The sequence below is a fragment of the Pinus tabuliformis genome, chromosome 1_2 (genome assembly GCF_031772625.1).
Source record: "Pinus tabuliformis cultivar Carrire ecotype Pingquan chromosome 1_2, CPIR1, whole genome shotgun sequence".
Lineage (NCBI taxonomy): Eukaryota > Viridiplantae > Streptophyta > Pinopsida > Pinales > Pinaceae > Pinus > Pinus tabuliformis.
Genome location: NC_142298.1, coordinates 1,336,121,096 through 1,336,265,274, shown reverse-complemented (window position 1 = coordinate 1,336,265,274; position 144,179 = coordinate 1,336,121,096).

Here is a 144,179-nt window from a genome sequence, read left to right as displayed (position 1 = left end):
GACTACCTTGTATTCAATTGCTGCTGTATTCTGCAAAATTTGCTTGGCTGGCTGCCTTATTAATCCTACCTACCTACCCTAACCAACATTTACTTTGTTGTTAGGTGTAATGAAACAACCAATGCAGCCATTTAAGCATCATGAACATGAATGGTCTTTGCTGCTTGTGTTTGCTGTTACCTGAAATGGAGATCTTGCAATCTGATACAGCTTTGTTAATCTTTGAGAAGATCAGGAAACTGCTGACCTTCTTTGCTGAAACAAGGAACTGTACAAAAGGGTCCTGCAGCATATATACATTATTACTGGACTGACTTGAAGAACTGTACAAAAGTTTGGGATAGCTATCATGCTTTGAAATTGGGGAATTATCAACAATTTGATTTTGAGCTTTGCAGCCTTCTACTGGAGAAACACGCTGATCTCTTTCATCATTCTGCCTACCAGCAGACAGGTCATTCAAAACTTGCAGAGGTGCTTGCAATTTACAATCTGGCTCGAATAGGACTTGACTGATTTGCGCAGGCTGCTCCTCTTCTTTTTCTTCGAATAACTCAGATGGCTAAAAACAAAGAGGCAGGGGATCCACTTGGATCATTTGATCATATGCTGCTGCTTCTAAGTCTTCCTCAATCTGATATTCGATGGCTCTTTGGGGTTGCAAAATTAGAGGCAATACATTTTGAATAATGATTTGATCATCCTCCAGACGGTAAATATCAACCCTTGCTGATACTTGCTTATTAATTGCATGATAGTTCTCTTTAATAAATTGAAAAGATTCAAAACAGAAAGGTAAAGTTCCTTCACTGAAATCAACACACTCTGCGTTTTCTTCCTTTTCTTCATAGCTGAGATGGGCATTCTGATCATTGTGTTCAGGCAGCTGATCCTGAACTGTGCTTTCTGCAAAAATAAGGTCTGACTCCTCTGCAAGACTGATTTGGTCGTTAGGCTCACAATCATCATCATACTGATCATATTTGGGCAGACCGTTGAAAGAAGAGAAGCTATTATATTCATACATTATATCAGGAGAATGCTCCATCATGTATGGCGGTATGAATATGTCATCTGTTTTGTGGCCGGTTTGTTCATGAATATCATTACTTTCCTTTTGCAAAACAGATTTGTTCTGGTGCTCTAAACATTCAACTTCTATTGTGCACATCTGCTTTAATTCCTCTACTTTCTTTAAAAAAAGGTCAAGTTCATCCTCTTTTTCTGCGTTCAACCTCCTTCCCCTAGTTTTCAGATTGACCTCTACATCTACTGCCATGTTTGCATCTGTTGCATAGTAGAGGGGCTCCTTTCTCTCAGATGAAATTCTATTTCTGGATCAAATGCTGCTGGATAATGCAATAGAGCCGAATTAGGGGGAGGTCTTATATTCAATGGTATAGAATGATAAACTTGATTGAATCGGTAAGAAAATTGCTGAACAGATTCATTTGGAGTCCTTTTTAACTGATTGTATTCTTCTATGAGCACGAGGAAATTGACTTTGATCATCCATCTATCAAGGAAGAGTTTGAGTAACTGCTGGAGATTTGAGATGCTTGCCTCAGGCAACGCTTTAAACCAAGTCCTAACTTCACTTCGCAAAGAAAGGGCAAACAATCTAACACTAACATCCTCATCCTCCACTTCAAAAATGTTTAAATAATCTTCAAAAGCCTGAATGTGCTTCTGGGCAGTAACTCCATTTTCTCCATCAAATCTTGGGAGACACATGGGATGATTTTTGGGCAAAGGATTAAGCACGGGAGGCAGAATGAGTGGCTTATATCTATCAGGAACCTTATGAGGTACGGGATTATGTACAGGGACTAAATGACTAGGTTCGGTATGAACAGGGATAGGGTGATTTGTTTTGACAGCAGTGTCCTCCTTGACTATAAGGTGAGTACTAGCAACATTTAAAAGATGTTGCTCTGATGTGCAAGGAGGGCTTTCTTCAACATTTTCTACGGGAAAAACATAAAAGTCAAGTTCGAACAATATGTACAACAAAAATTTTTTTGGAAGAGAAAGAACATGACCTCTTGAATCATAATCCAGGTCAAAAGCCTGATCTGCTCATACATTTCTTTTGGGTTCATTTCTCCAGTGGAGTCTTTATTATGAGGATAATGTGGAGTCACCAGGTGAAAGATCAACTTTGGAGTGTTGATCTCTATCCACCATCAAAGATCAGAACTAAACTTTGAAAAAGCAGTTCTGAAGGTTTGGTTCTCTCAGTGGAGCTTTCCAACTTTCTTCGTGAAACTTTCTAAAATTAACTGAGGAAAGTCCCCAATGGAGTCGCCATTATGTTATCACTTAGGTTGTCCTTAAGCTCCGGGAAAGGATATGGCCGAGGTAACCACAAACCAATTTTGGACTGCAGGTTCTAGCCAACCTGCAATCAGAGAGGGCTCTCTCTTTGTGATTTAGCTTTGTTTGAAAAGGATTTTAGGCTAGGTCTCGAGTTCAGAGGGTTTTTGTTTGTTTTTGGTGGGAAAATTGATTTTTCAGGTAGAGATACAGAGCATAGTCTAAGGGTTTCGAACCATTGGGCGTGGAGTCAGGGAGAAAAACTGTTGGTGCTTTCCTTTAATAACAGTGAGGGAAAGTGGAGAAAGATAACTGAGCATGAAACAATGTTTCAGGTTTAAGGGATGGAAAGAAGTGCTAAGTAATGAGAGGCAGTTAAGAATCTCTCAATTATGCTTAACAGGGGAAGATAACAGGCGCTACCTAGGGGCAGTTAAGAATCCCTAGATAATTGGCAAACACAGGTGAATCGGGGTAAACATGAGCCAGAAGGAATTCATATTCATAACCAATTCAATAAGAGGAAAACGTAAAGAAATAGCAGAAATTGAGCATAGAGAGTATTTAAACTAATTCTAGGCTATTCTTTCTTTCTGCTACTTAGATAGTGGTAAACAATAAACATAGGTAAGATGCACTTATTGCTTCAGGCTGCAGCACAAGAATTCCATCTTCATATCTCCAAAACATTCATACACAACAGACAGTTTGCTCTCCAAGCTTTCGGCAATCTTTGATTATGGAAAAACTTAGGTATACACAACGAGTCTCTAGTGAAATTCTCAATTGACCAACCCTTAAAGCTATACAGAGGGTGGTATATATAGGGCAAAACTATCTACAGAGTTCTTTATTACATCTTGACCTAATTAGGTCATAAAGAATAATTAATTGACCTAACTCCTATCTGAAATAAATGCATGAAAATATCTCAGGCTGCGCTGGGGCAGCCGTATCAAACTGAATAAATGATGCTGTCCTTGGTGGCTTGCTGCAGTGTTTTCTGAAATAAATGTGCATGGGTTTCTGCTTCTTCGCTGTCCTATGGCTTTAAATGCCTTAATTGTGATTTGAGGGTAAGGATGGGCTGATGATGTCTGATTTGACTTTCTGGGGGCTTCATTAATGTACAGGTGCTTCGAGCCCTTAAAAAATCTTTGCTGATACTCTTTGGCGTCTTTTCTTTCTTCTGATACTCTTTGACAACATCTGGACTGGTGTTCTGATGTGCTGTGGGTCTAATCACGCATTGATGGCTGCTGTTCGGCCTCTGTACCCTCTGGAATTGTCTTCTGATCCTTTCGGTATGCTCTGCGAAGAAAACGGGTCATTTTTGCGCCTTTTGGGCTTCCTGGGGGCCGCATAATGGAAAGATTCCCTGAAGATTCTCCATTTCGGCCCTAAAAATCCTGCGATGAGCGTTTTGCGCTAGGAATTAAATCGCTCATCAAAAACTGCCTCAGAATTGGATTCCGGGGCTCCGAAGTGCGACTTTTGCTCCTTCGCGCCAAAAAAAGTGCTGATGACGTCAGCATGATGTGATGTTGTACGGCGGGTGACGTCAGTAATGACGTAAGCATGATGATGTGGAAGGATGACGTCAACATGACGTCATCATGTACGGTCGGTGACGTGGCAGGAGGCCACGCAGGCAGATGACTCGACATGGTGTCTGTGCAGGGGGTGACGTCACTGAGCAGGCGGGTGACGCAGGCAAGGGCGGTTTACGGTTTTTGGGGCACTGCCTTTGGGGGAGAGCGGTTTTGGTGGAGGGGGCTCCGCCACAGCCCAGGAGCTGACGCGTGGCGGGAGTACGGCGGTAATACCGCCCATCTCCCAGATGCTAAAGCTCGGGCGGCTCGGGGATGGGATGGCCCGCCAGCCATTGATCTGCGGGGCGGGGAATCGGACGGCTAGCGGCAAAGATAATACGGCGGGGGAATATTCAAAGAATATTCCTTTTTTAATAATGCGCACGGGTGGGTTTAAGCTATGGGAAATGGGTTTAGGAGGTTAATAAGCGGCGGGGTTAATATTTAGTGCCAAAACTTTGGGTTGGGGGTAAAACATGGGTTTTGAGCGCGGGTTTTAGCAATTTGCGCCCGAAAACTTAGGATATGGGAAAAAGTGGGTTTTTGAGGGTTTTAGGGCTAGGGGGGAGGTTATTAATCTGGCCAGGTGTCAGATTAATCCCTTTTATGACTCGGATGGGTTAAAAACAGCCCTAGATGGACTATTTTTTCCCGGACTTTATAAAAATATGGCTATATTGCCAGGGAGGGGATATTTACATAGGGGAATTTTATGTACATAGTTTTGATAGGGGAAGGGGGAGACTACTAGGGAGTTATATAATACTGTTAGTGGTTAATATGAAGGTGACCCGCAAGCGCTAAGGTTAGGGACCTTAGGCTAAATTTTGGGGGAAAATAATTTGCGAAGAGATGAAGTCCTTGAGTGAAGCAGATCTTCACCAAGGTGACTGATATGGAGTATGATAAGACTAAGAGGCTCAAGTAGATCTTGACCTCTTTGGGGAGTTAGTAAGTGACTTTGGGGAATTAGAAGAAGGGGGAGTTAGTGATGTCCAGCTCTGAGCTCTTCTGAATGCAAAACTGCCTGCACTGTGATCTGAAAAGATAAAACAGTTTGGAACACAAAATTGATCATCAATTATCATTCTGCAACCACAGCTACCTACCCATCCTACTTTCCTAACATTTTTTCTTCTTTTCTGATTAGGGTGCACTTAGACTTGCAGACCCATATTTACATTTTTTTTTTTTTTTTTGATTTCCTATCTAAATCTACACTTATTTCTGCCAGGGCCCAGATTAAACAGTTGGGTCCCTTTGATTCTCTACCTATCTACAAAATCTGCCAAGGTTAAACTGTTTGGACAGATACATTCTCTATATTCTAAAACAGGAAATTGAAATCTAGGGAGGCCAAGATTATATTGTTTGGACCTCCCTTAAATGAAAACTATTCAAAACTAGGACAACTCCTCAAAAATGGAATACAACAGTGGCCTTTGGACTAGCACACTTCATGGCATTGTGGAAATATGGAACACTGCAGCTTGCAAAGTATGACATATTTGGCATGTAAAAATGTCAATCATGAAAAATGAATACCTGCTGCAGCAGGAGGCTAACACATAGCCTAGATCTCCGCAATTCTTGCGTTTGAGTGGTCATTAGAATGCTTGATATACCATGTCAATGCATGGTCCTGCAGTGCGCTCACCAACGTAGCCTTTTTAATATTATCATCAACGATGTCCTATGCTTCCCATACTGCTATGATCACGAACCAAAATTGGTCTGGATCTTCATTCCCTACTCTTCTGAACACCAGTAGTTTTATTGCACTCACCATACTGAACTGCGGTGGTGGCGGAGGTGGAGTGGGTGGAGATGGAGGTGAGGGGGGTGAAGCGGGTGGCGGTGTGGGTGGAGGTGGTAAACACAGAACTTGTTGTCTTATCAAACTGACTGTGCTTCTCAGAGAAACCTTCATGAGCTCTTCCTCGCTCTCCTATGAGGGTGAAATTAAGGGACTGTTTTCCAACTCTTCACTACTTCCGCTTCTGTATATCTTCCCGCTTTGCGTAGTCCCAAACATCAATTTATCCGCAAAACCCACTTTTCACACAATAGCATCTTAACCCAAGTGTTCAAATATTTAATATACTTACCTTGCGGTCCCTTGAGAAAACATCGCTCCGCCTCACTGTAGCTGATGGTCGTGTCTACCGTGAACTTAGTGATAAATCCTCCTATTATTCAGTCGAGCCAATGGTCCACAACTCATGCTATCTTATCTTCTAATGCTTCGCGCACTAATTCCAGAGTCCACACTATTGGTTTGTCGAGCCTACACCTTCCTTGGCTGTCCTCTAACTTCACGATCCACTCATATAGCTCAGAAGGAAAGGATGCAAAGAAAATTTCATGGATTTCCATATACAAGTAGAGCTCCAACCATTGTTCCTTAGATACTCACGGATTTCTATTCTCCTGCGCTGCGAACTTGTGAATCTTCTTTTCCAACCACTCTTCAATTTATTTCTTTGTTGGATTCTAGTGCTACGACATCAGACATCCTTTATGTAGATCTTGGTCCTGGCAACATAGCCATTTGTTGGCTTGTATGGGCCTGACCCATGTTCAGGGGTGATTTAGCCAAGCAAATCCTGGTACTACTTGCCATTTCGGCAACATTTCACGGATCGCGAATTGAGGTCTCACCCAAAGTAGTATGGGAGGGTGCTAGAACTAGGTTTCTGCACCCTTGGGATGTCTGATGGGCTTCTGGAGGTCCACGGTCTAACCCGTCACTACGCGCACTTGCGATCCCTTCACAACCTGCGGTGTGAATTTTGCGCAACCCTATTCAAGGCGCAACCTGTATAATACCCAAGTTCCTTGCTATTTAATCTGTGATTATCTGATTACTTAACTTGTTCATGTAAGACTAATGATTATTATAGCATGTTCATCAATTATATTAGTGCGCACGATAAACAAACCAATATAAACGTAAAGAAGGAAAAGTATAGCAAATACACAGAAATAAGAATCAACTTCTCTTTATTAATCTTCAACCCCAATTACATACTCGACACCACCCTGCACACTCAGCTGCAGGGGTCTGCACACTCAGCTACAGAGCCTCCTCCTACCGCTACGACCCAAGACACTTAGAATCCTACTCTAAGCTCAAACCATTCCTTCGCTATTCACTCTACTATCTCCTCCTTTTACAACTTAGAGCCTCGCTCTATTTATACAATCCCATGGTCCGCGGACCATGGGTAGGCCGACATGACTTTACATTACATTACATTACTTTAGGGTGGACAACCCTATGACTTGACCTTTACTTCACGCTCCGCGCCCGCAAATCGCAGAGTCTTACAAAACCTTTGACCAAAACTTGGGCTTTGAGCCCCAAAACATGCTGTGGGGGATTCCATGCCCAACAATTGGTAGTGAATCAATTAGTCTAACACAATGGGATGAAGGTTTTCAACAAGATGATATGTTAGTCATTAATGATTTTTTTCAAAGTATGAAGATCAACCATTCCATGAGTCTTTGGATTTGGGCCTATTTCTAAATTCAAAAGATGGAAGTTGTTCGGATTTATAACTGACCACGTGTCCAAAGTTTGAGTTTTTATCTTTTGAAAATTTGAAGTCTTGTCGGGAAGTCAAGGCCCTTTAGTCTACGTCAATGGTTATGTCAGGTTTTCGGTAGCTTGATGAAACTTTTGAATTTGGTCAGATTAAAGTTTTCTCACAAAATTCCATTATCATCATTTTCTCATGGGATGCAAATTCTTTCTTAAGGGATGTTCGGTACCTTCATGTTGAATTATGTGTCCCTCAATATTGAATCTATGATCATATGCAACTGAGTATCCTTATTCATGTTTCTTCAATTTGGAACTTCGAAACAAAGAGCGTGTTGACTGATGATCAAATCTTCCAACCTGACACCCCTTTCCCCTCATCCATCATTAGGTTTGTTTCACACACTAGCATTGATCATTCCCAAAATGTATGTGATTCACAATCTAATCTTGATCTTGCTTGTAATGTAGATATGTCTATCATGAATTTGTGTTGGGAAGATTTTCAAGCTGGTTGTTCTTATGACCCTTTTTCATAGTGGTTAGAAGGGTCATACATGATGAGTTCAATGGCTCATAACAAGTAACTTCACGTGTTTTATCAAAATTTGTATGGATATGAGTTTGAAAGTTGTTGTTGTGGTGTCTCTTATTTTCATATGTCTCACCATCATTAGATAGAGAGATCATTTACACCACATTTCTTTACTTGCATTTTGGGACCTTTTGTAAACTCAAAAGATGGAAGTTATTTGGATTTATAACTGACCACATGTCCAAAGTTTGAGTTTTTATCTTTTGAAAGTTTGAAATCTTGCGGGAAGTCAAGGCCCTTTAGTCTACGTTGATGGTTATGTCAGGTTTTTGCTTGCCTGATGAAACTTTTGAATTTGTTCAGATTAAAGTTTTCTCACAAAATTCCATTATCATCATTTTCTTCAAGGGATGCAAATTCTTTCTTAAGGGATGTTCAGTACCTTCATGTTGCATTATTTGTCCCTCGAGATTGAATCTATAATAATATGAAACTGAGTATCCTTTTTCATGTCAATCTTTAATTTGGAACTTGGAAACAAAGAGTGTGTTGAATGATAATCAAATCTTCCAACCTGACACCCCTTTCCCCTCATCCATCATCAGGTTTGATTCACACACTAGCATTGATCATTCTTCAATTTATTTCTTTGTTGGATTCCGGCGGTACGACTTCAGAAATACTTTATGTATATCCCGGTCCTGGCAACGGAACCATTTGTTGGCTTGTACGGGCCTGACCCAGGTTCAGAGGTGATTTAGCCAAGCAAATCTCAGTACTACTAGCCCTTTTGCAACATTCTGTGGAGTGCGAATTGAGGTCTCACCCAAAGTAGTATGGGAGGGTGCTAGAACTAGGTTTCTGCACCCTTGGGATGTCTGATGGGCTTTTGGAGGTCCGTGGTCTAACCTGTCGCTACGCGCACTTGCGATCCCTTCGCAACCTGCAGTGCGGCTTTTACGCAACCCTATTCGAGGCGCAACCTATATAATACCCAATTTCCTTGCTATTTAATCTATGATTATCTGATTACTTAGCTTTTTCATGTAAGACTAATGATTATTATAGCATATTCATCAATTATATCAATGCGCGCGATAAACAAACCAATATAAACGTAAAGAAGGCAAGGTATAGCAAATACACAAAAATAAGAATCAACTTCTCTTTATTAATCTTCAATCCCGATTACAGACTCAACACTACCCTGCGCACTCAGCTGCAGGGGTCTGTGCACTCAGCTATAGAGCCTCTTCCTACCACTACGACCCAAGACACTTAGAATCCTACTCTAAGCTCGAACCATTCCTTCACTATTCACTCTACTATCTCATCCTTTTAAAACTTAGAGCCTCGCTCTATTTATACAATCCCATGGTCCACGGACCATGGGTAGGTCGACATGACTTTACATTACATTAAATTACTTTAGGGTGGACAACCCTATGATTTGACCTCTACTTCACGCTCTGCGCTTGCAATTCGCAGAGTCTTACAAGACCTTTGACCAAAACTTGGGCTTTGAGCCCAAAAACATGCTGTGGGGGGATTCCATGCCCAATAATTGGTAGTGAATCAATTAGTCTAACACAATGGGATGAAGGTTTTCAACAAGATGATATGTTAGTCATTAATGATTTTTTTCAAAGTATGAAGGTCAACTATTCCATGAATCTTTGGATTCGGGCCTGTTTCTATATTCAAAATATGGAAGTTGTTTGTATTTATGACTGACCACGTGTCCAAAGTTTGAGTTTTTATCTTTTGAAAGTTTGAAATCTTGTCGGGAGGTCAAGGCCCTTCAGTGTACATTGATGGTTATGTCAGGTTTTTAGTAGCCTGATGAAACTTTTGAATTTGGTCAAATTAAAGTTTTCTCACAAAATTCCATTATCATCGTTTTCTCATGGGATGCAAATTCTTTCTTAAGGGATGTTCAGTACCTTCATGTTGAATTATGTGTCCCTCAATATTGAATCTATGATCATATGCAACTGAGTATCCTTATTCATGTTAATCTTCAATTTGGAACTTGGAAACAAAGAGCGTGTTGAATGATGATCAAATCTTCCAACCTGACACCCCTTTCCCATCATCCATCATTAGGTTTGATTCACACATCAACATTGATCATTCCCAAAATGTATGTGATTCACAATCTAATCTTGATCTTGCCTGTAATGTAGATATGTCTATCATGAATTTGTGTTGGGAAGATTTTCAAGCTAGTTGTTCTTACGACCCTTTTTCATAGTGGTTAGAAGGGTCATACATGATGAGTTCAATGGCTCATAACAAGTAACTTCATGTGTTTTATCAGAATTTGTATGGATATGAGTTTGAGAGTTGTTGTGGTGTCTCTTATTTTCATATGTCTCACCATCATTAGATAGAGAGACCATTTACACCACATTTCTTTACTTGCATTTCGGGCCCTTTTGTAAACTCAAAAGATGGAAGTTGTTCAGATTTATAACTGACCACGTGTCCAAAGTTTGAGTTTTTATCTTTTGAAAGTTTGAACTCTTGCAGGAAGTCAAGGCCCTTCAGTCTACGTTGATGGTTATGTCAGGTTTTTGCTATCCTGATGAAACTTCTGAATTTGTTCAGATTAAAGTTTTCTCACAAAATTCCATTATCATCATTTTCTTCATGGGATGCAAATTCTTTCTTAAGGGATGTTCAGTACCTTCATGTTGCATTATTTGTCCCTTGAGATTGAATCTATGATAATATGAAACTGAGTATCCTTTTTCATGTCAATCTTCGATTTGGAACTTGGAAACAAAGAGTGTGTTGAATGATGATCAAATCTTCCAACCTGACACCCCTTTCCCCTCATCCATCATCAGGTTTGATTCACACACTAGCATTGATCATTCCCAAACTATATGTGATTCACAGTCTAATATTAATCTTTCTTGTAATGTATATATGTCCATCATGAATTTGTATTGGGAATGTTTTCAAGTTGGTTGTTCTTGCGACCCTATTTCATAGTGATTAGAAAGGTCATGCCTAATGAGTTCAATGCCTTATAACAAGTACCTTCACGTGTTTTATCAAAATTTGTATGGATATGAGTTTGAGAGTTATTGTTTTGGTGTCTCCTATTTTCATATGTCTCACCATCATTAGATAGAGCGATAATTTACACCACATTTCTTTACTTGCATTTTTTACGCTTATGTGAAAATGTCTTGGTTACTTACCTTTCTCACTACACATTGTGTTATTTTGGTTTCACTTGATGATATCTTTTGAATTAAGGGTCGAGAATAGCTTTTACAGTTGCATTGGAAATTCCATTTTACTTAGTCTCGATCTTCTAGCCTTTAGCTTAGGTTAATTTGCATTTAATTAGTCGCATCACATTGTTTTCTTTTCCTCTTCATGTGTCATGTTTTCCTTGTTTCGTTTTTCAAGTTCATGTATGTATTTTCAATATGACTATGCATGGAAGTTGTTTGTTTATCTTCGAGATAGTGTAGCTATATTTGGAAATGACTTTCCTTATTTGCTATAGTTTCTACTTTCCTTATTTGTTTGGGCCTTTACACATTTCAATAGTCAATTATGTATTGATCGAAAATATGATCCATTCAACTAGAAACCATAAGCAGAACCACAATGCCCATACCTATTTAGGATCTTCATTCCTAGACTTGGATTTTTAATTAAATGGTGTTTTCTATTCGATATGATCAAGTAGTGAAAGGGAAATGGGAAAACTAATAGTTATCATACGCATAAAAAAGGTATATATAACATTCTTTGAAGGAGCAACATCTCCTTCTCTCAATAAGATAGGATCCCTCTTCCACCCCAACAAAAATAATGCGTGCCTAAGCACATTTCAAACTTACAAAAGAAAATAAAGGGTGAAGAAGATAAAGCCTTCCTACATAGAGAGGTAAAGCAATTAAATTTGTCAGGGTAATGAACAGGTTGTGACTCCACCAAGGTACTGAATAGGAATTCTTGTTAATTTTTGGATCTCAGTGAAAAACTCCAACCATGGGACTAGATTCCTCTTTTCACAAGGACTAGTTTTGACTATTGAAGCACTTAATTTGGACAAGGGAAAGTGTATTTTTGAAGAAAATCCCACATGTGCACAAAAGAACATATCAGTCCTAACAAGAAATTGAACACCCTTGGAAACCTATAAATACAAGTGACCTAAAGCTCATTTGGATATCACTAAGCATCTTCTTCTTCTCTTCTTAATTGATTGGTTTGCACAGGTATGAGGTTGCATCGTGAAGTTTGGTTCATGCAGGTCTGAGATTGCATGGTATGAAGCTCACACATGTGTTAGGGTTTTGGTTTCCGACCGCAAGCTTGTCACAAGCAATTTTGATCTATAACTACAGGCAAGAAGTCTCATCCATTCAGTTGAAATCTCTCATCTGCATGCACACATATTCCTTCATGCGGTTGTGATCTAGGGTTTCAAATTGATATTTGACCGCTGTTGATCGCAAATAGGAAAAGTTGTTTTTGATCTAGATTGATGCTGGGAATATATTTTTGAATGTTGTTGGGTTGATTTTTTTGGATTATTTTGTATTGGCTCTGTTATGAAACCAGCTCACAAAAAGATAGAAAAGAGAGATCCACGCCTTAGAATTCAGCCTCTTCGAGGGGGCAACCTCCTTTACATTACATAAATGAACAATTCTTGGATGATACAAATGACAAAACCTCCTTTCTATATATAGGAGTCTAAGGAGTCACAATATAATCCAGCCGACCTAACAATAATAATATAAAGCCACAAAAATAACAATAGAGGGATTCTATGGGGCACAGAAATAACAATATGGGGGTAACAGGGGCACAACAATATAAATAAGGGGTATAACTACAATAGTAATGGGGTAATTACTAGTATTATAGGGACCCAACATGCCCCTCTCCTTCAAAAAAGTGTTGTCCTCAACGCTTGAGTAGTTCTGGGTACTTCTGCATAAAATTCTCATCCTCCCATGTGGAATCTTCAGCGGATAAGTTCTTCCACTTGATAAGATACTCTGAAATTGATCGATTTCGTAGCTGTCGAGTTCTTGTTTCTGTGACTGCTTCCGGTTCCAATATAATTTTTCCTTCCTCGTCAAGTTCTGGCAATATTGTTTGAACTGGGAGCTTGTTGCCTATGACCTTCTTTAAACATGAAACATGGAAAACTGGGTGCAATCGAGAAGCTGCAGGAAGCTCCAATTTGTATGCCATAGTACCAATCTTTTCCAACACCTTGTACGGACCATAATACTTTGGTGATAATTTATTATCCTTCTTAGCTTGCTTTAGGGACATTTGCTTATATGGTTGTAGCCGTAGGAATACCCAATCACCTACATCAAAACTTCTTTCACTGCGATGTTGATCTGCCTGTTGTTTCATTCTATTTTGTGCCAACACGAGGTTATCCTTTAAGAGTTGGAGGACTTGTTGTTGATGTTCGATGTGATGTTCCACTGCCTGAACCTTAGAATTTTCTCTTAAATATGATGTGATTGATGGTGGTTGGTACCCATAAAGTGCCATAAATGGGGTCATTTTTGTTGCTGTATGGAAGGAAGTGTTATACCACCATTCAGCCAGAGGCAACCATTTGACCCATTGTGTTTGTTTATCAGATACAAAGCAACGAAGATATCCTTCCAAACATTTGTTTACTATCTCAGTTTGCCCATCAGATTGAGGATGATAAGATGAGCTATGAGCTAACTGAGTACCAAGACAAGAAAATAATTCTGTCCAAAAATTTCCAGTGAAAATGGGATCTCTGTCACTTACAATAATCTTTGGGTTTCCATGTAGCTTTTGAACTGTTTCCATAAATGCAGTAGAAACTGTACTGGCTTTAAATGGATGTGATAATGCACAAAAGTGTGCATACTTGGTAAGTCTGTCAACTACCACCATGATGACACTCTTTCCCTCAGACTTGGGTAAACCTATGATAAAATCCATTGAAACCTCCTCCCAACGTTGGCTTGGAATGGATAAAGGTTGTAATAGACCCGGTGTCTTAATTGTTTCAACTTTATTTTGTTGGCAAACCAAACATTTCGCCACAAACTTTTGAATATCTGATTTAAGGCCATCCCAAAAAAATTCCTTCTTAACCCTGTGGTAAGTTTTTAAAAATCCTGAGTGCCCTCCTAAGGGAGAAGTGTGCAATTCCATAAGAATCTTTTGTTTTAGCTGGGAATTCTTACAGAGGTATAAGCGATCTTTGTACCATAACGAATCATTTTTCCAGCTAAATGTATCAGAAGTACTGGAATCTTGTTGTAGCTTTCGAATAAGTGCCCACACTTCTTCGTCATTCTTCCATTCCTCCTTTGCTTCGTTTATCCAATCTGGTTGGATAATAGAAATGGCACACAACAATGCTTCCATATCCTCATCCTTTCTTGAGAGTGCATCTGCCACCACATTTTGCTTCCCTTTTTTGTAGATGATTTCAAAGTCATAACCCAACATCTTTGTGACCCACTTTTGTTGCTCTTCAGAGGATAATCTTTGTTCTAAAAAGTATTTAAGGCTATCATGATCCGTTTTTACCTTGAAGTGTCTTCCCATTAGGTAGGGTCGCCATTTCTTAAGTGCATGGAGTATTGCCAACATTTCCTTCTCATAAATAGCTTTGCTTAAAAACTTTCCCTTGATTGGACGAATTTCAAAAGCAATGGGTCTTTCATCTTGCATTAGAACAACACCAATTCCATTTCCTGAAGCATCACATTCCACAATAAAGGTTTTTGTGAAGTCCGGTGTAGCTAAGACCGGTGCTTGGCACATTGCCTCTTTAAGATGTTTAAAGGCCTTTGTTGCTTCCAGAGTCCATGAAAATGAATCTTTCTTCAATAATGTTGTTAGAGGTGCTGCTATTCTCCCATAATTCTTAACGAACTTGCGATAATACCCTGTCAACCCAAGAAATCCTCGCAGATGCTTTATGGATGTGGGGATTTTCCATTCCTTAATGGCTTTAATTTTGCTAGGGTCTACCTTAACTCCTTCATGAGATACAATATGACCCAAATATTCCACCTCCTGGACTCCAAAGAAACATTTGGATATTTTTGCATATAATTGTTTCTCCTCCAATAGTTGTAGCACCTTGTCAACATGTTCAACATGATCCTTCCAAGACTTGCTGTAGATTAGTATATCATCAAAAAATACCAACACAAATTTTCTAAGGAATGGTTTGAAAATTGAATTCATCAAACCTTGAAATGTTGAAGGTGCATTGGTAAGGCCAAAAGGCATGACCAAAAATTCATAATGACCCTCATGAGTTCTAAATGCCGTTTTCGGAATGTCTTCAATCTTCATTCTGATTTGATGATATCCCGAACGAAGATCCAACTTGGTGAAGTAAATTGATCCATGCAATTCATCCAGTAATTCATCAATGACAGGAATGGCGAACTTATCTTTAATAGTGAGCTTGTTGAGCTCCCTATAATCTGGACACATGCGCCATGATCCATCCTTCTTGTGCACCAATACTACTGGAGCTGAGAAAGAACTTTGACTCGGTTGAATTATACCAGCCTCTAGCATTTCTGCAACCATACGTTCAATTTCACTTTTTTGGGCATATGGATATCTGTACGGCCTGATGTTTGGAGGAACACTTCCTGGAATCAGATGAATAGCATGATCATGATCACGCATAGGTGGGAGACCTTTGGGAGTCTCAAATACCTTGGAATGATTGTCCAGGACTTTTTGGAGATCTGGAGAAATAGATGATTCCAATGTGGAAACATCTAGCGAACATAATTGTGCAATTACACCTCTTTGCTCCTTTTTTAGAAGCTTTGTCATGCCATTAGAGCTGATTATCTTTCCTGGTTTCCCTGCAATACCCCTTAATTCAACTTCCTTTCCTTCCACAGAAAATTTCATGAAAAGTTCTTGAAAATTAAAAGCTATTGTACCCAAGGATTGTAGCCATTGGACTCCTAGTACAACATCAGCACCTCCCATTGGAATGGAAAGCATTGGGCTAGTCAATACATATTCTCCCATGGATAGCTTGATATTATGGCACTTTCCAGAACAATTTATTGTTCCTCCATTTGCAATCATCACTTGACACTCTGGTGCTAGATATAGGAAGCAATTCAATTCTTTTGCTACCCTACAATGAATAAAATTGTGGGTGCTTCCTGAATCAATCAACACTATTACCTTTTTCTTCTTGATTTGTCCTTCTATCTTGATGGTTTGAGGAGTGGTAATTCCCGCCAATGCATTACAAGATATGGTCGGATTTATTTGTTCTTCATCTAGGCTTTGTTCCTGGAATATATCCTCTTCTTTTGACCTTTCTTGCTCCTTTTCTTCTTCCTCTTCACAATCTATGTAGAATAATTTCTTCTCACCACACTTATGACCCTTTGTGTATTTGCTATCACAATTGTAACAAAGCCCTTTTGCTCTTTTTTCTTCCAATTGTTGTGGTGTCAACCTTGTAGGTTGTGGAAGACTATGGGCAACAACACTTCCGTCTTTATAGTTGTGAATGGTATGCTTCCTAGTTGCCATAATTTTTCTTTCCATTTTTCTTGCTAACCTGAATGCCTTCTCTAATGAATCAGGTTCCCAAAGGCGCACATCATGTTGGATATTATCCTTTAAAGACCCTATGAACACATCAATCCTATGCTCCTCTGGAATATCTTTTACCCTTATGTTCAATTTTTGGAACTCCTCAATGTGCTCCATTATTGAACCCTTTTGTTTGAGAATTATCAATTGGCTAAAAAAAGTGTTGCTTTTTGTATCCTCATAATGTGCTATCAATTCTTCCGTAAAAATTGCCCAAGTGATAAATTGTTTACAAGAACAAAGCCATTGATACCATACAAACTGATTTGGTTCCAAATATAAAGTTGCCATACGTACCTTTTGTGTGTTTTGCACATTATTGAGATCGAAGAATTGCTCCATCTGTAATATCCATGTGGCGGGATCCTTGCCATCAAACTTCCTCATATCGATTTTTGGAACATGGTGAGTCTTCGATCCAACATTAGAGTCTATGGAATCATGATTAACATTTCTTTTGTTCTCATCATGAGTTTCCTTTACTACCTTTTCACCATTAGTGACCCTTTCTTGTAGCAACTTCTTCAATTCTTCCATCAAATCCTCCATCTTAGCTTCCATGCCCTTTATCTTAGATTCCACGCCATTTATCTTAGATTCCACGCCACTTATCTTAGCTTCTGTTAGCTTTTGTGAGCGTGACATTTGTTGCACTTGTTCTTGTAATTTTGATATATCATGTAGCATTTCTTCCTCTTCTTCATGAGTCATGCTAGAGCTTTCAGGTTCCTTACTAGGTGTTTGCATTTTCTTTCCTCCGGGCATCAGTTACCGATAATAATGCTTTACTATGCCCTTTGAATTCCTTCAAACCAAGCTTATGCAAAAATAAAAAAAAAACTACACACCTTTTTTTTTTCTTTGTAGAAGCCTGATATTGAATTTGATGTATCTCTGTAATTTCGAATCATCCAGTTCTGAAATTGTGATCTGTAGTAGCCTTCTATGTCCTCTTTCCAATGCCACTAGTCTGATCCAAATTGGATTCTCCAAGAAAGAGTTATGCATAATCTCCCGCAATGACCTTCTTACGAAATTTCAATCCGATGCTTAGAAAGAAAGTTATGACGATTTTCCCCAGGTCACCTGTTTTGAGTGTAATTCAGGAGTCTGCAAAAAGACCAACTTCCTCAGATCATATCTCCGAAAGTATCGCCCAAAAAGTTCTGAAATTCGGACCCAAGGTTCAGCGCGATTTCTTCTCAAATGGGTTTTTTTTGCGACTTCTGAAACGTCACAGAAAAAAAGTTATAGCGAAAATGCCACGATGACCTGTTTGGAGCAGCGAAACCCTAGAATCCAAAGCTCTGATACCAAATGTTATGAAACCAGCTCACAAAAAGATAGAAAATAGAGATCCACGCCTTAGAATTCAGCCTATTCGAGGGGGCAACCTCCTTTACATTACATAAATGAACAATTCTTGTATGATACAAATGACAAAACCTCCTTTCTATATATAGGAGTCTAAGGAGTCACAATATAATCCAGCCGACCTAACAATAATAATATAAAGCCACAAAAATAACAATAGAGGGATTCTATGGGGCACAGAAATAACAATATGGGGGTAACAGGGGCACAACAATATAAATAAGGGGTATAACTACAACAGTAATGGGGTAATTACTAGTATTATAGGGACCCAACAGGCTCATTGTACTCTCTGTTGAACATTTTATGACAATCAAATAGAAGAATAATTATAAAGGGTTTTCTCGGTAGTTGGTTTTTCCTTTGTTATTGACTAAAAATATGGTTTCTCTTCTTGATGTGTTGATCATCTCAGTTTTCATTGCATTTATTGTTCTATCTTCAATTATTTTTGATAATTAGAAATATTAATTATTGATGAAAGATTGTTAATTAAAGAATTGATTTGGGCTAAAGTAATTGAAATAGCATAGAGAAGTTTGAAATTTAACATGGTATCAAAGCTAAGGTGAAGAAAAAGCCCAAAAGGAGACAAGAATTGAAGCAATCATCTTAGGAAAGTTGAAGGAGCCTATCTAATCAAGTCAATATGTCTTCCTCTTTCTTTAAGGAACATGAGAAGTTGGGTGACTCATCTAACTATTCTACTTGGAATATTAGGTTGGAGATCATAGTTGATAATAATGATGTTTTGTAATTAATTCAAGGAAAGGTACCCGAGCATCCGGAGAATGATTTCATTGTTGCTAAGAGCAAGAATAAGAAAGGTGATTAGAAACAAAAAAAATTATTGTTGATGGTTTACAAAATCATTTACTTTCTTATGTTGGGAATATGAATAAGTATAAGGATATGTATGATAAGTTGGTAGGCATATACGAAGTCAACAATTTGAATGAAATCATTGCCTTCACAGATCAAATGAAAGACATAAAGATGAATAAAGGAAAGATAGTGCAATCCTATATTATGTTGATCTGTCATCTTAAAGATCAATTGCAGAGAGTTAGAGAAACTGTAACTGATAGGGAATTGGTAATTATAACTCGTAGAGGTTGCCCTCCTGTTTTGGAAACCTTCATTACTTCCATAAGAAATAACAACAATTTTTTTTCATTTGATGAACTGGTTAGAAAGCTCACTCAAGAAGAATCTAGGATGATTTCAAGAGGGGGAACTCATAAGCATGGAGAAGAAGAACCCGATGCATTTTCTACTCAAGAAAAGAAGAAAAGGGTAAAAGGAAGAACATATGGTTTGAATAGGTCCTCTCCTGATTCAAGGGAATCTTATAGTATATTAAGGGATATTGAATGTTTCAATTGTAAAAATCATGGTCAGTATGCCCGATATTGTCTTGAAAAAAAAATTCTCCAAGTTTTGATTGAAGCCACAACAACAACATGTATGATGATAAAAGAATAAGCAATGATCGAAGAATACATGATGATAAAATAAAGTGAGATGATAGAAGAGAGAGAGATGATTGAAGAATAAGAAGAGATATTTCGGACGATCGTGAAGAAATTCCTCATCCTCAAAATAAGTCAAGAAACTCTAGGTATGGAAGTAACATAGCTACTAGCCAATTTGAATACATTCTTATTTTAGCCCTCTCTAGTTCTTCTCCTCTAGATTTGTACAATAGTTTTCTAGTTGATAGTGGGGCTTTTAGACACCTCACCAGGTATAAGGAAGTTCTCTAAAATATGGTTGATAGGTAGACAAGTTTGAATATTATTCTTTGGGATAACTCTACATATTCAGTGATGGGCTTTGGTACTATCATATTTGATTTGGACTATGGAAAATCTATTATTCTTCATGAAGTAATGTATGTTCCATAATTAAAGAAGAACTTAATATCTATTTATGCCTTGGAAGATAAAGGAATGAGAATAGAATTCATTAATGGAAAGGCCCTCTCTTGGCCGAAGGGATCGCGAATGAAAGATGCCTTTACTTTGGGATCTAGAGTGGAAGGACTATATAGATTCATAGGAAGACCTCTTCTAGAAAACGTCCATAGCACCAATCATCAAAGTGAGATATGGCACCGAAATAAAAGGAAATCTAGAAGACCATTCCCCTTTAATAAGATCAAGATCTATGATAATTTTGAACAACATAAAGTAGTAGTGAAACAACAAGTTTGGAAGGATATTATGGCTGAAGAATAAATTATGAAGAAATATGTTTGGGATATTGTTTCAAGAACTCAAGATAAAACTTAAAGATGTTATTCAAGATGAAGCATGAAGCAGATGAAATATTTGAAAGGTACAAGGAAGAAGTATGCATTGAGCAATATTAGGGGTTTGATGTATAGGATAGGAAGACTCTCATTAGCAGATTGAAGAAAGAATTATGTGATTTGAAGCAAGCTCCCTGATCCTATGCCTGAATTAACAGTTACCTAGTGAAGTTTGATATCACAAGAAATAGTGTCAATCTGGACCTCCCCTTCAAATTGGTCCAAGGTATGATTTTGATTTTGATTTTATATATTGAAAATCTATTCCTGACATGTAGTGGGCCTCCGATGATCAATCGTAAGAAGAATTGTGGTCTGAGATATACTTATAGATATATGAGTCTATATGGATAAATTGGATTTCTCCATACTTTGAATAATGAGTAGATTGCAACATGAATTGATGTGACCCTTCTTAGCAATGGTATGGGCTAATCGAGGACACTGAGTTGACTCTTCCCCCTTATCTGAGCTCTCAAGGTGAGTAATTGAGATGTAGAGCTCCAGGTGTTGAGGGATCTTTGGACAATAAGGCATCACCCCTATCTGTCAACCATAGGGTCGGATATGTTTCTCCCCTATCTTGGCCTATGTAGAGTATACCCCAATTAGAATTTTTCTTTCCCACCCATCTGGCCAATGGGTGTTGGATTCTTGCGTTAGGAAACTTATGGTAAGTGGCATCCTATTCAAGCTAGAGATGCAGGTGTTCTAACACTTGACTTTGTAAGGTCATGTTGGGAAGGCTAACAGAGTTTCCTAGGTCATAGCATTGGCTCCTTACTCGCAGAGTTTCTCAATTCATAGAATTAGATCCCTGCTGGCAGATTTTTCTGAGTTGTAGCATTGGCTCCCCTCTAGTTGAGTTTCTTAGGATGTAGCATTAGCTCCCTGCTAGCATAGTTTCCTGGGTCGTAGCATTGGCTCCCCACTAGAAAAGTTTCCTAGTTCATAGCAAAGGCTCCCCATTGGAAAAGGTTTCCCGAGTCATAGATTTCGCTCCCCATTGGCATAGATTTCCCAGGTTGTAGCATTGGCTCCCCATTGGCAGTGATTTCAGGTGGTTTCATTGGATCCTCGATGGATAAAGGGTGGTAGCTGAAGCTCCCCTATGATTCTTCTTCTTTAGATTCGAGAATGTTTCAGCAGATATAGTTGAGTAGAGATGGGATATGATATGATGACAAGGTACTTGTGATGATTACGTGATGCAGTTGGAATTTATCCCTAGCTGAGAGGGAGTGTTAATTTTTGGCAGCTCAGTGATAAATCCCAACCATGGGACTAGATTCCTCTTTTCAATAGGACCAATTTTGATTATTGAAGCACTCAATTTGGATAAGGGAATGTGTATTTTTAAAGAAAACCCGACATGTGCACAAAAGGACAGCTCGTCTCTAACATGAAATTTGACACCCTTTAAAGCCTATAAATACAAGTGACCTTAAGATCATTTTTATATCACCAAGCATCTTCTTCTTCTCTTATTCATTGATTGGTTCACACAGTTCTGAGGATGGGTTGTGAATTTTGCTTTGTATAGGTTTGATATTGCAGGTTCTGAAGCTTGCATGTGTGTTAGGGTTTTGGTTTCCAACCGCAGGCTTGTCACTGGAAATTTTTGGCTATAACCGCAGGAAAGCAGTCTCATTCGTGTGGTTTAAATCTCTTAGCCACACACACACCTCTTTCTCTGTGTGGTTGTGCTCTAGGGTTGTAAATTGATTTTTGACTACAGTTGATCGCAAATAGGAAAAGTTGTCTCTGATCAAGATTGATGCCTAGAACATATTTCTGAATGTCGTTGGGTTGATTTTGCTAGATGATTTTGTATTAACTCATTTTAATCTCTGTTGAACATTCTATGACAATATAGTAGAATAAGAATTACAAATGATTTTCCTCGTAGTGGCTTTTTCCCTGGTTATTGACCGAAAATATGGTATCTCTTGTTGATGTCTTAATTGTATCCTTTATCGTTGCATTTATTATTCTATCTTTAATTACTATTGATGATTGAAAATATTAAATATTGATGAAATATTGTTAATTGAATAATTGATTTGGGCTAAATTAATTGAAATGACATAGAGTAGTCTGAAATTTAGCATTGTTGGCAGAATAGAAACACCAGAGATGAAAACTAATACTCTGATTATATTTAACTCATCATTACTATATTACCCTGCCTTGGATCAAAAAATTGTGTTCTAACAAGCTTTGAATGTGTTTGACCAAGTAAGGGAATAGAGGAAACTACATTTATAATTGGGTTGAATGGGGAAGTCGTTGAAGAATATAATCAATGTTGGTCTTCATAATTGTATTGGTCAAAAAGAAAGAAAAAGAAACTCTTATTGTAAATGAAAAATTGACTTATTAAAGCATGGGTTTCATACTTGGCTCATTGGTCAATAGATCAAAGCATCCATTGTGTGTCCTAGGATTTTTTTTGTTTTTGTTTTTCTTTAATTCAAAGTCGAAGTTATAATGTAAAATACCCTTCATGGGATCCTTATATCAAAGAATAAAAAATAATTTTGTGTCAAAATAATATCCTCCATCAAATCGGCTCCATCTTGTTTAAGTCATCCATCCCATATTACATTTCAGCCTTAAAGACCATCCTCCAACCACTACTTATAGCTATGGATTCGACCTATTGTGAATGTATCCAAGGAACAAGTCAATTTATAATCTACAAGTGAAGAAAGGAATATGAAGAACTAAATAAAGCAAGAAAAGACATAAGGAAAGATAAGGAGACCTATATATTATCTAAAGAAGCTAAAAAAATTGTCACAAGTGCAAGAGATCTAAAATGTGCAGGAGTCGAGGGTATAGGGAGGAAATAAGACATCGAAAATTGCAAAAGTACAAATCATGTTAGGGTCCAACCCTAACCCCCTTATTTATGTAATAGGGTCGACTCATAGTTATAGTTAGTTAGAGAGTCAATAAAGTCCATATTAATAATTGTAAGTGGTTGACCCACATTTAAAGAAAGGGACCATAGTTAGTTGCAAACGGGCCATGGTATTAGATAGATGGTATTAAGAGAACCATGGTACTGACCCATGGTATTACATGTATGAATCCTATGCAAAGGATAGAGACTCCCCATTGAGGAGTGTCGTATCTTATTTTGTAATCGAGCCCTACTCTATTGAAGGTTGCCCCCTCGAAGAGGCAAGTGAACATTTCTTTCATCTCTAAATAATAAAATACATGTTGTTATTTCTCATTTTTTTCTGTGTTTTGGGTTGTCTTTCTTCGTATATTCGGTATTCTGGCATATTCTCATAGGTCAAGAGCATAACAAATCCCTATTGGATCAGTTGAAGTATTGATTTGAGTTGACCTCTCTTTGATGATTTGAAGGAATATTATTTAAGACTGACTTGGTCAATGGAGCAATGTTTGTGTCATGTGTTGGGTGTGGAGCCTGATTATCTTCTTTATTCAGAGGTATCATCGCATTGGACCCCAGTTCATAATGGGGTGAAAATGTTGCCCGTTTATTCGCCATATTGTAATTTCGTAGTCAACTAGTTTGTTCATTAGGCGGATGATCTAACGTTAGAAGTTATGTTTAATTTAAGGTTTTTTTTTCCCTAGAAGGAAACCCCTCGCTATATATGAGGGAATTGTATTACGACTGAATATATGTGTATTCTGAGTGTTAGGATATTCCGACACATAGGAAATAGTTAAGTATAACTTGGTATAGTGTAGAGTTAAGTAAAGTGTGTTTCTTTACTATGTACTTTTGTAACTTACAATCTAACGATCACAATATGTTCTAGACATGAAGTGATCCAACGGTTCATTCTCTCCTTGGTATTACCGACACTTGATCCATGGATTAACACCCAATTGGTCCATGATCTCTATTTAAAGAGCATTGAGGGTCATTTGTAGGGTACCCGCTCATGAGAGAAGCGTATGTAAATTTTCATTCTTTTATTCATAAATTTCCTGAAGTGGTCGCATTGGCTCAGGCCATGGACTGTTTCCCTCTTTGAGGGTTTTAACCACGTCAAGAATATTGGTGTATTGATATGTGATTTGTTTGTGAACAGTGTCCTTTGGTTTTCTGTCTGAGGAAATTACCCTGTAAATTCCTACATGGTATCAGAGCTATTTGAGGGCCACATCCATTGGTGATCCAAATCTAAAGTCAGTATAACTGCATTCGACTGTCGTTTCCTATATCTACTGTTTATTATTGCTTTCGGGCTGAGAGGATTGCCCTATTGTGTTAGGAGCATCTGCTCTAGTGAAGAACCCCTTTTGTTTCACGCAAAAAGGTTTCTGGTAGCCCTAGCTAAGTCATTTTTAAGATCTGGAGGTATACAGTGTTTATTTGCAGTTCTAATTATTCATCTCTCTATTTATTTCGGTTTATTTAGCTCTCTGTTTTTTATTACTGGATCTATGCCTTTCATTTCTGTGTATGCTCTTTTCCCTGCGACTCTGTGCGATCTAGGCAAACCAAAAACAGAAAGGAAGGATTTTTCTCATGCGTATGCTCTTTTCTGCCACGCCTTAGTGTGATCTCGGAAAATCAGAAACATTGAGGAAAATATTTAGTTGCCAACTAAAGTTAAATTCAAGCTGTAAAGTTTGTTTTTTTTTTTGTATATCCGTGTTGGGTTTTGTGGTTTTTGTTTTGTAGGCAAAAAAAAAGCTTTTTCAAGCACACACACCAAAGCTTCAGTGACTAACAAAAAAAAACCTTTCCTCTTCTCCAAAAATTACTAACCTTTTAAACTAGCTCAGTTGGTCCAAAGTTACTTAATGAGAAAAGAGGTCTTGAGTTCAAGTCTTTCTTCTTGTTGAGTTACGTTTTCAAAAAGCACATGTAACTTATGTTTTAAAGTTACTTTATGTAAAAGTGTTCTCACCCATTATAAAAAGTGAGTCACTTATAATTCTAAAGTCTCTTTATCTTTTATTTAAGCTACAATTTAGTGGGCAGCTCATAAAGTACCATTGTAAAAGTGACTTTCACTTATTTATAAAAGTGAGTCACATAAAATCTTTTTTTTTTTTCAAGTGAGCTAATTAGATTAAGTTTAGGGGGGGGGGAGGGGGGGAATTATTTAAATATAACATTATCATTCATTTCCACACATTTACGCACTTCATTGGCATCTTCAACAACTTTTCTTCAAAAAGCCATAACTTCTTCATCCGGAAGCCGTTTTCAAAGTCGTTTTTTCTTTAATCAGCCTAATTTTTCGAAATCTTTCCATTGGACCACTTATTTTCAGCATCTATAGCTTCAGTTTCTTTTAAAATGGAAAGTCCATGCCAAGTTATTCTTGACAGCACCAACTACTTCCAATGGTGGTCCTACATTGTGGATTTACTTTGAAGTAAAGGCCTTTACAGAATAGCCTCAGGCCAAGAAACTAACCTCAAGATGAAGATAAGGGAGCCAAATGGGAAAATAGGCAAGATCAAGCACGTGGGTTGATAGGGATGTCTATTTCTCTAGACCTTATTTTGGCTTGATGGGCTTGACCTAGGTTCAAAGTTAATTAGCCAAACAAATCCCTGTACTACTGGCCCTTTTGGCAATATCCCACTGAGCGTGGACTGAGGTCTCACCCGAAGCAGTATGGGGATATGCTAGAACGAAGTTTCTGCACTCTTGAGATGTCTGAGGGGTCGACTTATTCCAACTAGGAATGACTTCGCACAGGTCACTTCACGCACTCTCATGTCTTGCGAGGCCTTCGCGCTCTGTTATAATCACCTTCGCGCAACCCTAATCAGGGGTTGAGGTGATTTCACGTTGCTAAGGTGGCGATCTGCGCTTTACCTATGTTACACTGCGGATCTTACTTATCTTATTATAACTGTTATTTAACTTCATGTAAACAGATACTTATTTTATATTCACTTATTCAACACATTAATATAAGTTCGCGCAACAAATAAACAGTAAACTTGCAATGCATACCCAATATACTTCAATGCATAAAACAGGAAAAAGATACACAAAATGATACGAAACTTCTCTTTATTATTTTCTCCAACGATTACAGACTCGACTCACCCTGCGCACTCAACTACAGGGGTCCGTGCACTTAGCTGCAGACTACTAGGCCTCTGCGCACTCAGCTGCAGAGCCTTTTCCTACTCTACAACCCAAAGACTCGACTTTACACTTCAACTTAGACTCAATGCCTCATCTTCTCTTAAATTGTTTGATGTCTCTTTACAACTTAGAGCCTCGCTCTTATTTATACAATTCCATGGCCCATGGACCATGGGTATAACTCTCAAGTCGACATTACATTATAAAAGTAAGGGCGAACAACCCTATGACTCAATTACAACTTCGCACTCTATGCCCACAAATCACGGAGTCTTTACATTGGACTTAGTCAAAACTTGGGCTTTAAGCCCCAAAACTTTCCTTGGGGGATCTAGCACCCAACAGGCCCCCAACACAAACATCGTGACTCTCCCTCGAGTCACTCTATCAGTGTGGAGACCTTCACACAAAGACCTCCCAACTCATCTCGGACTGCTGCAAGGTTGACAACACACTGAGTGGTTGCCTGCTGTATCTCCTAGACGTTTTGTTCAGAGACCGCGGTATCTGAACTTCTTCCTTGTATTTACTCTTGTGTCCCCTGCATCTACACGAGCTTACCTTCAATTATTGCTGTGATGACGAAGGCATCATCGATCCATGGTTGGATGCGTGCCTTCAGAATCACTTCTTTGTGTCGCATTGTGTCTACTTGCTCCTTAGTCATTCTTGCTTGATGCAATTGCATGAGCCTCTATGTAAGGGCCACCATCTATGATGTCCCTTTGACATCGTCATACTATGTTGTAGCTCATGCGCCTCTATTTCCAAGCACTGTATGTTCGGGTCCTCCTGTAGAGTGGTGAGGACCTTGAATGATTCTTCCAATACTTTGGTGCAGTCCTTCACTGCACTGTTGATCTCTTCTATTCCCGTCGTGATGGCGTTGACGCACTGTTCCCTTACCTCTGGAGGAGTTGAAGGCTGCGCCTTCAACCGCAGCTCTGTTATCTGAAGGTTCAGCTCCAGCTGAACCTTGGCCATCTCTTCTTGCGCCTCGCGCACTCCTACTGCTAACCTCTAGATGAGCGCCTCTGCTGGTGCCTCTACTAGGATGGCCAACTCAGGGACCATCTAGCATGCCTCCTCAACCACTTGCACCATCTGTCGGTTATGTGTGACTAGCTTGTCACGTTGTAGGCTCAGTTGCTCTATGTCGATTCTTTTTTTTCTTAACACCTGTAGCACGCATCCCTCCCTGACCCACAGTTCTGCAGTCACTCTGTCTTGCAGGACATAGAGTGTCTCCCGAGGGAGAACAACCATGTTTATCCCTACTCCCTTCAACGCACCGATCGTAGGCCTCTCGGCCTCGTTTTCTGTAACCAGTGCCCCCTCTAGAAGCACTATTGGATTAGTCGTGCGGGCGCGCAACATTTCCTCAACTATGATCATTCCTATTGCGAGGCTAGTCGAGAGAGTACCAGTCTAGGGAGTGAGCACCTACAACTCCTGAATCTATGCCCAGAGGGCCCCCAACACAATATAATTCTCCTCCACCAACTGTTGGAGGGCCTCCGTGATGGCATCACGCACCGTGTCCCCTATATCGTGCAAATCTCCCTCATTGAGGGTGATCAGGTCAAAATAAGTCTTAAATGCTTTCGACTTCTTTCATGGTCCCACCTACTCTCTTGGGCGCTAGCGCTTCAACTGTGTCGACATTGTTTGTGGGTCCATGCCACCCTCCTTTGTCTCTATCTCCATCTCTTGTTCCTTCTCAAGCGAAGGTGACTTCCGGCCCTTGCGCTCCTTCTCTGCTACCTTCTGTGCTTCAGTTGTGGCCTTCTGTTGTTCTGCTGTTGTCTTCGCGGTGTCCCATGCGTCCTACGCCTTTGATATTGCTTCCTCTTTTCTTCTTTTCTCGTCTAACTGTGCCACTCGCAGTTTGCCTCCTCCTTCTTTTTCTGCGTAGCATACTTGTCTCCTTCCACCATGGAGATGGCTGGAGTGCGCCACTTCGGCAGCCACGACTCAAGTACGTTGAAGATAACATCATCTGTGGTTAGGTATGGTAGTTCATTCCACTTCTTCGCGGGGTCCTTACATGCCTTGATGTAGACATGATGGAAGTCCACTTTGAACTTCACGAAGCTTTGTAAACTATTAGAGACAGTGGGTATAACCGCGGCTTGCAGTTAATCCCCATTCTGATGTTCATCTCCATGAACACCCAGAATATTTTACTGTCTCGGATATTCTACGCATCTTTAGTGGCCCACAATGAAGAGTACTTTGCGGCCTATGGGAGATCCTTCGCAATTGTGGGGAACTGGCTATCCTCGGTAAATTCCCAAGCCACCAGCACTATGGACAATAGAAACCATGCATAGTGGAATGTTTCCCCCGTTCCTATGCCTCATGGAAATTTTCCAGGAACTCCTTCCACAAGTATTCGAACCAGTTAAATTGGACCCCCTCTACGCACTTCTCGGCAAGTGCAATCACCGGTGCAGGCACCTCATCCGCATGGCACTTTTGCACAACCTTGCTTGGCAGTATCTGAGTCGCAACTATGACTACATTGTTGTTGATACTGGAGATTGCATAGCCCCTCTTTTTCTTCTCCAACTTATTTTTCTTTTTCATGGCCTTCGTGATGGCCAAATCACTACTTTTACCCTCTGAAATGTCTGTTGGGTCTTCCCCTTTGCAAGGGAGTCAAGTAATTCTATGGATCAGGTGGTCCGTGATGGGGATGGGCTCCTCTAGCCACAAACACCCATCATGCACCAGGCAGAGCAGCTGCCTGATGACAAAGATAGTCACTGGGGTGCGATGGTAATGCGGCACCCAGAGCAGGTTCAACAACCCTGCCTTTTCTACTCTGCACAACCACTTGCGCGACTCCAACTCTATGACTCCCACCGTGGTGTTTTTCTTCAGCTTCATGAGTTATGCGGTCACCAAGTGAGGGAATTTCTCATGCTCGACGAGATCCCAATCTTCAAACTTCAAACTTGGCACCCATCCCAGGTGCACTCCTTCGAAAATGATATCGTCAGGTAGTAGTGGAGTCTGCAGAGATCTTTTACTGTCATCCAGGTCCTTGGGCACCTTTGCCTTCCCCTTCCATGAAGGAACATACACGGGCATCCTAGTTAGAGGGTTCACGCCCTCGGTTTCTTCCTCCATGTCTTCATCCTCATCCTCTTTTATCAAGATGTCCTCAAGGTATTCCTCCTCCTCATCAGTTTCCAAATTAACCACTTTCCCCTTTTCTTCCAAAGTTAATTTAGTTCGCAGCGAGTTTCGAGCAGACACGCGCACCAGAATCATTGGCTATTTATCTTTCTTGGGCCTCGGCATGTGCGGTCATTTAGGGATTTCCACGACTATCCTGATGCTCTCAAGGGCATCTTCTACTGTCATAGCCTGTGAGGCCTCTTCAGTGGTCATCTCTCTGATTTCCCTGGCTGCCATTTTGTTTTTCCACAAATCTCTCAACTGCTCAATCGGGTGCTCAAACAATTCTCTCAATAGGTTAAACAGGTCTTGGTTCAAAATACTCTGGGCACACGATAGCTCAATTCTCAAATGGCCAAGTGTTGTTTGTTGGGCAACGCTTTGCAATTTATAGTGCCTTTTGAATTTGAATTCGTCTGTTCCCCCTAAATCCACTCCATTAATGCTCCCTTGGCAGCAGGTTTTGCCAAATCTTGTCCATAAATTCTTCCTTAATTGCCTGTCACCCACTCCATTTGGTCTCAAACCAAGCATCACATGGTGAATAGCGACTATAATGGTCACTTTCCAGCCAACCCTCGCGGCATCGTAGCTGCCCGTGCACTGTCGCGGACCTTGTGACACTTTGTTCCTGCGCACAGCCTTGACATCGCACAGCTCTTGGGCAGAGTATTTTATAGTCTCTCACCTCCTTTCAACTACCTGGAGTGCTAATACTATGTTTCCCACGGCTAGTCAGGTGGCCGCACCACCTGTATATGGCTTCGACCGATTATCATTTACTTTTCTTGAAAAAAGTTCGCCCTTTAACTTCAATACCTTCATCACGCACTTTACCATCTGCATCGTTCCACCATCTCTGATCCTATTAGTAACATGCAGTCCAACCCAAGGCATCAAACCGAGCAACTCTCGGAGGTAGTCTCCAAATTTATCAATGTAATCGCGTGCATCCTATTTTATTACCACGGTCTTTTCATCAAGAAAAACCTTTTTTATTCCCTCCTCCAGCTTCTTGGCTTCTTCTTCTGCCATGGCGTTTTTCTCCCTCAACCAAACACTTTCATTCATGAGTTCTTGGAGCCTAAGATTACCCTGATGGGTCTCTTCATCAAGTTCCAAGCGTTCTTCTTCTCCCGACTGCGCGATGCCTTCTTTCAAGGCTCCGCGATCCGTCATATTCGTGGGTGTTGCTATGAGCTGACTGGGCATGATATACTTCATCGGCATTTCAGCAAGGTCCATGGGTATAACTACGCATGGAGACTTCTTCTCAAAAATAATCTTCCACTTCTTTAGATTAATCACCCCATTCATGTTAGTGGCCCAATAAATTCCTAAGAGCGCGGGGTAGGGATTGTTGTCATAAAAAATCTCTATCACTTCAAAGTCTCCTAGCGTGCTCACTCCCTCAATATTCACTATGATTCCCTACAATCACCCCAAGGTATTATCTTTTGTTGGTTTGTCATTCACAGCTGAATAGGAGACCATTGTAGCATAGGCCTACCCATGCGCTCCCATGTCTACTTCGATAGAACGTTCGCATCCGATCCTAAATCCATAATTACTTGGTCCATTTCATATTCTCCAATCTATGTGGTTAACCTCATTTCTTTCCCTATCTGTCTTATGCTTTCCAATCATTCGAACTACACATGGTTCTCCTTGCACGATCCTAGCGCATCTGTTAATGAGTTCTTATAATCCCTTTACAACCTTACTATCATGTAGTAACTTCATACATGTTTCCAGGAACATCGTGAGCATCAATGGGTCCATTTCTAACTCCATTCTATCTTTGCTTCCTGAATTGGAGGCATCAGCGAAGCTCTTCTTAGCTTCCATAAAAGTTTCCCGAGTGTGCTCCAAATCAAACTCTACTTCCTTCGCCGGAGCTTTGTGAACCCAAGTACTTTCTTCGGGTTATTTGCCTTTATCATCTCCCATCGTAATTCCACTTTGGAGCACAATATTCACATTTGGATCTTCCTCGCATGGCTCAGACCTCATCATTTGCAGGTTTTGAGTCAAGGGAGATGGTAGCACTCCCTTGTCGCGTATCCTAGCTATTAGCATAGGACAATCTTCCGTCTTGTGATCAAACAAGGTACAATACAGACATGATGGACTCGTCAGATTCATACAATCACGGGCGTAATGTCCTGGCCCTCCGCAATTGTAGCATATTAGTTTTCGGCAACCTCTTCCAGGTCCTTCTCCACCTCAGCCTCATCTGCACCCCTAGAATCCAGTTCGCGCCATCCCTACACCCTGGTCTAGGGGCCACGTTTCGGCCTAAACCTTGTAGGTCGGAGTTCTATCCATCATTAGCTCATAACTTCTACATGTGCGCTCATCCTGTCCCATCGATTTATAGAAATTACAAAACAACTATTGTTGGAGAGGTAAATCCCCTCTACGGATAGAGGCGATCCCTACTAGCCCAGAACGGGTCTAGCAACAATCAGTCAATGCTACTATGCAAGTTCCTAATTGCAAATAAAAGGTAGGTAATGAACACCTACTTGGATTCCAATGCTATTGTTTGATGAAGAGATGCCGCTCTCGCTCCTTTGCTCTTGGCCGGTCACGATCCTCCGCGATCTCCGCGAATAGATACCTGCACGCACGAAGAGAAAGACAAACACAAGCGTGAAATCTAATAAAAGCAATTATACATCAGTCAGAAAGGACGTAATTCACATTAACCATTACAGAGACAAATGAGAATGGAACCATAATAGTAGTCATCTATTATTAATCAATAACAGAGAAGAGTACAACCAAATGTTCTGATGTCGAATCCTTCTCAAGAGGGTCCAGCCAGCAAGTCTCTTAAGCATTCACCCTTAGAGGTAGATCTCCCAAGACAAAAACTCTCTCTCACACAAGCAACACTCCACAACCTTCCTTAAGCTATCTAGCAATTCCACACTTATCACACCAACTACCTAGTAGCAGCAATCTGAGCACTATCAATTCTACACAATCCAAACTAGCTGCTCATGGTAATGGTAGAGGTTTAAATAGGAGGAGTCTCCATGAATGGGGGGAGGATGAGCTTATCTTCAAGGAAGGTGGTTTCAAATGACGAACAGACATGCCATAGAAGGGAGGGCGATACCCACAAGGCCAACAACCAAGTCTGGAGTCATCTGGAAGGCTGGCTGTTGGAACAAATTCGCCCAAACTGGATCAGCGCGGGTGTATAACTGAACTGTAGTGCTGACAGCGAATCTTAATAACAGAGCAGGCTGTGTCAGCGCGGCTTAATACATTCATAGGATGCGCTGGCTCATGAAATTCGACCAGCGCGGAAAACTCGTGTTCTTCCGTGCTGGCAGCGCATCAGCTGCACTATCAGCCGCCAGTCAGCGCGGTTATTTTAATAACAGTTGCGCTGATCAAATAAACTTTGGCAAAGTGGGTCATTTGGCCAAACTAGGGAGCAGGAGCATGATTAGTTGGAATTCATGGCACAGTAGGGAGACTGACAGGGAGACAGTGACAAATTACTGTGTAACAGATGCCCCCTAAAGCATGAAGCCCGAGAGAGTGGGAGGGGTGAAATGCTTTACAAACTCGCCGAACTGGAACACCACCAGGAAGGACCCGCATGTACAACTGATATCTCAATTACATGTAGTCTAGGCATGGGCGCAGCCATCCAAAAGACATATGAAGAAGGTCTGTGGTATGGACGCAGCCACCCAGCTGAAGAGACCATGATGGTAATACGGTATGGTCGCAGCCATCCATCAATGAGTCATGTAATAATAATCCACAAAATCGCAACCTAGTTTGTAGCAGGCAAAAACCAGGGTCTTGCGCTCCATCCCAATCCGAACAAAGTACAAGTTCAAGCATGTGAATACATGAGCTGAAGTCGAACATGCATGAACATCGTCTGATTACCAGTCAGTGATGAAAACTGTTAACAGACGCGAGAGGTACCACCAATAATGACAATGGTCCTCAAGGTACTTATAGGTACAATCTGCAGCATGTGAATCAATGAGCTGGTGTCGAACACCCGCAGAATCATCCGATCGGAGGCCAATGACGAAAACCTCATGTTGAACACGAAGAACCTGCCATTGAGGCATGCAGGCTCTAAGGCACCTGAAGGGAGTCTCTAAGTCACTTTCCTGGATAATGAGCTGAAGTCGACAGGAAGTAACCTTGATCGAAGGTGGGCCATAATGTTTCCCACATCATCGACACGAGACAGAGGAAAATATTTTGTGTGAGACATCAGAGGGAGGTTGTAAGCTTGCAGAGGTTAACTTCTCTTGAACATATCGGCGGCACGACAGCGGATTTGGCAGTATTTGACATGAAATAAGGCAATGAGCAAATGAGAGGTCGAAATAGGGTAACCCAAACCTGTGGAGGCTAGTGTGAAACAAGATGAGAAATTCCCACCCAGACACGAATGCAGACGAGTGCCATGTTCAAGAGCGACATACTGCCGACACAACCATTATTACAGTTCCATTTTCCCCACCATTTCTGGCAGGTACCCCGATTATTTTTGGATGACAAGCTTGACGGGGATAGCATATGCTTGGAAAGCGTCATTATGACGGTGTCCGATGTCACAAGGTTTTAACGAGCCTGACAAAGGAGGAGCTCGGCGTCTTTTCCTGTTTAGAGAGTCTGAAAAGACAGCGAAAAAGAAAACTCCAGGGGGGTCCTTTTTCGTAAAGTTGTGTCTCCCGAGCCCGAAAAAGTATAAAATGATGCTCGAAAGAACCGCCCGACCAGTATGATCGAGGAGTACTTTTCGTAAATAGTGACTTCGACCCAAAAAAGTAAAAAAACGGTCAGAAGCACGTCGTTTTGGAACCAATAACGAGTGTGAAACGACAAACACCCGGCAATCTTTTTAAGTTAAACGGTCAAAAAAAGAGCGTAAAAAGCGACCGCCCCTCGTTCCTTTTAACGAGTCGAGAGGGAACCCGGCAATATTTTCTTGGTTTACGTCGGAAAAGAGCTTGAAGACGACATTTTTGGGACCAAGTGTACATAGAATCGTTACGGCCCTGCCGGTTACGAGGACCTGCACAAAGAAACCACCCACATAAACCTGTTCGACATGTTAAAAAACATAGTAAAACATGCATAAAGCATAATATAGCGACATTAGCACTAAATTCGTGGTAAAAACATGACAAAAACCCACATTTACAGAAAACCATAGTTAATTATAAATTTTTACCATAAATAGGGGGGTAAAAGACATTTTTTACCATTGTTACCATTTTGAGTTGTGGAGAACGTTGTGGAGCTGCGAGGTTGACGGAGCGATTTCCGTCCCGTGCGGACACCATCCATCCGACAACTTGTTCCAGGTAGGTTCTCCTCTCCCTGCGCTTCATTTTGAGTCTTTTTTGTAGCATTTCCATGGTGGGAATTGGCCATTTGGGCGAATTTTTTGAGCTCCAATGCGCTCTCGGTCAGCGCGGATTTCCTCATCGGGTCCGCGCTGATCGATTAATTTTACACACACCACCACCCGGGTCAGCGCGGAAAACACGTGTGCTTTCGCGCTGACCCAAGGAAAAAAACACTGGGGCGCCATTATCAGCGCGACTGTTTTAAAAACAGTCGCGCTGACGCCGTGAAATTTGTTTTTTTTTTTTAAATTGAACGTACAAACCTCAACGGTCAGGGTCCTAATATTTTTCTATGGTCTTGCAGGACACAATGGCATTTGTTTGGCAAGAGAGAGCTCACGATAACGAAGATATAGCCGCTTATGCCAATGCGGAGTGCCGAAATGCAATGCGGGCATGCGGAGTTCTTAAATTTTTCCTCACTCCGTGCCTGAGAGTGCAACCTGATCTCCTCGAGCTCTTAATCAGAGCTTGGAACCCAGTTGACGGAAAATTCACAATCCGTGGCCGAGACATTGAGTTTGATTCCACGGATATTTATTTTTTGACTGGATTGTCACACCGGGGCGAGATTCCCATCCTGGAGGGGCAACGGCCCAGTGGCGAGACCCTTGACATGCTCATGGCTCGAGTGTGCCCATGGGCACATAAAACACCGAGTGGGAAGGTGGGTATTCCGACGGTGGACGACATCGTCCTTTGCACCATACTCTTCATGGTGACCCGGGCAGCGGGTTGTTTGGCCAATCATGAGGCTTCAAAGACCCATCTACTACTGGCTCTCGAGTGTTTACAGCCCACCATTTTTAACTGGGCGGCAGCAGTAACGACCAGCATGAAGAGGCAACTGAGCAACTGTCGACGCGGAGAGTCGAAGCAGTTTGCTTATGGGTCGCTCTTACTTCCGCTCATGCTGGAGCGGGTGCCGGCCCTACAGCTACAGGATATGGTTGTGGATCCACCCAGAGGTCCCCGGGAGACGAGGGCCAGTCGATGGGGCCATGTCATGCCGCGCGGAGGTGGCGGCCGCCCAGTGGCTTGGGGTGTTTATTTTCGAGAGTGGCTGGATCGGCAGGTCATTTTCGTAGAGGACTGGCCATATGCCGGTATGGACTTCCGTGGTGATCCCGACATGCCACTGCCCGCGGGAGAGCATTGGGACGATGGAGGTATGACACTTGATCTCTTTTTAATGTTTTTTCATGTTTTTTTATTTTTCATGTACATGTCTTGATAAATGTTATGGTGTGCAGATGTGGGACCCGTGAGACCCGTTGGTCTAGCCCCAGAGGCACGGAGAGAGGGGCAGGGTGCTGGAGTCCTGGCCTTGGCTCCTCCGGGAGTCGATACGACGGAGACTGTGGCACACAACCTCGAGGGTTTACTGGCGGGGGTGCCAGATTACCAGGGGATCGAGGAGGTCCCCATAGCTTCTCAGATCCACACAGTGGGGGTGGAACCCAGGATGCACCACCTTTTGAGGCGGGTGGCACGGGTAGCTGTATGCTACAGAGAGCATAACCCGACACAGTAGTCTCCTAGGTTTTATTTCCACTGATGTTTTTGAGAGACATATGTCTCAGATGTACTGAGGACACCAGTTTTACTTTGGACATATACACTTATTTTTTGAGCGCCTTGGTGTGCCGCGATATATATATAGATATTGTTTTTGGATGGATCTTTTCACATGTGATGATGTTTTTTATATGCCATGCAAATGTCTAATACAAATGTAATCTAATGTATCAGTTGCACAACACACGACCCATGTATTTTAATTTTTTATGCAAGCTTAAAAGCACACATGCAGACACACATGCAAACTATGCTTGAAAAAGTTTCATTTATATACATATGCTTATTCTATGGTCTTATTATGCTTTCTATGTCTTCTTGTATGATGTTCATCTGTTTCGCAAATGCCTGTCTAACACATGATTCGCCAATGCATCAGTTAACGTGTTTAATCGTCTCGGAATGTGTTGATATGTGATGTAATCAAAATTCCTTTCTAACAATCTTACACGTAGATACAACCTTAGAATGCGTTGGTCCCTGACGGAATATCGCCCGTTGAGTTGATGGACGACAAGTTGAGAGTCCAGGTTCACCACCATTGTATGAATGCCGAGATCAACTGCTTCGGCTAGCAACTCAATTATAGCACTGTATTCGGCAACATTGTTAGTGGTGCGACCCAAGCACACACCTTGAAGGTCTAGCAACTCTCCGTGAGGATCATAGATTGCCCACGCCGCAGAAGACAAATTGCAAGTACTACGACAGGCACCATCAGCGAAACCAACATAAGGTGCACTAGACATCTGCACAAGGAGCAGAAAACACAATAAGAGGCAAACACGCTTTCACACCAAAGCAAAACGTGAAATCATGCACACATCACACACTAAAACACGCGTATGTACAAGCTAGGTGCATGAAATCATGCATAGTATTTTTTCAAACAAAGCCCGTTGTGGGGCTTGTCGAGAGGGTTTCCTTCATAATCAATCAACTCATATGCGCCCTTCTGCAAAACTCTCTTTACGATATAGGGGCCTAGCCACATGGATTCGAGTTTGCCTGCCCCTAGCTTATCCTTAGCCTGATCGTAGAGCAGTACTAGATCTCCCTCAACAAAGGAACGAGGTTGAATGGTATTGTCGAAATGAGCCTTAACCCTTTTTTTCTGCGCTTCAATAGCTAGAGAAGCTAAGTGACGGGTCTCGTCTAGCCGCTCTAGATAAAGGAGTCGTTCCTCCACCAGAGTGGTGTTGGGAAGCAACTCGACAGCTAACTTTAACGAAGGAATCTCACATTCAATAGGAAGGGTGGCCTCCAGTCCGTAAACTAGCTGAAAAGGAGTGAAACCGGTGGCGTCCTTCGCAGAGGTCCGGTAGGCCCACAAGGCAGGGAACAACATCAGATGCCAATTAGACTTGTGTGCACCACGGTACGTTGGAGCATTGTGATCAAAACTTTGTTCACAGCTTCAACTTGACCGTTGGATTGAGGGTAGTACGGCGTCGAACTATCTTGACGCAAGCATAGTTGGGTCGTTAGTTCCGTCATCATGTGATTACGGAAATGTTTTCCGTGATCCGTGACGATAGCCTAAGGGACTCCAAACCGAGTAATGACATGATTAAACAAAAACTGCGCCGCTGTGTAACCGTCTTCGTTCAATGTAGGCATCGCTTCGGCCCATTTGGTGAAATAATCCACGGCAACGATGATATACCCATGCCCCCCGGCCGAACGAGGGTTACAGGACGTATAATCGATGCCCCATTTGGCAAATGGACCTACGGTAACAACAGGGTGCAGTGGTGCAGGAGGTGCACGCATTTTCCGGTGGTAGACCTGGCATTCATGGCATGCACGGACGGCAAGGATGCAATCCTTGAAGATAGAAGGCCAGAAATAACCAGCACGGAGAATTTTCTGGGCGGTAGCATATCCGGACATGTGGCCGCCACAAGCACCGGAGTGGCAGTCATTCAACACCCGCTCAGCCTCCTCGAGAGTCAAACATCGGCAGAGAACAGAATCAGCGCCGAGGCGGTACAGGGTATCGCCAAGAATGCGATAGGGTTGAGATTGATGACGAATCCTCCGTCGAGCGTCTTTCGATACATTGGGACGGAAGGAAGACGTTTGTAAATATACTATGATGTCCCCATACCAAGGATCGAGGGTGCTGATGAGAAACAATGTTTCATCCGGGATATGCTCCTCCGAACGAGATGGTGCAGAATGAGATGGCAAAGAACAGAGCAATTCAGCAAAGACCAGAGACTTCTTAGACTTGGCAGCAGTGAATTCCAAGTCGAGCTCTTGGAGGATTACTATCCATTTCGAGTATTTGCCCCCCAGTAGCTGACGTGACAAAATGTAGGTCATTGGGTTGCAGTCAGAAATCACGGTCGTAGTGCGCAACAGGATATAGTGCCAGAAACGTTGGACGACACAGACAGCTGCTAATGCCAACTTCTCGACATACGCGTAGCGAGTTTCTGTATCCAAAAGGTTGTGACTAAGGTAATAGATAACATGCTCATTGCCATCATCATCATCCTGCACTAGAACCATGCCGATGGTGGTGTCAACGGCAGCTAGATAGAGAGTATAATCACGGTGGTAGTTCGGGGGTCTTAAGAGTGGAGCCGAGACAAGGAGATCCTTGAGTCGCTCGAAAGACTCCTGAGTGATAGCATCCCAACGAAAGGGTGTGTCTCGCTTTAATAACCGTGTGAAACCCTTAGCCACCTCGGCATAATTCGGAATGAATCGCCTGAGAAAATTAGCTTTGCCCTGCAAGCTCTGCAATTGCTGCAAAGAGGCAGGGGGAGGAAGATTCAGGATGGCCTCGACTTTAAGGGGATCCAGACGGATGCCTTCTTGGGAGACAATGAACCCGAGCAGTCGGCCTGATTCTACGCAGAAGACACACTTATGCGGGTTGAGTCGAATACGGTAGTGTCGACAGTGGAGAAAAATTTCGCGAAGATGAGAGGGATGGTCCTGACGCTTGACTGAATGAGCCGGAAGGTCATCCAGGTATGGTTGTACAATGTGACGAATATCATGAAAGGCGTAAGACATTGCACGTTGGAAAGTGGGGCCAGCATTCTTGAGACCGAAAGGGAGCTTCTTATAGGCAAAGTTGCCCCAAGGACAAATAAAAGTCATCTTATGCTGGTCGGCAGGGGCAATGTTGATCTGGTTATAGCCAGAGAAGCCATCCATAAACGAGTAAATTTCACTTCCTGTGCACTCATCAATAAGCTGATCGATGAAGGGCGTAGGGAAGTTATCTTTCGGACAGGCACGATTGATATCGCGGTAGTCAACACAGACCCGGATAGTGCCCTGCTTTTTATTCACAGGGACTATATTAGACACCCAATCCGTAAGGGGAATGGGGTAAATGAAACCGGCTTTAAGAAGCTTTTCGACTTCGGCCTTGATGGCTGCAGCCTTTCGAGGGTGCACTGGGCGTAGGCGCTGACGGACAGGCTTAGCCCCTGGATACATTGGTATTTCGTGCACCACGATACTAGGGTTGATGCCGGGCATTTCCTCGTAGGACCATGCGAAGACATCACGGAATTCGCGAAATAGAGCAGTGTAAAGTTGAACCTCCTCGGGAGTACACGTGACTCCAATGTAAATGTATTCAACAATCCCTGGTTTGACAGAGATGTCGATGGGTTGGGTTTGCGTGATGTTACCCATATTGCCCTCAGAAGACACTTGATACAACTGAATAGGTGTTTGAAGGGGCGGGGATGGGACACACGAAGCAAACCGCTCGAGACATGCGACCATTTCCGGATGTGGAGGGAGAAACGAAGAGCGATGGTGGTGATCTGACCAAGGGAGCTCTTCGAGAGACATAGTCTCTATGATGGCTTCATCGGAAGGAAATATTTCCTTCAATGGATCCGAAGTAGCCTCATCTCCTAGCCAAGGGAAATGATCATATGAATCGGGAACACTGCTCGGAAGAGCAGGTTCAGCAGGGGGAGCCGATGCAGCAACAATCTCGATGTAGTTGAGCTCGGCAGGACTCAACGGCATTATATCATCCCAAGAGTCTTCCTGATTAGCGGGAGGAAGAACCCGCGAATCAGAACGTACAGAGATCATGTTGATAGGGGCGAGATTCGGAGGTGGGAGGGGAAAGACTCCCATTAAAGCGGGATCTTTGAAAAGTCCGGCACCGACGCTCTCTAATGATTTGGAGGTATGCTCCACAAATGGCACATTACCTTAAGAAGAAGAAGCGAAAAAGGAGAGCTGGTCTACCGTGACAATCTTCCCCTGATGAGGGAAACGAATGACACGGAACATGGAGGAAGCCACGGCTTGCATGGCGTACGTCCAGCTACGTCCGAGGAGGAGGTTGTAGGTGAGATTGGCATCAACAACTTCGACCTCCACTTCTACCATCTTCCCTTCTAAAGAGATGGGCAAGCGCTGGAGGATACCGTAAGGACGAGATTCTCTTCCATCGAAGGCTTCTAACGTCGTAGGAGACTGACTCAAAGTAGGAGAACCAATAGCCTTCCAGCAAACAACAGACATGATGCAGGTTGAGGCACCTTCATCAATAACTATACGATGAATCGTCTTGCTATTGATGATGACCTGTATAAGGAAAGCGACTTGGTGAGGCAGTCTCTGTGTAAAACCCTCGAGATCAAAAGAAATCAAATCTGAATCTGCCGGGTCGATGCCACCAATAGCTGATAGCAAGGACTTCCTCTGGGAGGGGCAGCTCTGGAGGACTTCTAACGCGGACATAGCAGATGGAGCCTGAGCTAAGTCCTCAACAATGCTATAATGCTGGGCAGCACGAGCATTGGGGTTGTAAGATGACTTCCTGAGTACACCTTTTGGAGGGGGTCAGGGGATCATCTCAGTGCTGGGCCGTTCGATGTGGAGAGGACCAGAACTGGACGGAGGAGCGCTGGAGGGGACCTCCGGCTCTTTCCCGGCATGAGATGGATAGTCCTTTGCTCGAGTTGAAACATGGATGGGAATCGTTCCAGCCATGAACACTTGAGAACCGAACAAGGAAGAGGGTTGAGATGGGTCCGCCACCATTTGAGTCTGCTGGGAAGGGAAAGGTTCTTTAAGCACAGCAGGAGGCCCAGGAGCACCTTTCAAAAGTCGACTAACTTCGGACCGCCTCGGGCAGTCCTTAGTGTAGTGATCCTCATCACAGATGAGACAAGGATACTTAGGTTTTCGTTTAGCTCCTTCCTCGGAGGGAGGCTTAGGGGGATCCTGCTTGGGCTGTCCAGATTTATCTTTAGCTTTCCCTTTCTTTTTCCCTTTTGAGGATTTATCCGCTGCGGTGGACTGAACGGCGTTTACCTCGGAGGTACTCCCAGAATTAGATTGGCCCTGAGAAGCATTTCCATTAGAAGCGTTCTGTTTTTGCTTCCCAGGGTTCGCGGCCGATTTCTTCGATGACGAGTTTACAGAGCCAATGACTCCATCAACAGATGGTTTTGGCGGAGCCTTGGACTGTCCAGGCCTCGGGGCGTCTGGAAAATAATCATATAAAGTACCCGACTGAGAGTACACTAAGTCGAGGTACTGAGCACGCGCGATCGCTTGCTCTTCAGTTACACAAGCTCCCATGGCGATGTCTCGTGCAATTGCAGGGACAAAGGAAGTCGTGAACCAATCAGTCAGGAGTTGATCAGGAATCCAGAATTTGATCAAGCGACGACGCCTTCTCCATTCATGTATATGATCAGATATGTGCGTAGCCGTGTCCTGTTTGAGAGACGTGAGGAGATGTGTCCCTGTCTCGTACCGAATGGGTAACTGAAAATGAGTTAAGAACGCCATAGCCAGCGAGTTGAAATCTTGAAATGTGCCGCGATTCAACTCAATATACCACTTAGCGGCTGAACCGGTGAGGGTTATCTGAAAGAGGCGGAGCCGGATAGAGTCATCAAGCCATGAGTTCGATGAACACCAGAGGTGATAGGTCATGACATGGGCTTGAGGATCTTCACCAGCTTTGCCGTCAAATTTTGGACAATCACCGGGTATTTTAGTTGGAACTGGTGGCCAATACGGATTATGAAAAATGGGATCATTTGTCAACTTGGACACATCCGAAAGTTCCAACGTCGCTAAGAAAGGCAACTGAGGGTTAAAGGACATTTGTGGCTGCGGATTCAAGGCAGTACTAGGGTTCCAACCAGGTGGTGGTTGCCCCCATGGACCCTGTCCAGATGGACCCGGCCTGAAAGGACCTGGCCCATAGGGACCTTGCCCGTAGGAGTTCTGTCCATACGGATTTTGTCCATATGCGGACGGTTGTCCCTGGGTCTGCCCCCCAGCACCCCATGTATTAGCAACTTGACCTGCAGGTGCAGCATACTGATAATTTTGGTAAGGAGTAACCTGCATCTATTGATAATTTTGATAAGGGGTAAACTGAGTTTGCCCCTGGGGTTGCTGGTAGCCATACATTTGCTGAGCCCCATACTGAGCCTGATAAGAAGGCTGCGTTTGGTAAGAAGGTTGGGGCCGTGGCCCGCCTTGCATTTGATAACCCATTTGAGTCTGGGGCCCGGGATAATGTCCTTGAACCGAGTGGGCTTGGATCATCTGGCCGGAAGGTTGGCCTGGTTGGGTTTGGGATGGACCTGTTTGCCCAGAAGGACGTACTTGCTAGGTGCCAGGTTGTCCATGAACCACCAAGGGTTGTCCTTGCGGAACAGATGGCCGAGCAGGCTGGACGGCTGGTTGACCTTGAGGTTGGCCAGCCTGTCCAGATGGAAGATTAGGGTGGACAGTGGGTTGGCCTTGCTGCATAGAAGGCTGGCCCATTTGCCCAGAAGAGTGCACTGGCTGAGTAGTGGGTTGGCCCTGCTGCACGTAGGGTTGCCCCCCCTGCCCAGGAGGATGCATGGATTGAGCAGAGGGTTGGCCCTGCTGTACGTAGGGTTGCCCCCCTTGCCCAGAAGGATGACCAGACTGAGCAGTAGGTTGGCCCTGCTGTACGTAGGGTTGCCCCCCCTGCCCAAGAGGATACCCCTGTTGGACTGCTGGTAGACTTTGAGGATTATAAGCTTGGCTAGCTTGTCCAGAGGGGTAACCCTGCTGGAGACCAAGTTGGCCTTGTTGGATGTAAGGCTGTCTTGGTTGTCCAGATGGGTAACCTTGCTGGGTACCAGGTTGCCCTGGGTAACCAGAAGGTTGACTCTGATAGGAAAACGACGGACCACCAACGGCCGAAGGTTGTCCCGGATAGGGTTGTCCTTGCGGGCCCCCAGATTGTCCTGGGTAAGACTGGCCATAAAGTGGTTGCCCTTGAGGGGCTTGCACATAAGGTGGCTGGCCTTGATTAGGTGGTCCTTGAGGCTGCCCAGGGATTGCCTGGCCCCCATGAAAAGAATGAGTACTGGCGTCCCAAGTGATGGATAACGGTACTGAGACCTCAACGAAATGTTGAAGAGGCGCGGATTGAGCAAACTGGAGGTACTGACCAGTAGAATCATAATAAAAGAGTGGACCTTGGTAATTCGGGTCCACAATGGGTTGGCCCTGGGCATCATATGGCCCCCCTCCTGGAACAGGACCAGAAGAGGGTTGAGCACTCTGTGCAGGATCGATGACTCCAGATGAAAGTTCCGGCTGGCTATTACTCACTTGACTGTGAGAAGGACCAGCACCATTGTTTGTAGATGAAGACGCTGTCACGGCACTGACGACCGGAGTCGAGTATGCTACACAAACAGTTGGATTCATGGGAACCGAGGTAACAGGTGTATTATGGGGTTGTGAAACAAAGGGTTCCGTGGTGGCAATGACGCTAGGATCCCATATAGTCGTAGAAGGCATCCTGGCAGCTATTCTATCCCTCATCGATTGATATCGTGGGGGGAGTGGAGAAGTAGCTGGAATGGGAGTGTCAATATTCGACACCACGGGTGTCTCACTTGCGCTGGGAGATGTCTCATCCATGTGGGAAGTGGACATCGGAGACGACATACCGGGAGGGGTAACAGGAATATCGTCCTCGTCGGGCTCCCAGATAGGGTTCCAATCTTCTTCGTAATCCTCGTCGCTCGGGGCATGTACGTTGATAGGCTGGATACTCGGGATAACAAGAAGAGTATCGCTTACAACTGGTACCTCAAGAGCAACAGAAGATGGAGAACCTTGATCACTTGGACCGAGAGTTGATGGGTCAGCCAGGATGACAAAACCCCACACAAAACCTAAAGGAAACTAAAGATAAAGACCCTACTCAAGCTAACGCACACAAGACCTAACCAGGTAATGTTATCGTGGCCGAATAAATTTTTAAGACACAGGAACTAAACTTGACCTTTTCATGTTTCAAGAGTCGAGAAAAGGATGAAAAGATGACTCTAGTCTCCTTTGAATGTTTAATGAGCACGAAGTGACAAGACGCTCACGGGCACCTTTTCTTTTAGGGAGTCCGAAAAGGATCAAAAGTGACTGCTCTGGAGATTCTAGGCAAAGGGTTTACCAAGCAATCCGTAAAACTGCTTATACACCTTGGCAATCGTATGAGAACCAAGGACTTTCCGTACTGCAGTCAATCTTCCCGAATGCTGTGTTCGGTGCGTTACGGTTCACAAGGCGGCAGACTCGGCTTCCTATGGATCAAGGATAAAAGCCTAGTGGGGTCTCCCTATATACGCGACGGTACGTGGGAGCACAGTCCGTGTTAGACCACTATCGAGTCACAGAAGGAGGAATCACCCAACCGTAATGTGAAACAATAGTGACTATGTTTAAAGACACCGGAACACGTCTCTAACCTAGACCTCTAGATGTTTGCGTTAAGTTCCAATGCATTTTTAGGTTTATTCAGTTTATTTTATGGTTGATCTTGAATTTAAGTTTCGGTTTCAGGCCTTATCGTGTGATCTCTCACAATTACCTAGATGCAAACTATATGCCAAAGAACACCATTTAGTTCGATGAATTCTAACTACGAGAGGGTTAAGAGTTTTCAATCAAACAAAATGAACTCAGAAAATCAAACAATCTAATGTAGCTAATGGCAAAGAAATGAGACTTTTCTTTTGAGAATACAAATCAATGAAATGCTCTTCTTTTCATTAACTATTGAATGCAAAAGATATTAGTTCGATTTCTTTTTCAATGGCACAATGCACTTAAAATGAATTTTGAGAGACAACAACACCGAGTAAAGAGAAACAAAATCACTCAATGAAAAACACAACAAGCGTGAAAAGAGCCGGTTGAACCCAAGCAATTGTAATCTATGTCTGGGTGGTGAGAAGTAATCGAAACAATCCAAGGACTGGTTCGAGGACAATCACCTAAACAACCAAGCAAAGAAAACGAAAGAGGAAGGTTTTCGCAAAAGCAAAGGCAAGTAGTAACGAATCTTCGTGAACGAGTGATGAAACAGAATCAATCCAGCGAAAACAGGACGACAAGACTAGGTCACCGGACACAAAACAAGATCCGCCCGACAAGACTCCGCAAGCAAGTGTTTCACAGTTCAAACAATGAAAAACAAGTCATAAACCAAGTGGAAAGAGTAAGGGGCAGTCAAACCAACAGGCTCAGGAGGCAAATTTGAAACAATTTGAATTCTACAGGATCAGCGCGGGTAGAATTCAGCAACAATGCGCTGACCAGAGGTCACGCGTAGCAACAAAGCGCTGTCAGCGCGGAAGCACACGGCTTAGTCGCGCTGGTTCGTTTTTCAGAATCATCACGACTGTTTCGTGTACAAGCGCGATGACCACGGAGTCAAAGAAACAACTATGCGCTGTCAGTGCGACTGTTTTGATATAAACCGCGCTGAGGCTAAAAAACAAGCACAAACAAGCAAAAAACTCCCAAACCAAAGCAATAACTCTTTAAACAATTAAGACACCTCCCAGATTGAACCAGGAAGGTTAAAAGCAGAGGACTAACCCCTGATCTTTGAAAAGAGAGCAACAATCAAACTCAAAACAAGAATGAACAAAAAGAGGCAAAGGCCAGCTCCCCAGTGGAGTCGCCAAATTGTTGGAGAGGTAAATCCCCTCTACGGATAGAGGCGATCCCTACTAGCCCAGAACGGGTCTAGCAACAATCAGTCAATGCTACTATGCAAGTTCCTAATTGCAAATAAAAGGTAGGTAATGAACACCTACTTGGATTCCAACGCTATTGTTTGATGAAGAGATGCCACTCTCGCTCCTTCGCTCTTGGCCGGTCACGATCCTCCGCGATCTCCGCGAATAGATACCTGCACACACGAAGAGAAAGACAAACACAAGCGTGAAATCTAATAAAAGCAATTATACATCAGTCAGAAAGGACGTAATTCACATTAACCATTACAGAGACAAATGAGAATGGAACCATAATAGTAGTCATCTATTATTAATTAATAACAGAGAAGAGTACAACCAAATGTTCTGACGTCGAATCCTTCTCAAGAGGGTCCAGCCAGCAAGTCTCTTAAGCATTCACCCTTAGAGGTAGATCTCCCAAGACAAAAACTCTCTCTCACACAAGCAACACTCCACAACCTTCCTTAAGCTATCTAGCAATTCCACACTTATCACACCAACTACCTACTAGTAGCAGCAATCTGAGCACTATCAATTCTACACAATCCAAACTAGCTGCTCATGGTAATGGTAGAGGTTTAAATAGGAGAAGGAGTCTCCATGAATGGGGGGAGGATGAGCTTATCTTCAAGGAAGGTGGTTTCAAATGACGAACGGACATGCCATAGAAGGGAGGGCAATACCCACAAGGCCAACAACCAAGTCTGGAGTCATCTGGAAGGCTGGCTGTTGGAACAAATTCGCCCAAACTGGATCAGCGCGGGTGTATAACTGAACTGTAGCACTGACAGCGCATCTTAATAACGGAGCAGGCTGTGTCAGCGCGGCTTAATACATTCATAGGATGCGCTGGCTCATGAAATTCGACCAGCGCGGAAAACCCGTGTTCTTCCGCGCTGGCAGCGCATCAGTTGCACTATCAGCCGCCAGTCAGCGCGGTTATTTTAATAACAGTTGCGCTGATCAAATAAACTTTGGCAAAGTGGGTCATTTGGCCAAACTAGGGAGCAGGAGCATGATTAATTGGAATTCATGGCACAGTAGGGAGACTGACAGGGAGATAGTGACAAATTACTGTGTAACAACTATTGCGAATTTTGTGTGTACTTCTATAACAGATGGCAGTTGTTTGTAGCATGCTTTCCACCTATTTGACAAATCATGCACCACAAAGTAGGCGTCACGCTCGATCATGCTTGCACTTTTGGTCTTAACAGCATTGGTCCTCCTCCCATGAGGTAATTTACGAACATTGGGCAGTGGTCCTTGTCATGACCCTGACCTTTACATTTCACGCACCACACCTCTTCGCACGCTTTTGGTCGAATTGTCCTGTCCTATTTCAGACTCTGCATCTCAAGGAATAAGTTTTTCAACTACACGTGGATCTGCTGAACTCCCAAGTTAGGATCCTATATTGGGGTCTCATTCAGCCTCATCACAATCTCTAAAGCTTCTACTTGGGTCGTTAACCTCTATTGCGACAGCGCATTCCTCAAATGCAGCATTAGTGATGCTACAAACCATTTGCGGTGTTGTCCATCCATCAAAGTCATATTAGCTTCACGAATTGTACACTTCAGCCTCTAATCCAGCTCCCAAAGAGTCTCACCTGGTAGCATCGTGATCTCCTTGAACCCGATGATCGATTGCGCCTCTGACTTCGGTCTGCTAAATTATTTAGTTAGCGCAGCTTACATAGCCGTGATTCTCGCATTAGGATTATCACTTGAGTGCTTAATGTACCATGTCAGTGCGCAGTCCTACAGAGCGCTAACCAACGTCCATTTTTTGATATTATCATCTATAACTCCCTGCACTTCCCATATGGCCTTTACAATGAACCAAAACTGGTCCGGATCTTCATTTCCCAATCCCTTGAACACAGGAAACTTTATCGAGCTGACCATGTTAAAACGCGGTGGTGGCAGAGGTGGTACGGGCGAAGATGGAGGTGATGGCGGTGAAGCCAGCGGTGTTGTGGGCGGAGGTGGTATGTGCAGAATCCTCTGTCTTATCAAATGAATTGCACTTCGCAGAGAGACCCTCGCGATCTCTTCTTCATCCCCTCACAGAGGTGAAATCAACAGGCTAGTCTCTAGTCCTTCGTTTCTGTAAATTTTCCCACTTTGCGTAGCCCCAAACATCAATGTAACTACATAATCCGCTTCTCAAACATTAACATTTTAATCCAAGTGTTCAGAGACTGTATGTACTTACCTTGCGGTCCTTTGAGAAAGCATCGCTCTACCTCGTTATAGCTGACTGAAGTGTCTACCGCGAACTCAGTATGAATCCTCCTATAATCTGATTGAGTCAGTGATCAACAGCGCAAGTGATATTATCCTTTGATGCTTCCAATCTGTGCACCAACTCTGGGGTCCACACAATAGGACTGTCTATCTTCCACCTTCCTTGGCTATCTTCTAGCTCCGTGGTCCACTCATACAGCTCAATAGGGAAAGATGCGAAGAAAATTTCATGGATCTCTGTGTACAGGTAGCATTCTAACCACTCTTCCTTCGATAGTTGTGGATTCCTATTTTCCTGCGCTGCGAACTCATGAATTCTCCTTTCCAACTAGCCTTCAATTTCCTTCTTAGTTGGATTCCAATGATGCAAGATCAGACATCTCTATGCATACTCTGGTCCCGGCAACTGAACCATTTGTTAGCTTGATGGGGCCTGACCCAGGTTTAGAGTTAATTATCCAAACAAATCCCTGTACTATTGGCCCTTTCGGTAATACCCCGCTGAGCACGGACTGAGGTCTCACCTGAAGCAGTATGGGGGGATGTTGGAACCAAGTTTCTGCACCCTTGAGATGTCTGAGGGGTCGACTTAATCCAACTAGGAATGACTTCACATAGGTGACTTCGCGCACTCTCCTATCTTGTGATGCCTTCGCGCAACCCAAACAATCATATAGATGATTTTATTTTCCATAGAAAGATGCATTTACATAATGATTACTTTGTTTAAGAAATTAAACAAAGTAATTATAAAAACATATCGCATGAAATCATAATATTTATCGCTGATATATATCTCTAGTGTAACAATTCTAAATCATTCAGAAGTGAGTCAATATAGAATTGCTTGAAGTGTGTGAATACATCAACAATAGCAAATTAAATAAAATGCTAATTAAATCAACACAAAAAGAACAATTATAGAAATATCGCATGCATTTGAGTCTTGATATGCAAATAACATTCCGATTCCACCTCTTTATTCCAGAAACTTCCAGGAGATACAAAAATGCAGGTCTTGAAAATTTTCTTTCATAAAAATCTGAAACCTTGATCCACTGGTCATAAAAAAATAAAATAAATAAATAAAAATAAAAAATAAAAAATAAAAAAATAATTAGAAGTGCAGAAGTTAATTTCTCAAGTCTAGTTTTTTGTACAAATTGAGGACCCCTTCTTCAATAATATGAAAGGGTTTATATAATAGAACTAAAACAAACTATCAACAAAAATCGCTTAGAGTTGTTGGAACTATAAACATTAAAATTTGGGATTTGAATTGTAAAAATAGTAATTCGATTTCCTTTGAAAATATTCATTGTATCTATTTCTTCTCCTGTATCCGCAACTGACAAATTGAGAGCATGTTTTGAATTTCCAGAGGATGACTCATCTTGGAATGTAGTTTTCCGGTGTATGTGGAATCTAAAAGCTCCGGCACCATGCGATCAACAGCGTTGGCAAGGCATTTGATGGCCATATTTTGACTGTGTGGCTTGAACAAAAAGGACCAATATGCATCCCAAGTAAGGCTTTGTACTCTAATGAGTTGTTCTTCTTTGATGGCCAAATACTGGAAGCAAGGCTTTGTACTCTGATGAGTTGTTCTTCTTTGATGGCCAAACACTGCTTCCATTGATTTTCTAACATTTTCGCTTTTGGGAGATTTCCAGGGGAACAATTAGAAGTCAAATTGGCTACATATAAATTATCATTTACCAGCTCTATCACATTGTTCATTATAGATCTGGCCCTGGAAGTAGCCCTTTCCACATTTATTAACTGTGTTTCCCATTCCGAAAACAATACTTCTTTATGCGACTCTTGAATTTTTGGTAGGTTAGCAGCTCTGCCTTCCACTGTGCTTTTCCAGGAGAGGAAATTTGTGACCTTGTCATCTGCGTCCTCAAATTCTAATCTGGTATTAACTGCCTAATCGATCAGTGATGTAGTTACGATGCATAATGGGTCGACAAGCGATATTTTATGGCAAATTAGATTGATTTGTTGCGATAAGGCCTTATTTGCTTCTAGGGCTTCCTTCTTAAATTCCCCAACCTTAGGATAATCTCTGAATTGTTCTGTACATAGTTGTCACTGTGAGATTTTCTCCTCTTTAGCCTTTAGTCCTTGTTGACATGTCATTTGAATTTGTTTGAGCTGCTAGGACAACTGTTGTTGTTTATGGATGGCATGCTGGTCAATGTTTTGTTTCTCCAGGTTTAATTTCACTTTAAGCTACTTGTTCTTCTATTTTTCTTCGGCCAACTGTTCCTCAAGCCGATTAATCTTCTGTTTTTCTACAAAACATTAAGTGGAAGCATAATCAAATTCATGAGCAACATCAAGTAGAAACATGCATAACTGATCAAGAGAAATAATAACACATAACACAATATATATCTAGGGGAAAGCACCTGCATAAAACCCCAACCATGTATTATCAATCAAGTGGAGATCCTCAACAACATACAAAAAGAATCAACTCAAAAGCTATCCTGCTCTCTCTGTAATCAGAAGATCCTGATGATATTCAATCAGAAGATGAAAATCGTGGACTACCTAGGCCTCAATATATAGGCCACAAGTCCTCCAATCTCCTATAATAGATCCTTCTCCATGCAAGGAATACTTACTAGAAATATCCAAGCATCTGATAGTACACTGTCCCACATCTGATCTCAACTGTGTCTCTGACAGAACTGACATGCAACAGTTATCCATGAGTGAATTCTCAGTTATCTAAACTAATAGTTGTCACATGCATGCAAGCATTAACAAACTATATTTTATTATTTTAACAACTTGTTAAAATAATCTAACTGGACTTGACTAGTTGGAACTAAGTCAACTGATTCTCTCATTATAGAACTCATACTTATTCCCTCAATCAGTGGAGGAAATTAAGTATAAATTCTTCAATCAGTGGGACAACTCATGTGCATGCTCACAAAGACTTCAAATTCGAATTTCCTTAACTAATTAACTCAACTGAATTAATTAATTAATATTTCCAACTGCTGTTAAGACCAGAATTAATTTTACTTCCTATAGATAGACTAGGGACTGCTATAAATAGGAAGGGACCCAGAAATGTCACCTCTCACCCAATGTGGCCAATGACCTCACTGGCCAAACTGTTATTTTTAGACATGCTATTTTTAGCAGGTCTATTTTTAGCACATTCTAAATTTAGCATTTCTTGTTGCACATTTTTCAACACTCCCTCTCAACAAGAAAGGCTTTTTCTCGAACCCGATCCTGTAACTCTTGAATGTTCTGCATGCAACACATCTACCCAGTCCACTTGCTCCAACAACACTTGGAACAAAAACACTCCCAACTGACCACTCTATTGGGCTAGGAACTTACTCTGATGCTGAAGCTCTACCTGCTGCTGACAAGTGCTCCCTCTCTAACATCTGTGCTACTGCAACATCTCCATGCATCTTGCACCATTGCACACCTCTCTGTGCCACCTAGCACTGTGCAAAACACTTGTGCCTCTCACATTGCTGCATCCTGCTAGCTATGCGTTGTCTTGGGATTCCCTGCACTGTCGCTCTCTCTGCCGCTCCATCCGCATTTGTCTCTACCCAATCAGTCAATTCCTGCTACTCCACATCGGGGCTCCTGTAGTAAGGTCTCATCCTAGAGGTTGGTTACCTCAAGGATCCTGCCCCTCCTCCTTGCGACGATCAATCCACATCACCCCACTTCCTACCTGGAGGTATGGTTGCATGTGATCCCTCTGCCCACCTGGCTCGAAGTTTCCCCCTATTGGAGGTCTCTGCACGAGTAGATGTCTCTACTCGATCTCCACTCAACTTCCCCTGTTGTGGTTGCCCCACAACCTCCTGAATTTGCTACACCAATCGTGGCTCCTCCACAATCGTTTGAGACTTCTTCTGTCTCTACATGTTGAGAGGTAATATACCCTTCCTCTCAACCACCGAGTCTCCATCAGTTGCCTTGCTGCTCAAGGCTTTGCATGCATCTTGAACCTCAAGAGCATACATGTTCTTGACCCATGAACTAATCTGCTTCACCTATCTAGTGATGATGTGTCTAAGGAAAACCTTTCCCTTACTGAAGACTATATCGTAGCCTCTGTCTTCCAGCATTGCGATCAACACCAAGTTTCTCTTCAGTCCTAGTACATACTTGACATAGATCAAGGTAAGGTAAGATCCATGCTCCCTCTGAAAAATAATCATGCCTACACCTGAGACACTATACTTCTCATCATTAACCATCACTATGAGTATCTATAGATCTTTCTCCTCTAAAGTATTGAACAAACTCTTGTCGCCGGTCATGTGGAAAGCAGCTCCACTGTCAAGAAACCAACCACTTCCCACCATGGATGAAACCATGCATGCGAAGAGTGTGAAATCCAACTCAAACTGTGAAGCAAGTACCTCACCTTCAGATCCTACCCCAGATCCCTTCTTGTATTTCCTCCATGGACAATTTGCAGCATAATGGCCCACCTCATGAAAAGGAAAGCATCGCACTTTTGATTTGTCAACCTTCTTCCCATCATTGGAAGAACTAGATTCGCAAAGAGAAACCTTCTCCTTCCACTTCTTTGCCTTACTCGCTAAGGCATAGTTCTCCTCATCATGCATGGATGAAGAATTGTCTCTAGTGCTTCGTCGAATCTCCTCCTGTATCAAATCCGACCATAGTCGTTCCCAATCTGGCAGTTTCTCCCTTGCATTCACTGAGTCCTGGTAGCTATACCAACTCTTAGGAAGGCCAAGGAGTGCTAGACTCACCATATCCTCATCCGATTTCACGACCCCTACACTTGCAAGCTCATCCCTGCATGTGATGAGCTTGGTCAGATACATAGAGATCATCTCATCCCTTTCACACTCGATCTTTCGAAGTTTTTCCATCAGTGCCAGCTTCCTCTGATCACTGTTATTCTGATATAAATCTTTCAATGTTTTCCACATTGCATGCGGAGTCTCCTTCCCATGGAGGGTCAAGACAATGTGATCTCGCACTCCCTCCAAGAGAATTCTCCTAGCTCTAGCCACACACTTCCTCCATTCCACCTGCTCAGTCTTGTCAGTAGGCTTAGGAATTTCTTGATCAATGAAATCCTTAAGACCATTATCTTCCAAAACTACCTCCATGGGATCCTTTCAAGCTATATAATTTGAGCTGCCATCAAGGGCATACTCAAGCCTTAAACCATAGAACGCCATCAATGAAATAGATGTGATAAGAACTTGAGATCTATATCAAGAATAAGAAACTTCGAATTCCTCTTGCTAGTATATTGTTCATTCTTGATCACCTGTGCTTCGATACCATGTAGAATTTTGTAGAATTTTTCTACACATCAGCTAGCTCTGATACCATGTAGAAATTACACCTGTAGAACAAACCGATATATGCAATGTCCTAAAGCATAATACTTGTTCTACTTCTACAAAACATTAAGCGGAAGCATAATCGAATTCATGAGCAACATCAAGTAGAAACATGCATAACTGATCAAGAGAAATAATCACACATAACACAAGATATATCTAGGGGAAAGCACCAGCATAAAACCCCAACCATGTATTATCAATCAAGTGGAAATCCTCAACAACATACAAAAATAATCAGCTCAAAAGCTATCCTGGTCTCTCCGTAATCAGAAGATGAAAATCATGGACTACCTAGGCCTCAATATATAGGCCACAAGTCCTCCAATCTCCTATAATAGATCCTTCTCCATGCAAGGAATACTTACTAGAAATATCCAAGCATCTGATAGTACACTGTCCCACATCTGATCTCAACTATGTCTCTGACAGAACTGACATGCAACAGTTATCCATGAGTGAATTCTCAGTTATCTAAAATAATAGTTGTCACATGCATGCAAGCATTAACAAACTATATTTTATTATTTTAACAACTTGTTAAAATAATCTAACTAGACTTGACTAGTTAGAACTAAGTCAACTGATTCTCAAATTATAGAACTCATACTTATTCCCTCAATCAGTGGAGGAAATTAAGGATAAATTCCTCAATCAGTGGGACAACTCATGTGCATGCTCACAAAGACTTCAAATTTGAATTTCCTTAACTAATTAACTCAACTGAATTAATTAATTAATATTTCCAACTGTTGTTAAGACCAAAATTAATTTTACTTCCTATAAATAGACTAGGGACTGTTATAAATAGGAAGGGACCCAGAAATGCTATTTTTAGAACTTTCTATTTTTAGCGGTTTAACCTCTCACCCAATGTGGCCAATGACCTCACTAGCCAAACTGCTATTTTTAGCAGGTTTATTTTTAGCACATTCTAAATTTAGCATTTCTTGTTGCACATTTTTCAACACAATAGTCTGCTCCCCACTATGCTCTGCTTGCTAAATAGTAGGGGTAGTATTCAATAAATCTAGAGGCAATGTCTGTAACCTCCATGTCCTGTATTCCATTAATTTATCCATCTTTGTGACTCCTAGTTTGAATCTTTCTAGATGAGTTACTTGTGAGAATAACTCTACAGAAGCAAATAAATCATCAAATTCATCCTCGTTATGGATAAATTTGCTAATTTTCACCTGACTGGTGAAATTGTAAGTGACCTTATTTGGATCATACTATCTCTTAGGAATCGCTGCTAGACTCAGGTCCTTAATTTGCTCTGCTTCTTTCTCAGCATGTTTAAAATCATGCAATGTGTAAGTTCCACAGCGGAGGGGAAATGTAGGCCACACTTAGTTTTTAGAGTCTTTAAGGTTTCTAGTCATCCCCTTTTCCACGATCTGGTATGCTATTTCTCTAGCTAATAGCTTGTCTGGGATATATAGTGGAAGGACATGAGGGTTTGTAATACTCCCAAAAACCCTAATATAGGTGAAATTTTCCTCCCTAAACCAACTGTCGATTGAAGTTAAGTCAATGTTGGCTTCGTCAGAGACCCAAGGAGCAAGTTTGTTAAAAATGGCTTGATGAACCGGTAAAACAAAACCATGGCAAATTTTGTATATATGATTCTTGTATTCAGACTTCCATAGATACTTATGATAAATATGAATAGGGATTGGATCTTGAACAGTCCATTTCCAACCCAGAATGGGAAAGTCAAAATTAAAATAGATTGTGTCCATTATGTAGGTGCTCATATAAAATTGGGGCACGACTCGGGTGGTGACAGATCTGTTTCTTCTATAATATAATATTTGACTGGCCATTTTATCTGATAGAATGGTTTCCCAATCCATGATAAAAGAGTTGACTGTTGCTTCTATTAGTGGGACCGTTTCTCTAGAAAACCTAGCAGAATCTGAGCTTCCAAAGAGCCTACATACCATTGCAGCAGAATAACAATACGGAGATGCTAAGGAGTCCACAGAGTACATACCTGAGCATTTGTGTTTATGCTTGCTTGGAAAATGTCTCCATTGTTTGATAGGGTCTGACTCTATGTCATTCTCTTTAGCGAAAGCTTCCAGAAATGCCTTGTTGTGATGTCGTCGGGGATCCAGCAAGTGATACATCTTTAGGCTTGAATGTCCTAAACATCCTCCCATCAACTGTGAAAAAATCTTTGTCTGTTATATTAATACTTTCGATTACCCATCTCACTAGATCATTATATGGTGACACTTTGGCTTGGGCTGCTATTTTATGGAGGAAGGAGCTGGCCAAATCATTGAGTGTGCTTTATGTTTGATCTGTTCCATCCGTTGTTGCTTCTTCTTCTATCTCCATTGGATTTTCTGCTCTGAGTAAAGCATAGATGCCTTCCCATGAGATTTTACCAAGGCCTAGATAAGTAGAATCTAAAATTACCACCAATTTTGCTGGTGCTTCTTTCACTACAACGGGGGCCTTTGCCTTTCGAGATTTCTTAGACATCTTGCCTGATTGTGTGATTCTCAGTTAGCTCTGCAAAATGAGAAAGAGGAGCGTAACAATTAAAAGACTTGAGAATAGATAATACAAATTATGGACCAAATGCAGTTAAGCGCATTAGATGCATGAGATGTTATATTGTACTTAGCTATCATGGATGAAATCTTCAAAGGACTTACCCATAACTGCTCCTTAATGTTTTACTGTAACTTCCAATGTGAAACTTTAATGTTGAAACCATATGTCGTGTCGCAAGTCTTGTAACGGTCTTTTGTAGAATAGGTGTCATGACTCTGCGATTTGCGATCAACGATTGCATTATTTTAATATTTGTGTAATAATCGCGTATCGCAAATCGGGAGTTACAAGCGCCACACTCAAAAGGTTTGTTTGCATAGTTGTGATTGCGATGAGTGTTGGGTTGGCATGGGGAGATAGTGGGTTTTAATCTTGGTAAATCGCGTTATTTCTTTGTAATCGATTTATCCCTTTACGGCATGTATTCATAATATTTATCACTTTATTTTTATCGAGAGCGCGACTTGCGATAATTAAATAGCATCACGAGTCTTCAATGTAGTATATTGGATGCTTCCTTATGAATCAACGATATGTGATTGTGATAGCCTTATCGTATCCTAAGATTTCAACGGAGTTTTATGGACACTTCACTATGAATCAGCAATATGAGATTTTTGATAGCCTTATCACATCACAAAGTTTCAATGCCACTTTAAGTCATTTCGTGGGATTAATGTTGTGCGAGATGCGATAGTTTTATTACATTGTCTGCCCTAAAGTATTGTAATGTAATGTAAAGTCATGTCAGCCTACCCATGGTCTGCAAACCATGGGATTGTATAAATAAGAGCGAGGCTCTAAGTTGTAAAGATAGCAAGGAAGAAAAGAGAATAATATGAATGGTTCGAGCATAGAGTAGGAGTATAAGTGTACTGGGTTATAGTAGTAGGAAGAGGCTCTGCAATTGAGTGCGCAGAGGCCTAGTAGAGCCTGCAGTTGAGTGCGCGGACCCCTGCAGCTAAGTGCGCAGGGCAGTGTCGAGTTTGTAATCTGGATTGAAGAGTAATAAAGAGAAGTTGATTCTTATTTCTGTGTATCTATTGTGCATTTCCTTCTTTACGTTTATACTATTTTATTTATCACACACACTGATATGATTGTTGAATATGATGTAATAATCATTAGTCTTACAAAAACAAGTTAAGTAATCGGATAATAACAGATTAAATAGCAAGGGACTTGGGTATTAAACGGGTTGCACCCCGAGTCAGGCTTCGCGTAAGTAGCATCACAGGTTCCAAAGGGAAAGCAAGTGCATTTAGCGACGTGCATGAAGGGGCAAACTGTGGACCTCCAGAAGCTCATCAGACATCCCCGGGGTGTGGAAACCTGGTTCTAGCACCCTCCCATACTACTTTGAGTGAGACCTCAATCCGCACTGTGCGGACTATTGCCAAAAGGGCCAGTAGTACTGGGATTTTCTTGGTTAAATCAACTCTGAACCTGGGTCAGGCCCATAGAAACCAACAAATGGTGTTGTTGTTGATGTGCCTGTTGTGTCGTAGGTGGCTACAGTTCCTTCCTGTGGGGGCCGCACCTATAGTTCTTGCAGCTGTGCCCTTAGGGCCCCCAACACAATCTGCTACTCCGACATGGCTTCCTAGAGCGCTTCCTTGGTGACCTCATGAACTGTGTCGCCTATGTCATAGAGGTCACCTTCTGTTAATGTGATCGGGTCGATGGCCAATTTGGACACCTTGACCTTTTTTCCTAAACCCGATCTCTCTGTGGTGCGTGGCCTTTTCAGCTGGGTGAAAGTTGTGCACAAGTCCATGCCTTCTTCTGTGTCCTCTACTGCCTGTCCTGTAGACAAGTCATGGCCCTCCTCGTCCTGCATTGTGGTGGCCCCTGTTTCCTGCGTTGTTGTTGCTTCTTTGGCGGCCTTTACCTGCTCCATGATTGCCCTTGCTGCCTCGTAGACATCCCTTATATCTGCGGCCACTTTTTTATTGCGCCTTTTCTTAGCCAACTTTGTGACATGCAACTTGGCTGCATCCTTCTGTTTCTGTACTATTGTTCTATCCATCTCCACTAGATCCGAGGCGCACCACTCGGGGGGGCCATGATTCTAGCACTGAAAATATCGCATCATCAATGGCGATGAAGGGGAGCTTGGTCCATTACTATGCCGGATCCTTACGTGCGTTGATGTAAACATTGTGCATGTATGCTTTGAATTCTGTAAAGCTCCGCAAACTTGTGTTCACTGTGGGGGACAAGCACAGCCGTCTATTGATCCACATCCGGATGCTTGCCTCTATGAGCACCCAGAAGATCTTTGTCTCGTGAATCCGCTTTGTGTTCTTGGTGGCCCAGAGCGACATGTACTTTGCGGCCTCTGGTAATTCCTGCTCAATGCTAGGGAACTGACTGTCCTCGGGCAGTTCCCCTGTTACCAGTAAAATGGATAAGAGAAATCACACGTAGTGGAAGGTCTTGCCCTGCTCTTGGGCTTCCTTGTAGTTAGTTAAGAACTCCTCGCAAAGGAACTCGACCCAGTTAAATTGGACCCCTTTTGCGCATTGTTCTGCTAGTGCAACTACTGGCATTGGTACCTCATCTCCATGGCATTTTCTCATTACCTTCCCGGCCAGGAGCTGAGTGGCCACGCACACCCCCTTATCTTTGATGCTACTGATTGTGTAGCCCCTCTTCTTCTCTTAAGCTTGTATTTTTTCTTCATGGCCTCTACAAGCGCTAAATCTCTTCTTTTTCCTATTATCACTGCAGGGTCCTCTCCCTTACAAGGGATCTGGGAAATCCTATGGATGAGATCCGCCATGATGGGAATAGGCTCCTCCAGCCATAAGTACCCATCGTGCACTAGGACAAGCAGCTGCCTGATGATGAAAATAGTGATAAGTGCATGGTGAAAGTGTGGAATCCATAGCAGATGAATTATTATGGTCTTCTCCACACTGCACAACCATTTCCGTGGCTCTAGCATTGTGATTAACCCCTCCGTGCTCTGCTTCATGAGGCTCTCCGTCTCTAAGTGTGGGAACTTCTCGCTGTCTGCGAGGTCCCAATCTTCAAACTTCATTGTGGGTATGTGACCCAGGTGCGAGCCTTCAAACACAATTCCATTGGGGAGGAGTGGGGTCTGGAGTGCATTCTTAGTGGAATTCAATTCCTTGGGTATCTTAGCCTTCCCTTTTCACAGAGGGACGTACTCGGGCAATTTCGCTGCAACGCGCACTGGCTGGATGTCCTCTTCCATGTCTTTTGTTGCCTCAATCTCATCAATGAGAGCGTGTAGGTCCTCCTCCTCGTCATATGTCTCAATGGTGACAACCTTGCCCTTTTCTTCCATTGAAAGTTTACCAAACCGCGGATTCCTTGGGGACATGCAAACTGGTCCTGCTGCCTGCTTATCTTTCTTGGGCCTCGGCATCCGAGATGATTTTTGGATTTCCGGCATGACCCTAGTGTCTCTAGGAACATCATGTACCGTGGGGTTCTGCGTGGCCTCGTCAATGGTTCCTTCTGCAGAGCCCAAACCTCTCCTGGTAGTCATCATCCTGTTTGAGCTATCTGTGGTCGTTCATGAACTTCGAGGCTCAACTCTTGCTCGGTGCTCAATACTCTGTGCTCTAACCAACTACTCAAATCTCAAATGACCAAGTTTTGTCTCGTGGTCATCCCCTGGAGTTTTATAGCGCCTTTTGATTTCAAATTTGACCATTCCCCCCAATTTTGGGCTAGCAATGCTTTCTTGGTAGCAGATTGCCCCAAATCTTGCTCTTAATTCGTGTCTTAAATGCCCATCGCCCGCTCCCTTTTGCCTTAAATTGGACATCTTGTCATGAAAAGTGACACCAACAGTTACTTTCTAGCCTGCCTGTGTGGCAGCGTAGCTCCTATGCACGGACACAAACCTTGTGTCATGTTGATTCTATGCGCACCTCCCTCATCGCACACCTCCAAAATAGACTCTTTTATAGTCTCGCACTCTCTTTCAACTACTTGGAGCGTTGAGACTGTGCTCCCTACATCTAGTCAAGTGGTCGCACCACTTATGCGAGACTTCAACTCACCTTCAAATTGTTATGTTTCCAGGACTGGGATCTGCATAAAGGATAACTGATGTCGTGCCACTGGAATCCAACAAAGAAAGAAATTGAAGAGTGATTGTATAAGAAGATTCACGAGTTCGCGGCACAAGAAAATAGAAATCTGTGAGTATCTAAGGAACAGTGGTTGGAGCGCTACTTCTATACCGAAATCCATGAAATTTTCTTTGCATCCTTTCCTTCTAAGCTATATGAGTGGATCGCGAAGTTAGCAAATAGCCAGGGAAGGTGTAGGCTTGACAAAACAATAGTGTGGACTCTGGAATTAGTGCACAGACTAGAGGCATCAAGAGATAAGATCGTGTGAGCTGTAGACCATTGGCTCGACCGAATAATAGGAGGATTTATCGTTGATTTCACGGTGGACATGACCTTCAGCTACAGTGAGGCAAAGCGATGTTTTCTCAAGGGACCACGAGGTAACTATATTAAATCTTTGAACACTTGGATTAAGATGCTATTGTGTGAAAAGCGGGTTCTGCGAATAAATTAATGTTTGGGACTATGCGAAGCGGGAAAATCTACAGAACCAGAAGTAGTGAAGAGTTGGAAACCAATCCCTTAATTTCACCCTCACATGAAAGTGAGGAAGATCTCGCGAAAGTTTCTCCGAGAAGTGCGATCAGTCTGATAAGGCAGCGTATTCCACATTTACCACCTCCACCCACACTGCCACCCGTCTCACTGTCCTCACCTCCATCTCCACCCACCCCACCTATGCCACCACCATAGTTTAGTATGGTGAGTGCGATCAAACTACCATTATTCATAGGAGTAGGGAATGAAGATCCAGACCAATTTTGACTCGTGGTAAGAGCAGTATGGGAAGCACAAGGCGTCGTGGATGACAATATTAAAAATGCTACACTAGTGAGCGCATTGTAGGATCACGCATTAACGTTATATATCAAGCATTCTAATGACCACCCGAACGTAGGAATCACAAATATCCAAGCCGCATTGAACAGGGAATTTAGCAAGCCAAAATCAAAAACACAATCAATAATCGGGTTTAAGGAGATCGTGATGCTCTGAGGTGAGACCCACTGGGATCTAGACCAAAGGCTAAAGAGTACAATCCGTGAAGCCAATATGATGTTGACGGATGGACAGCATCACGCATGGTTTGTGGCATCACTTATGCCACACTTAAGTACGGCGATGTCACAACAAAAGCTTTCCATCCAGGCTGAAGCGTTGGAGATGGAAATGAGAGTACATGAGACCCCTATACAAGACCCTGGGTTGGGAGTCAAACAAATCCATGCACAACTGCAAAATCTGTGTTTGGAAATGAAAAGTTTGAAACAGGATAGGACACCTTGGCCGAAGGTGTGCAAGTAAATATGGTGCATAAAATGCAAAGGCCAATGGCACGACAAGGACCATTGTCAAGTGTTCGCAAACTACTTGGCAGGAGGAGGGCCGATGCCGTTAAGACTAGAGGCATAGGCAAGGCCAAGCGTGGCATCTGCATTATGATGCGTGATCTTCCAGATAGGAGGAAAACACACCATGAATAATTATCATTTGTTACAGAAGTATAAGCAGACGTCCCAGCAATTGTTTTGTAATTTCTGCAGGTCGGTAGGCCATGATGAATGCACCTACCAAAGCTATGAACTAATGATGGAACGAACCATTGCCTATAGGGTGTAGAGTGAAACGCAAGCCCTCAACCCAAATGTAGGGATGGTGCACACTGGATTTCAGGGACGCAGTCGAGGTCGAGGCGAAATGGGACCAGGAAGGGGTCGCGAACAACTAATTTGTTACAATTGCTGAGGGCCAGGGCACTGTGCCCATGATTATACAAACCTGACAAGAATATCATGTCGGTATTGTACTTAATTTGATCATGAGGCAGAAGACTACTCTTCATTGATAGCAAGGATGCATGAAAAGGGGGTCACTCCAGCCCCCCTTCGACTCAGAATTTACAAATGATGAGGTCTGAGCCACGCGAAGAAGACCCGAATATAAACATGATGCTCAAGAGTGGTATGGCCACAAGAGGTGATAAAGGAAAGCAACCAGAAGAAAGTGCATGGGTTCACAAGGCTCCTACAAAGGAACCCAAGTTTTATTTAGAACGCACGAAGGAGACATTCATGGAAGCTAAGAAGAGCTTCACGGAGGCCTCCACTTCAGGGAGTAAGGATCAACTATAACTAGGGATGGATCCTTTAATGCTCACTACCTTTCTGGAGACATGCATGAAACTGTTGCGCGACAGCAAGGCAGTTGAAGGACTATAGGAACTTATCACTAGGTGCGTAGGGTCAGGAGAACCGAACGTGGTCCAGAAACTTGGAAAGCATGCATTGCACACAGGAAGGGAAATGAGGTTGAATGCACAAATTGGCGAGTATGATATGAATCTGGTAATCTTGGATCTGGGTTCGGACGCGAATGTACTACCAAAGAAAACATGGGAATGCATGGGTAGACCCACGCTACAATGGTCCCCTATTCAATTACGAATGGTGAACCAACAAAAGTTTTTCCCATGGGAAGATTGCAAGGGGTCACAGTTGATATTGAAGGTGTGAGCGCTTAGGCAGATTTTGAAGTGATAGAGATTGTCGATGACAGTAATCCCTATCCCACACTGCTAGGAATAGATTGGGCCACCGATATGAATGGAGTCATAAATCTGAAGAAGTGCAAAATGATCTTTGAGAAAAAGTCACTACGCGTAATAGTACTGCTAGATCCAACCGAAGGAGTGTGATACATTGAACCGGTGTGCGACGATGATAGTGATGACGATCTTGATTGTATTTACAAGATAGCTGTGAAAGAAGAGGATTGGGTGAATCTAAATATAGATGGACGGATTTTGTGGGAGCATGAAAGCTCCTACACTTCAGATTCAGATGAAGAGATAGAGCGATGGCAGAATCAGCTGCACAAAGTAACAATGCTAAATTGAAACATGATGATCAGATCATTGCGTTATGTGACAACAGAGGAAAGGGAGTTGCCAACATATGATGGATTAACAATGGTGGATGAATTTCTGAGAAAATTTGTAAGCGTAGTACCAGAACAGTAGCAATTCTATGCTTTAAAATGGGCGCTACGTGCAACACCCGCACGATGGTGGGGTACACATCAAGGAGATTTTGAGGATTGGTGCAGATGCAAAAGAATGATGCACCTACATTTTGGAAAGCCCAAGCTCCGAACGATAGACAATCAGCAGGGGCAGAAAAACATGCACGCCCACCTTTCCCGATGGGTAGAGACATATGTTGTACATCCCACACAAGCACACACCACCCCCAGAATAGAGAATCAAAACAAACCACAGCAGCAAGAAAGGTGATGCACGCTACCAATTCTCCATGATGAAGCATTCGATAGGGTGTGCAGAGTACTAAACAAAGTTCACCAGGTGAGACGAACTAATTGGGACCTACGCGTGCCAACGGTTTGATGGGCCTATAGGACCATGTGCAAAACCCTGAACATGGAGACAATTCCAAAGGTGCGAAACAAAGTAGAGACCATAATTTCTGAAGAGAATGAAAAAAGGAATCCACACGTAATGGCTCCTGCAGTTATGACAGTGCATGATGACCAGGAGGAAGAAATCACACATCTACACGAGGTCGAACAGATAAGGATTCAGGAAGCCATCTGGCGAGGGAACCTTAGACTTCACAAACTCGAAAAGGACCAGGTACAATTGAGAAAGAAAAGCATTTTGATGGATGCTGAGATCAAGAGGCTGGAAAACGAGATCACGCAAGCATGCCTCATCAATAACCCAAGGATGACAAGGCAAGATACGGATGATTGTACCACTGCATTAGAAGATTATCACCGAGAATTTATGACTCTACTGCCATGACTATGATTGCACCTCACTAAACACAGTAACCAAGGGAGCGCACTACATATAGTAGAACACGCGACACCGGCTGTCGCAAAGGAAATTGAGGAGTTTTTGCAGACAATACTGGAAGGCGAGTTGAAGTCTAGCATAGGTGGTGCGACTGCCTAACTAGATGTAGGGAGCACAGTCTCAGCACTCCAGGCAATTGAAAGAGAGTGTGCGACTATAAAAGAGTCTGTTTGGGAGCTGCACGATGAGGGAGGTGCGTGCAAAATCAGCATGACACAAGGTTCACACACACGCACGAGGGGCTGTGTTGCCACGTGGGTAGGCTGGAAAGTAACCGTTGGTGTCATTGTTCATGACGAGATGTCCAATTTAAGGAAAAAGGGAGAGGGCAGCAGGCATTTAAGACATGAATTAAGGGCAATATTTGGGGCAATCTACCGCCAAGAAAGCATTGATGGACTAGAATTGGGGGGAACTGTCGAATTTGAATTCAAAAGGTGCTATAAAACTCTAGGGGCTAACCACGAGACAACACATGGTCATTTTATATTTGAGTAGTTGGTTAGAGCACAGAGTATTGAGCGTCGAGCAAGAGTTGAGCCCCGAAATTCGCGAACGACCATATACAACTCAAACAAGATGATGACTACTAGGAGAGGTTTGGGCTCTACAAAAGGAACCACTAACGAGGTTGCGCAAAACCCCATGGTACATGATGTTCCTGGAGACACTGGGGTTGCGCTAGAAATCCCAAAATCGCCTTAGATGCCAAGGCCCAAGAAAGATAAGTAGGCAATGGGACCAGTTCGCATGTCCCCAAGGAATCCGCGGTTCGGTAAAATTTCAATGGAAGAAAAGGGCAAGGGTGTCACCATTGAGATAGATGACAAGGAGGAGAACCTACAAGCTCTCGTCAATGAGATAGAGGCAGCACAAGACATGGAAGAAGACATCCAGCCAGTGTGTGTTGTAGCGAAATTGCCCGAGTACGTCCCTCCGCAAAAAGGGAAAGCTAAGATACCCAAGGACTTGGATGCCATTAAGAGCGCACTCTAGACCCCTCTCCTCCCTGATGGAACTGTGTTTGAAGGCTCGCACCTAGGTCACGTACCCACAATGAAGTTTGAATATTGGGACCTTGTGGATAGCGAGAAGTTCCCACACTTAGATATGGAGAGCCTCATGAAGCAGAGCACAAAGGGGTTAGTCACAATGCTAGAGCCACGGAAATGGCTGTGCGGTGTGGAGAAGGCCATAATAATTCATCTGTTGTGGATTCCACACTTTCACTGTGCACTTATCACTATTTTTGTCATCAGGTAGCTGCTTTTCCTGGTGCACAATGGGTACTTATGGCTGGAGGAGGCTATTCCCATCATGGCAGATCTCATCCATAGGATTTCCCAGATCCCCTGTAATGGAAAGGACCCCGCGGCGATAGTAGGAAAAAGCAGAGATTTTGCGCTTGCAAAGGCCATGAAGAAAAAATACAAACTTGAGAAGACGAAGAAGAGGGGCTACACAATCAGTAGCATCAAAGATAGGGGGTGTGCGTGGCCACTCAGCTCCTAGCCAGGAAGGTAATGAGAAAATGCCATGGAGATGAGGTACCAGTGCCGGTAGTTGCACTAGCAGAACAATGCGTAGAAGGGGTCCAATTTAACTGGGCCGAGTTCCTCTGTGAGGAGTTCTTAACTAACTGCAAGGAAGCCCAGGAGTAGGGCAATACCTTACACTACGTGTGTTTTCTCTTATCCATTTTACTGGTAACATGGGAACTGCCCAAGGACAGTCAGTTCTCTAGCATTGAGAAGGAATTACCAGTGGCCACAAAGTACACGTCACTCTGGGCCACCAAGGACACAAAGCAGATTCGCGAGACAAAGATCTTCTGGGTGCTTATAGAGGCGAGCATCCGGATGTGGATCAATAGACGGCCGCACCTGTCCCCCACAATGCACAACAGTCTGCGAAGCTTTGCAGAATTCAAAGCGGACATGCACAATGTTTACATCAATGCACGTAAGGATCCGGCGTAGCAATGGACCGAGCTCCCCTTCATCGCCATTGATGATGTGATATTTTCAGTGCTAGAATCATGGCCCCCCAAGTGGTGCGCCCCGGATCGGGCGGAGATGGATAGAACAACAACGCAAAAATAGAAGGATGCAACCAATTTGCATGTCACAAAGTTGGCTAAGAAAAGGTGCAATGAAAAAGTGGCCGCAGAGATAAGGGATTTCTACGAGGCAGCAAGGGCAGCCGCAGAGCAGGTAAAGGCCACCGCAAAAGTAGCAACAACACAGGAGACAGGGGCCACTACAATGCAGGATGAGGAGGGCCATGACTTGTCTACAGGACAGGCAGAAGAAGGCATGGACCTGTGCACAACTTTCACCCAGCTGAAAAGGCCGCGCACCACAGAGAGATCGGGTCCACGAAAAAAGGTTAAGGAGTCCAAATTGGCCATCGACCCGATCACATTAACAGAAGGCGACCTCTACGACATAGGTGACATAGTTCACGAGGTCACCAAGGAAGCGCTCTAGGAAGCCATGTCAGAGTAGCAGATTATGTTAGGGGCCCTAAGGGTGCAGCTGCAAGAACTACAGGTGCGGCCCCCATAGGAAGGAACCGTAGCCACCTACAATGCAATAGGCACATCAACAACGAAACCATTTTTTGGCTTGTATGGGCCTGACCCAGGTTCAGAGGTGATTTAACCAAGAAAATCCCGGTACTACTGGCCCTTTCAGCAATAGTCCGCGCAGCGCGGACTGAGGTCTCACTCGAAGTAGTATGGGAGGGTGCTAGAACCAGGTTTCAACACCCTGGCGATGTCTGATAAGCTTCTGGAGGTCCGCAGTTTTCCCCTTCGTGCACATCGCTACACGCACTTGCTATCCCTTAGGAACTTGTGATGTTGCTTCCACGTAGCCCTACTCAGGGCGTAACCTATATAATACCCAAGTCCCTTGCTATTTAATTTGTTATTATTCGATTACTTAACTTGTTTTTGTAAGACTAATGATTATTACAGCATATTCAGCAATCATATCAGTGCGTGTGATAAATAAAACAGTATAAACGTAAAGAAGGCAATGCACAATAGTTACACAGGGGAACTGCCCGAGGACAGTCAGTTCCCTAGCATTGAGCAGGAATTACCAGAGGCCGCAAAGTACACATTGCTCTGGGCCACCAAGGACACAAAGCAGATTCGCGAGACAAAGATCTTCTGGGTGCTCATGGAGGCAAGCACCCAGATGTGGATCAATAGATGGCCGTGCCTATCCCCCACAGTGCACAACAGTCTGCGGAGCTTTGTAGACTTCAAAACGGACATGCACAATGTTTACATCAAGGCCTATAAGGATCCAGCACAACAATGGACTAAGCTCCCCTTCATCACCATTGATGATCAGTGCTAGAATCATGGCCCCTCGAGTGGCGTGCCCCAGATCTGGCAGAGATGGATAGTACAGCAGCATAGAAACAGAAGGATGTAGCCAAGTTGCATGTCACAAAGTTAGCTGAGAAAAGTTGCAATGAAAAAGCGGCCGCGGAGGTAAGGGTTGTCTGCGAGGCAGCAAGGGCAGTCGTGGAGCAAGCAAAGGTCGCTGAAGAAGCAGAAGCAATGCAAACAACAAGGGCCACCACAACACAGGATGAGGAGGGTTAGGACTTGTCTACAGGATAGGGAGCAGAGGAGACAGAAGAAGGCGTGGACCCGGGCACAACTTCCACCCAACTGAAAAGGCTGCACACCACAGAGAGATCGGGTCCACGAAAAAAGGTCAAGGCATCTAAATTGGCCATTGACCTAATCACATTAACAGAAGGCAACCTCTACGAAATAGGCGACACGGTTCGCAAGGTCACCAAGGAAGCGCTCCAGGAAGCCATGTCGGAGCAGCAAACTGTGTTGGGGGCCTTAAGGGCACAGCTGCAGGAACTACAGGTGTGGCCCCCACAGGAAGGAGTTATAGCCACCTACAGCACAGCAGGGACATCAGTAACGGAGCAGTTGCTATGCGTAAAGATGGCCAACACCATAGTGCTATCGAAAGGAACGCTAACAGTAGAGAATGAGGATGACAAAGCCACGATGAGAAAGATCAAGGGACTTGGCCTTAATTTGGCTGCCCTTCCACAAGACACATTGTATCAACTACAGGATGGCATAACATCAGAGCTCCGTGCCATGGAGGGCCACGCAATCCAGGTGATGAGTGAACAAAATATCAATATTGAACAGCTCAGCCTGCAGTGTGACGAACTGGTGTCCCAAAACCAGCAAATCGTGCAAACCATTGATGAAGCATGCCGGCAAGTCCCAGAATTGTCCATCACCGTAGAACTACCAACAAAGATGTGGATCCACTGTATGCCAAGTGGAGTCTGAAGCGTGCATGAGGAAACAATGCGAGTGCAACTAGAGATGAACCTCCAGATTGCTGAGCTGCGACTGAAGGCGCAGCCTTCCACTCCTCCAGAAGTTAGAGAGTAGCACGTTAGCGTGATTCAAACAGGACTGGAAGAAATTGGACAGGCAGTGTAGGACTGTACCGATATGTTGGACCAAGCCTTTGACGTCCTCACATCCTTGCAGGAGGACCCCAACATATAGTGCCTGGAAACAGAGGCGCGTGAACTGCAGGAGTAGTATGATAATGTAAGGGGAACTGCGCAGACAGTCATTCTCACCCAACGACTAGCAAAGATGCAGCAAGAAAGGGCACTGAAAGAGCAGGTGGATGCCGCTAGACAGAAAGAGGCACTTCTCAAGGCACGTGTCCAGCCATGGATTGATGAGGCCATCACCATTACGGCTGAAATTAAGGGCAAGCTCACACAGATGAAGGGACTCTATGTTACAAAATTATATATATTACGGAGCAATGGAACACATATAATATTGCAGAAATATAAACACAGAAAACACATAAAACAAGAGAGACACAGATATACGTGGTTCACCCAGTTTGGGCTACGTCCACCCCGAACAGCCAGTCCTTCCTTTCTATTATCTAGCAAAATGAAGAGACACAACCTACAACAAATCCGCTGTAATATCCTCTATTTTCTCTCACAGTCTCACCTCTCTGCTTCTCGCTCAAAGAATACACACCTATTACATAGCCTCAAGTACAATGTTCTCATACAAAGAGAGGGGTTGCCTTCTAGGGCAAAAAACCGTAAACTAAACATAAGTTCTACCGTCAGATCATTCACTTAATGAACAGCCCAGATTGACTAGAAATTACTATACTTTTACAAGGAAATTTTACATCTATTTTTAGCTTCGAGGGCGCTGCCCCCGAGCCTCCGCCAGGGGACCGCTGGCCCCCGGACCCCCACGGGGGGGACAAGTCCCCCCTGCACCCCCCTGCGTGGAGGGCTGTACAAAATTCCTGGGGTATACATTCGACTGAAACAAAGACCTCTGAACAGTCATGCTCCACACACAACACTCTATGTGCTAAGGCAGGTAGCGAATCCTCACAAAGAAGCATCGAAAGAGTGCATGCAGCAAGTCCAACAAACTGCAGAACAGTGCGTCGCGGACCTCTGAGTAGTACGGGACCAGTTGGAGGGGCTCCACGCCAAGGTCGCCACACCAGCAGAGTGACTCGGGATGAGTCATGTTGATTGTGTTGGGGGCTTGTTGGGCATGGAATCCCCCCACAACATGTTTTTGGGCTCAAAGCCCAAGTTTTGGTCAAAGGTTTTGTAAGACTCCAGGAGTTGCAGGTGCGGAGCATGAAGTATTGGTTAAGTCATACGGTTGTCCGCCCTAAAGTATTGTAATGTAATGTAAAGTCATGTCGGCCTACCCATGGTTTTCGAACCATGGGATTGTATAAATAAGAGCGAGGCTCTAAGTTGTAAAGATATCAAGGAAGAAAAGAGAATAATATGAATGGTTTGAGAATAGAGTAGGAGTCTAAGTGTATTGGGTTGTAATAGAAGGAAGAGGCTCTGGAGCTAAGTGCACAGAGGCCTAGTAGAGTCCGCTACTGAGTGATCAGGGCGATGTCGAGTCTGTAATCTGGATTGAAGAGTAATAAATAGAAGTTGATTCCTATTTCTGTGTATCTGATGTGCATTTCCTTCTTTACGTTTATACTGTTTTATTTATCGTGCGCACTGATATGATTGTTGAATATGTTGTAATAATCATTAGTCTTACATAAACAAGTTAAGTAATCAGATAATAACAGATTAAATAGCAAGGGACTTGGGTATTATACGGGTTGCGCCCTGAGTAGGGTTGCGCGGAAGCAGCATCGCAGGTTGCGAAGGGATAGAAAGTGCGCGTAGCAACGTGCACAAAGGGTCAAACCGCGGACCTCCAGAAGCTCATCAGACATCCCCAAGGTGCGGAAACCCGGTTCTAGCACCCTCCCATACTACTTCAGGTGAGACCTTACTTCGCGCTCCATGGACTGTTGCCGAAATGGCTAGTAGTACCAGGATTTTCTTGGCTAAATCACCTCTGAACCTCGGTCAAGCCCATACAAGCCAACATTTATTCTGGAGCTTCTTATCACATGGCCAAAAACAAAGCCATGTTTTCTTCTTTAAACGATTGTAACACCAAAAATATATATGTTGGTGATGATAGATCTCTTAGTGTTTTAGGGACTAGAATTATTCATCTAGACAATGGTCAATTTAATGATGTATTATGTGTTCCAACCTTATTCTGCAACCTTCTATCTGTATATCAGATAACTCATTCAAGTGAAGGTAAAATCACTAAATTTTCACCTCATGATGTTGTAATTAAGGACCTAAGAGATCCTAGACAGATTTAACTACTGCCATTGCTAATGATTCTACAAGGTTGTATAATTTTGACAACTTTGGGTCATCAAATCTTCCCTTGATATTTATTTCTCATAATGATGAAGTGAGCGAACTTTGGCATGAGCGATTTGGCCACTTACACTATCGCTCTCTTTAGAATCTATGTAAATAAAATATGGTGGTGGGTCTTCCAATGGTATCTTGCAGAAATGGTGTTTTTTCCAGATGTGTACTCAGAAAAAATCATTGGGATAGTTTTGAAAAGCGTGCCTCTTGGCACGCCTCAGCCCCTTTACATCTTGTGCATAATGATTTATGTGGTCCAGTTCTAGTTGTTTCATTCTCTGGCTACAAGTATTTCTTAACTTTCATTGATGATTTCTCCAGATGCACTTGGGTATACTTCTTAAAACTCAAGAGTGAAATATTTAACATGTTCTTGGCCTTTAAGGCCTTTGTTGAAAAACAATCTGGACATCAAATTCTTAAGCTAAGATTTGATAATGGTGGAGAATATGTTAACAAAAAATTCATCAACTTTTGCACTGAGAATGGAATTCAAATGCAACTTACTGTTCCATATACTCCACAACAAAATGGTGTAGCTGAAAGGAAGAATCACACCTTAAAGGAAATGGCTAATTGTATGCTTCAATCTAAAGGACTTGGTATTAATTTTTTGGTAGAAGCAATTAACTGTGCTCCTACTAAGGTTTTAAATAATATCACTCCAGAAGAAGCCTGGAGCTCAATTAAACCAGATGTAAGTCACTGTCATGTTTTTGGAGTGAAGCATGGGCCCATATTCCAGATGAGAAACATAAAGCTTTAGAACCTAAGAGTGAAAAAAGTATTTTTGTTGGATATTCTGAAGATGTCAAAGGATATAGACTTATTCCAATTAAGTCCAAAAATGTTATCATTAGAAGAGATGTAAAGTTTACTGAAAATATGTCAACCTACGAGCCTAGTTCGGCAGATGTGCCACCTCTCTCTATCCCTTATACTTCTGAAAATATTTCTTCTTCAGATGATGACAGCGAGGATGAAAATCATTCCCCACCTTCTTAGGATCCTCCTTCAGCTCCTCAGCTTCCAAAATGGGTTCGTGCTACTCGGGATGCTACAGGTGCTCTTGCTGATGATCCTACAGATTAGCAATGTACACGTTCTTAGTTCGATAGAGCCTCTTATTTACTAGCTCAAGCTTTAGCAAATTATGATCCTGACACCGTTGCATAAGCTGCAGGCCATCCAGATTGGGACACAACTATGAATGAAGAATATGGTTCATTATTGGCAAATGATACATGGGATCTTGTTCCTCTTCCAAAGGGATGAAAACTTGTTAGATGAAAATGGGTTTACAGAACCAAGTATGGACCAGATGGAAAAGTTGATAAACATAAAGCTCGTCTTCTTGCTAAGGGTTTTTCACAAGTTGAAGGCATTGACTATACTGAAACCTTCTCCCCTGTTGCCAAAATGAACTCTATCCACCTTGTTCTTTCCCTTGCTGCGTCTTTCAAATGGGAATTCCATCTGATGGATGTTAAATCTGCCTTCTTGCATGGGGACTTGCATGAAGAAATCTATATGCAACAACCTACTAGCTTCATACAAATAGATTTCAAGCTTGTATGTCAGCTTAAGAAATCCCTTTATGGTCTCAAGCAAGCCCCTCAGGCTTGGTATGTCAAAATGGATAGATTTCTTTTAGAAACTGGCTTTTCTAGGTGTCATTCTGACAATACTATCTACACCAAGATAGTGGGTAAGTATCTTACCATTCTTGTTCTTTATGTTGATGATCTTATCCTTACTGGTAGTGATCCCAACCTTATAAACCATGTGAAGTATAGCCTTAAAAAGAAGTTTGAAATGACAGACTTAGGACACTTGCATTATTCTCTTGGTCTTCAAGTCTTGCAATTCAAGGAAGGTATTTCCCTTTCCCAGTCCAATTATGCCTGTGATCTTCTACGCCATTTTCACATGAAAGACTGTAAGTCAGCCCCTTCTCCCTTTCAGTCTGGAGCCAAACTTTTAGTCACTTGTACTTCCCCTGAATTTGATGCTACCTTATGCTGTCAACTTGTAGGAAAACTTTTGTATCTGACCCATACTCGTCCTAACCTTTCCTTTGTTGTTGGCCTTATTGCTCGGTTTATGCAAAACTGACATGAAAGTCATTGGAAAATAGCTAAAAGAATACTTTGTTATGTTCGAGGTACAATTTAGTTTGGGATTCATTATAGTGCAGAAGCATCTCCTCTATTGGTTAGTTTCACTGATTCTGATTGGGTTGGTGGCCCCGATGATCGGAAGTCTACTGCAGGTTATGTGTTCGCTTTTGGTTCAGGACCTATTACATGGGCTTGCAAGAAACAAAGTACCATTTCTCTTTCTTTAGCAGAACAAGAGTATCATGGTGTTGTAGAAGCTAGTAAGGAATCCCTGTGGGTTCGTCAGATCCTGTCAGAATTTGGCTTTTAGCAGCAGCATCCGACTACACTTTGGTGCAATAATCAAAGTGCCATTCAACTATGCAAAGACCCAGTCCAACATCAGTGCAGCAAACACATTGAACTGCACATGCACTTCATCAGAAAACTCATTCATGACCATGTTCTTGAAGTGCAATATTGTTCAACAGATGATCAAGTTGCAGACATCTTTACAAAGGCTCTCACAGAGGAAAAGTTTATTAAACTTCGATTTATGGTTGGAGTTCAGGAAGTTGTCATTAAGGGGGGATAGGCTCTAATGCCTCCTTCCTTCTCCTATTGTGTCATATTTGTACATCCTTCAATCATATCCCAAGTTGTTCTTAAGGGGGGATGTTAGAATATTCCGACACATAGGAAATAGTTAAGTATAACTTGGTCTAATGTACAGTTAGGTAAAGTGTGTTTCTTTACTATGTACTTTTGTAACTTACAATCTAACGGTCACGATATGTTCTAGACATGAATTTATCCGACATTTCATTCTGTCCTTGGTATTACCGACACTTGATCCATGGCTTAACACCTGATTGGTCCATGATCTCTATTTAAAGAGCATAGAGGGTCATTTGTAAGGTACTCATTCATGAGAGAAGCTTATGTAAATTTTCATTATTTTATTAATAAATTGCCTGAAGTGGTCGTGTTGGCTCAGGTCGTGGATTGTTTCCCTCTTTGAGGGTTTTAACCACGTCAAGAATACTAGTGTATTGATCTGTTGTCTGTTTGTGAGTAGTTTCCTTTGGTGTTTTGTCTGAGGAACTTACCCTGTAAATTCCTATAGTGAGAAAAAAAGAGAGAGGAGATCATATGAGAGAGAAGAGGAAATTACAGCTTATTTGTTGTAGATTGTATCTTTTCATTTTGCTGGATAATATAAAAGAAGGATTCGTTGTTTCTCCGTGGACATAGCCCAAATTGGGTGAACCACGTATATTAGTGTCTCTCTTATTCTATGCATTTTCTACGTTTATGTTTCTATGATAATTATGTGTTCCATTTTCCTGTAATATATAATTTTCTAACAACTGGTATCAGATTCGAAGGTCCATTTGGCTGATAAAATCGCAGGAGAGAAGGGTTCCTAGTTTAAGTGGGAACAATGGCAAAAGATGGTAGGTTTAGGGTCGAAAACTTTAACGGCTAAAACTACTAGTTGTAGTAGATGCAGATGGAAGAGTATCTATATCAAAAAGATCTATAGTGGATAGACAAAGAAGCTGACGAGTATGATAGATAGAATGGGATATTCTCAACAGAAAGGCACTTGGAACAATATGGTTGTGCCTGGCGGTGTCAGTAGCCTTTAATATTTCAAATGAAATGACTACAGAGGGTGTTATCGGGAAAACTAGTGTCCATTCAAAGTTGCTAGTCCCACTAAGACGGGTAGCTATCTTAGAAACAAACAAACTAAAGTCACTTGCATTTTCATTTATGAGAAATAGATGAGAGAGAAGCAGAGAGGACCAACCTCAGTCTTTCACTTGGCTCCTTGTTTGTTTCCTCTCCCCTTTGACAGATCTTTGTCGCTCCTTCCTTGCTTGTCCCACTTCAAAGAACACCTGTAGAGTCAAAGCAGCATAATACCATCAAAGCATAGAGATCTATAACCATAAATAATATAGGATCAGATATATATTAACCATACAAATGCATATATCAACACAAGATTCAGAGATATACAAGAATATGGAGGAAAACTCAAATAGCTTTATTGATAGAAGTAGTAGAAGAGAGGATTACAACCCATTGGTCTGACCCAGCGCCATCCTCCCAGCATGAAAGCCCTCTTCACCTCATGAAAAGCTAGATCACCCAACACTATGATGTTCAACAAAGAAACCAACAGCACTTCCTTACAAGATACAAAATTCCAACCTCTGGATATCTAGGATGAGGGATCCATATATAGATGTTTGCAGGTGGGTGAGTCAGCTTCTGGGGTTTTGATTAGTGTCATTTATTTGATAGTTCTTGGTTCCACTTAGAGATTTCATGATCTCTTATTCATCCCTGGGCGAATTCAGAGAGGCAAGTGTCACAGGAGAAGTTTCTGAAAGATTCCATGATCATCCACCTTGCAAACTGTCTCTACCATTTGTCTGCTCTTGCCCATCACACCCTATAGAAGGGATTTTCAGTATGCATCGCACCCCCCATGTGCATTAGGTGAGATGCATCACACCCTGACCATGGAGCAGGTGAGATGGTCCAGTTTTGACCAGTTCTGTGTAGTTTTTCATGGAGAACTTCTGGGAGATAATGTAATCAGCTGACCTTGTTCCTTTAGGGTGTGTAACAAAACTTTTAGGGACTTAGAATCCCTTGGTTTATGGACATATGAGATTGGGGTTGTAGTGCCCAAATATGTCTATAACAGTTGCCCCCTAAAGCATGAGGTCGTAAATCTTCTGATGTCAGGTGAAACTATTTATCATGAGGATCCGAGGTTTCTTCGAACTGGAAGGTGACCTGTAATAAGATACAGTACAATACATTATCTTCATAATAATCTCATGATCTAGCTGAGGCGGGCATTCCCATGCTCAGCTTTATAAATTCATTTTCATGTACATTGGACAGACAACCGTCTATTTGGCAGACTAATGATTCTTGGTAGAGCCATCATCCTTTGGTGGATTATTATCTGTGCAGCTATGATGTACATTTGATGTCTTTATTTTTCCTGAATATATCGCAGCCCGGATGGATGAAACTAGATCTGGGGTCTTCAAACTCATTCAATCTTCACCCGAAGTACAAGTCAATCCATGTGAAAAGATGTTCTAAAGTCGAACATGGAAAGACATCGCCTGATTACTAGCCAATGATGTAAGCTGTTAACAGGCGGGAGAGGAATCACTGATAATGATAATGACCCTCAAGGTACTACAGTAAAATTCACGTGGTGTGAAAATGGGACTTGACATCAAACACCATGCAAAATCTTTCGATCGAAGGTCATTGATGTAAACCTATCACCGGAAGTGAGAAACTTGCCATTGAGGCATGCAAGCTTCAAAGTACTGAAAGGATTGTTCCTAAGTCAACTTCTTGGATAATGAGCTAATGTCGACAAGAAGTGACCCATCGTAGGAGGGCCTTAATGAATCCCACATATATGACACGAAAGGGAGCAAATGATTTTGTGGAGGTGAAAACGATCTGATGATACAAGGTTCAGGGTGGCGTTCATGAAAGAATGAAGGGTGAAGGTACTGCAGCAGATGAGACATAAGCTGGGTTGGTGAATTATCTGAACGACTTCTCTTGAACATATCGGTGACACTGAAATGGATTGGTAGCATTAACCCAAAAAATGGATGGTACGGAGGACCAATGGTGATATGATCGGTGAACGGAATAACCCAACCCGACTCAATCATGGTGATGGAGTGAAAGTGTCATGTTCAAGAGCGACCTGCTACCAATAAAGTTTCTTCAAGTTTTCTTCCCAATTTTTCCCCAGTCATTTCTGACCAGTACCTCTTTATTTTTGTCAAGCTTGAGGAGGATAACGTATGCTTTTTCTATAATTTTCCCTTCGAGAAAACGCACCGCTATGTTTTAATGAGCCTAGCGACAGTGAAACTCGCTCTTGTATGCATGGACAAGTTCATTGCTATTGTTTTAATGAGTTTAACGACAAAGAAAACTCGGTCCTTTTCAATTTTAGAGAGTCTGAAAAGAGACGGAAAGGAAACTCCAGTAATCCTTTTTCATAATATAATCCCTTAAGTCCGAAAAGGTATAAAATAATATGAAAGGGATGACTTTTCGATAGTTTTAACGAGCCGAACAAGACAAGCACTCAATCTTTTTGTGCAATGATCCCTTAGGTCCAAAAAGATTAAAGTCTAGAGGAGGGATGGCACTTCCAATCACTTTAACGAGCTAGAGAGGCCAATTTCTCAGCAATCTTTTCATATTTTATGAGTCAGATGAAAAGAGCTTAAAGGAGACTCATTTTTTGAGGAACGAGTGATGTTTCAGATAGCAGCTGGTTCTAGGTAAGGTTTGGAACTTTTTCAATCATAGCAGTGTAAATAAGGTGGCTAATAGAATCACCCGTCGCAGCTATTCCTCAAAAAGGGGTAAACAATCAAATGGAGGCATATGATCGGCTAAAAAAGAGTGGAGGTGATGGTAAGAACATGACCAAGGTTCAAAAGCTGATAATTATGCGATCGCAAAGGTTATTTACTGGAGGTGGGTTCATTTTTTAATGAGCTTAAACTCTGGTGGAACATATGCTCATCGCTAGGTTTATTTTTTAACGAGCTTGAACTTCGCGTAAAACTACTCGTGGCCTGGTTCATTTTTTAATGAGCTTGAACCATGTGACAACATATGCTTAGATTCGGTTTCATGTTTACACAAGCTTGAAAGGAAAAATTATGTGTGTTATAAGTTCACATGCCCCCAGCATAGTGACGCAAATCGAGGTGCATGCTCCCCAAGCTTCATTACATTCAACGAGGTGGATGGAATGAAGGTTCACTTTTGAGATCAAGTGAAAGACTCGACTTGGAACTTAGCTCAGCCTTGTTTCATTTTTTAACGAGATTGACAAAAGAGAAGGAATTCTACTCAGATCCTTGATTTCATTTTTTAACGAGGTTGACACCAGTCAACGAACTATCCTCTGGCAACCTTTGATCACAACTCGTAAGGTGTCATGAAGGAAAGATCTGGTTCCAATTCCCCTAGTACATAATGTACAACATCACTGAATTGATTATCAGATGATGTAGGTATGGTAGGGCTTGGGGGCAATACCTCGCAATGATCCACACTATCAAAATGGTCAGACTTACTCTTAATCTTTGATGATGTAGAAGATATCATATGACAGGTTTGCACTGTGGGCACTTCAGCCAGATTACTTGGAGGCGGGAGGGTAAAAGTACCCATTAAGAAAGGGTCTTTTAGGAGACCTACTCCAATATTTTGAAGCGATTGAGAGCTTCCGTGGATCATCGGGATGCTTCCCGTAACTTGTGAATTGTTGTGGAGAAAGGTTTGTTGGTCGACGATTGTAATTCCTCCTTGAAAAGGAAATGCAATCTTTCTGAAGTATGTTGACACAACGGTGGCCATAGCATAAATCCAGGGCCTTCCCAGTAGGATGTCGTAATCAAGGTTTCCATCGATAACTTCAACATCAATTTCTACCATTTTTCCCCCCAGTTAAAATTGCAAGTTACTTAAAATACCGTACGCGGTGTATGTCCATCCATCGAATGTTTTTTTGACGATCGCAACAAGGGTGGTGAGCCTAAAGTTTTATAGCAACTCATTGACATAATACATGTAGATGCCTCCTCATCAATAATTGTTTTATGAATAGTTTTTTTGAGGGCTTTCACTTGAATGAGGAAAACGAGTTGAGCTGGTAACTGAGGTTCATATCCTTTATGATTAAAGGCCACAAGATTGGAATCTACTGGGTCAATCCCACCTATTGCTAATAATAGAGCCTGCTTTTGGGAGGGGCAATTTTGTAGTACTTCAAGTGTTGACATAGTGGACGATGATTGGGCCAAGTCCTCTACTATATTATAATTCTATGCTACTCTGGCACAAGGATTAAATGTCAATTTGTGTACTACTCCCTTTGGTGGCTTTATCTTTAGTTCAGGAATGATGGGTGGCACAACTTCAGTCGAAGTTGTTATTGAACTACTAGGTTGATCAGTAGCCTTGTTGTTCGACAGCTGTGGATTCCCACAATCTCTATTCCTTGTCGATATCAAAGCATCATTTTGCTATTTCGAAATGGATAACATAAGCATTTGGGATGGGGAAGCATTGTCACTAGCAACTAGATTGGTTTCTGGGTTTGGAAACGGGTCAGTCAATACCACTGAGGTTTTTGAATTCTTAAAGAATTTCTTAATCTCAGCTTTATGCAGACAATTTCTCGTCCAATGGTCTTCATTGCATATAAAACATGGATGACCAGGTTTCTTTTGCCCAGAAGGGTTTGCAAAAGATTTTTCAGGAGACGAATCATCATGTTTCTTCTTTTGGCTTTTCCCTTAATTCTTGCCCCCTGGTTGCTTCGGTTCTTTGCCTTTGTCAGTTGACACAGCATTAACCTCCGAGGCAAGAAGTTCTTCATTTTCATTTTGACCGGAAACCATGTGAGCTTTCTTAGATGTAGCCTTTTCGGTTTTCGTGCTTGTTGTACCTATCACACCATCACCGGCATGAGAGTCTTTGTTTGATTTAGGAGGAGGAGGAACGGAAAACTCTGGTCTAGGAGCATCAAGGATTTTGTCATTTAGCGTGCCAGACTGAGTACAGATCAAGTCTAGATATTGCGCACGAGCGATGACTTGCTCTTCAGTGACAACCCCCCCTTTAGCCACATCTTCTGTAATAGAAGGTAATAATGACTTCATAAACCATTCAACTAGCAGCTGATCAGGAACATATGTTTTCACCATTCGATGACGACGCCGCCACTCATGAATATGATCAGATATGTGAGTGGTTGTTGTGTGCTTAAAATTGGTAAGAAGCTCCGTTCCTATTTCATACCTTATTGGTAACTGAAAATGGGTTAAAAAGGTGGTGGCAAGGACGTTGAAGTTATGAAATGAAGCTCTAGGCAATTCGATGTACCGTTTTGCTGTCGGACCAGTTAACGTTCACTGAAAAAGGCAAAGCCTAATCGAATCATCATTGAGAGTGTTGGACGAACACCACAGATGAAAGGTCATCACATGATTCGACATATCTTCACCCAGATTTCCATTGAATTTAGAAATATCTGACGGAAGTTTATGAGGAATCACCTACCACCAAGGGGCATAAGAAATTGGATCATTTGTTAGCCAATTCAGATCTGGTAATTCTAAGTTGCTATGAAAGGCAACTGTTAATTCAGGTTTGGCAGAGCATACCCAGGATAAGATGGGATCGCCTGAGCAGTGGGTCTTTCCATACCAGCATAATGTATTTGATGTTGATAACTTTGATAAGGTTGATGGGCATAACCATCATGATATGATTGATGGTGATCGTTTTGGATATACGGTTGTCCATTACCCGCAAATATTTGTTGCTCAGGGCCTTGGTAAGCTTGTTGGAATTGCAGTTATTGATATTGCACCAGCCATGGTTGTGAAGCCATTTGCTGATGTTCAATACTGGATGTTTGACCAAGATGAGGGGTGATAGTACCCGTTTGAGCAGGAGTCGCTCCAGTCAAGGATTCACCAATCGGTGATTATGGTTGTGTCATGGAGACAAGAGGCTGTTGTATTACAATTTGAGAGACTTGAGGTTGACATACAAGCAGCAATGCTTGTACTTGCAACACTGTCACAATATCCAGCGTAGTGGGGATATTCGACACAGGTAGATTTGGTTGCATTGAATATACAACTCTTGGCTGTTGAGGCAGTATTGGCACCCAACCACTGGATGTGATTCCAGCTTGACCCGAATTCTGTCGTGAACTCTCATATGGTTGTTCTCCCAGAGGGAATAATGAAAGGGCATATTGCCCCCCATATGGTGGCAATCCAGTGTTCAAAGGAAAGATTGGCCTCTATATACCGGACTGCCCAAATTGATACTGTTGCAAAGGATCAATTTGCTGAGACTCAACATAAGAAATTCCAGATATTATTCCAGACGAACAAATGGGAACAGACCATACTGTCGAAACAGTCCCTGGGTGGACTTCATTTAATGATTGAGAGCTAGTTGGGATAGATGGTATACCAGCGAACATTGTTGGAGTGGCGGCAGGAGGTTCTAGTGTCGTTGTGTCAGAGGACACAGTCCTAGATGTTGATGGTTGTTCAGACATATCGAGTCTATCCAAAAAATTTCCAAGTGATTCTACAGGAACTTGCGATGAAGGGAGACTAACTTCTGAAGTAGAAGGATATAGGTGGATCCTAGTTCCAAAATGCAATGGAGTACTGGATGGAAGATCCTTCATAATCTCTTCTATAGTAATCAGTCCAGGTGGAAGAGGTAGATCGTCAGGTCCGTAAAATATTTCTGGTGCCGAAGAAGGTATAGACTCTACAGCGACAGACGCTGGAGGGGTAACACCTTCCGAATCAACCCTAGATGGAGCTGGTTCAGGAATAGAAGTGTTTACCATTACACTAGGATCAGTTCTAATGTCCTCTTGTAACTGCGGAACTTCTTCTGTAGAGGCAAGGATACAAGAAAGAGTTGGAGTAACTAGAGTCTCTGAGGATGTTGAAACACAAGTTTCAAACAAACCAGGAGACTTTGACCCAGTTAAACAAGTTCGCTTGGCCTGGAATGGTTTCATTTCTGGAGTCAAACACGGTTGACTCATTAGTCTCCGCGAACGACAAGGTTTTGATTGACTTTCTTCCACAATTGTGGATTACTTGATCAACTCAAAATAAAAAAGGGGAAAATTTTATTCCGAATTAAATGAATTTTATAACGCTTTGACACAACTTGCTTTTTCAATTTTTAAGAGTCGAGAAAAAGCTAAAGATGACTCTAGTCGCCTTCAATTTTTAATGAGCCTGAAGTGACAAGTGCTCAGATGGACCTTTTCTTTTAAGGAGTTCGAAAAGGAACGAAGGTGACTACTCTGGAAATCTAGACAGAGGGATTACCAAACCAATCGCAAAACTGTAGAATACTTTTTATGGTACGATAGTCAATCTTCCCGAATGTTGTGTTCAGTGCATTGCGATCGATAGGGCAGCAGACACGGCTTCCTAAGGATAAAGGATATAGCCTATTGTGGTCTCCCAATATATACTCGACGATACGTGGGAGCACAAGTCCGTACTGGCACTTGTCGTCTCAAAGAGGAGGAACCACCCAAGCTACGATGAAAGTGATAGTTACTAGGCTTTACGACGCTAGAATACGTCTCTAGCCTAGACTTCTAAATGTTGTGCATTAGGTTCCAAAGCGTTTTTATGTTCATTGAAATTTATTTTACAGTTGATCTTTCTTAAGAAGTTTGCCTTTAAGGTTCACCGTGTGATGTAGATATACAATTCCTAAATATGCAATCTAAGATGATAAACAACCATTTATTCTTCTTTTTGCAATGAAAATCCTAGCTACTAAGGAAAGAGAAGCGAAGTTCTTTCAACATAGAGCAGAGAGCACACACTAAGATGCATTGTCCTAAATCAATCTCCACAAGCAATCTAAATGCAAATGCACATGCATGTATTTGTTTTCTGCTTTCTTAATGTGTGAATGACAAAAAGAATGCTAACTACAGATCTGAACTATTTTTCAAAGCGAAAATACTAAAAATTTTCTTTTAAAAAAACAAAAGGAAGACTAAGACAGCACTTCGCGATTTTGAATTGAAAACTGCTTTCGACACTTGAAATACTATTAATTCAAATCAAATACAAGAGCAAAAGTGTAATCGACTATCAAAAAGAGGAGGATTCTTTTCTTTGACTGAAAATGACACTTGCGACACTTTCAAATCAAAATACGACAATTCGATTAAGCTATTGTTTGCAAAGGAAAACTGTAAATGGCGAAAAATACATAAAAACATTTACAATTCTTTATAAAATGGAGGCTGGATAATGCAAAGGAAGGGAGTTTCAACAGTGGTATACTGATCACAGATAGCAAAACTCTTAAATAAAGTTGAAGACAATGAAGAAAAAACCAAAATCTGGAGGCAGAAACAGTCTTATCTGATCATCGCACCTGTAACACAGGGAAACAAGGATGCATCTCACCTACAACACACGGGAGGTGCGATGCATCTAGACTATCAAAGGGAGACAGTGCGATGGTCCAGGGACGAGACTGGGCTTGGTTTTTTGCTCACAGTTTGCAGCTTAGTTCAGGGATTTAGGCTGAGCTAATGATAGTCAGTAAATACAAAGCATAGGGGCTGATCTAATGAGGTTACTTGAGCTACCACCAAGGCACTTAGGATGTTTGCAAGTCAGATGTTTAATTCATAAACTAACCCGAAGATTGACTGAAGCAACGTTTATCTACTTTGCAGTTGCATAGAAAAAGCAGTTCGAAGGCTAGCTGGCTTAACTTCAGGCTCCGTCTGTAGTTTATAAAGTAAACAAACTAGAAACAAGCAAACAAGCTATTCGCTCCCCAGTGGAGTCACCATTTTGTTATCGGGAAAACTAGTGTCCATTCAGAGCTGCTAGTCCCACTAAGACGGGTAGCTATCTTAGAAACAAACAAACTAAAGTCACTTGCGTTTTCCTTTATGAAAAATAGATGAGAGAGAAGCAGAGAGGACCAACCTCAGTCTTTCGCTTGGATCCTTGCTTGATTCCTCTCCCCTTTGACAAATCTTTGCCGCTCCTTCCTTGCTTGTCCTGCTTCAAAGAACACCTATAGAGTCAAAGCAGCATAATACCATCAAAGCATAGAGATCTATAACCATAAATAATATAGGATAAGATATATATTAACCATACAAATGCATATATCAACACAAGATTCAGAGATATACAAGAATATGGAGGAAAACTCAAATAGCTTTATTGATAGAAGTAGTAGAAGAGAGGATTACAACCCATTGGTCTGACCCAGCGCCATCCTCCCAGCATGAAAGCCCTCTTCACCTCTTGAAAAGCTAGATCACCCAACACTATGATGTTCAATAGAGAAACCAACAACACTTCCTTACAAGATACAAAATTCCAGCCTCTGGATCTCTAGGATGAGGGATCCATATATAGATGTTTGCAGGTGGGTGAGTCAGCTTCTGGGGTTTTGATTAGTGTCATTTCTCTGATAGTTCTTGGTTCCACTTGGAGATTTCATGATCTCTTGCTCATCCCTAGGTGAATTCAGAGAGGCAAGTGTCACAGGAGAAGTTTCTGGAAGATTCCATGATCATCCACCTTGCAAATTGTCTCTGCCATTTGTCTGCTCTCACCCATCGCACCCTATAAAAGATATTTTCAGTATGCATCACAACCCCCGTGTGCATTAGGTGATATGCATCGCACCCTGACCATGGATCAGTTGAGATGGTCCAGTTTTGACCAGTTCTGAGTAGTTTTTCATGGAGAACTTCTGGGAGATGATGTAATCAGCTGACCTTGTTCCTTTAGGGTGTGTAACAAAACTTTTAGGGGCTTAGAAGCCCTTGGTTTATAGACATATGAGATTGGGGTTGTAGTGCCCAAATATGTCTATAACAGAGGGTTTAATGTCGGCATTGGCCAAACTATATGAAAAAATCTCTACCTCAAATAAGTTATTTCCTATGAGGCATTTATTTAATATGAAGATGTCAAAAGGTGGATTTTTTGTTGATCATTTAAATGAATTTAATACAGTTACCAGCCAGTTAAGTTCTGTAGGGGTAAATTTTGATGATGAAGTTAGGGCTCTGTTATTTTTGTGCTCATTTCCAGAAAGTTGGAATTGTTTATTTATGGCCATTAGTAACTCTGTCTCTGGATCTAGTTCTTCAAAGTTTGATGATATTGTCAGTGAAATCCTTAAAGAGGAAATGTGACGGAAAAGCTCCGGTGAGACAACGGGTAATGCTTTGACTGCAGAGACTAAGGGAAGAAAAATGGAAAGAGGAAAGATCCAAGTCTAGATCAGGGATAGTGTGCTGGAAATGCGGGAAGAAAGGACACCTGAAGAAATATTGTAAGTCTCGTAAGGGAAAGGAAGGAGATGCGTAGCAAGAAAACAATCATGAAGAAAATGTGATAGGTGATGTGTTGCAAGATGCTTTGATTCTTTCTTTAGAAAATATTATTGATGCCTGGGTGGTGGATTCAAGCGCCTCAATCCATGCCACACCTGATAAAAAACATTTCCATGATTATGTTCAAGGAGATTTTGGACAGGTTTGTTTGGGTTATGATAAATCGTGTAAAATCATTAGAATGGGTAAAGTTTTCATAAAACAACATAATGGAAACCAATGGCTATTGAAGGAGGTAAGGCATGTTCCAGATCTGAAGAAAAATCTGATTTAAACAGGGCAGATGGGAGGTGAAGGTTGTCTAACTACTTTTATAGATAAAACCTGGTAAAGGGGTCCTGGTAATAAATAAAAAAATGAGAAAAGGTTGGTACATTGTATTTATGCAATGGTATTTCTAATTCTGTTAATGCTTTAACCTCTACATGAGCATATACAACACTGTGATATCATAGGTTCGGGCGCATGAGTGAGAAGGGGATGTAGATTCTTCACTCAAGAAATTTGTTTCCAGGTTTGAAGCATGTTGATTTGGTATTTTGTGAGAATTGTGTTTATGGAAAACAGAAGAGAGTCATATTCCTCAGAGTTGGGAAAGAAGAGAAGAGTGAAAAATTAGAGCTTGTGCATACAGATGTATGGGGACCTTCTTTGGGGACCTTCTTAGGTATCATCTCCCGGTGTATGTCACTATTATGTTACTTTTATTGATGATACAACCAAAAAAACCTAGATTTATTGTATTTGAAATAAATCTGATGTATTTTATACTTTCAAGAAATGGAAAGCTTTGGTTGAAAATAAGACAAGAAAAAGTTTGAAGTGTCTCAAATCAGACAATGGGGGTGAATATTGCAGCAAAGATTTTGATAAGTACTGTTTAGAGCATGGAATTAGCAAAGATAAGACAGTTCCAGGAACACCACAAGAAAACGGTGTGCCAGAAAGAATGAACAGGACAATAATGGAGTGTGCAAGGTGCATGAGATTGCATACAGGATTGCCTTAAAATTTTTGGGAAGATTCTATAGATATTGTTGTTTATCTAATAAATAGAGGGCCTTCAAGTTCCTTGGATGGCGGCATTCCAGAGGAGGCATGGAAAGGTAAAAAGGTAAACTACACATTTTTAAAGACTTTTGGGCTTGAAGCCTTTGTCCACACTAATAAAGAAAATAGAACAAAGCTTGAGGAAAAATCAAAGAAATGTACCTTTATTGGATATGGTGTTAATGATTTTGGTTATCGCTTATATGATTATGAAAATCACAAAATCATTAGGAGCAGAGATGTCATATTCAATGAAAAGTTTTTGTATAAGGATCAGATGCAGGAAAAGAAACAGGAAAAAGAAAACAGAGAATACATAGTTCTTGATGAGATCAAAGAAAAAAATAAAGGTACCTAAAACTCATAATGATCAACATCCAGAACAGCAACAGCAACAAGCACCTCAAACACCTGAAATTGGTGTTAGAAGATCTACGAGGATAAGTGTAGTGTTGTTTTAATCAATCTTAATTGACTGAGACTGCAACATTTAATTGTCAACCCAAGGTAGGTCTTGATGTTTCAATGGATTTCACACTATTTGTGCCAATACACTCCAGCCAAGAATAAGAAAATACAGAAAATTGTAAAAGATGTAGTTGATCTAAATTTCTGAATCAAACTATGTGTGTAGACATAAAAACACTCTACAAAATTAAATCACAACTCGCAGCTATCAAAGTAAAGGCGTGCCACACAAGAATTAATATCTACTCTAGTTGGTTACTACCAGTATGTTGATTAACTCAGTGTAACATCGTAATATAAATGAAAATAGAAATGAATGTAATCCACGATTTTTACAGCAAGAGCGAAAAACTATAAATCAATTAAGTAAACTAGAATGTACACTACCTATATCACTGCAGTCCCTGCTAAAGAGGAGGGCCCTTCCTCCTCAGAAGGGCACATGAATAACACAAAAGTGATTAATGAATCAATTGAAGAATAGCAACAGCATCACCGTACTGATTGATATTAAAAATAAACTCAGAATTACAGAAGCAAAGTAACAGTATTCTTCTATATCCGTGTCCTTGTACATGAAAAATCGAGTTCTTTTATATTTATTACAACCTAAAATTAGAAACATATCATTCATGAGAATTTCACGATTCTCATGCTGATCAAAAATAAAAGTAGTTACAATCTATTGCTAAATACAAATATACATCATTTATGATTACAACTGCTTGAGCCTTGTTGCTTCAAAAATAAACAATCCGTACAGTCGATGGCTGTTATGTGGAATAGTGCCCACATTTACCAGCTTCGGCACAACGGCATCGAGTGAATGGAGGTTCGGATGATCTGGCATCACTGGCAACAAAATTTCAGGTGTAGACCCCCTGAACAATACTCTCCTTCATTATATTATGTATTGTTCATTGATTCTAGTGAACCAAAATGTTACTAAGAAATGGTGCAGGTAGAAACTAGGAAGAAGTGGGAGCTAGCCATGAAAGAAGAGATGGAAACCTTGGTACATAACCAAACTTGGGACTTAGTCAAGCTACCTGCATGTAAAACAAGATTTCATAATAAATGGGTTTATAGGTTGAAGGAAGAAGATGGAGGTAGAAAAAGGTATAGAGCTAGACTTGTGGTGAAGGGGTTTGCACAGAAAAAAGGTACACACTTTCATGAAATATTTTCTCTTGTTGTTAAAATTACTTCAATCAGAACTATTTTAAGTCTAGTAGTAGCTAAAGATTTACATCTTGAGAAGTTAGATGTAAATAAGGCCTTTCTCCATTGGGATTTGGAGGAAGAGATCTATATGCAGCAACCATAAGGATATGAGGTCAAAGGGAAGGAGAAACTAGTGTGCAGGTTGAAGAAGAGCTTGTATGGCTTAAAACAGGCTTCAAGGCAATGGTATCAAAAATTTGACAAGTTTCGTCTGAACATAATTATACTAGATTTCACTCTAATCATTGTGTTTATCTCAAAAGGAAAAATGATGGTAGCTATATTATATTGTTATTGTATGTAGATGACATTCTTGTTGCAGGGTCTAACATGCAGGAAATAAATGTGCTCAACGGAAAATTGGAAAATTCATTTGCAATGAAGGATTTGGGTGTTGCAAAACAATTCCTTGGTATGAGAATAACTAGAGAGAGAAAAAATCGCAAATTAACATTGTCACAGAGTGAGTACATACAAAAGGTGTTGAAAAGATTTAATATGCAGAATGCAAAACCAATTACTACACCTTTGGCTAGCCATTTCAAACTAAGTAAGGAGATGTATCCCAAGACTTGAGAAGAGATGGATTATATGTCTGAAGTTCCATATGCATCAGCAGTTGGAAGCTTAATGTATACAATGGTCTGCACAAGGCCTGATATTGCACATGAAATGGGAGTTGTAGGCATGTACATGAACAATCCAGGAAAAGAACATTGGATGGCAATGAAGTAGATTCTCAGGTATTTGATAGGTACCACAAATCAAGAATTATGTGGTTCAAACATTTCTCTATAGGGATATGTTAATGCAGATATGGCAGGTGATAGAGATAAAAGGAGGAACACCACAGGCTATGTGTTTATTGTAGGTGGAACAATTGTAAGTTGGGTTTCAAAATTGAAAATTGTTGCTACACTCTCAACGACAAAAGCATAGTATGTTGCTACTTTAGAGGCTAGTAAAGAAATGATTTGGTTACAAAGGTTTCTGGATGAATTGGGTAAGAAGTAGGAGTTGGGTAGGTTATAAAGTGACAGCTAGAGTGTCATTCATCTTGCAAAGAACTCAAAATTTCATTCTAATGCAACATATACATCTCAAGTACCATTTCATACGGTCAGTGTTGGAAGATGGACAGTTGAAGCTGGAAAAGATATACACTAGCCAAAATCCTGCAGATATGTTAACAAAAGTTGTAATCAAGGAGAAACTGAGATTCTGCTCAATTACAATTGGTCTTCAAGTATGATGATGAATATTATTAAAATCCAGGTCCAAAGTGGATTCATTGTCCAACAAATGAAGCAGTGGTGGAGTTACTATAATTAGTCTCCAGGTGGGAGATTGTTGGGTGTGGAGCCTAATTATCTTATTTATTCAGAGGTATCATCGCATTGGACCCCAGTTTGTAATGGGGCAGAAACGTCTCCCATTGTTTCACCACTAGGGAGGTCCAAGGGGGGCAACAATGATTTTTATGAGCCCCCCCTAGAGAGGATTCGGGGGAAGCACCCCCGAAGCTAAAAATAGATGTAAATTTTCCTTGCAAAATATTGTAATTTCATAGTCAATCTAGGTCATTAATTAGGAGGATGATCTAATGATATAAGTTATGTTTAATTTAGGGTTTTTTTCCCTAGAAGACAACCCCTCGCTATATATGAGGGAATTGTATTGCAGTTGAATATATGTGTATTTTGAGCGAGAAAGAGAGAGGATATTGTGTGAGAGATAAGAGGGAATTACAATGAATTTTTTGTAGGTTGTATCTCTTCATTTTGTTAGATAATATAAAGGAAGGACTCATTGTTTCTCCATGGATGTAGCCCAAATTGGGTGAACCATGTATATCTGTGTCTCTCTTGTTTTATGTGTTTTATGTGTTTTATGTGTTTTCTATGTTTATGTTTCTGTGATGATTATGTGTTCCCTTGCTCTGTAATATATAATTTTTAACATCATGGTCAAAAGTTCTTGGACTGTCTCATTTTGATTTGATTCTACTAGTGGAAGAGTTTGACTAGGTTTTCCCTTTGATAGTGGTTTTTCACTGGCTTTGAGCTTATCTCTGGTGTCCTATTTGTGATCTTCTTGTTTGGAATTTACATTGATGATGAATAAAACACAATAATGATGATGATGAATTAATATAATCACAAGAACTTGAAAAAGTATAAGAGAAATCAAATAAAAGAAGGACTAACTAAACTACCTTGTATTTCTCAACATGGTATCAAAGCTAAGGTCAATTGATCAAAGGAAGGTATAAGATCACTCCTATGATAAGAGTAAAGGGTTTCAAATCTATTTTTAAATAATGAATCATCTAGAAGAAGAATTGAGCTAATATGACACATTTTTAGGGACATTCATAAAACATTACCACTGCAATTAGGTCACATACCTGGGAGATTAGGACCACATACCTAAAATGGAGAACCAAAATAGTAAGAAAACTCGAACATCATCTTTGATATTCAATAAGCTATAAATATATGGGAGAAAGAGTGAAGGTATGTACATAAAAATATAAATTTTGAATTAAAGGGACAAATACCTAGTAGACTTGGAATCCTATAAATTATTGAAGCTACAGTCTCTCTTTAATAAGCCTAGATGCATGAATTAAAGGTCATTATCCTATGGACTATATATAAAAGGAGACATAATCTGAACAGTGATGTAGAAGCGAACTTCTTGGTGGACATTCAAGCATCTCTTCAGTGATAGTATATAACGTATAGGACAATTCCTTTTTGAGTCATTCTGAGATATAAAAAGCCTATTTAAGTAGTATATGATCAATGATTGGTGAAGCCTTATTCAAAGAAGTCAACTTCAAATTTTTTAAGATTGTTGAAGTATACCTTGTCTACCAACTTGAATTCCTCATTAAATTCAAGTAAGTGTTGTTATGTTATGTTTTAGTCATCTAACAATATGTTTTCAATTTCCAATAAGAGCATAAAGTCATATGGAACATTAATATTTAAATCAAATAAGTTTGAGGTATGTAATATTGAGGTATGTACAACATACTCATTGTCTAGTATGAAATGTCTAGTTGCTTCTAGCGAATGCAAGTTTTTATCATAATGAATAATGTTAATATCTAAGGTTTGTAGACCCTAGACAAGTTATATAGAAATTCTTATATAAATTCTATTGTTCCCTCTAGGAAACCCTAATTCATGATATTTAGGATTTGTAGGTATGTGATAATATTTTATGAAGATAGGATTTGTAGGTACTCAAAGGGTTTGTACTCAAAATCCCTTGGAATTAATTCTCTAAGATAGCCCTAGATAAATAGTAGACCCCCTGAATGATACTCTCCATCATTATATTATGTATTGTCGATTGATTCTAGTGAACTAGAATGTTACGAAGAAACAGTGTAGGTAGAAACCAGGAAGAAGTGGGAGCTAGCCATGAAAGAAGAGATGGACTCCTTGGTACATAACCAGACTTGGGACTTAGTCAGGCTACCTGCAGGTAAAAGAAGATTGCAGAATAAATGGGTTTACAGGTTGAATGAAGAAGATAGAGGTATAAAAAGGTATAAATCTAGACTTGTGGTGAAGGAGTTTGCACAGAAAAAAGGTATAGACTTTGATGAAATATTTTCTCCTGTTGTTAAAATGACTTCAATCAGAACTATTTTAAGTCTAGTTGTAGCTAAAGATTTACATCTTGAGAATTTAGATGTAAATACAGCCTTTCTCCGTGGGGATTTGGAGGAAGAGATCTATATGCAGCAGCCACAAGGATATGAGGTCAAAGGGAAGGAGAAACTAGTGTGCAAGTTGAAGAAGAGCTTGTATGGCTTAAAACGGGCTCCAAGGCAATGGTATCAAAAATTTTACAGGTTTATGTCTGAAAAAAATCATATTAGATTTCACTCTGATCATTGTGTTTATCTCAAAAGGAAAAATGATGGCAGCTATGTTATATTGTTATTGTATGTAGATGACATGCTTGTTGCAGGGTCTAACATGCAGGAAATAAATGTGCTCAAAGGAAAATTGGAAAATTCATTTGCAATGAAGGATTTGGTTGTTGCAAAACAAGTCCTTGGTATGAGAATAACTAGCAAGAGAAAAAATCGCAAATTAACATTGTCTCAGAGTGAGTACATACAAAAGGTGTTGAAAAAATTTAATGTGCAGAATGCAAAACCAGTTACTACACCTTTAGCTAGTCATTTCAAACTAAGTAAGGAGATGTGTCCCAAGACTTGAGAAGAGATGGTTTATATGTCTAAAGTTCCATATGCATCAGCAGTTGGAAGCTTAATGTATGCAATGGTCTGCACAAGGCCTAATATTGCACATGCAGTGGGAGTTGTAAGAAAGTACATGAACAATCTAGGAAAAGAACATTGGATGGTAGTGAAGTGGATTCTCAAGTATTTGAGGGGTACTAAAAATCAAGCATTATGCTTTGGTGGTTCAAACATTGCTCTATAGGGATATGTTAATGCAAATATGGCAGGTGATAGAGATAAAAGGAGGAGCACCACATGCTATGTGTTTACTGTAGGTGGAACATTTGTCAATTGGGTTTCAAAATTGCAAACTGTTGTTGCACTCTCAACAATGAAAGCATAGTACATTTCTACTATAGAGGCTAGTAAAGAAATGATTTGGTTACAAAGGTTTCTGGATGAATTGGGTAAGAAGTAGGAGTTGGGCAGGTTATATAGTGGTAGCCAGAGTGTCATTCATCTTTCAAAGAACTCATAATTTCATTCTAATACAACATATACATCTCAAGTACCATTTCATACGGTCATTGTTGGAAGATGTACAGTTGAATCTAGAAAAGATATACACTAGCCAGAATCCTACAGATATGTTAACAAAAGTTATAATCAGGGAGAAACTAAGATTTTGCTCAGTTTCAATTGGTCTTCAAGTATGATGATGAAGATAATTAAAATCCAGGTCCAAAGTGGATTCATTTTCCAACAAATCAAGTAGCGGTGGAGTTACTATAATCAGTCTCCAAGTGGGTGATTGTTGGGTGTGGAGCCTGATTATCTTATTTATCCAAAGGTATCATCGCATTGGACCCTAGTTCGTAATGGGTCAGAAACGTCGCCCGTTTTTTCACCTCTAGGGAAGTCCAGGGGGGGCGACGACGATTTTTATGAGCCCCCCTGGCGAGGATTCGAGGGAAGCACTCTCGAAGCCAAAAATAGATGTAAAAATTCCTTGCAAAATATTGCAATTTCGTAGTCAATCTAGGTCATTCATTAGGAGGATGATCTAATGGTAGAAGTTATGTTTAATTTAGGCTTTTTTCCCCTAGAAGACAACCCCTCACTATATATGATGGATTTGTATTACTGTTGAATATGTGTTTTTCAAGCAAGAAAGAGAGAGGAGATTGTGTGAGAGAGAAAAGGGAATTACAACAAATTTGTTGTAGGTTGTATCTCTTCATTTCTGTAGATAATATAAAGGAAGGACTCGTTGTTTCTCCATGGACGTACCCCAAATTGGGTGAACCACATATATCTGTGTCTCTCTTGTTTTATGTGTTTTTTGTGTTTATGTTTCTGTGAAGATTATGTGTTCCCTTTCTCTGTAATATATAATTTTCTAACATCATGGTCAAAAGTTCTTGGACTGTCTTATTTTGATTTGATTCTACTAGTGGAAGAGTTTGACTAGGTTTTTCGCTTGACAGTGGTTTTTCACTGGCTTTGAGCTTATCTCTGGTGTACTATTTTTTATCTTCTTGTTTGGAATTTATCTTGATGATGAATAAAACATAATAATGATGATGATGAATTAATATAATAACAAGAACTTGACAAAGTATAAGAGAAAACAAATAAAAGAAGGACTAACTAAACTACCTTGGATTTCTCAACATGGTATTAGAGCTAAGGTCAATTGATTAAAGGAAGGTATAAGATCACTCCTATGATAAGAGAATGGTTTCAAATCTATTGTTAAATATTGAATCATCTAGAAGAGGAACTGAGCTAATATGACACATTTTTAGGGACGGTCATAAAACATTACCTCTGCAATTAGGCGCATACCTGGGAGATTAGGACCACATACCTAAACTGGAAACCAAAATAGCAAGAAAAGTCGAACATCATATTTGAGATTCAATCAGCTATAAATCTATGGGAGAAAGAGTGAAGGTATGTATATAAAAATATAAATTTTGAATTAACCTCAGAAAGTTGAATTTTAATCCATCTCGGATATCCGTAAATTATGAGGTTCCTTGAGTAACTAAATTACAAATTCAAGACATATTTTATGAATTAAAGGGACAAAGACCTAATAGACTTGGAATCTTATAAATTATTGAATCTACAATATCTTTTTAAGAAGCCTAGATACATGAATTAAAGGTCACTATCCTATGGATTATATATAAAAGGAGACAGAATCTGAACAGTGATGTAGAAGCCGACTTCTTGATGGACATTCAAGCATCTCTTCAGTGATAGTATATAATGTATAGGCCAATTAGACCTCACACCATTTGGTTTAGGAGTCCCATCTGGTCATATGGTTTGGACATCGCTGGAAATGTTTCAAAGGTATGCCTTGGTTACGAGTACACACAAGAGAACGAAACACCTCTTTTGGACAGAAAGTATGTGAGATTTGTGAGACACCTGGTGTAAGGTGCACGAGGGAACATCCACGATTGGTAAAAGGAAAATGATCCTTCGGTTAGAAAAATAGTAGTAATATCCTAAAGGGGGACCTAGGACGGAAGAGAAAGACTTGTTGATTACCTACAGATTAGTCCATGTAATAAGAAACAATCATTAAAGCATAACAAACCTCATTCAATAACAACCATAGCTAAGCAACGAATCAATTCATTCACTTAGTATGTGATTAAAACAACATATATCATAAACATAACAAGAATAGTCCTACTATATTTACAATACATGTATGAAGAAGTGTCTGCTCATAGAGTTTATGATTAAGAGTGAAATATACCAAGTACATTGTTACATGAATGAAACATTATATCCAACAGTGGAACATGAAGCCACAACTTGCTTCTCCAAAGAATGATCTATATCCTATGCACTACAAGAGAAGCCAAGGCAGGACTCCAAGAATCCAAGCCCTTAGCTTGAGTAATGAGGAGCTATTTATAAAAAATAACAATGACCTTTGAGCTTCCTTGTGACTCTTCAGCTCCTATGAATATTTATATTATATTCATCACTTATTACATTCCATATGTGACTATTCACTTTCCACATTTGTCCCTTGGACTTCATTGCATACCATTTATTACACAAGACAAATTACATATGAGACAGTGGCTATATAAGACAAAACTTATAATGGGATAAATGTTCATCAAATTGATAAATCATTTGCTTCCTCATGGAGCTCATTTGTATTGTAATTGTGTCATGCCCTGAACTCCATTGAGACAACTTTGACCCGAATTGGCAAGTCCCCTACATACCGCATCTTCACCTTCAATGACTCCATCAATGTGGTCTTGGAGCTTGATTGTACATTATTCCATAGCCATGAAAGTTTCATATGATATTTGATTAGTGTGATGGCGTACTGTAGAATAATGTCTTTGGTGACCTCCAAGCCTTCCTATATTTTTGTTTTCTTGATCTGTTCAATGCATTGCCTGATCTCCTGGAAGATGATCTCTCTACCTATTGTTGTAACATTATTCTGCATTTTTACATTTACATGTCAAAACAAAATGAAAAAAAGAACAAAAATTAAAATTAAAACAGATAAAAATTAAAATTATTGAGAAAAAAATAAATAAATAAAGAAATGAAATCCCTAGAAAAAGAATAAAATTAGAAATGCACATTTAAATACTGTTTTCAGATTTAGAAAAGTTAAATTTTGTTAGGTTAAAACTTTGGATATTTGATTTATTTGATTTTATATGCATTTGGTAAAGTTGTAATATGACAAAATGATTTTGTCGCTTGTGAATAAAAAAGCACTGAAATAAATGGCTAATATTTGTTTCACCAAGATCTATGGCGAGCGAGGCATTTCGCCACCCCCCCCCCCCCACACTCCCAATAGTTAACATGAGGGAGGGTGACGAAAAGTAGTTTTTTCCGAAACTGTTGAGGAGTACATGGAAATATCTAGGTGATTTCAGCGGGGGGGTCACCTCCGAATAACACAAACCCCCAACCCCCCCCTTGAAATACGACCTCCACTCCCACCAACGGTTATCTCCTTCGCCATTCATATCCTACAAAGTGTCTCCCCCTCCGCCATTCGTCTTCCGCCACCTAGTCGTTACCCTTCATCACTCCATTCCTACCACATGTCCTGCCACTTCATTATCCCTCCATGTCACATATCCATTAGCATTCAAATCTCCCGCGAAATCTTATGAACATTATATCATTTATTCCCGCCACATATTCATTTAATCAATTAAAACCCCTACTCCATAAATGTTCAATTGGTCGTTATACAACCAAATCGCCTATTATAAAAAACCCTTTAACGTCAGTTATTCATTTCCTTTGCTCGTCATTGATTCTGTTGAATGAAGAACTATCTGTTGCCAACTTTCAGCATTTCAATAGTGTTTCTCCCTGCATACAATTGAAAACTTTCACGGGTAACCCAGTGCTTAAACCTTCTTCTATTAAAAAATTCTTCTGTCAAAATCTTCCTTAGCATTTTTTTTTGTACCTGTTTTTCATCTTCTACAATGTCGAACTATAAGGGAAATGGAAAAGACACAAAATCCAATCCCCTTACTCCTCTAGTCCCCAATTTCAAAAAATCCCCTTTAATAGACACCCAGCATAAAGTTGCAGAAACCCTACCAAAGTTGACCTCTGTGAGCTACATAATTGATCTAATCAAAAATATTTAGACAATAGTGATGAATTGAGCATCTGGGAATCCTTTCTCCCACAGTTCATTTTCCCCCAGACTCACTTCTTCCCTGAATTCTCTGTTTGGTGTCACTTTAGGTATTTACCCACTCAAAAGGTCATCATTTCAAAAATTAATGAAGTCATTTTCTCTGTTTCTCCTCAAAGAATCTTTTAGGCCCTATAAATTAAATGTCATCCTTCTCATCACCCTTTTTCTGCTGAAATCTCAATGGAATTGTGTAGAAAACTCACATTCCCTCAGAGAGACTAGATTTTTGAATATTTCCTACTTGAGAATGTTGAGTTGCCCAAGACCAGTCCCCCATACCCAGCTTCCATTTTCCCTGAAATGTCCAAGCAGGTCATTTCCATGGTAACCCAATTTCTTGGGTACAATATTGATCAATGGGTAGATGAGATAGTGTTAGGATTTTTTTCTTCTTTTGCAGTTGGTAAACAACCCTCTCTCCTTTTCAATTACAGTCATTTTTTGCTAATGAAATCCATGGATAATTTGTTAATTTCAAGGCAGAAGGTTTCTTCAAATACCAGTCAGTACTAGTTTACCTTATGATATATTATCAAGTAGATAAATTCAAGTTCCATTTACAGAAAACTGATAGTTAAGGTAACCCTTGGTCAATGATTCACTAGAGTTCTCTAGTTAGAAATAACTTAGAGGAGTATTCCTATACTGATTTTATTGACAAATTCTTGTATACCTCACTATGTTTGTTAAGAAATGATGTAATCCCAAGGATTTCTACTGAGATTAAGAAATTTTTACACTTATCAGAGCATACCAAAGTGGGAGATTGGTATTTATATCATAATTATACTAAAATCGGAGTATATGTATCAGAATTACCTCCCTACAGGTCGCTAGTTTTTGTACCTATCAGGATTTTTGCATTGGAATACAGTAGGTAGATGTTAAACATGGATGAAGTACATTTTCTTTCCTACAAGAAGAAGGAACAATTCAAACTCAAAACACATATAGGACCATACATCATCAACACCAGAGCTACTGCAAAAAAATAGATACAATCTTAAGTCAAATGAAACTCAAGATTAGCTTCTCCTGGTCATATGATCTTCACTATATTATTTCTAAGCTCAAGTTGGAGCATAATTGAGAAATATGCCAATCAGGAAGAATGGATAGAAGGTGCTTTACAGGAAGTCGAAGAACGATTGGTCACTTAGACATCCATGCAAACAACTATTTCTAAAGAGAAGAAGCAGAAAAGAGAAATAGAACCAATGTCTTCTACATGCTATAACAATCCAGATGCAGAGTTTATTGTTTTTAAAAGGAAGAAGAAGGACCCTAATGCTACTCAAAAATAATATTCTCCAATTAATCCTCTATTTAGATCTTAAATAATATCTATTCAGGATGAAACTACAAATGAATGAAACGCAGAGAAGCCAGCCACAATGATCTTATCGTGGACACCTGTTACTCCTTCTACTCAAGTAGAAGAAACATTAAAATCGACTACAGTTGAAGCAAAGGTCCAATATCCAATATCCACCAGTTCACGAGTTTCTACTTACCAGAGTATCTTTTCCAAATACAGAGAAATAAAGATGAAGAATGAAGCTCTGAAGGCTTCTACTTACTTTGCGTTTTGGAAACAAACAACCAATACCCATCATAGACTACTTTCTATATTTGATGCAGAGAAGGGATAGTTCCAGATGGCCTTCATGGAACCACTAGTGTCAAATCCTAGGAGTGATGAGGATTATAAAGCCCCCATATTTTCCATTGATACCAAGAAAATACATGAAATCGATTAGATCAATTTACATAAATAGATAGGGAAACTTATATTTTCATCACTCACTAGTTCAACAATTACTATTTCTAAATTGTAGTCATTTTTAAATAATATGAATTCTGAAAATTGAAAATATTTCATCATTTACTAAAGATAACATAATCAAATCCCTGGAGTATTTGGTCATAAATCTAGGACATGATCCTAAAGATGTTAAAGCAACAAAATAGCTCATCAAAAACAAGGAAGCAGATATCCAAGCATTGAGAAAGCAATTGAAGCTACCCTCTATAAAGCATCCTCAAGCTAAAGAGGTTGCCAACATAGAAACATAAAAAGAGAACCTCTTTACTATAGTAATTGAGAAAAATGCACATATTCAAAATATGGAGTAGGGCATATAAGCATTGTTGCAAGAAAAACAACAGTAGGAAGCAGCAGGAGTATCTACATTGGGCACAGGGACAAGAAACTTTAACGAGGACTACAGTTTCAAAATCCATAGAATAGATTATTAGAGCTTTGGATGAATTATCAGTTGTTCAGTCAGAAAAGGATAAATTGGCAGCAAAATGTCTAAGATGGAGGAAAGTAAACTCAAAACTTACAATGCATATTTGTCAGAATTGCAAAAAAATTATAAAATCATGAAGGAGGTGCAAAAATATGAAGATCAATCCTTTGTAATCCAAATGTTAGCTGAGGCTAAAAACAGTATTTGGCATAATATAAATTCCAATATAACAGATATGTAGCCCTCAGTATAAATTATCTTTGAACAAGAAGAGCTTGTACACATAGTTAAGGCAGTTATAGAAAATAAAAATGTGGATTTAGAACACAAGTCGAAAGAAGCACAAAAATCATCAAGTTGTCGAATTACAAAACCAAGGAGGAACTTGAAGACCTTAATATTCCAGACAGAAAGAAACAATCATGGAGGTCAAGAGGGTCTTGACAAAGAAAAATTTAATGATACAGCTGGAAAATAAATGCAAGGATCTTGAGTTGCAAGTCAAAAGATTCAACAGTAAATTCACTTTGTTGCAGGAAAAATGCTTACCAACACTCATGAATTTTAAGGGAAAATTGAATCCCATTAGAAAACTATCAAGGACAATTGTGTAACATAGGTGTTGATGCTTCCAAGTTTGCAAAAGCCAAAGGTGTTATCAGTGGTGAAGCTCTCATACAAGGAATAAAATTTGATTTGAATATGTAGCACGAAGTCCACCATGTTTTTGTAAATAAACCTACTTTTGACCCTTACAATGAGGTGGGTGAAATAGTCATGAACATGATTGGATTTTCTACCCAAGTGAAGAGAGGTGGGACCGGCTACAAGAATTGGTCGAATGAAGCGTAACTGCAGTTTAGGAATTTTAGCATAAAAGGAATAGTATTATAGAAAAGCAACAACAGTCATTACTTGATTCCCACATAGCCTCAACGGCGCAGTATTCTCCAACAAATTTCCCTATTTTTTTCTATATTTAAAAATATTTTTCTTTTCAAAACAGATATTATTTTGTAAATGTATTTAGTTTTGAATCTGATCTCAGATGTAATATTTTTCTATAAGTAATTAGAAATTAGACTTAGAAATGGTTGAACCATTGTGATATACTTTTGATCAGACTTGTATCCTTTGAATTTATTTCTAAAATAATAAAAGGATTCTTGATTCATTTCAAAACGGATTGTGTTCCTGTAAGTCTTTCTTTCTTATTATTTTCACTCTATTTTATCTGCATATGTTCTGAAGTTTATGGGAGTTATTTGTAAGATAATAATGAGTTTCAAATTGTCTTAAATCCCCCATGAAGTTATAATCTATTACAGAGATTAGTTAGCAAAATTGTCCATTTGATTTAACTCCTCTACATCAATAAATTGTCATCTTCCCTTAAGTTTCTTAACATATATTGTTTGGTTGTAAAAGTATTTTACACGCATCCACTATATATGATGGTTAGATAATTTGTTTGATGTTTAACAAATCATATAGTTTCTAAAGTTTCAACCTTACATCAAAGCTAAATTATTGTTTAGAGGTGAAGAATCAGCCCTTCTACTTAATCATACATAATTAAGAATTGCACCTATCCAAACAATTTAGAACTTTGGTCATCCAAAAAACTTTAAAAACTAACAAAACATTTTAGATGCTCTGGCATAATTCCTAACCTAGAATTATCGACGGAGGTACAACATCAAGCTGGCGTCGTTTCCGAGGAACGAAATTCTTGAATTATTTTCCCTAGGAAAATGATTAAAGCTTACCTTTTAACGGTGCATAAAAGGTTTGTAGGTTAAAATTATTCACCTGGAAATTCTACAAAAAAAATGGCTTCACGTAAACACACTAAGTCTCTCTCAGATCCACAACTTTATTCTCCACTATCAGATCTTGAGAGACTAGTAAGAATTGCCTCTGCAAGACAAAGACTAGAAGCCTCTACTTCTGCTTTTGTAATTCATCCATCTGAAATTGTTTCTAAAACTGATCCTTTTAGACATGTTCCAATTCCTCCTAAACTATCAGATCTACCACCAAAAGTGTTAGAAATTCTATCTAAAGGATTTGATTTGCAGTCAACTCTCCTTGTTTATCAGTTAGAATCTTATCATATTCCTAAAGCTCTTTCAGAATCTCCTAAATCAGAAAAAGAATTAAGTCTAGAATTACCATAATTAAAACCTAGTGATTTTATTTCTTCAATAATTCACACTTACCTATCCACTTTTGTTAGCTTTGAGGACAGCTTTTCTGGTTACACAAATCCCTTGTTTGGTAATGAAGAAAATTTTGGTCCAGAAGAACAGAAATTAGTTATATAAACACCAAGAAAAATAAAAACTTCCATAAACTCTTCCAACTTATATTCACCCCCTACAACTCCCAAAAGCTCATCCTCATCCCCTTCATCATCTTCATCTTCTCAAAGCTCATCCTCATCTTCCTCATATTCATCTAATCAAATGGTTGGTATTCGACCCATCATTCAAGGTCGTTAGCAGGCCTTAGTTCTTCCTAATCAGCTAAATAATTTTCCATATGGATATCTGAAGCACTTACCTAGATTCAATCTCTTAAATCATTATAAGGATGTATCTGCCTCATCCTATGATGAGCTCAAAACTTATGATACAAATCTTATTAAGCATAAGATCCCTTTAAAACCATAAGCCGAACCATTCCAACAAAAACTAAGAAGAATTAATCCAATTTTGCTTCTGACCATAGAAAAAGAACTAAAGAAATTGTTGGATGCTACGATTATTGTTTCTCTTAGATTTTCTAAGTGGATTGCAAATTTATTTCCTATAAGCAAAGAATGGTGAAATTAGACTATGTGTGGATTTTATGAATCTGAACAAATCATCCTTAAAAGTCAATTATCCATTGCCTAAAATGGATCAATTACTACAAAGATTTTTAGGTTCTAATATAATTTCCATGCTAGATGGTTTCTCTGGATGCAACTAGATTTTGGTAGCTCCAGAAGACAGAGAAAAAACAGCATTCACAACTCCCTAGGGTACTTTCATGTATGCTAGGATGCCATTTGGTTTAAGCAGTGCAGGAGAAACATTTCAAAGAGCAATGGATTTATATTTTGTTGGTAAAATAAATAAATTTATTGTTATTTATTTAGATGATCTAATTGCGTTTTCAAACTCTGATGAAAATCACTTAAAGCACTTGAGAAAGGTTTTTGACAGGTGCAGAAAATTCAGAATCTCGCTCAACCCAAAAAAATATGTGTTTTTCATAAAGGAAGGAAAGTTACTTGGCTAAATCATCTCAAAAGAAGGAGTGGTAATTGATCCAAAATGAGTCTCAGCTATTGAGGTAATTTCTCTCCCCAAAAATAAAAAGGAAATTCAAGCTTTTCTAGGAAAGATTAATTTTCTAAGGATATTTATACCAAACTATGTTGAAATTATTAAATATATTATTGATATGTTGAAGAAATATCATGAGATTAAATGGACATTGTAGACTAGATATCCATTTACAACAATCAAAAAGGCCATTTCTGAAGCCTCGGTATGTTAGGTCTCTATACTACTAGTGTAACCCCTTATTGTTATTAGTACAACCCCCTTATTATATTATTGTGCCCATGTAGTCCCCATATTGTTATTATTGTGCCCCATAGAAGCCCACTATTGTTATTATTGTGCCCTTACATTATTATTGTTATGTCGGTTCTGATTATAATATGACCCCTTAGACCACTTTGGTGCAGAATCGAATGAAACAACAGGCATATCAACATCATAGTGAAAGAAGTTTTGATGTAGGGGATTAGGTATTTTTACGACTACATCCATACAAACAAATGTCCCTCACGCAAGCTATTTATGAGAAGGAAATGTTGGAAATACTACATGCACTTAATAAATGGCGACCTTACCTAATGGGAAGACACTTCAAGGTAAAAATGGATCATGATAGTCTTAAATACTTTTTAGAACAAAGATTATCTTCAGAAGAACAGGAAAAATGGGTCACAAATATGTTGGGTTATGACTTTGAAATCATCTACAAAAAAGGGAAGCAAAATATTGTTGCAGATGCACTCTTAAGAAAGGATGAGGATGTGGAAGCATTTTTTTGTGTTATTTATATTATCCAACCAGATTGGATAAACGAAGCAAGGGATGAATGGAAGAAGGACGAAGAAGTGTGGCCACTCATTCGAAATTTGCAGAAGATCCCAGTTCAAACAACATTTCCAGAACTTGATGATGAAGGAAAAATCATATTGGAACCCGGAGCAGTCACAGAAAAAAGAACCCAACAACTACAAAATCGATCAATTTCATAGTATCTCATCAAGTGGAAGAACTTACCCACTTAAGATTCCACATGGGAGGACAAGAATTTTATACAGAAGCATCAAGAACTACTCAAGCATTGAGGACAACACTTTTTGAAGGAGAGGGGCATGTTAGGTCCCTATACTACTAGTGTAACCCCTTATTGTTATTAGTACAACCCCCTTACTATATTATTGTTCCCATGTAGTCCCCATGTTGATATTTTTTTTTTTTTTTAACAAAGTCGTCTACTCGTATATTATAAAACCAACAATCCAGTGTTCTAGTACAGAAGGGGGAAGCTCTGAGAGCTGAGGTTCAAAAGTGGGTTCGCAGACCCATAATCCTCGAAGCTTCTCTTGATTAAACACAAAACTAGAAACAAACGGCTATATTGCCTGACAAAAGAGCCTCCTAGCCAACTGAATTTACAATGCATAAATATCAAGGGGAGTGCTGGGTGACAGAGTCATCCGGGAGCTGTTCCCTCCTGCTTGCTCTGGTTGAGGCTTCGGCCTGCTGGCTTTCAGTGAGGGAGCGAAGGTGGTCTATGGCAGCTTCCATATGTATGCAACGGTCCTTTAAATCTTCTATCTCTTTCTTCCTTTTCTCAAGTTTTTTGCGCTTGGAATTTCTATCAGAGTGATAGTCCTCTGTCAGCTCCTTCATCTGTTTGTTCAGGGCATTGATCATGATTACATGGGCTTTACACATGTTACACTCCTTGTTGTTGAAAATATTTCCCATAGGATTTCCCTGATTGGCAGGTTGATTTTGCTGCTCCGCCATCCTGGCTATTTGGGAATCAGGATCAGCAGTGCCCCGAGGAATGTCTGAAGTGGCAGAGGGCGTGAGGACGATGCCACAGAGCTGCTTGCTCGTTGGATTAAGTGACGAGGGGCTCAGATGATGAGTAAGGGCACGGCTAAGGACATAAACAAAACTGTTAGCAATAATAAAAGCACAGTAATGAAGAAAATCGATTACCCAGGACAGTGGAGGAGCGACTAGATTCCGGGTCGAGCGGGGCGCCTTCAAACGATGCCTGAGATTTGGGAGGGCAATATGAGCTGTGGGAATCTGGTAGTCTTGGCTGCAAACCGAGAGGAGCTCGGTATTTTCTTTGAACAAGATACTGATCTTATGATCCTGAGAGGAGCCTTCTGACTGAAGCCCCCGCCTGTAAAGAGCCCTTCGCCTCTGTCTCAGATTGCCTTGAGTTGTGATAGTCCTGAGATACTCGTTGTAATTTATAAGAGCGAAGAGGGCTTGCTCGCGCTTGTTTCGAGCTGTGGTGTATCTGTTCTTGGTGTCCGTGAGATCTTTGGAGTTGATTTTTACCTGTCCTTGGAGCCTGTCACCAGCATGGGCGTGATCACACCCTCTGATATTGTCTGTGTTGTTCTTTGAGAGAATCCCAACCGTGCCTGCATTCCTCGATTCCAGAGGGCGATACACTGTCCTATAACACCTGTTTTGACAGTCGAGAAGGATATGATATGATGAGGATAAGGTATACGCGGGCCAACAGCATTGAAACGGATGCCTGAGGTGACCGATTATCTGGTGCGAAGGGAGAGCGTCCTGTCTATGGAATATCCCTGTCATAAGAATCATTGTTTTCCTTTACCTGGCCCGTGAGTCTTCCCGTGGCTTTGTTTGCCTGCTCGTCCGCTTCCCCGTTGTTACTTCTTAGAACGTGCTTGAAAGTCACTTTGCTGATGCCCCTGATCTGATCCTCAATTCTGCCTTTGATTCTGTTTAAGGCGATTTGGTTGAAATCTTTTCCGGAGTTCATAGCTGCTATAATGATTGCTGAGTCTCCCAAAACTAAGAGATTTTGAATGCCTAGCTTCAGGGCGATGGAGGTCCCCAATAGCAGGCTGTAAGCTTCAGCCTTATTGTTCGTCATGGTACCCAAACCCCACTCATAAGTGACAATTGTTTTCCCTTGAGGATCTCTAATTATTCCCCCGGCTCCAGCTCTGCCTGGGTTGTTTTTTGAAGCCCCGTCGAAGTGAAGCGTGAACCGCTTTTGATTTTGGATCCAACTGTTGATTTCCTCCTTTGTCCCTCTGAGTTTCCAATCCTTCTGCCCTGTTCCTGTTATTGATTTGTTTTTTGTTCTTGGTTTATAATTGAATCTCCGGACCCATTCCTTCACCCTATCATCTGTGTATTCCGGGTCAGCATGGGAGATCCCATTAGCTTCTATTGTTTCTGCGATGAGAGCAGTTGTTTTAGCCATAATGCTGGATATACTAGGTTTCTTGTTTTTGAATATACTTTCGTTCCTGGCTAACCATAACTGCCAACAGAGGTTTGAAGGGATGCTGGTCCATATCCTCTTAGCTAGAGTCATGTTCTTGCTGGCGTAAGGGAAGGTTTTCCCCCAACCTTTCTGAAGGAGGGAAGTCTGATTGGGGAAGTCTCCAATATTGAGAGGACTAGTTATAAGTTTCCAACAGGACCTTGCTACTGGACAGTCAATGAAAAGGTGGTTGATGTTTTCCTCCGCCTCCCTGCACATGAAACAAAGTGAGGGACCCTGAATTCCCTTTTTCCTAAGATTTTCTGCAGTTAGGATTTTGCCATGAAGCAAGGTCCAATTGAATAGTTTTATCTTCGGCAGGCTTTCAATTCTCCATGCTGCTTTGTAGAGTTGCCAGTTGTTGATTGCTGTTGAATTTTGGAGTGTCTTGTAACCTTCTTTCACTGTGTAATTGCCTCCGGTTGGGTCCCAAACGTAATTATCATCTATCATTCTGCTTGTAGGGGCTGACCCTGTGAGAGAGAGCTTAAGGTCGTTCCAGAGATTCTCTAATTCTTTAGGTAGGTGCAGTGTTTTCCATCCTTTCCAGCTGTTTTGATCCCAGAGTGAGATGTCGAAAAGGGTTTTAAGATTAGCTTCTGACATCCACTGCTGCAGGGGTCTGAAATTGATGGACTTTTCCCTGGCTTCCGTGCCCATAATTCTATCCTTCCATATGCTGATATGCTTTCCATTACCTGGGACTTTAGAGATGTGAGACTTGAGGAGGGGTAGAGTTTTTTTGATCAATTTCCAAACAGGGGTACAGTGTCTGTCAGTGATTGCTTCAGAGAGGATGTTGCTATTGATCCCATTCAGATATTTCCTTTTGATGACCTCTGTCCACCAGGTCCCTTTCTCTTTTAAGATTCTCCAGGTTAGCTTGAAGCCCATTGCCATATTTGCCAACCTAGGAATTCTAATTCCTAGTCCCCCATTTTCTAGAGGTAGGATGACCTTTTCCCATTTCACCAAGCTGAATTTTTTAGTGTCTTGCTTTCCCCCCTTCCATAGGAAGCTTCTTATAATCAGCTCCAAATGTTTATGAATGCTTGAAGGGGCGAGGGTAATGGCAAATTGGTAGATAGGGAGGGCTGAAAGAATGGCTTTGATGAGAATTGTTCTGCCCGCCAAGTTAAGCCAATACATCCCCCAGCTCTGCAGTTTCCCTCTCAGCTTCTCAATTAGCTTGACCCAAACTTCGTTTTTTATTGTCTCTTTGGCCAGAGGCAGTCCTAAGTACATGAAGTGAGACCAGTTAGATTGAGCTGGGATTTCCATGATTATAGAGATTCTTTGAGTTATGTATCCTGGTGCATTCCAGGTGTAAATCATGCACTTGTTGTTGTTTAATTTGCCCCCCGAGGCTTGAAGGAAGAGGTCCAGGATGATCTTGAATCTCCTGGCCATGAGGCTTGAAGCACCACTGATTAAAAGAGTATCGTCTGCAAATAAGGAGTGATTGATCCCCTTGGCTCCTCGAATGATGTCCACTCCTGTTATTTCCTTTAACTTTCGCTTGTTTTCCAGGTGCAAACTTAAAGTTTCTGCCATGATGATATAAAGGAAGGGAGAAAGAGGGCATCCTTGCCTCAAGCCTCTTGTGCTCTTGAAGGCGCTGCAGGGTCTACCATTGATTAAAGGGGCTGTCCAATTATGGGATACGCATTCCATAATCCTGCTGATGAAGAGCTCTGAGACACCGAACTTCTCTAGGACAGTCCGCAGAAATGTGTGGTTTACCCTGTCAAAGGCGTTCGCCATGTCCAGCTTGATTATCATACCCCTCTCATTTCTAGCTACGCTACTGTGTATCGCCTCCTGGACCAGAATAACATTATCTGTTATATGTCTCTTGGGGAGGAATCCTCCTTGGTTATCCGAAATAAGTGAGGGAAGGATTTTTTTGAGCCTATTTGCCAGTATCTTAGTGATAATTTTGTATGAGACATTGCATAATGAAATAGGTCTGAACCTGTCAAAGGATTGGGGGTTGGGCTCTTTTGGGATTAGCGCTAAATGCGAAGATTTGATACTGCTGCCCATTTTACATTTTGAGTGGAAATTTTTCACCATTCTTATGTAATCTTTCTTGATAATATCCCAGTGGGTTTTGTAGAAGCTCACCGTGAAGCCATCAGGCCCGGGGGCTTTGTCTAGAGGCATACTATTGATTGACCATTCAATCTCCTCTATTGAGATTTCTTTGTCCAGCTCACAATTTTGTGCTTCTGAGACCTTTCTCTCAATGATGTTGGCGAATTCTGGATTTTCTTGATAGTGAGGATCAGCTGTGAGTAGAGATTGGAAGTGTTTAGTGGCAGCCTCCTTGATTTCCCCCTGGTCCGTAAGCTCTTTGCCTTCAAACGTTATCCTTTCAATGTTATTTCCAGCTCTCCTTACTTTAAGACTGTTATGGAAAAACGAGGTGTTTTTATCCCCAGAATTGAGCCAGAGACATCTTGACTTCTGTCTTAGCTCTTCCTCTTCTTTACGGTGCTGATTGTAAAGCGCTTTATATAGCTCACTTTCTTTCCTTTGGTCTTCTTCCGTTTCTTGGACGACTTCCTTTTCCTGATTCCATTGCTCTAATTTCATTTGCAGATCATTTTTTTCCTTCCTTTCCTCGGTCACGTGATTCCTCGCCCACTTCTTTATGGCAATCCGCAGCAATTTGATCTTTGTTTCCCAAACGAAGTGTGGGGAGCCTGTTATCTCCGTTGTCCAGGCTTCTTTTATCTTGATTTTGAAGTCCTCGCTGGAATCCCATGCTCTGTTGTATTTGAATGGCAGCGGACCCATGTCTTCCCCTCTGTCTAAATACAGCGCCACTGGTTTGTGGTCAGAAATGAAGCCCTGTATAATTGTGCTGCGAATCCTCGGAAAATTGGCAACTGTTCTCTCCTGTACTAAAATTCTATCAAGTCTCTCTTTGATATTGTTCCTGCCTGTTCTTTTATTTGACCAAGTGTAGCGACCATTTTGAGGAGGGACAAGGAAAATTTTAAGGATGGAAAATTTTCTTGAAGTTTAAAACATTGGCGAATCTCACTAATCCCTAATATGCAAATTATAAATGTTTATTGATATATTTGTAAAATTAATCAAATTATAATTATTTTATATATAGTCTCTCTATAATGTTGGCGATTTTTAAGGTAAAATAATTTTATATTCTAAAATTTGGGCGAATAGTCTTTTATAAAATTGGAAATTGGCGAATCTTTTTTGTGGAAAAATCATGGAAAATTAGCCCACTGGGCGAACATTAGCCCCTAAAATTTTCCATGAGGAGGGATGTCTATGAGATTGTGTGTTTGAATGATATCTTCCAGTTTTTCTCTAGAGGGATCAATAAAAAATTTCCCTCCTAGTTTCTCCTCTGCATTCCTTATTAAGTTAAGATCTCCTCCTAGGAAAATATTCCTCCCTTGGGCAGTCTCAAGGTCTGCAATTAGAGAATCCCAACAAGAAGCTTTGTCCCTGAAGTGTGGGGGAGCATATACGTTATAAATTGTGTATTCCTCCTTCTTGTCTGTGCTTTGCATATCTATTCTGATCCACCATCTATTTTGCCTGTTATCTGTGAGATTCCAATTACTTTTGTTCCATATTGCCCCTATACCTCCTGAGGCTCCTATTGCACTCATGGCTATTCCTTCATACTTTCTATTTCTTATCAGGCTGTTTTGAAATTCTTGTTCACTGATTTTGGTCTCCTGGAGTAGGAGGAAGTCTGGATGTTCTGCTTTAATAAGGTCTCGGACTGCATTTGCTTTTAGGGAGGAGCCCATCCCCCTACAGTTCCAAGAGACCAAAATCATCATTTACCTGATTTGATGTGGATCCCACTTTTCTCCTTCATCTTCTCCCCGCTTCCTTTGTTCCTGTCAAGATAGGTGTCCATTGGTTGCTGGGTTCCTGTGGCCATTTCTTTAGCCGCATTCTCATCTCTTATTTCTTTGTTTGATTTCCTTCCTACTTTTCTTGGGGGATCCGTGGCTGAGATGTTTTCCTTTGTTTTATTTCTAGTTAGAATTCTTTCCACTGTTGGAGGGGGGGAGGCCTGGAGGGGAGAAGAGGGGGAGGTTCTGGGGCCCTTGGGAGACGGAGGGGGGGATGAAGGCTCCTCTGGAGCCAGGGATTCAAAGGGATTGGAGGAGGGGGGGATGGGAGGGCCAGAACTGGATGGGTGAGTGGAGAGGATTGGGGTTTCAGAGGAGGGCTCTGTTGATTCAGGGGGAGGGTTTGTCTTTTTTTTTTTCCTGACTATTTCCCATGCTTCCTCAGGGGCTTCATTATTGCTATTATCTTCTGATCTAGATTTACTGCACCTATTAGCAAAATGTCCGTATTCATGACATACCTTACACTTGAAAGGGAGCTGCTCGTAGTCCACCTGCTGAATGTGCGTCCACTGATCTACTTTGAGTTTGATTGCCTCTGGTAAGCCTTTGCCCAAATCCACTTCTACACATATCCTTGCGCATGCATGCATATTCTCCTTTGGCTCCGATCTGTCAACGTATTTCCCTACTGCGTTCCCGATGGCACGTACAGATTCATCTCCCCAACAGTGGAGCGGTAGGTGTGGAAGGCGTACCCAGACGGGGACCGCATTGGGGACGTCCATTTCTGGATCAAAGTCAGGAGTCCAGCGATTGAGATAAAGGCCTCTGGTGTCCATGAAATAGGGTCCGTTTCTGAAAATGAGGTTACGGTCCTCCACTGTTTCAAATAGGAAGGTAAAGAACCCCCTTCCGCAAAACCTTATTGCAATTTTTCCTTGGACCATAGCATTCCAGTTTCTTTCCACCCAGCGCTGGACCGTGCGAGGGGAAGGCCATAACCCCGTGAACTGGCCAACCAGGCCACGTTCAGCAAGGGCCACAGCAGCTCTCCTTGGAAGTGCTGGGGGAAGAGAGACTTCCGGGATTTCATCCAGCTTTTTGACAAACTTTGAGGCTGAAGGGCGAATCCTTTCCGTGATGTTCTCTGGAATAAGAGAAGCAAAGGCTTTCTCCAGTTCTGCCTGCTCTTGAGATGGTTGATCCATTGGGTCACGCAGGGGCGCTCAGACAACTAACAAGAAGGCCAGGAGACCCGAAAGAGGAAATGGCAGGAGGCCCTAAGCAAAAGGGAGGTAGCAGCGGGAGGCTGCAGCCAGCGGCAGGGCTGCCTAGCACGGGCGCGTTCAGGAAGGGTCAGGGCAGGAGGCCCGGTTGAGGAGAGGGCAGGAGGCCCTAGGCGAAGGGGGTCAGCAGCAGGATGCTGCAGCCCAGCAGCAGAGCTGCCAGGCTCGGGCGCGCTCAGAGAGAGTTAGGGACGCGGCAGGGAGCGGGAGCTCTCCATCGAAATATCTTTCCCCATGTTGATATTATTGTGCCCCATAGAAGTCCACTATTGTTATTATTGTGCCCTTACATTATTATTGTTATGTCAGCTCTGATTATATTATGACCCCTTAGACTCCTATATATAGAAAGGAGGTCTTATCATTTGTATCATCTAAGAAGTTTTCATTTGTGTAATGTAAAGGAGGTTGCCCCCTTGAAGAGGCTTATGTCTAAGGCGTTCATCTATCTTTTCTATCTTTTTTTGAGCTAGTTTCATAACACAGTACTAGCTAGCCCTGATTATATAAAACCCTTCAACATTTTTTCTTTTTCCTCTAACACCACTTTAGTTGTTGTTTTACTGCAAAAGAATGATAACCAAGATGACCAGCCAATTTCCTTCTTTAGTAAAGTTATGAGAGATGCAGAGCTAAAATATGACATCATTGAAAAACAAGCCTATGCCCTTGTACAAGCTCTAAAATCTTTCAGAACTTATGTCCTTCATTCCCCTATTACTGCCTATGTCCCAAACAATGTTGTCAAAACTATTTTGACGCAACCTGATACAGATGGTAGGAGAGGGAGATGGATAGCTAAAATTCTTGAATTTGATCTAGACATCAAATCCACTAAGCTGGTAAAAGGAAAGGGTTTAGCCAAGTTATTGGTTGAATCTAATTGTAAAGTTCTAGGAATAAGCACCATCATGCAGGTATCAGGAGAGAAGAATCCACAAGAACCTTCCTCTAGTTCACCAGAGAAGAATCCACAAGAACCTTCTTCTTCTATAGATTCAACTCCTCTTCCACTTCATATTGAGGAAAAGTTCTTGTTATTTGAATGGTATGTTGATATTGTAAACTTTCTTTGTGATTTTTAACATACTCGTGGTTTCACAAAAAATCAATGCAGAACTCTTATATTAAAGGCTATGAAGTATTGTATTATCAATGCTATCATTTACTGGAAAGATCCATGAAACATCTTACTTCTATGCCTAACTGAGAGTGAAACAGAAGGAGTTATAGATCAGTTTCATGAAGGAATATGTGGGGATCATTATGATTGGAGAGCAATAGCAAACAAGATTTTGAGAGCATGTTTCTATTGGCCAAATTTGTTTTCACAGGTTGGAGAAAAATTCAGAAGTTGCATTCCATGTTAGATTTTTTCTGGTAAACAAAGATTAGTAGCACTCCCCCTTGTTCCAGTTTTGATTTAGACACCTTCCTTACAATGGGGACTAGATTTCATTGGACAGATACATCCAACATCTAGTAATTAGCACAGATGGATCTTAACTGCCACAGATTACTTTACCAAGTGGGTAGAAGCTATCTTGGTCAAAAATGCTACAGATAATGTTGTCATTAAATTTATTGAGGAAAATATATTATATAGATTTGGATGTACTCAGCAAATAGTCACAGATAATGCACAAGAATTTAGTAGTGTTAAAACGATATGATTTTTCCAGAAATATCAGATCCTATTGCATCATTCTACTCCATAATACCCTCAATGAAATGGACTGGCAAATTCATATAATAAGAGTTTGGTAAAAGTCATCAAAAAGGTACTTGCGGATCATAAAAGAAACTAGGATAGTCATCTCAAGTATGTATTTTGGGCCAACAGAATTTCACCCAGAAGAGAAACAGGTAAATCCCCTTTTCAGCTTGTCTATGGAGTAACTAATTCAATCCAAGAAGGGATTGAAGTAACTGAGGCTATGTTGACATAGATTGTCATTGATGTCAATATGGCAATATTCAAGGAGCCAAGAGGAGCAAACAGAGTGTTATAGACATATTTGGGCACTGCAACCCCAATCACATATGTCAATAAACCAAGGGCTCTCAAACCCCTAAAAGTGTTGTTTCAAACCCTAAAGAATCAAGGTCAACTGATTACATCATTTCCCAAAAGTTCTCCCTGAAAAACTACTCAGAACTTGTAAAAACTGGACCATACAGACTGCTCCATGTTGAGGGTGTGATGCATCTCACCTGTTACACACAAGGGGTGCAATGCATACTGAAAATTCTTTATGTAGGGTATGATGGGCGAGAATAGACAAATGGCAGAGATAGTTTGCTAAGTGGAAACCCAGAGAATCTTCTAGAAACTTCTCATATGACACTTGCCTCCCTAAATTTGCCCAGGTATGAGTAAGAGATCATGAAATCTCCAAGTGGAACCAAGAACTATCAGTGAAATGACACTAATGAAAAACCTAGAAGCTGACTCACCCCCTTGCAAATATCTATATATGGATCCCTCATCCTAGAGATCCAGAGGCTGGAATTTTGTATTTTGTAAGGAAGTGTTGTTGGTTTCTCTGTGAGACATTGTATTGTTGGGTGATCTAGCTTTTCATGAGGTGAAGAGGGCTTTCATGCTGGGAGGATGATGCTGGATCAGATAGTCGGGTTGTAATCCTCTCTTCTACTTCTATCAATAAAGTTATTTGAGTTTTCCTCCATATACTTGTGTGTTTATGAATCTTGTATTTGTGTATGCAATTGTATGGTTAATTTACTTTTGATTCTACATTGTTTATGGTTTCATAAATCTCTATGCTTTGATGGTATTTTGCTGCTTTGCCTCTACAGGTGTTTTTTGAAGCGGGACAAGTGAGAAAGGAGTGGCAAGCTCCATCAAAGAAGAGAGGAAACAAGCAAGAATCCAAGCGAAAATTAAGGTTGGTGCTCTCTGCTTCTCTCTTATCTATCTGCCATAAAGGAAAACACAAGTTACTTTGAATTGTTTGTTTCTAAGATAGCTACCCGTCTTAGTGGGACTAGCAGATCTAAATAGACACTAGTTTTCTCTGAAACAAAATGGCAACTCCGCTGGGGAGCAAATAGTTTGTTTGTTTGTTACTGTTGTTTGCTTTATAAACTACAAACGGAGCCTAAAGTTAAGCCAGCTAGCCTTCGAACTATTGCTATGCAAATGCAAAGTAGATCAACGTTGTTTCAGTAAATCTCCGAGTTGGTTTATGAACTGAACATCTGACTTGCAAACATCCTAAGTTCCCTGGTGGTATCTCAATAACCTCATAAGATCATACCCCTATACTTTGTGTTTACTATCCATCATAAGCTCGGCCTAAATCACTGAAATTAGCTGCAAACTGTGAGTGAAAACCAAGCTCAGTCTCATCCCTGGACCATCGCACTGTCTCTCATTGGCAATCTGGATGCATCACACCTCCCATGTGTTGCAAGTGAGATGCATCCCTGTTTCCCTTAAGGACAGGTGCGATGATTGAATGAGACCGTTTCTCTCTCCAAAAATTGGTTTTTTCTTCATTGTTTTTAGCTCTATTCAGTAGTTTTGCAGCCTATGATTGTTAAGTTATGGTATGTTCTATGCTTATAATAGTTTACTTCTCTTTCTTATTATATTCCACCGATTAGCAATCACATGTACATAAAGTAAAGTGCAAATAGAACATTCAACGATCGACAGAAAACAAGCCAAGACAAGAGACACAAGATGTGGCGGCTAGCCAGGGACAAACCCCACAATGTGTGGGGAAACCCTTTGATCAAATCTTCTTTTATCTTCAATAATTCAGCAGAGAGAAATAGTACAATAAATCTGATTCATATCAGCAGTAGCAAACCCTAGATCAGTAGCATCAGCATTAGCGGCTTCATTATCAAACTAGGGCAGACCATATCTCACAAACCGACAGTCGGATTGACTTCATTCCACCACCAAAATTTTCAGCTTCCAGAGGAGGTTCAGATGAACCTACAGCATAGTTTAGATGAGGAGATCTTCTAGGCCACGCAAGTCAATCTTTACTTCTGCAGTTGCAGCTTCAGTTTCAGCAGTTTCCGGCTTCAAACTAGGGCAGTCGATATCTTGCAAACCGTTCGTCGGATTGACTTCATTCCACCACCAAAAGTTGCAGCTTTCAAAGGAGGTTCAGATGAACCTACAGCGCAGTTCCAAAGAGGATATCTTCTAGGCCACGCAAGTCAATCTTTACTTCTGCAGTTGCAGCTTCAAATTCAACAGCTTCCGGCTTCACATGTGTGAGAGAGAGAGACCCATTTCAACGCAGTAGAGAAGAGACTCATATCTGCGCAGTAGAGAGAGAGAGATGTGATGAGATGAGTGAGTCTAAATGAGGAAAAGTCCTCTTATATTTATACACAACGTTGGTGGGTGAATAGATGCGACTGTTGGGCTTCTGAGCCTACATGAGTTGTAGGTCAGCTTGATAATAATTCCATAATCAAAATAAATTCATATCTCCATGAATACTTATCGGAATTGGATGATCTTTATATCAATCCTACACCTCTCGACGAGAGGAATCTAATAAAAATATTATCAGCCATGAATAAGATGACCCACATGAAGTTTTGCCCTGGTTGCCAATTTTAACACTCCCTCTCAACCATGGAGAACTTCATCTGCAATCTGTCTATTGGTCGTTACTATTCATCCATCAAATGCATTGCCCTGTACAGCCTGACCCTTGCCCTACTCTGCTCTATTCTGCCTGTTCTTCTTTGTCTTGTTCTGCCTGCACTGATCTGTACTGTTTTGCTCTATTCTGCTCTGCTCTTGCATTGTTCTGTTCTGCTCTGCTTTTGTCCGAATTATGAAGAAGAAGAAATGATCGAGGATGTATCATACTGACTCAAAGTCAGTCTCAGAGTATGTACCACTGGTCCCAAACCAGTCTCAACCAACCCAAAGTCAGTGTCATAGTGAGTACAACTCCAATGGTCCCAGACCAATATCATCCTCCACTGACTCAAAGTCAGTCTCAGAGTATGTACCACTGATCCCAGACCAGTCTCAACCGACCTGAAGTCAGCATCATAGTATGGTACAACTCCTACCACTGGTCCCAGACCAGTATCATTGATCCCAGATCAATGGAGGTCATCCTAGCGTAGGGAGTATGGTAGTTACAACGATGCGTCCATCGGTACTACTATAGTCCCTAACTTCATTTCCCTGCTCATTGATCAGATGAGAGGTACTTCCCATGAGTCCCAGACTGCATGGGTAGGATGCCTCGACAGGAGAACTAATCAATCCTGTCCTCACAGGAGAACACATCAATCCTGTTACAATTGCCATGGAGAACACATCAATCTAGGCCTCACAGGAGAACACATCAATCCTGCTATAATTGCCATGGAGAACACATCAATCCAGGCCTCACAGGAGAACACATCAATCCTACTACAATTGCCATGGAGAACACATCAATCCAGGCCTCACAGGAGAACACGTCAATCCTGCTACAATTGCCATGGAGAACACATCAATCCAGGCCTCACAGGAGAACACATCAATCCTGCTACAATCGCCGTGGAGAACACATCAATCTAGGCTGTCATGGAGAACACATCAATCCAGGCCTCACAGGAGAACTAATCATCCTGCTACACAGGAGAGAGAATCATCCTGTTCCACAAGAGAGTGAATCATCTTGTCCCACAAGAGAGCGAATCATCTTGTTCCAGTGTGCACCACCAGGGGAGGGTGAGTCACCCTGTGGTCATATGTTGCTCCAGTAGGAACCGCAAGCCCTTAGAGCTCCCAGAGCTCAATGTATGCAACATGCAGGACCCTTGTACAAAGGTTTCTTGCCGACTCCAAGTCATTTTGGAAAATCACAGATTAGATCTTTCCTTGGGGCTTTGACAAGGTGTATCAACCTGTACATCATCTTAATATGATGGAGCTTCCTTGCTCATAAGCTTACCATATCCTAGATGATGTCTATCTGCTAGAGCAATTGACGAATACGGGATTCCTCAATAATCGAATCCCACCTCTGGTTGTTACAGAGAATCACAGTGGTATCCAATGTAAATCCAAACAGCTCACTGAAGAGATTTCGCAACCAGACTGCCTCACACGAGGTTATGCTAGCAACAATATATCCTGCTTCGGCGGTGCTCAAAGCTACCGACTTCTGCTTCCTACTCATCCAGGATATCGAAGAAGATCCCAAGGTGAAACAGTACCCAGAAGTGCTCTTACGGTCCACCACAGTGCCTGCCCAATCAACATAAGTATATCCAAGTAGTCTCACATCTCCAGCAGTGTATCTTAATCCATGAGAGATTGTGTCCTGAAGACATCTCAGAAGATTCTTGGCATCAATCCAGTGAGGCTCAACCAAATATGAGCTCACAATGCTAACTGCAAAACATATGTTCGGACGGAGGTTCACCAGGAACATCAATGCGAATGAGTTTTTGAAACTCAGAGGCATTTCCCAAGTCTGGTCCGACATCACTACCATATAACTTCTAAAAGTTAAGATCCTCGAGGTAGTCACAGGCTTGCAGTCCATCATACCGAATCTTTCCAATATATTTACCACATATTTTCCTTGAGATAGGAAAATTTCCCTTGGCTTCTGCCACACTTCAAGTCCTTGGTCCTTCATTTCAAATTCAAAAGCCATCTCCCTCTAACATTTGTGAATGAGAGGGTTTTCACCTGTTAGAAAGAGGTCATCCACATACAATACCAGTATGAGAGGCTTGTCATCTTCAACCTTAAAGTAAAGGTTAGGATCGGCTTCACTCCTAGTGAATCCCAGCTTCATCAAGTAGCTATCGATCCTCTCGTACCATGCTCGAGGTGCTTGCTTCAGCCCATAGAGAGCTTTCTTCAACCTGCATACATGAGATTTTCGATCATAAATCTCAAATCCTTCGGGTTGCTCCACGTAGACCTCTTCTTTGATCGAGCCATGCAAGAACGCAGTCTTGACATCCATCTGATGTAGGTTCCATCCTTGTGAAGCGGCAGGGGCTATGATCGAGCGGATGGTCGTATATCTGGCAACAGGTGCAAATATCTCATCATAGTCTATACCTCCCTTTTGGGAGAAACCTCGAGCAACAAAACGAGCCTTATACTTTTCCGTGCTTCCATCTGCTGCATGCTTTATCTTGTAAAGCCATTTGAAAGTAACAACAGTCTTGTCCTGGGGTGTGGGAACTACTTCCTAAACATCATTCTTTATGATAGACTCATATTCTTCGGTTATAGCATCCTTCCATACTTGATGCTTGACGGCATCTGAGAATGACGAAGGCTCATTTTGTATGATCGTGCTCATGATGGTCAGGTATCCTTGATACCTATTAGGTTTCTTACTTTCACGAAAGTTTCCTCGGGGTGCAACATGTCCTTCAGCATCATCAAGTAACCCCTTAAGCCATGAAGGCCTCTTCCTAGAAGAGGAAGGCTCATATGGAGGAGGATCAATCGGATCCATGGGTTCTTCTACATCAGGCATTGATTCATCATCCTTTTTTTTTTCGGTTCCCTGGTGTCGGCTTCTTGAGAGCTCCTCAAAGTCGGAAGATTGATCACCTTGCTGAAAGCCATATCTTTGTCAAAGGTGACATCATGACTAATTATGACTTCCCTTTGACCAGCTACATAGATTCTATAGCCTTTAGTATTTTCACCATAGCCTACGAAAATTCCCTTCTTTCCAGATGCTCCCAATTTATTTCTTTTCTCTTTCGGCACATGAAAGTATACAGGGCTTCCAAAAATTTTAAAATGAGAAACATCAGGTTTCTTACCGGTGAATTTTTCTTCAAGAGTCTAGGAACCCAATGCTTGATGAGCGCATCAATTTTGTACATATACAACGGTGATTGTAGTTTCAGCCCATAGAAACTTTTGAAGTCTTTGATCATGTAGCATGGCCCGGACAACTTCCATCATCGTGTGGTTCTTCCTTCCTACCACACCATTCTGCTCAAGAGTATGTGGTGTAGTAGTCTCCCTCTTAATGCCAGCCTCAGATATGCCTGAGTGAACCAACTGTAATACATCGGAGGTCTTGCTTTGGCTTGAGGGGAACGGTCCCCTTTTGAGCTTTCCTTCGACACATCCCGGACATACACCTTCTTTCTCTACTTGGAATTCGGGCATCCCTGTCACCATTTGTTTTACACCAAGTAGAGCTTTGTAATGAAGGTGGGCAAACCTCTGATGCAAAAGTTCGGACTAAAGAGTTGTGTCACAAGACATGACACCTAGCGGACTTCCATCGACCTGATATAATGAATCAACACTAAACCCAAGAGTAAAGGCATCTTTAAACATTATTTTCCATATACATACCTTGCCATTGCTGAAGGTTACCTTGTAGCCTTTGTCTTCCATTGCCGAGATGGACACTAGGTTCTTTTTGAGGTCAAGTGCATTTAATACATCTTGGACTTTCTAGCCTTCTTGAATGGTTGTCCTCTTCCTCAATCCCCAGCTCTCCTCTTACCTTTGCTGTTGAATTTTTCATTCCTTTGATTTTCCATCAAAGGGATTTTGATTATCGTCCCGGTGTGAGTCCTTTCTATTAGGGCACTCCCTAGCATAGTGACCTGCTTTATCACAGATGTAACATCATCCTTTTCTTCCACCCTTAGGTCCAACCTTTCCTTTTGATTTAGTCCCAGAATTATTTCTTTTCTTAGCATGAGAAGAAAAGGCAGCAGGAGGACCTTTAGGCATGGGCATTTCTGGCTCTTCTTCCCTTGTTTCTTCTTGAATGTATCTAGCCATTAATTCCTTGAAACCAGGAATTACATTATAGTTCAGAAGAGTAGTCCTGAACACATACCATTCAGATGGTAATCCTCCGAGAGTTGTGAGTTCCATTTCTCTATCAGTAATGGTTTCCCCAATAGATAGGAGATCGTTCTTGATCTCGGTGATTCTTAAGAAGTATGCTTGCATACTTTCATCTTTACCCTTCTTGATTTCCCTCAACTTATTTCTAAGAAACAAAACTTGATTTGCATCATTAACTTTAAATAAACTCACCATTCTGTCGTAGATTTCCTTGGAGGTGTCTAGATCAGAGATGTAGGCCACCAAGTGCTTGTCGATAGAGTCCCGGATGATCTTCTTTGTTTTGACTTCTCCATTTTTCCATTTGTTCCAGGCAGCAGCAGATGCATTTGATGAAGGCTCAACAATATTGCCTCTTACATGGTCCAGCACTCCTTGATCTTCAAGGGTTACATCGATAGACATCTTCTATCCGTGATAGTCAGCTTTCTCACGGAGCTTGTCTTCGGCAGGAAAGAGTGTTGAGGACCCCATAGTTCTTTTAGGATAGCCTTGCCAATCTTCTCTTCAATGATTGCTCTTGCTCTTGCTCGGGCTTTGTCTTCAGCTCAGCTCTGATACCATGTTAAGTTATGGTATGTTCTATGCTTATAACAGTTTACTTCTTTTTCTTATTATATTCCACCGATTAGCAATCACATGTACATAAAGTAAAGTGCAGATAGAACATTAAATGATCGACAGAAAACAAGCCAAGACAAGAGACACAAGATGTGGCGGCTAGCCAGGGACAAACCCCACAATGTGTGGGGAAACCCTTTGATCAAATCTTCTTCTATCTTCAATAATTCAGCAGATAGAAATAGTACAATAAATCTGATTCATATCAGCAGTAGCAAACCCTAGATCAGTAGCATCAGCATTAGCGGCTTCATTATCAAACTAGGGCAGACCATATCTCACAAACCGACAATCGGATTGACTTCATTCCACCACCAAAAGTTTCAGCTTCCAGAGGAGGTTCATATGAACCTACAGCGTAGTTCAGATGAGGAGATCTTCTAGGCCACGCAAGTCAATCTTTACTTCTGCAGTTGCAGCTTCAGTTTTAGCAGTTTCCGGCTTCAAACTAGGGCAGTCGATATCTTGCAAACCGTTCGTCGGATTGACTTCATTCCACCACCAAAAGTTGCGGCTTTCAAAGGAGGTTCAGATGAACCTACAGCGCAGTTCCAAAGAGGATATCTTCTAGGCCACGCAAGTCAATCTTTACTTCTGCAGTTGCAGCTTCAAATTCAACAGCTTCCGGCTTCACATGTGTGAGAGAGAGAGACGCATTTCAACGCAGTAGAGAAGAGACTCATAACTGCGCAGTAGAGAGAGAGAGATGTGATGAGATGAGTGATTCTAAATGAGGAAAAGTCCTCTTATATTTATACACAACGTTGGTGGGTGAATAGATGCGACTGTTGGGCTTCTGAGCCTACATGAGTTGTAGGTCGGCTTGATAATAATTCCATAATCAAAATAAATTCATATCTCCATGAATACTTATCGGAATTGGATGATCTTTATATCAATCCTACACCTCTCGACGAGAGGAATCTAATAAAAATATTATCAGCCATGAATAAGATGACCCACATGAAGTTTTGCCCTGGTTTCCAATTTTAACAATGATCAGTATATCATTGCTGAAGCCTTCTTCCTTTACATTATTCAGCCTCCATTGATAAGGAATTGTAAATGTTTTTTTATGTATTTTTCATCATTTACAGTCCTCCTTTGCAAAAAGTAGCTTAATCGAACTATCGTCTTTTGATTCAAAAGTGTCGCAACTGTCGTTTTGAGTCAAGAAAAAGAGTGTCGTAAAGTCTTCCTCTTTTAGATAGTCGATTGTACTTTTTCCATTGTATTTGATTTGAATTGTCAATATTTGAAGTGTAGAAAGCAGTTTTTCTTTCAAAATTGAAAGTGTCATCTTAGTCTTCCTTTCGTTTTGAAAAGAAATTGTTAAAGTGACGCTTTGAAGAAAGTAGTTCAGATCTGTACTTAGTTTCCTTTTTTGCATTCACACATTAAGGAAGCGGAAAAACAAATACTTGCATGTGCATTTGCATTTAGACTGCATGCGGAAAATGATTTAGGAAAAGTGCAGTTAGTGTGTGCTCTCTACTCTCTGTTGAAAGAATCGTACTCTTCTTTCCTTAGTAGCTAGGATTTTCATTGCTAAAATAAAATGAACGACTGTTTATCATTTTAGATTGCATATTTAGGAATTGTACATCTACATCACGTGGTGAACCTGGAAAAGCAAACTTCTTAAGAAAGATCAACTTTAAAATAAACCTCAATGAACATAAAAACGCTTTGGAACCTAATGCACAACATCTAGAAGTCTAGGCTAGAGACGTATTCCGGCGTTGTAAAACCTGGTAACTATCGTTTTCATCGAGGGCTGGGTGATTCCTCCTCTTTGATATGACAAGTGCCAATATGGACTTGTGCTCCCCGTACCCTTGAGTATATATTAGGAGACCACAATAGGCTGATATCATTTATCCTTAGAAAGTCGTGTCTGCCACCCTATCGATCGCAATGCACTAAACACAACATTCGGGAAGATTGACTATCATACGTAAAGTCCTCAGTAATTTCTCTTTAATTTACCACCGAGGTGTATATTGTAGTTTTGCTATTGATTTGGTAATCCCTCTGTCTAGATTTCTAGAATAGTCACTTTCGTTCCTTTTCGACTACTAAAAAGAAAAGGTCCATCTGAGCACTTGTCACTTCAGGCTCATTAAAAATCAAAGGCCACTAGAGTCACCTTTAGCTTTTTCTCGACTCTTAAAAATGGAAAAAGCAAGTTGTGTCAAAGCGTCATAAAATTTATTTAATTCGGAATAACATCCATGTTCCTTTGTTGATCTTAGGTTGAGATAATGGAGTCCACCAATCAAGGATTTCCCCTTGGGGGAAATCCTAGTCCTTTCTCCTCTTGGGGAGATATTGGTGCTCCTTATATGGCTACATTGTCCCTTCCAAGACTCACAATTGGCCTGTCAATTTGGCTATTCTCGACCTCTGTCGTTCAAAACATTATAATTCCTCAGCAATCAAATCAGCAACCAGAGGATTTTGGAGTTGCTCCCCCACCTTCTACTTCGTTTGTTTCTCCCTCTCCTTCTTCCTCTTCGCTTGGTGAAACTAGTGATACTAAAAACCAAGTAGCTGAGAAGAAGAAGAAAGGGAAGGAGAAGAAAAAGAAGAAACCAGCCGCGCAAGGGGGCAACCATGTGTCGTCCGGCAAAAATCCACACACTACACCTTCCAAACCCAAATCTCCATGTGTCATTTGCAAAGGAAACCACTATCATCGAGACTTTCCTTGCATCCCGCTGATCTTGAGAGACTGGTATCCATACTTGCACAATCCGGTGTCATGAACCTCTGTCGATCATGTTGAGATTACACCATTGACTAGTGAAAATGAAGTCAATGGACAAAAAGGGAAATCTAAATTTCCTTGTACATTGTGTCAAGGCGACCATGCCCTCCACCGTTGTCTTCTCCTGGACGAAACTAAAATAGTCTTGGATAACTGTCCTACTTCACCACAGCAACTTCTGCCTGGATACAAGAAACTCTAGCCAAGTCCATCGCTAGTTGAAAATCCGACTGACATAGCTCTGTTGTCGGTCGAAACGCATATCATTGAAGATAAACCTTCTGAGTCCACACAGGACCAAAGTTAATAGGTCGGTGTTGGGTTGTGTTATATTCTTTCCATGTAGTTAACAGGGGGTTTTAAGGGCACCCGTAACCCCACTTTATGGGGTCTAGGGCAGCGCCCCAGAAAATTTTGGTTTTGGACCCTATGTTAGGTTGGGCGGACCCACTTATGGTTTTGTGCATGATTTTTGCACATGTTTTTTGGACACAATGGTTTTCGTTCCATGGTATTGGACGCGATGGTTTTCGGTCCATGGTATTGGATGCTTTGACATGTATAAATATGTATTGTAACATTGAAAGGAACATAATGAAAAATCAAGCTGGTAGTCCCGATTTTGGGATCCAGTGGGAAAATCTCTATGTATATGTGTTTATGTGTTATGCTCTCGCATTGTTTATTTTTCTGTGTTCTAGAATTCGTATGCAGGTAATTTCTGTATGGGGTTAAAACCTACATTTGGTATCAGAGCTATTTTTGGCTTCAAGGGGACTCCTTTGTTGCTGAGGGGTTTCACTCGGGCCTGTGGTAGACCCTGTTCAGTGGGAGATCTGCGAGATCAATTCTGGTGGTGAAAGAAGATGGAAAGTGGTGGAAATAGAGAGATCGAGAAATTTAATGGTCAGAGTTTTGAGTTGTGGAAACTCAAGATGGAGGATCTGTTGGTGGATAAAGATCAATGGATCGCGGTAGATCCAGGTACTAAACCAATAGGAGTGACCGATGAAGAATGGAAGAAGTTGGATATGAAGGCAAAGAGCACAATACGATTGTGTGTCTCATATTCAGTATTGTTGAATGTATCAGGGGAAGCTACGGTGAAGGCTTTGTGGGAAAAGTTAGGGACTTCGTACCAATCTAAGACTCTAGTGAATAAATTGTTCCTGCAGAAAAAGTTGTATAACCTGAGGATGAAAGATGGAGACTCGGTGACAGAGCACCTGAATGCATTTAATACTGTGGTAAGTCAGTTAGCATCTGTTGATATTAAAATTTTAGATGAAGATAAGTGCATCAGTTTGTTGTGTTCTCTACCAGATTCGTGGGATAGTCTGGTTATTACAATAGGTAGCAATGCAACTGCCTTGCATTTTGATGAAATAGTCTCATCCTTGCTGACAAAGGATATGAGACGGAAAAATATGGAGAGCCAGAATGGTGATGCCTTGTCTGTACGAGGACAATCCCAGAACAGAAACAAAAATAAGTCATCGAGTGGGAGATCTAAACCTCTAGGAAAACCTGTAAAGGTGGTGTGATGGAAATGTGGAAAGGAAGGGCACTACAAAAGGGACTATAAATCTAAAGCTCCTAACAAGGGAAAGGGATCTGATGAGGCTCCTTCTGCAGAGGTGAAAACCACCTCAGATGGTGGGGATGTGTACTTGGCTTCTTCAAGTACACATGTAGATCATGAGGCATGGTTGATTGACTCAGGTGCATCCTTTCACTTCACTCCCCATAGATAGTGGTTCTGCAAGTATGAGAAATATGATGGTGGTGATGTCTTCTTGGGGGATGACAGGATGGCTAGAATAGTTGGTCGCAGAAAAGTAAAGTTGAAGTTGCAAGGTGGAAGGGTTAGAATGCTTCTAGGTGTTCTACATATTCCTGCATTAGCCAGAAATCTAATTTCTATTAGCAAGCTGGATGATGCAGGTGTAAAAACAGTGTTCAAGAAGGATACTTGCAAGATGGTTTGGGGAGCACTGGTATTGATGCGGGGAGTTTGAATTGGAACTCTGTACAAGCTACAAGGTAGCACTATTATTGATGGGTGCAATAGTTCTGTGGTTCCTGAAAGTGGAGCAGAAAATCTAGTGGTCTCTGGAGAGAAGACCATGCTGTGGCATCAAAGGCTTGGAAATATTGGAGAAAAGGGCCTTCGGATATTTCATGGTAAAGCTATGGTAGAAGGTATGAGTAATAGCTCTCTGGATTTTGATTTCTGTGAAAATTGTTTATATGGGAAGCAGAATCAGGTGAGTTTCCTCTCTGAAAGTAAGAGGGCGAAACAGATATTAGAGCTTGTGCACAATGATGTGTTTGGACCTGTGAAAGTTCCATCACTGGGCAAGTTTGTGTACTATGTATCATTTATAGATGACTTCTCAAGGAATACATGGATATATTTCCTTAAGAAGGAATATGAAGTCTTTGACAGGTTTAAAGAATTCAAGGCTCTGGTGGAAAACCAGACAGAGAAGAAGATAAAGGTGCTGAGGACAAATAATGGTGGAGAGTTTTGCAGTAAGGAATTTGAAGAATTCTGTAAGAAGTGTGGTATAGCACGGCAGAAGACTACTCCATATACACCTCAACAAAATGGAGTTGCAAAAAGAATGAATAAGATGTTGATGGAAAGGGCAAGAAGCATGCTCAGTGGTGTCGGGTTAGGACAAGAATTTTGGGCAGAGGCGGTGGATACTGCATGTTGCATGGTCAATGGGTCACCTTCATCAGCATTGGAGGATAAGACTCCACAAGAGGTATGGACTGGTAAGAAACCCTCTCTTTCACATCTAAGGGTATTTGGATGTGATGCATATGTACATGTTCCAAAGGAGAAACGAACCAAGTTGGATAGTAAATCTAAAAAGTGCATCATCATTGGGTATAAGGATGGCTTAAAGGGTTATAAGCTTTGGAACCCAGTCACACAGAAGGTTGTGTACAGCTGAGATGTGGTGTTCAGAGAGGTGAAAGATGTTATTAAACATGAAGTCCAACGAAAGGAACCTAACAAGATAAAGTTTGAGCTAAAGGAGGAAGAATCAGACTCTACAGCAGAGGAGGAATCAGAAGATGAAGAGCCACAAACTCCAGCTGTGAGAAGATCAGTTCAAGAAAGAAGGTAGCCTGAAAGGTATAGTCCATCTGCTTTCTGTTCAAATTTTTCTTTATCAATTACTGACGATGATCCCAGAACTGTGAAGGAAGCAGTAGATTCAGAGGATGGAAAACTCTGGAAAGAGGCCATGGTTGATGAAATGGAATCTTTGCACAAAAATGAGGCTTGGGATCTCGTGGAGTCGTCAGCTGGAAGGAAACCCATTGGCAGCAAATGGGTGTTCAAAAAGAAGACAAATGAAGAAGGAAAAGTGGAGAAATACAAAGCTCGGTTGGTTGCAAAAGGTTATTCCCAGGTGCTGGGAATTGATTTTGGTGATATTTTTTCTCCTATTGCCAATGTAACTTCTATTAGATTACTTTTATCTGTTGCTACTACTTTTGATTTTAAGGTAGAACAGATGGATGTGAAGACAACATTTCTTCATGGGGATCTGGAAGAGGAAATCTACATGAAGAAACCTGAAGGATTTGCAGCGAAGGGTAAGAAATAACTAGTATGCAAGTTAAATAAGTCTCTGTATGGGTTAAAAAAGTCACCAAGGATGTGGTATCAGAAATTTGATACATTTATACGGGGACTTGGCTTCACCAGAAGCAAAGCAGATCACTGTGTGTATTTTAAATTAATTGGTGGCCGTGTTATTTATTTGTTCTTGTATGTGGATGATATGTTGTTGGTTGGAAATGACAAAGAAATTATCCAGGATTTGAAGACCCAATTGTCCTCCAAATTCAACATGAAAGATCTTGGTGCTACAAACTATATTTTGGGCATGGAAATTAAAAGAAATCGGGAAAAGAGGAAGCTCTGGTTAAACCAGAGGAAGTATGTCGAGACAATACTACAGAGGTTTAATATGTAGGATAGTAAACCAGTGAAGGTTCCAATTCCTGTAGGTGTGAGGTTATCTGCTGAACAATGTCCAAAGACACAAGAAGAGGAAGAGGACATGTTCTGTGTTCCATATGCAAGTGCAATCGGTAGCCTGATGTATGCAATGGTCTGTACTAGACCAGACATTGCACATGCAGTGGGAGTATTGAGCAGGGTTATGTCAAAACCAGGAAAGGAGCATTGGACAGCAGTGAAGCGGGTTTTCAGGTATTTGCGTGGCATTAGTGATTATGGTCTGTGCTACCAAGGAAGACCAGGATTGGACAGAGTGTTGGATATTCGTGGCTTTGTTGATGTAGGCTGGGCTGGAAATCTAGATCAGAGAAGATATACAAGTGGGTATGTGTTTAACCTATTTGGAGGTGTAATCAATTGGATGAGTAAGAAACAATTTGTAGTGGCACTATCAACTACAGAGGCAGAATACATGGTAGCCACTCATGCAAGAAAGGAAGCAATTTGGTTGCAGAGATCGTGTTCAAGTATGGGGTTAGTACAAGAAGCTATAACAATAGACTATGATAGCCAAAGTGCAATTTTCTTGGCAAAGAACCCTGCATATCATTCAAAGACAAAGCACATTGATGTTCAGTATCACTTTGTGAGGGATATGATAGAAGACAAAAAGGTGTTGCTGGTAAAGGTGGACACTTTGAAGAATAATACAGATTCATTGACAAAATTTGTAAGCTCTGAGAAGTTCTCTTGGTGTAGAGAGACAATGGGCATTTCAGGGCTGGGAAAATGACTAAGCTCTCTTGTGCCCCCCTGTGGAAAGAAAACAACGAGTGGGAGAATGTTGGGTTGTGTTATATTCTTTCCATGTAGTTAACAGGGGGTTTGAAGGGCACCCGTAACCCCACTTTATGGGGTCTGGGGTAGCGCCCCAGAAAATTTTGGTTTTGGACCCTATGTTAGGTTGGACGGACCCACCTAGGTTTTGTGCATGATTTTCGCACATGTTTTTTGGACGCAATGGTTTTAGGTCCATGGTATTGGACGCAATGGTTTTTGGTCCATGGTATTGGATGCTTCGGCATGTATAAATATGTATTGTAACATTGAAAGGAACATAATGAAAAATCAAGCTAGTAGTCCCTGTTTGGGATCCAGTGGCAAAATCTCTGTGTATATGTGTTTTATGTATTATGATCTCGCATTGTTTATTTTTGTGTTTTAGAATTTGTATGCAAGTAATTTATGTATGGGATTAAAACCTACAGTTGGGACGGCAGCCGACCCAATATTTCCTTCAGAAGATCCACCTTCAAATGATATAGTCTCCAAAGAGAATGAGAACGACACTGTTCAAATTCTTTTTGTTAACACAGAGTCTGATGAACATGGGGGCAATCTACCCGTTCCTTTACCACAGGAAGGAAGTTCCCCATTTCAAGAGACTCATCTAGCCGTTTATTCGGTCCCTCCTCCAAGCAATCTAGTTGTTTCCTTTGATTGGAATCTACTAGCAGGACCCTGCCTTCCATCTAATGTGCCATTCAGAATCATAGTACAAGTTTACAGAATGATCATGGCTGGATGGATGGGCTTTTGTGAGTATCCTTTCCTCAACTTCTTGGAAAGTGCTTGGTTCGCCATCGCTTCTGCCTGAGAATCAAAATTTGTCAGGCTTCAATAAAGGAACCAGTCGACCATTAGGAATCCTTCCAAATGTGCCTATAACTTTGAGAAGGAAAAATGTTCACTTGAACGTGATGGTAGTCCAAGGGCCGCTAGATTACAATCTACTCCTTGGGTGTGACTACATTTACATCATGGAAGCTATTGTTTCCTCACCCTTTCGTGTGATGTGTTTCCTGTATGAAGGTAGAATGGTACAGCTTATTGACCAACTTTCATTTCCCGGTTCAAACACGGCTATGAGTCAAGTGCCATCCCTAAATGGTCTCTTTACACAAGGAATGTCTCTTCAACCTCCAGTTCATCCACCTAATTACCAAGAGTGATTCGGTGAATGTAACGAAGCTTAGGGGGCATGCACCCTGGTCTGCTACGGCAAATGAACCCAGATGAAAAAATAGATTTCCTTGTAGGTTATATGATTAGTCTGAAACACCATTTCCTTGTAGGATTTGAGTATCAGTCTGAAATATGATTGATCTGAAATACCATTTCCTTATAGGATATGGGATCAGTCTGAAACAGGATCTCCTCGCAAATTATGTGATTGGAAGCTCACACCATTCACCTTTGTCTATTTCGATGGACAGAGCCAAGGAAGTGTTTTGTTTGCTCCGCAGATGAAATGATACCACTTAAATGTAGGAACTTCCACAAGGTAATTGGAAATTTTTGTTTTCTCAACACCTGGGGGCATGCAAACCTTTTTTACGCAAGTGAAAAGTGACCAGTGTAACTCTAACCCCGTAGTATTTTACTAACTTCAACTACTTAGGTTAGGTGATTGGTCTGATCCACCATTCACCTTTGTCAACGGCCCCGGCGAAGCAAAGGAGACGTTTTGTCGGAAACTATCCTACCTAACCTTAGTAGTTCATTAACTCTTAGTCCTGTAGTTGGTCGTTTCTAGCCTACATACAAAAGGAGCTGAGCAAAGTTTCGCATGGGGCAAGCTCACTAAAAAGTGAACCTACAAAATAAGAAACATCTTTAAAATACGACTGGAACGAGCAATGTTTTCGCAAAGTTCAAGCTCGTTAAAAAAATAAACCTAGCACTGAGCATAGTTTCTAAAGATTCAAGCTCATTAAAAAATGAATCCACCCTCGGTAAATAACCTTTTGTGATCGCATTGCTATCAGCCTTTTGAGCCTTGGTCGTGTTCTTACCATCACCTCCACTCTTTTAGTCGATCATACGCTTCCACTTGATTGTTTACCCCTTTTGAGGAACAGCTACGATGAGTGATTCTACTAGCCACCCTCATTACGCTGCCATGTTTGAGAGGTTCCAAACTTACCTGGAACCAGTTGCTACCCGGATACATCACTCGTTCCTAAAAAACGAGTCTCTTTTAAGCTCTTTTTAGACTCGTAAAATATGAAAAGATTACCGAGCTAGTGGCCTTTCCATCTCGTTAAAGTAAAGGGAAGCACCATCCCTCCACTATATTTTAATCTTTTTGGACCTGAGGGATCATTACAAAAAAATATCGAGCGCTTGTCTTGTTCAGCTCGCTAAAACTATCGAAAAGTCATCCCTTTCTTAGTATTTTATACTTTTTCGAACTTAAAGGATTATACCACGAAAAAGGACTACTGGAGTTTCCTTTTCATCTCTTTTCAAACTCTCTAAACATGAAAAGGATCGAGTTGTCTTTATCGTTAAACTCGTTAAAACAATAGCGACAAACTTGTCCATCCGGGCAAGAGTAAGTTTCACTATCGCTAAGCTCTCTAAAACATAGCAATAGGTTTGCCCAAAGGGAAAATTATAGAACAAGCATATGTTATCCTCCTCAAGCTTGAAAAAAATAAAGAGGTAATGGTCAGCAATGACAGGGGAAAAAGGGAAGAAAACTTGAAGAACTTCATTGGTAGCAGGTCACTCTTGAACATGACACTTTCACTCCATCACCATGATTGAGTTAGGTTGGGTTATTTTGTTCACCATCACCATTGGTCCTATGTACCATCCATGGGGTTAATGCTACCGCTCCATCAAAGTGTCACCGATATGTTCAAGAGAAGTCACTCAGAGAATTCACCAACCCAGCTAACGCCTCATCCATTGCAATACATTCACGCTCCATTTTTCATGACCACCACCCTGAACCTTGTATCATCAGATCGTTTTCACCTCCAGAAAATCATTTGCTTCATTTCGTGTCGTAGATGTGGGATTCATTAAGGCCCTCCTACGACGGGTCACTTCTTGTCGACATCAGCTCATTATCCAAGAATTTGACTTAGAAACAACCCTTTCAGTACTTTGAAGCTTGCATGCCTCAATGGCAAGTTTCTCACTTCTGACTACAGGTTTACATCAATGGCCTTCGACCAAAAGATTTTGTGTGGTGTTCGACATCAGTTCCTATATTCATACCACATGAATTGTATTGTAGTACCTTGAGGGTCATCATCATTATCGATGATTCCTCTCGCGCCTGTTAACAACTTACATCATTGGCTGGTAATCAGGCGATGTCTTTCCATGTTCGACTTCAGAACATCTTTTCACATGGATCGACTTGTACATCAGGCGAAGACTGAACGAGTTTGAAGACCCTGGATCTAGTTTCATCCATCTGGGCTGTGATATATTCAGGAAAATAAAGACGTCAAATGTACTCCATAGCTGCGAAAATGATCATCCAAGCTAAGGGATGATGGCTCTACTAGAATCATCAGTCTGCCACACAAACAGTTGTCTGTCGTATGTACATGAAAATGAATTTATAAAGTTGATCATGGGAATGCCTGCCTCAGCTAGATCATGAAAGTAATATGAAGATAATATATTGTATTGTATTTTATACAGGTCATCTTCCAGTTCGAAAAACCTCGGATCCTCATGATAAAGCATTTCACCTGACATCAGAAGATTTACGACCTCATGCTTTTGGGGGCAACTGTTATAGACATATTTGGGCACTGCAACCCCAATCACATATGTCGATAAACCAAGGGCTCTAAAACCCCTAAAAGTGTTGTTTCAAACCCTAAAGGATCAAGGTCAATTGATTACATCATTTCCCAAAAGTTCTCCCTGAAAAACTACTCAGAACTGGTCAAAACTAGACCATACAGACTGCTCCATGTTGAGGGTGCGATGCATCTCACCTATTACACACAAGGGGTGTGATGCATACTAAAAATTCCTTCTGTAGGGTGTGATGGGTGAGAGTAGACAAATGGCAGAGATAGTTTGCAAAGTGGAAACCTACAGAATCTTCTAGAAACTTCTCATATGACACTTGCCTCTCTAAATTCGCCCAGGGATGAGTAAGAGATCATGAAATCTCCAAGTGGAACCAAGAACTATCAGTGAAATGACACTAATAAAAACCCCAGAAGCTAACTCACCCCCTGCAAATATCTATATATGGATCCCTCATCCTAGAGATCCAGAGGCTAGAATTTTGTATTTTGTAAGGAAGTGTTGTTGGATTCTCTGTGAGACATTGTATTGTTGGGTGATCTAGCTTTTCATGAGGTGAAGAGGGCTTTCATGCTAGGAGGATGATGATGGATCAAACAGCTGGTTTGTAATCCTCTCTTCTACTTATATCAATAAATTTATTTGAGTTTTCCTCCATATACTTGTGTGTTTATGAATCTTGTATTTCTGTATGCAATTGTATGGTTAATGTACTTCTCATTCTACATTGTTTATGGTTTCATAGATCTCTATGCTTTGATGGTATTTTCTTTTCTTTGCCTCTACAGGTGTTCTTTGAAGTGGGACAAGTGAGAAAGGAGTGGCAAGCTCCATCAAAGGAGAGAGGAAACAAGAAAGGAGCCAAGCAAAATATTAAGGTTGGTGCTCTCTGCTTCTCTCTTATCTATCTTCCATAAAGGAAAACACAAGTTACTTTGAATTGTTTGTTTCTAAGATAGCTACCCGTCTTAGTGGGACTAGCAAATCTGAATAGACACTAGTTTTCCTAAAAACATAGAGCCATCAGAGGAGCAAACAGAGCTATCGGAGGAGCCAAGAGGAGCAGACAAAGCCACCAGAGGAGCAAACAGAACAAAGAGTAGACAGAACCATTCGAGGAAGAAATCAGAGCTATCAGAGCCATTAGAGGAAGCAGTTTGAGCTATCGGAGCAAGAATTCCAAAGAATACTCTATCGGAGGCAGAAGACTTGGGTGTATTGTAAATACACTATCGAAGGCGGAAGTTTTAATGTTATCGGGCCCGTAGAACCCATATAGCATCACCCCTTTGTATTTACTTGTTTATCGCCGAATTCCTTTTACACAGAGAAATCACGCTAAACACTTAGCGGATTCGGGAAAGTGGACTTGAAATTTTATGCACAGGAGTGTTGAGTCTTATCAGGTCCGGCACATATTCTATAAGGTTAAGGTCTAGACATGAACCTTTGCAATTTGCGATTGCCGAGATATATCGCATCGGCACTTCGGGAGCGGGAGTTATAAAGTGTTAAGCAGCCTATTGCAATCGCTAATAGCGATTGGCGATATCTCATCGGACCTCCGCCAAGGGCAAGTGCCAATTGCGATGAATGTTGCAGACCCGATGCAACATTACACTTGACTTAATGCTATATCGCGTCCACCATGTCGGAAGTGATCGTTGCAAGTTATAAAGGGATGGCACGATATGCTGCGACTGCCAATTGCGATTTCACTGCAGACCTGATGTAAGTATAGATGAGGGTGCAATAAATTTGAAGTCCGCCCTTTAATGTTTTTGCCAGTTTTTCTCATACTTCCTGTGTATTTGAATATTTGACTTGCGAGGGGTTTTGAAGGCAAAAATGCATTAAGAAATGCTCCTGATAGTTCAGGAGGCTGAACTAATGCCGATTGCGATTGTAATTGGGATGTGGCATGTCCATTAAACAATATATCCTCTGTGTATGCCTATTATCATTGAAAAAATGAGGCTTTGTCATATTTTTTAACATACAAAGACTGAAAAGCCAGGAAGTCGAATGGAAAGCCAGCGCAGAGGAAACTGAAAAGCTAAATCAATGAAGAAGAGGGAAGCCAAAGGACAAGCCAACGGCGAGGAAGTTGAAGTGAATGTTGAAGAAGCTGAAGAGTCAGTGGGAAGCGGAAACGAACAGTCAAAGGCATCAAGAATACAAAAATAGAAAAAAATCAAGGAAGTGTGTGCAAATAATCAGTGTGAGAGGAAGCCGAAGTTCAGGCAGAGGCAGCAGAGGCAGGAGAAGCAGGAGAACAAGAGTGAAGTAGAAGCTCAGCAGGTTTGGGAGTAGAGAACTACAGCAAAACTATTTATACCAGGTTTAGGTTGGAGCCTCAAAACTGAAAGGACTGGAATCCTTAGGAGTTGGTTCTCCTAAGTGAAGAACTATTGCCTTGGAAGAATAGAGTTGGTGCTCTGGAGGTTGGAGCCACACAAAAGTCCAAGTTGGTGCTTGGAAACTGATTGCAACCAGCTATATATTGTATTTATTTCATTGCACTATTTATGTTAATAAAAGCATTTATCTCAACTATCTATTTATGTGTTCCATATATATATGTGTGTGTGTGTGTGTGTGTGTGTGTGTGTGTGTGTGTTTTGGTGATAAAAAGAACAACATAAAAAGAAATATTGATTCACCCCTCCCTCAGTGTTTCCAACAATTGGTATCAGAGCAGGCTTCTTCATATTAGCCTAACAGCTTGAAGAAGGATTCATAGCCATGATGAGAAATCACGAAGCATCAGAAAGACCTCCTATATTTGATGGCACTAATTTTAGTTTATGGAAAAAGAGAATGACCTACTACTTAATGTCCCTTAGACCTGAAGTCTGGCATTTCGTTCAAAATGAGTACCAAATTCCTCCCACTCTTCCAATAGATCAAGATGAGAGGAAATCCTACATTGCAAATGCAAAATCCTTGAACTCCATCACTAGTGGAATCACTGATTCCAAGTTCACAAAAGTCATGAATTGTAACTCTGCCAAAGAAATGTGGGATAAGCTAGTTGGCTTATACGATGGAGACTCAAAAGTCAAGAAGGAAAAGCTTCAAAGTCATAGAAGGCAATTTGAAAGTTTAAATATGGAAGATGAATAAGATATTTCATCATACTTCCTCCGAGTAGCTGTCAACTCCCTTAAAGGATTGGACGAAAAGATTGAAGAAAGTACCATTGTTCAAAAGGTATTAAGATCTCTTCCAGACATATTTGACTCCAAAATAAGCGCCATACAAGAAGAAAAGGATCTACATACTCTCAAGATGGATGAACTCCATGGAATCCTCACTGCCTATGAGATGAGGAAAGGTGACCCAAGCTCCAAAGATGCAGCATTCAAGGCTTCAAAATCAAAGAAGGGGAAAGAAAGGAATGATTGTAGTGATGACTCCGATGTGGAATCTGAATTGGCTCAATTTGTACGAAAGCTAAAGACAGGATCTAAGCTAAAAGGTAAGTACCCTCTTATCTATTTCAAATGTGGAAAAATAGGTCATTATGTTGCAAAATGTCCTCATAAACATGATAGTGATGATGAAGGAAATTCTAAAAGAATGGTATACAAAAAGAAAGGGACCAATAAGAACTTCTTCTCTAAGCAAGATGAGTTTGATGAGGATGAATTTGTAGTCATCAAAAGGAAATTAGATGAGGAAAGTGACCATGATGAAAGCCAAGAAACATTATTCATGGCATTCACAAATGAAGATGACTCAGGGCTAGAAGGAAATGTAGATGAACTGTTAATAAGTGCCATTGAAGAAAATGAGAAATTACGAAATAAAATCATTTCTCTCAAGGTAGAAAACGAGGAAACAAGAAGAAGAGAAGATCTCTTAGAAACAAAGCTAAAAGAAAAAGAAGAGACTTGCAAAGAACGTGAAGCCGAAATAGTATCTCTGAGGAAGGAATTGGAGCAAGTCAAAAAGGGTTGGAAAAGCTCTCAAATACTTGAGACTATCCTAAAAAGTCAAAAACCTCAACATGACAAGTCTAGAATAGGCTTTAAAGGAGAATCATCAAGCACTAAGAACAGTGTGAAAAGCTATGCCAATGCACTTTCCAACAACCCAAAAGAAGAAAAAGTATGTCATCAAAGGCACATCCCAGATCCAAAGAATGAAGAGAGAATAACACCAAAGAAGAATGTGGATTCGAATCATGGATACTACAACAAATAAAAACTAGTATTCCATCAAAGGCCCATCTCAAATCCAAATAATGAAGCGGGAGTAATTCCAAGGAAGGAAATTGACTCAAACTGTGGCTACTACAACAGGTACAAAACTATCTTTCTTGGACATTGTTTTCATTGTAAAAACTTTGGTCATCAAGCCAGAGATTGCATGGCTCACAAGAGTGAAACACCAAAGCTAAAGGATCAAATAATAAAACCATATGGCCCCAAAAGGCAGGGACAAATCAGAACCTTCAATTCGTTTGATCCCTTGACCAAATTTTATTTGATTTGCTCATTATGCTACAATAATGGACACTATGAAAAAACTGCCCACTCAAAAGGAGAAAAGCAAGTAGTGAGAATCCCAACATGGATAAATGTGGCCTGGCTCTATATGCTCAAAATAATGAAAATCATTGGTTTGTGGATAGTGGGTGCTCCAGACACATGACAGGGGACAAAAGGAAGTTTGTCTCATTGAGCAAAAAGGAAGGAAATGTGTCCTTTGGAAGTGGATCTGGCAGAATTGCGGGAAAAGGAATTGTTACCCTCATCAATGGAAAAGGAAAAGCTCAAGATGCTCTGCTAGTAGACGGGCTCAAACACAACCTTCTGAGTGTCAGCCAAATCTGTGATCAAGGACATAATGTTGTCTTTAGCACCAAATACTGTGAAATAAGGAACTCTTCCTCAGGGGAACTTGTGGCGAAAGGGGTTAGAACACCAGACAAAATTTACATTCTGAATAATATTCAAGAGAATAAATGCTACCTGAGTTAGACAGATGAAATTTGGTTGTGGCACAAGCGACTTGGACATACAAGCTTTGAAAATCTGATCAATATCAGCAAGATTAAAGTTGTACAATACATCCCAAGGCTATTTAAACCAAATCAAGGAGTATATGGTCCCTGTCAACATGGAAATAAAACCAGAACTATCCACAAGATCAAGGAGCTCTCTACATCAAAGCCATTGGAGATCATCCATGTTGATTAATGTGGACCAACTAGAAACAGGCACTCCAAGGAGAAAGGTACTTTATTTTATTTGTTGATGACTATACTAGAATGATGTAGTTATATTTTGTAAAATATAAATCTGAAACATTTGAGTGTTTTAAGAATCTAAAAGCACTTGTAGAAAATGAAAAGGACTCAAAAATTAAGTGCCTCAAAGTAGATAGAGCTGGAGAATTCACATCAAAATAATTTAATGAGTTCTGTAACATACATGGAATTAAAAGAGAATTCTCTGCTACCAAAACACCCCAGCAAAATGGGGTAGTTGAAAGAAGAAACCAGGCAGTTCAAGAAATGGCAAGAACAATGTTATTAGCAGCAGACTTGTAGCCAAAATTCTGGAGAGAAGCAATCAGGATCGATGTCTATACTTTGAATCGAACTCAATTAAGACCAGATTGTGAAAAAAGATCCTTATGAATTATGGAAAGGGAGACCTACTTCAGTAAAGTACTTCAAGATCTTTGGAAGCAAGTGCTTCATAAAAATCAATAATGGCTCACCAGTAAAGTTTGATTCTCAGGTTGATGAAGGGATATTCCTTGGATACTCTACACGGAGCAAAGCCTACAAGTGCTATAACTTTTTACTAAAGAAAATAGTGGAAAGCATTGATGTAAAGATTGATGAAGATGTTCCAGAAAAAGAAATTAAAGAAAATGAAGTTGATCTTCTCATTGAAGAAGAAGAACCTAAAGAAGAAGAAATAGATCAGGAAGAAGAATAAGAGTAAAAAGAACCACCTCATACCCCTTCAAAGATGAAGTTTCTCCAGAAATATCATCCATAAGAGCAGATTATTGGGAATAGAGATGAAGGGATGCAAACCCGAAGAAGGATGATAATTACACCTAAGAGAAACATTATTGCTCTTCTATCCATGATAGAACCAGAAACATTTGCACAAGCAAGGATCATCATTGGGTAAAATCCATGGAAGAAGAAATGTCCCAAATTGAGAAGAACGAGACATGGGAGCTGGTACCTCATCCAAAGGATAAAAACATAATAGGGACCAAGTGGGTATTCAAAAATAAAATGAATGAAGAAGGACAAGTTATCAGAAACAAGGCAAAGCTTGTCTGCAAAGGCTATTCACAAATTGAAGGAATTGACTTTGAAGGGGAATTTGCACTAGTAGCTCGTATGGAAGATATCAAGATGCTCTTGGCATTTTCTTGCTCAAAAGGATTCAAAATCTATCAAATGGACATAAAATCATCATTTCTGAATGGGGAACTCAAGGAAAAAGTCTACATGGAGTAACCAGAAGGGTTTGATCTAACAAAAGGAAAAGACTTAGTCTATAAGTTGAAAAAGGCATTATATGGGTTGAAACAAGCCCCTAGAGCTTGGTATGCAAGATTGGATCACTATCTACAACAACAAGGCTTCAAGAAGGGAGTGGTATGAAGTATTCTCTACATAAATATGGATGAAGGTAAGCTACTAGTCACACTTGTTTATGTTGATGATCTAATTTTTGCTAGAAATAATGATGAAATAAGCCATCAATTTTCTCAAAACATGTCAAGAGAGTTCAAGATGTCAATGATAGAAGAGTTATCTCACTTCCTTGGACTACAAGTATCTCAAACCAGAGCAAGATTGTTTGTATCTCAAGCCAAATATCTTAAAGACATGCTTAAAAGATATGGAATGGAATAATGTGCAACCATGAGCACACCTATGACCACAAATTTCAAATTAAGCAAAGATGATGACTCCCTTCCAGCAGATGCAACTCATTACAAGTCAATAATTGGAGCCCTTCTATACTTAACTGCTAAAAGACCCGACATAATGCAGGTAGTAGGAATGGTGGGAAGATTTCAATCTGGTCCTAAACAATCCCATTTGTTAGCTGTAAAAATAATTCTCAGATATCTGAAAGGAACTCATGATTTTGGCCTTTAGTACCCTAAGAGCTCAACACTGACTGTAACTACATACACCAATGCTGATTAGGCCGGAAGTGTAGATGATCAGAAAAGTACTAGTGGAAATGCATTCTTCCTAGGACATTGTTTAGTATCTTGGCTCAGCAAAAAATAGACATCCATATCATTATCCATATCCGAAGCTGAGTATATAGCTGCAACATGTTAGTTCCAGTCTTCGCACCCTGTCACTAGGGATCAAAATGGGCTCTTACTATGTCCGTTTTCAGAGATGTTTTGCACATGATCTTCAATGCAAATCATATCCTAAGTATTTCCATCAGAAGAATCTCAGAAAAATATTTCCAACAGTATTTCACACTCCCATAACTGGTTTCTGGATCAGAAGATATGATCGAAATGAATGAGTGATTCTTGGTTATGCATGTTTTGAGGTTAGTTGCTGCACACAATGACAAGTTTATTACAAGATCAGTTTCTGAAATAATGGCAAGGAATTTTTCAAAAGTGAAAGAGGTTTTTTTCCATCACATAACAAATAACAAAAACCTCCTTCATTTTATGCACAGGTGCTACTATGTGGGAGATATGCAGTGATATTTTGGGCCTACATTAAAACAAAGCAAAATTTTCATTTATTTTATTGTTTTAGTCATTTTAGTGCGGTGCCATTTTACAACAGATGGAAAGTAATTTTGAAACACCCAAGGATTTTTTTGTTAACCACAAGCCATATAACAAAAATATCTTTTAGTTTGTTCACAGGTGTCTTGAATTTTGATATGTGATTAGATCTTTACAGCTCATTTTCACAGATTTAAATTTTTAATGATTTTCTATTTTAGAGATGATTTTGTGGCACAGATTCCGAGCAACTGGAAAGTAATTTCTAAAATTTGAGAGATTTATTTCTCCATCATGACCTTGTTTACAGAAACCTCTTTCATTTTTGTAACAGGTACTATTTTTTAGGAGATACGAGTTCATCTTCAACACCTATTTTCATAAATTTTGTCCAAGTTTAATGTAACTGATTCTATTTTGAAGAAGGGTTGAGCTCAATTCCCTTAATACGGGGATGAGCTAAATGTATAAATTTTATGAATTTCATAGTGTATATTTTGGACTTTGGCAGCAGAGAGGCTGTCTTGACTTTGTGTAAAAAATTTCCTGAATATCATTTTAATAAAGCAGTCTTTCTCCCTTTGGATCTGGGATTCATCACAGTGCTGATGTTTAGAATGTTTTTCCTGTAATTCATTTACAAAGTATGTTTTTATACCTTGTTACAACATTATCTAAGTGATATGTTAGGAATTCATCCATAATGATGCTCCTTTCATGATGATTTTGCTGTTAGTTGTAATGGTTGTCTTAGCAGAATTCATCCTTGGCTAGATGCTCTGTTGAGCAACCTCGTGATTCTCTTTCATCTAAAGTTGTTGTTGCAGATTCATCCTTTGTCTGATGCCTATAGGGTAGTGGGCTTTCTCCCCTATACTTCTCACATTTATAATCTTCACTTGGCTGAACATGGCACTTAATTTGCCCCAGGTTTTCCGGCAAAAACTAACATCAATTCCATAGTCCAAATCATCCTTTCTCTTGCTGTTTCGACCCAAAAAAATCCAATCAAATCCTCTGAGTTACTATACCTAGCCTAAAATCTACATTAAATTCAATCATCTCAAGCCCTAGTTGCCAATATCCTAATTGAGATTGATAAGGTGAGAGCCCTCTCCCGACCTGTTAGGGCTAGCTACCAGGTTAAGCGTGGTTTGATGTTACCCTAGACCTGCCTTCCTTCAGCCTGAGGTAGATCCAGGCCCTAACATAGTGGCAACCATACTAGGGAAGAGTTGACAGATCTTCTTCGAGAAAGATCATTCAAGTTGCAGATCTGATTGCTGATGGTGGATAGTAGTCAGACACCTATGAAGGCTGAAACATTCACCTGGCGACTCCAACTCAATCCAGAGATTCTAGCGCTCATTGATCCATTCATGCACTAAAATAAAATGGTAGGGTATGTGGCAAACCCTGTGTTTTGTGAGGTTTTAAAAGAAGTTAGAGATCAGTTAGTGGATATTGAAATTGATAAAGTATTTTTCATTACCGTGCTTCAATGTTTGAGATCTCTGAAGTTTCCTCCTAAAGCTAAAACTGGTTTCTTTGAGTTAGTTGTTGAAAAATTTGAGAAGGAGATTCAATATTTAAATGATCAGATCCAATCATATGAATTCCAAGATCCCAAAATGTTCTTGAAAACTCTCCCTCCTTCAAAACAAGAAACAATAGATTTGCTCGTTTGGATGCTTGCATTAACAGTTTGCAGTTCGAGGTCTATGTTGAGGAGTTAGGGCAGCAAACAGAGTTTGGTTTTTTTTATCCTATTGTCGCATATATGGAGTATTTTTCAGTTTGAATGATAAGTCAGATTGTCTTTCACATAGCCAAATTTAGTTTGTGCATGGATGGTTGTCAGCATTTACATTTGTGTCCTGGTTGAAGCACTTTCAAGCAGCATCTTTGTCACAGTTACTTGAATGGTTGATATGGCATTACAACATCACTTGATCCATTGATTTTGCAGCAAAGTAGGGTAGGTTTGTGTAAATAAATAAGCTACCAAAGGCAGCGTTTTAGTTTGGATTGGTATGAGTTGTTTTGAGTTTGCAGTTGTTTGACCATATTGCCCAATGGATGAGGCACTTGGTCTATGGTGTTCTTGACACCTCCAAGGAGATGCCATCCCTAATAAGGCCGATGTTTGTTCCAGTCTTTGCAGCCTGTCACCAGGGATCAAAATGGGCTCTTACTATGCTTGGTTTTCAGAGATGTTTTGCACATGATCTTCAGTGCAAATCATATCCTAAGTATTTCCATCAGAAGAATATCGGAAAAATATTTCCAACGGTATATCACACTCCCGTAACTGGTTTTTGTATCAGAAGATATGATCGAAATGAATGAGTGATTCTTGGTTATGCATGTTTTGAGGTCAGTTGTTGCACACAATGACAAGTTTAGTACAAGATCAGTTTCTAAAATAATGGTAAATAATTTTTCAAAAGTGAAAGAGGTTTTTTTCCATCACATACCAAATAACAAAAACCTCCTTTATTTTATGCACAGTGCTACTATGTGGGAGATATGCAGTGATATTTGGAGCCTACATTAAAACAAAGCAAAATTTTCATTTATTTTACTGTTTTAGCCATTTTAATGCAGTGCCATTTTACAACAGATAGAAAGTAATTTTGAAACACCCAAGGAGGTTTTTGTTAAGCACAAGCCATATAACAAAATCCTCTTCATTTTTTTCACAAGTGTTGTTAATTTGGATATGTGACTAGCTCTTTACAGCTCATTTTCACAGATTTAAATTTTTAATGATTTTCTGTTTTAGAGATGATATTGTGGCACAGGTTCCGAGCAACTGGGAACGAATTTCCAATATTTGAGAGAGTTTTTTCTCCAACATGATCTTATTTACAAAAACCTCTTTCAATTTTGTAACAGGTGCTATGTTTTAGGAGATACGAGTTCATATTCAACACCTATTTTCTGAAATTCTGTCCAAGTTTAATGTAACTAATTCTATTTTGAAGAAGACAGTTGAGCTCAATTCCGTTAATACAGGGATGAGCTAAATGTATAAATTTTATGAATTTCATAGTGTAGAGATTTGACTTTGGCAGCAAAGAGGTTGTCTTGGCTTTGTGTAAAAAATTTCCTGAATATCATTTTAATAAAGCAGTCTTTCGCCCTTTGGATCTGGGATTCATCACGGTGTTGATGTTTAACATGTTTTTCCTGTAATTCGTTTACACATTATGTTCTTCTACCTTGTTATAGCATCATCTAAGTGATATGTTAGGAATTCATCCATAATGATGCTCCTTTCATGATGATTTTACTGTTAGTTGTAATGGTTGTCTTAGCAGAATTCATCCTTGGCTGCATGCTCTGTTGAACAACCTCATGATTCTCTTTCATTTAAAGTTGTTGTTGCAAATTCATCCTTTGTCTGATGCCTGCAAGGCAGCGGGCTTTCTCCCCTATACTTCTTACATTTACAATCTTCACTTGGCTGAACATGGCACTTAATTTGCCCTAGGTTTGCCGGCAGAAACTGACATCAATTCCATAGTCCAAATCATCCTTTCTCTTGTTGTTTCAAGCCAAAACAAATCCAATCAAATCCTCTGAGCTACTATACCTAGCCCAAAATCTACATTAAATTCAGTCATATCAAGCCCTAATTTCCAATATCCTAATTGAGATTGACAAGGAGAGAGCCCTCTCCCGACCTGGTAGGGCTAGCTACCAGGATAAGCGTGGTTTGATGTTACCCTAGACCTGCCTTCCTTCAGCCTGGGGTAGATCTAGGCCCTAACACAGCAAACTATTGTACTCAAATACTATGGATGAAGGAAGCTCTAAAAGATGTCAACATAGGTACAGATCAACCAATTACCATCTATTGTGATAACACAAGTGCTATCAGTGTTAGTAAAAATCCAATGATGCACTCAAAGACCAAACATATACCAATCAAGTATCATTTCCTTCATGAACAAGTAGCTGAACAAAACATCATCTTGGAATATATCAATACTAAGGAGCAGATAGATGATATTTTCACAAAACCTCTTTCCAAGAAGCATTTGAACATCTTTGTCAAAATATGGGGGTTATTTCTTTAGCATCACTT